We start from the raw sequence: 125763 nt of genomic DNA on the forward strand, positions 1-125763 counted from the left end.
GATCTTACGAGTTTGGTGGAGCTTCGCATCAGGCAGAATCCCTCCCAGATGATGTGTTGACCACAGCAGATAACAATATAATACAACGGACTGATCTGGAACGCACCCACATACGCCTGTCCGCAGGACGCCCGCCAATCAGTTCACTCCACCCTATCAGGGACGCTTTCCACTGGAAGCGAAGATGGCAGACAGTACAAGATCTATACAAATGGCATGCAGCCAGGGCGGAGATTGTCCACTTGCTGTCTTTAGACCGTTTACCCACCACCCAACATTTTTCAGCAGAGTGGCTCAGGTCACACAATTGGGCAGAGTTGCTTGATCCCACCGCATGTGCGTTATGTCAAAGGGGCCCCGACACAAGGATACACAGGGTCTATAAGTGCCCAATTATACATCCTCATTGGCAAGGGTGGACTCAGGAAGAAGTGATGTCCGGCCCTCTCGACCTGGCTAGGGCAAAAGTCCATGCTAACATTATTCAACAAATTCAACAGACACCAATCACGGCGGTGCTTCCCATCCCCAGCGTCCCATCAGGAGAACATGGAATGGGTTAGGATAGTGTTTGGAAAGGCGACCGGTTTCTTGCGAGAAACGTCATTTGGGTAAGAGAGGAGAGGCTATCTAAATTTTTGCTTGTTTTTTTTTTGCAATCAGCGCGGCAATCAAGTCAAATTAGATAGGTTTTAGTGTACTATACTTCAAGGTTTCTAAGTGGTTAGATTAAAATTTTATTCGAAGGAAGTCTGAAAAATAGTTTGGACGGATTCATTGTATGATTTTCTATGAATGGTGGAGTACGGGTGGAATCTTTCTACACATGGGGGGTTTTATTTTCTTCAACGACACTCAGTAGTGGGATTCTCAGCACAATGACTCTACGCGTTCCTTCCTCACGCATGTCTCTGTCCAAAGCTTGGCAAACTTTTGGATGATTCATCAAAGTGGTCCTCTTTTTCTCTTCTCGGTCTCTCAACGAGGATGTGCTCAATCCCGTGGCGACTGCTGTACGTCCTCACTGTGTGTAGGCCTTTTTCTATCGTTCTCCAGCATGGATTTGATTTAAATAGTTAATTCATGCTTATGTAAGATAAAAAAATGCCTAATGTCCAGAGCTGGCGGTCGCCTGGACGAGTGGAAAATTGGTTCTTGTTTTTTCAACGTTCTGTTTCTCATGTTTTTTGTGTTTCTGAAACCTTCACATTTTTAACCGAGCTTCGTTCATACGTGTACGACACTTGGGTAGCCAGCCATTAGTCCGGAAGGGGGCGCCATTGTCGCGGCCCATACGGCTATCTTATGGAAAAATCACCTGGCCTTTGAGTATACAGGCACCTCAACTGAATCATCAGACGGGCGCATCGTGGCTGGCTTGTTCCTCATCGACACTATCCTCACTAGGGTGGTCTCAATCTACACTCCCGCAGATGACGCCTCAAAGCAGGATTTTCTTATTCAGTTGCTCGAGTTACTCCAGGACTGGCATCCGGAATTACCACACGTTATCACTGGTGACTGGAACTGTGTTGCCGATCCCAACTCAGACTCCTCCAATCCGACCGGTTCAAATCGAGGTCGAGAAGAACTACTTCATCTCATTAGCCAGCTCAGTCTTTCGGACACTTACCGCCTCGTTAGCCCATCTGGCCATCATTTCACAAATAGCCATGCCCATGCCCCATGCCAACCGGCGTTTAGATCGTACATATACATCACCAGACCTTGCAGCTTCTGTAAGCGGAGTGCGGTTCCAGCGTCCCAGCCGAGTGATCGGCGGTTCATCTCTCTCTATGCACGAAAGCGTTCTCACTTATTTTGACGTCTGGCAGCTCCGTACCGGCCCAGGCTATTATAAGCTTGCCGTTAATTGGTTACAAGACGAGGGGTTTACCAAATGTGTCAGATACGATCTCGTCCGCATCCTACGTGAAGATTGGTTTCCATGTCCCTCATTGCAGGCTTGGATTCAAGTCAAGCAACGCATCCGTACCACCTGTCAAGAACAATCCCGTCTGTGGCACAAGGTACGCGCTCCACCGGCTTGGATTTCCGCACCAAATGGTAACATGGTGCTTGTCGCCTTAAGACTCGCTTGCCAAGCGCAGCCGAGATCTGGCTTAACTCACAATCATTGGCGCAACGCACTCGAATGGTCAGACGACAAGGCATTTTACACGGGCTTAAGGCTGAGTCGGAAAGTCAACGTTTATGCCATATACACCTCCTAGCCAAGTCGGGAAACTCAACCAATCTCAACAACTGGCGCCCTCTATCTCTGCAATGTAGTGACTACAAGCTCTTCTCACAGCTATGGGTACAGCGCCTCAACCAGGTCCTCCCGGAACTGGTTCACCCTGATCAGACCGGGTTCGTACCGGGGAGGTGGATCGGCGACACGATTGCCAATGTCGAGCAGGCGATTATGTCAACGCCGCGGAAAAAGGTCCAACCTACCACCTAGCGATGGTGGATTTCTTCAAGACATACGACTCGGTTTCACACGAGTACCTTCTACACGTCCTGGCTCGTTTGCGGCTTGGGCCCCTTGCCTTAGGCTTCATCAAAGCCACGACAGTCAACCTATCTGGGCGAGTCCACTTTAACGGCTGGCTGACCACGCCTTTCCCAATAGCTTCGGGCGTACGCCAGGGTGATCCGCTCGCTCCGGTACTGTTTACGCTCGCAATCGAACCTTTGTGTCGCGGCTTGCGCCGTGTGCTCTCCGGCCTCCCCTGTCATGCCGCCCGGCCTCTTCGCCTCGCCGCGTTTGCCGACGACATTTCTTTCCTGATCACATCTGCGAGCGACGCAGATCAAGCCATGCTTTCACTGAAGTTATTCCGGGATTTGGGGGGAGGAAAGATAAACACAATGAAATCATTTCTCTACGCCTTCGGCGCGCTGAACCCAACGGAGACTGCTCGGATAGTCGATCGTACGGGATTCTCACTCACCGGGCCTACTTTCCGCTATCTCGGCATCCGTCTCGGCACGACAGATTTCAAGGATGAATGGCGGGAGGTATGCAAGGCCCTAACACGCAGGACACAACAGCTTCTCATATACGATTTACCCTTACGCACAGCTTGCTGGGTGATCAATACCTTCGTATACTCCAAGATAGTATACCTCGACCAATTCCATCCAGCTCCGCCCGAAATCTTAGATGCCATTCGAAAGACGGCAATCGAAAAGATCTGGGGAAAACGGCGAAGGCATTGGGTATCACGAGACTGGCTACAAGTTTCGTCCGAACTGGGAGGTTTCGGTCTTTGGAATCTGCCTGAGAAGCTCTGCGGGGCACGCGCCCAGTGGATCCATAAGCTCAGCCGGCCTTTCGAACATTATTGGCAAGATAGAATCCGAGTAAGTTTTATTGACGATATCGAGCCCTGGTACGTCTTTCATCAGCGTCCCGGAAGAAACGTCCTCGATGATCCCGCTATCGCGCACGTCTACTCTTGGGTATACCGCGCACTCCATCTCACCCATTACTGGGCCGGCATCTCACCCCGTGAAAAGTGGACAGCATCTTTCGAAGCACTTAATATTCTCAAAGTGCGGGTGGACCCTTCTACTGTCCCCAGGCCTGGGACACTACGCATAGGCTTTCCTCAACCGGACCATCTCCCAGATGACTGCCTCATCACCAGCCAAGGTTCTCTCGCCCAAATCACTGACTTCAAGAGGACGCATGTTTTTCTTTCGGCACCGAGGGCTCCGTTGTGCCCCCAGAACCCACCAAGCGACCAGACTTTCTGGCGAAGACGCTGGAGTATCGTAAATTCGCTTTACAAATGGAATGGTCGATGCGCAGAGGTCGCTCACCTTCTCTCGTTAAATCACGCTCCTACGTCTTTTCGGTTCAGTGTGGATTGGCTATTAAATCATAATTTGGCAGCTCTTCCGGATCCATCACAATGCGCGCTTTGTCAAACTGGCCTCGACATCCAGCAACACAGGTTCTACCATTGCTGTTTCATCGCACCCCTCTGGGGATCGTGGTCTCTCCAGGAGGTTATGGTGGGTCCTCTCGATATCGGACGTGCGCGATATCATGCTACGATTGTTACAGCCGTACAAAATCTACGTATCTGTAGACGCAGGTACCCATGCCAAAGCGATCCAGCACAGGATGTTAGATGGTTTCAGTATCTGTTTACACGCGCCGCAGCGGCACTCGTCTGCGATTAATGGTGATCGTTTTGTGTTTTCATTATAATATTTAAAAAAAAAAAAAAGAAAAAAAAAGGCCTTGTTGTCTTCTTTGTATCGGATATTTTGCTTCTCTCTTCATCTTTCTGTTATATTCTCTGTTTCTTCGTTCCGTTACACCATTCTTGGTTTACTTTCGTTTGTCTCAATTTGTTCTTCATTTCCTCCTACACTAAGTAGTCAATACAACATAGGGCATTCTGTGTCCCTTTTTAAGATAAAAAAAAAAAAAATGCGAGCTCTATTCAAAGCAGGACTTCATACGCTCAGGTAGCTACTTCGCCGCCGGAGGGAGGGAACCACCGCCATGACGAGACGGCCAGTCAAAATGCTCGCGGGCGTTTTGATCTACGTCTTAAAGCTCGCAACCCGAACATGGTGGTGTATGAGAATGTTCCAGCTCCCATCAGCCAATCTGTCCTTGCAGCCGCTTTTCAGCGCGAGTTCGGTGGATCTCCTGGCATGTACTCTCTCTCGGCTGGAGGCCGCCATTTCGCCTTCGAGATCGCACTTGACTCGGAAACTGAGCTCAGCACCATCATTGCGAATCCTCTAAAAGTTCTTCCCGCATTGCCCGCCCTCACAGCTCGTTACCTTCCTACAGCTGAAGAGTTGAATAACTATCGAGTTTTGCGGGTTTCCAACGTTCCTCGATTCGAGGACGCTTTTCTGCTTTGCGATCTCTTGAAGCCTTTGTTCGAGCCTTACGGTGAGATTCTCGAAATCGAACCGGTTTTCTTCCAAAACTTCACCGTTAAAATCAAAAGTGGAGAGTATTTGGTGAATTTCAAATTAGTGGATCTAGATAAACCTGTCCCTAATTCTCTCGAGTGCACTGCCCGCAACTCGACTTTTCCTTTAAATGTTTGCCTCAATGGCAAAACCAATCCTGATGGATGCTACTTTTGCCACTCACCCCGACATGTCCGCAGAACTTGTCCCGTGGCACCTCCTTGCCGCTTCTGCCAGTCTAGGGCTCATTTTTGGGTTCGCTGCCTGCAACGCAAGAAGCAGCATCCAAGCGAGGCAAAGCCACAGGCTCACTCCCACACTCAGCGGTAGTTTACCACAGTTTCTCCGCGCCTTCGCCCTCCTGAGACGACAGTCTCTAAACCTCGCTGGAATCTGGGTCCGATTCCGACTTTAAGCTGCTTTTACAGCCAGCTTAGAAAAGGCGGTTCTGGATCCCGTCACACCGACGCCGGCACGCCGTGGCAGAAGCCCAAACAAGCGACGGGCATCACCAGCTACCCGCGCTCAGACGAGTAGCCCCACGAAGTCCCGCAAACTTCTAGTTCCGAGAGGTCACACCAAGACCACTCGCTCGATCTCTACCTCTTCGCGGGCTAGCGTTCCGGTAAATTTATCAGAATATTGCGACACCCCGAGGCCGCTAGCCTCAGAGCCTACCTCAAAGGATGGGCAATCCTCCGGAGCTAAAGAGACTCTGGAACCGCCTTTGACGTCCCCGCAAAATGCATCTCAAATGTTTCCTCTCAGGCAACCTATGCCGACGATAATGAATTGTCGACTAGTATGGACACTGATCCCGCCAAGCCCTCGGATACCGGGTTTGGCGAAATGAGCACTTTCTAATGAGTCTGGGTATCCAAGGCTCAAACGTCCAGTGAGCAACAAGCCCTGGACGCATAGAAAGATGGTTCGCCTTTTTTTTTTCATCATTCTCCCTCTCACATCTTCTGCTTATCGGAATGTTCATTTCCCTCTCCAAACCATTCCACCAACTTCCAAGATCGCTGGCTTGCCCTTCACCCAGATGGAGGAGCGTTGATAGCGGAGCGGACTAACATTCTCTGGAAGGCCCATCCTGCCCTAGAATTCACTGGCATCTACACACAATCTTCTGATGGCAGAACTTTGATTGGGCAATTCCTGGTAGACTCAGTCCTTACACGGATCGCCTCTATTTATGCCCCTGCAGTCGACTCCGAGAAACCAATGTTCTTCTCACAACTGTGCAATCTTCTTCAATCTTGGCACCCCGGTATTCCCCACATTATAACCGGTGACTGGAACTGTGTCGCAGAACCCAGTAGAGACTCGAGCAACCCGACCGGCAGTAACGTGGGACATATGGACTTGATAAACGTAATTAGCCAACTATCTCGCTCAGATCCACACTGGGCCTGGCTATTACAAACTCGCCATCGAATGGTTGGACAACACTTGCTTTAAGGCGCGGGTTCGAGACAAATTAACTAGTCTTATTGGCGAGATATGGTCTGCTGACCCTTCACTGGCTTCCTGGGATAAGATAAAACGATCCATTAAGGCTGTTTGCCAAGAGCATGCCAGAGTCATTCACCGCTCCCGCCGTGGTACGGGATTTCAAACCAGATGGACCCACGGGGCTAACCTAATACAGTCAAAAACCCCGATCAAGGCAGATGTTCCTTTGGGGTCGCCCTCATTACTCCAGCGCACGCGGATAGTTAAACGACAAAGTATCCTGAGACGTTTGGTAAATGATCAAGGGGAGGAATTGTCGACCCCAGCGGAAATGGGGGAGATTATTCAGTCATTCTACGCAGACCTATATGGCCCAAAGACATGCAACTGGAGCCAGTTTGAAAACTTTGTGGCTCCGTCATCCTCTCCTCTCCCAAAGCTAGATGCTCCACCAACAAGCAACTCTGTGAGCTCCATATAGTTTGGACGAGCTGGAAGCAGCAGCAAGGATGATGAATCTGCGCAAAGCACCCGGTCCAGACGGGTTTCCTGTTGAGTTCTATTTGTGTTTTTAGGACCTTCTTGGGCCTATCCTACTGAAAGTCCTGCAGCTCATTACCGATGGTGAACAGCTTCCTCCAAGTCAAAAGGTGTTTCATATTCATCTCATATCAAAAACAGGTGATTTGGGGCAGCTACACAATTGGCGACCAATCTCCCTACTGTGCAGTGACTATAAGATATTTTCTCAAGTCTGGGTTCAACGCCTACGTGAGTTTCTACCCCATTTAATCCATTCAGATCAGACCGGGTTCGTCCCTGGACGATGGATTGGGGACACGATCTCGAATGTGGAACAAGCCATTTTAAACGCAGAAAAGTTTCACAATTCAGCTTTCTACCTGGCAATGATTAATTTTTTTAAGGCTTATGATTCGGTATCTCATGAATATCTCCTTAATGTCCTGGACAGGTTTAATCTTGGCTCACGCTTCATGGGCTTTGTGAGGGCTACGATTTCCGGATTGTATGGGCGAGTACACTACAATGGATGGTTTACACAAAGATTTGATATTTCCTCTGGGGTGCGGCAAGGGGACCCGCTTGCGCCGATACTGTTCACTAGGGCCATAGAACCCCTCTGCCACCGTTTGCGTGCCATATTACCAGGATTGTCTCTGCCTGGATCCCGCCCCCTCCAGGTGGCGGCTTACGCGGACGATGTGTCATTTGTTCTCACCTCGCCTACAGATGCCCGCAGGGCCATGACCGCTTTGTCTGAATTCCAAGAACTTGGAGGTGGCCGGCTGAACACTGGAAAATCCATGCTTGCATCATTCGGTAAGGCCGCAGCGCCACACCTTAACCAGATTCATAATATCACTGGGTTCTCCCTGGCCGGGCCGGTTTTCCGGTACCTAGGCGTCAAACTGGATCAACTGATTTTTCGGATGAGTAGACTGAAGCATTAAGGGCCGTAACTAAGCGTTTTAGCCAGCTACTTATTTACGACCTTCATATACGCACAGCATGCTGGATTGTCAACACGTTTGTCTATTCTAAGATTGTTTTCCTAGACCAATTTCACCCCGCACCTCCAGCAATTTTAGACAAGATCCGTAAGGCTGCTGTTGCTAAAATTTGGGGCCGCCGAAAACGGCACTGGGTGCGGGAGTCATGGCTTCATCTGCCAACGGACCGCGGGGGCTTCGGCCTGTGGGATTTACCTGCCAAGCTCAGTGGCGCACGGGCAGTGTGGATCTACAAACTATGCAGTCCGCTAGAATATTTCTGGCAGTACTGTGTCAGAGCGTGCTTGATCAGGGAAGCTTGCACTCGTCCAGTCTTAATCCCAGGTCCAGGACAAAGCATAATTGCTGGCACAGCACCAGCTTTTATAGACTCGTGGGCCCGCAGCGCTAATGTCTTGACGGAAAATTACCACTAGGGACACGTGTCTCCGATTTGAAAATGGCAATCGGCAGTAGCGGCACTCATCCTGCTACGGGTGCAGTCTAACTTGAGTTACAATGCACATCATACAATCGGTCCGCACGGAGCACAGCCTGCACCATGCCACCGGATTCCTTTCTTCCCCCGGAAGGGTACGAGCTCTCGCGGGCCTTCTTCAAACGGACTTACCAGCTCATCGCATCGCGTGAACCTCCACTGTGCCTCAACCGCCGAGAAACGACTCGGAATATTGGCTCAAGCGCTGGCCAACGGTGGAACGGCTTTATAAGTGGCGACCTCTCGCTGCGGAAGCAGCTCACCTAGTCTCACTAGATCATCTCCCCACATCATCACTTTTCTCACCAGAATGGCTACTCGACCACAACAAGGCCGGGCTGCCAGACCCTTCCCAATGTGCATTGTGTCAAGAGGGGCTAGATACTGCAGCTCACCGCATCTATGAATGTCCCTTGGTTGCTTCACACTGGGACCTCTGGTCACCCCAGGAGATTATGTCAGGACCCCTGGAAATTACCCGGGCCAAATTCCATGCTGCCGCTGTCTCTGCCATACAGAACTTGCACCACGCACGTCGGCGTATCTCATTTCACGGGGACCCTAGTGAAACCGCGATTACCATTCGGTCTGCCTTCGTTGGGAGCCACTCAAGATAGATAGCCAATAGTTTGAGGACTGGGTTCTGTGGGTATATTTTGTCCTTCCTGCTAATTCCTTGTCATGCTTATTGCTCTTTTTGTTTTCTTTTTCCTCTTTTCATATTACTTTTATGCTGTGGTATACTTATTTCCTCTACTTTCTTATATGTCTATATGGTTGATGTTCAATATTTATTTATATATATATATATTTTTTTTTTGTCTTAAAAAGGGACACAGAATGCCCTATGTTGTATTGACTACTTTGTAGTGTAGGAGGAAATGAAGAACAATTTGAGACAAACGAAAATAAACCAAGAATGGTATAACGGAGCGAAGATACAGAGAATATAACAGAAAGATGAAGAGAGAAGCAAAATATCCGATACAAAGAAGACAACAAGGCCTTTTTTTTTCTTTTTTTTTTTTTTAAATATTATAATGAAAACACAAAACGATCACCATTAATCGCAGACGAGTGCCGCTGCGGCGCGTGTAAACAGATACTGAAACCATCTAACATCCTGTGCTGGATCGCTTTGGCATGGGTACCTGCGTCTACAGATACGTAGATTTTGTACGGCTGTAACAATCGTAGCATGATATCGCGCACGTCCGATATCGAGAGGACCCACCATAACCTCCTGGAGAGACCACGATCCCCAGAGGGGCGCGATGAAACAGCAATGGTAGAACCTGTGTTGCTGGGTGTCGAGGCCTGTTTGACAAAGCGCGCATTGTAATGGATCCGGAAGAGCTGCCAAATTATGATTTAATAGCCAATCCACACTGAATCGAAAAGACGTAGGAGCGTGATTTAACGAGAGAAGGTGAGCGACCTCTGCGCATCGACCATTCCATTTGTAAAGCGAATTTACGATACTCCAGCGTCTTCGCCAGAAAGTCTGGTCACTTGGTGGGTTCTGGGGGCACAACGGAGCCCTCGGTGCCGAAAGAAAAACGTGCGTCCTCTTGAAGTCAGTGATTTGGGCGAGAAAACCTTGGCTGGTGATGAGGCAGTCATCTGGGAGATGGTCCGGTTGAGGAGAGCCTATGCGTAGTGTCCCAGGCCTGGGGACAGTAGAAGGGTCCACCCGCACTTTGAGAATCTGGTCAATATAAATCGGGGTGCTATATGGCTCCTTTTTAGTAAGATAAAAAAAGAGAACGGCCTAATTGGTGCAGTGGCTAAGGGTGCGCTGCATTTTACCCCACCTCCAGAGTTCACAGGTTCGAATCCGGTGTGCGTCTACTATTATACTCGCGGGCTTGACGTTTCCTCTGTCTCTGTTCTTACACCTTTAATTTCCTATATTTCCTATTGTTTATTTATTGTACCACATCTTCTATGTACTTTATTTAGAAATTTCCAATACATTCCGGGGTTTTCATCAGGCTTGCTCAGTTTCCCTGTATTAAGATAAAAAAAAAGCTATATCTTAGCTCTGTCTCATCCATTATTGACTTTAATGCTGAGAGGTATGGGATCATGGTCAAATTGGGCTGGTAGAAAAGATGCAAAAAATCCAGAATAAAGCACTTAAGCAAACCTTGGGTGCTTTCCGGACTACGCCAATATCAGCAATGCACTGTGAAGCCGCTATACCTCCAGTTGCAGTTAGGCTTCAACAGAAACTTCGGAAGTATGCAATCAAGATTTTGGCCATGCACATTAATCATCCAGTGAGGATGAGATGCATTCATCTTCCACGATGACACTATAAGAAAACCTTCTTCTCACCATTGCCTATGGTACATGGATTGTCAACCTGGTTTTAAATATGAGACACAGATTGATAATATTTTGTCAAGTATCCGACATTCTATCAAGCCCCAAGAGGTATGTGAATATTATGATTCTCAACTTTACTCTCCAGGGAATCAACCTGTAATTCCTACAGATATTCCGACAGGAGATAAAGAAATGATAGTGGAAAAACATGTGAATATGTTTGATTTAAATTTGAGATCTCGAGAGCTATTAGTTTATTCTGATGGCTCCCAGTTTCCTGATACTGGACTCACTGAATGTAGCTTTGTGAAATACAGTAAAGGAAATCAAATTATAAGGAAAGCATATTCATTATTGAGATATGGGATGCTGAAATGTTTGGACTTGCAAAAGCATGTACCTGGGCCAAACAATGGTGTGTTGATCACCAGGTTAAAGCAGTGAGGTTTTACTGTGATAATCAAGGAATTATCAAAGGTCTGAATTCACCTTCACAAATTCATGGGCAGGCTCTGCACTATGAAATTGCTGAATCGCTAAAAATTATTATTGAGCAAGGAACTGAGGTCACAATAGAATGAATTCCATCTCATTGTGATCTTGTGGGACATGAAAAAGTTGATACATTGGCAAAAGAAGCAGCCAGAAGGGCCCCAACCAGACCCACCTACAAGTTTTTTAAGTATTTAGCCATGCTGAATGCCAAGAAAGTCCTTGTAGAATGGAAAAGGAGGGCTAAGTCTTCTGACTGCTACAAAGGTAAACCTCACATGCGGTTGGAAAGCATATTTCGACAATCTAAGCGATGGATAACCTGCATAATTGTTCATCTGAGGACTGGACATGGATATTTTAACAGTTATCTGTCTAAAATACCGCAGGATCCTCCCATTGATGGTGATTGTTGGTGTGACCAGGGTGTGCAAACACCTCATCATATTCTAATTGACTGTTCTCTGATTTCAGTGGAACACAAATCGGTTTTTGATGAATTCAAAGTTGCTGAAATGCCTACTCTAGAGTGGCTCTTAAGGGATCAGGAAGGAATCAAAGTGACATTCAAGCTGATTGAGGTAACTCATTTAGCATCTAGGTCATGGAGAATAAAAAAGGCATGGCAGTCTCTCATGAGGAGAGCCAAGCTATGTGGGTTCAACAGCTCCAAGACCGAGGTATTGGTTTTGGTAGCCTGTGGGATCAAGAACCATAGAATTTAAAGATTAAGGTCTTTAAATTCAGGGATCTCGATAACACTGACATAACCAGATGAAAGGCAAGCAAAGACAAATTATGGAGGGGATCAGATGATACACTTGTGGTTTGTTGTGAGCTTGGAATGTACTTTGTTTTTGTAAACTGTGTGTGCAGTTTTGGCCAGGAGGCTGCTTTTCCTGCACGTCTTACCCATGTGGGTACCCAAATGGGCACACTATATTTGGTTCAGTTAGTTTTGTATTCAACCACACAGTACATCATAACTTTATAGTTCTATATGTACTTAAAATAAAAAATTAAAAAAAAAAAAAAAAAAACTCTTTAATGTGTACAAGAGATCTCAAAAGGATCTAATTTGTACACGACAGAGCGCACACTGAGGTTGATTAATCCGGGGGACAGATGCATAATGATGGGTTGACTTTAATACTCATTGTCACTGGTGGAATTCACAAAGAGATGAAATAAGACATGGTCCAATTCTGCAGTATGTAGAGGCACACAAATTGAATTAATATTATTTACGAATACATCTACGTCATGACCGACTCCAATCTATAACCATCTTCCGACCCTGCTGCCACGTCACATGGTAGCGATACATGGTTCACGTCACGGTTGCCTCGAACACTCTTCCCTCCCCGACCATCCTCATGGCTGCGGTCACCGGAAGAGCCAACCGTTCCGAGGAAGTGGCAGTAGGGCCCGAGACGACGCCGACCTCCGAGTCGACCACACCGCCAGTCCCCAGATCTTCCTTGGGGGCTGCAAAAGAACATGCCGCACGCAAGTCGGCATGGCCCCACCTGGGCTTGTGGGCCAAACCGGTAAGAACCGCCCCCAATTCTCCTCACTAAGTGAGTACCTAGGAATCACCAACCTCAAATGGACGGGCACCTCGACCGACTCCACGGTGGACGAATTGCTTCGCCAGTGGAATACGGCGACAGCCCCTCGCGACTACCTCTCGGAGTCTGAATTAATCTATGGGCTGCAAGAGTGCCTTAAGGGACAAGCCCGCACCTGGATTGACACCCAGGCCGAATGGATCCGGGCACCCGACCGGACCATCGAAGAGGTAACCCAGGTGCTGCGCCGGGAATTCCATGACCCGAACGTCAGTTACCAGGCGTATCGGAGGCTCTGCTTTGCTCGCCAAGAAAAGTGCGAACTCCCAACCGCGTACCTCCAGCGGATTCGGGAATATTTCCGAGAAACTGACTTTCCCGATGCGCGAACGATGGCAGTCTCTGCTCTATTGGGTAGATGCATTATGGTCGGAGACTTTAATGCTCACTGTCACTGGTGCAATTCACAGAGAGATGAGGAAAGGTATATCCCGATCTTGCAATACTGTCAGATGCGCAGATTTAAACTGCTAAATGTCCCAGATCAATACACAATTCACCGGCCAAATAGCAGATCAACAGTCCTAAATCTTGCTTTTACCACACCAAAGTTAGCAAAGTTAATTAGCAACTGGACCATTATTGAAGATGAAAGCTCTGATCAGATCATGAAATGATCTGCATAGAACTAACAGGTGAGCGGCAGCAACATTCAGACACCAGTATTAACCATAATAAGGAAGGGAAGTTTAATTATATATCTACCAATTGGGAAATATTTGACCAAACTATTAGGAACAAATTCAATCAAGAAGAACATGTATGGCTTCGGCTTAAAGACCAAGGAGAATCAGCATCCACTAGCTTTCTTGAAGAGCGTGCGATTGCTTTGAGAGACATGATTAAAGAAGCTGTTGATGCACATCTACTGACCTTTTCAAGCCGACTTCTTTTTCAGAAAGATGGTGGAACCAAAATATTAACACTCAAAGACAGATATACCATTCAGCTCTACAAAATTGGAAAAGACAATGTAAGCCTGATCACATGTGGAGAGCTGTGAGAAACGAAAGAAATAGCTATTTTCATGCTATTCAAACTGCAAAAACATTGTCATGGCAGAATTTCCTTGACAATGCAAAAGGCAAAAATATTTTTAAAGCATTTAGGTATACAAAATCATTTAAAATAGAGCCCACGCCAATGCTACACTTTGAAGGACAGGTAGGGAATACATTTGAGGAAAAGGCAAATATTTATCGGCAAGCTATGTTTCCTCCACCACCAGCAATTCAGATTAGTCCAGCAAGCCATTCGTACCAAATAGAATGGCCAGAGCTTACCATGGAAGAAATAACAACTGCCATCATGCAGTCTAATCCCAAAAAAGCTCCAGGTCCAGATTAAATTCCATTTCTTGTTGTACAAGCAGCATTCAAGGCAGTTCCAAACATCTTCTTTTGGCTTTACCGCACACTTATTCACAGTGGATATCACCCCAAGATGTGGAGAATGGCAACAGGAATGATATTACATAAGCCGAATAAACCAGATTACTCACACCTCAAAGCATATAGGCCAATATCTCTCCTCAATTGCCTAGGTAAGGTTTCAGAAAAAAATATGGCAAGAAGACTAGCCTATTTAAATGAAAAAAGGAGCTTAGTACATGATTTTGAAATGGGAGGAAGACCACAAAGATCAGCTGCTGATGCTGCATTAGTATTAACTCATGAAGCGCAAGCTGCCAGAGCAGCAAAACTACTAACCGGTGTTTTATTTATAGATGTAAAAGGTGCATTTGATAATGTAACTAGAGATAGATTGATAGTCACTTTAAAGCAGCACAAAGCACCTGATGCAGTCATAAATTGGATGCACAACTTTCTTAGTGAAAGACTGTTGGGTCTCACTTTCGATGGACACGAGAAGAAATGAAGCCTATTGAGACAGGAATTCCTCAAGGATCACCAGTTTTCCCTATATTATTTCTCATGTATGTCAAACCACTGTGTGATATATTGGAACAGACCTACAAAGGCATTATCTGTCCAAGCTATATTGATGATGTGGCACTGGTTGAAGTTGGAAAAGATGAGTCCTGGAACATCAGAGAATTAATTGAAGCCATGATGACAGCCACCAAGTGGGGTGAACAGAATGGGGTGAAATTTGATGATGCCAAAAGTGAACTTATTCACTTCAATGGAAAGCGAAACCCAGAAAATACGCCGATACAATTGCCAAGTGGCACTATCATTCAGCCAAAGGAAAGCCTCAGATAGCTTGGTATTATATTGGACATAAAACTACAGTTCAAACTTCATGTCCAGTCAAACGCTGCTGCTGGCTTACATGCTTTTCAAGCACTGCTGAGACTTGGTAACACTCAATGTGGATTATCCTTCACAGCAATGAGACAGTTGTACCTTAGTTGTGTTGCCTCCATTAATTGATTTTGGAGCAGAGGTGTGATTTCATAATCAAGTGGAGTTGACCAAAAAGCTCCAGCAAGTGCAAAACAAAGCACCCAGACAAATCTTGTGAGCTTTCAAAACTACACCTATTGCTGCAATGCAATCAGAAGCTGCCATTCCACCAGTGGCTGTCAGGCTTCAAAATAAGGTGAGAAAATATGCTGTAAAAATACTAACTATGCATTCCAGTCATCCAGTGAGAACTAGATGCTTAAATCTGCCCCCAGGTGATGAATTAGTCAGAGAACCTTCTTCCAAGCATTGTCTATGGTATGAAGAGTCAAAACCAGGTTTTAAATATGAGACTCAAATAGACAACATATTGGCAAGTATTCGACAGTTAATTCAACCACAAGATAGTTGTGAACACTATGATTCTCAACTATATGCTCCCTGGAATACTTCTGTGATTTCTACATATATTCCAAAGGGAGATAGAGATGAAATAGTTCAGCAACATAATGCAGATACTCGCTATAATTTTATGTCACTACATATATATATATACTGATAGGTCTAAATACCCAGACACTGGCTACTCTGGATGCAGCTTTACTGTTTACAACATGGGATAAGAGATTGCATCCAAGGCCTATCTATGCATTAGGCAAAGAAATAGAAGCATGGGATGCAGAGTTGTTTGGACTGGCCAAGGCTTGTTCATGGGTGCTAATGACATTACCGAAATATTTATTTATACAGACAGCCAGTCTACCATACAGAGATTGAATACTGTAGTCTATGGACAAGCTTTGCATAATGAAATTATGACAAATATAAATATTTAAGTTGTTTGGATCCCAGCACATGCAGATATTGTGGGCAATGATAGAGCTGATGCTCTAGCGAAAAAAGCAGCCAAAGTGCAAACAAGAAGTATATACAAATCGTTCAAGTATTTGGAAGCTCAGTGCTACAAAATGCTTATGTTTAACAACTTGAACTGGTCCCAAATTGTAACTGGCGCTTACTTAACGCGTCGGATTTCAGTTAGGCGGTGCCACTTTGATTGGCGATGCATCCCCTTGACGCGGCCCCTTGATGCGTCAAGTAGCACTTTCTCTTTCCTTAATTTATTTTACCATTGCACTTATCTCTATCCTGCCTTAGTCATGGCTGCCTGAGATTATCTTGCAATTCCAGCCGCTAAAGTGTCTGTCGAACGTCTATTTAGTGGTGGCAGAGATCTCATTGGAGTTAGACGCTACAACTTAAATGGTGATACAATGAGAAAGTTGGTCCTTCTTGGTGAGAGTTTTAAGGGGCCAAAATAATCTAGAGTTATTCCGGTAGTGATGATTGTCACGTTTTGTTATATATATTTGTTACACTTCATTATACTTTCTTGTTAATGCTAATGTTATTGTTATTGATATATGTTATTGTTACGACTTACAAATACTGCATTGTTTTTAATGGATCTTAAATATTATACTAGAAAAATACTTTCAACCTTGGAATACTATGATATCCGTCTTTATCCGCGGATATCTATTCGTGGACATCTCTACCTATCTATTAGCCACTCCAAATAATCATGTCAAACGTGGAACACGGAACTACTTCGACCAATAGATCTCACAACTCGACCTACCGAATTGTGAAACGGGACTAAAGAACTACGGCGCTTAGATCACGTCGCTCGGCAAAGGCATTTGGACTTGCCGACTTTGGCTTTGCCGACTGCAGAGCAGTCGTTTTGAAATGGGGATCTCGGGGGCAGGGGATTTGAACAGCGCAAGTAGAATAAAATAAGAGCGCGCCAACCTACGAAAAATCTTTTTTTTTTTTCATTATTCGTTTTCCCCGTGTCTCTGGCGTGTAGTTGAGCTCGTGTTGTGAATTGCGAAGTGCTAACAAGAGCACTGTCTATAGATTACGTAACTACTGTAGCACCGAAGGGACACTTGTACTTAAAATAAGTAGAGCTTAATTGGACTGATATAGTCATAGGTAAAAGGTGATGCTTATATGTAACTAAAGTCTGGCAAGGGTGTAGGGCTGTTCATGGATTGCAGATAGTGCGGATAATGCGGATACGATATCTGCAGCGGATGAATATCCGCAGTCTTTTGTATGCGGATATTTTTGCGGATGACGATATGCGGATAATGTCCCAATTAGGACTAGCTTCATATAAATAGAGTATAGATTGGGGTTATTAGTAAGATTATATTTGATATTACATAACTATTTTGTTGACACTAACGTAGGTCATTACCGAGCTGGACACATCACCGAGCTGGACACTTTTACTCCAATCCACACGTCTTTACCTAAAGCATCATTTCTGTGCCAAAAAAAATGGAATCGTTTTCAAGTAAAAGTCGTTTATTTTAACCGTTCAGGCTATAGATAGAACCCCAAAATTAAGCATTCGAGCTGCTGCAAAGATCTATGAAGTCTGAAAATCAACTCTTGCTTACAGATTGAAGGGTAGACGCTCTCGACAAGATTGCATCCCCAATTCGATGAGACTGACGAGACTAGAGGAGGAAACTCTTTTAAGATACATATTGGATTTAGATGCGCGAGGATTTCCACCCCGGCTTGCTGATGTGGAAGCTATGGCCAATGTCCTGCTGGCAGAGCGCGACGCAGGACCGCGTCGGGAAGAACTGGTCTTCGAAGTTTGTCAAGAGACAGTCAGAGCTCCGGATGCGATTTAATCGTGGTTATGACTACCAGAGAGCCTTATGCGAAGATCCGGCAAAAATTAACGTGCGGTTTGAGCTCGTACAGAGCATGAGGGCTAAGTACGGCATCCAAGATTGTGATCTTTACAACTTCGACGAGACGGACTTTGCGATGGGCATTATCAACCAAGCAATGGTCGTTTCACGCGTCGAAAGACGTGGAAGGGCGAAAACAGTACAACCTGGTAACCGGGCATGTGCTACGGTGATCCATGGAGTGTGTGCAGATGGTTGGTGCGTCCCGCCATTCATCGTGTTCAAGGGCGTGTACCACCTTGGACCTTGGTATTCAGAAGCCGACCTTCGGCATGACTGGGCCATCAGAACTACTGAGAATGGATAGACCAACAATGAGACCAGCCTGGAATGGATAAAGCACTTCGACACACATACTGATCGTCGCACCATGGGTGTATATCGGATGGTGGTTATTGATGGCCACGAGAGCCATCGCTCGGTCAAATTCAACAGGTTTTGCGTCGAAAAAAAATATTATAACTGTCTGTATGCCACCTCATTTATCAAATTTGCCTCAGCCCCTTGATTTTGGTTGCTTTGGTCCATTGAAACGGGTGTACGGACAGGAGGTTGAGATGCTTGTGAGATCGCGTATCACCCAAGTAACCAAACTGGCGTTTCTGATCGCCTTCGAGTTGGCTTTCTACTCAGCCTTTACAGAAGCAAATGTTAAAGGCGGATTTAGAGGAACTGGATTAGTGCCTTTTAGTCCAGAAACTGTCTTGTCAAAGCTGGATGTGAGGTTACGGACTCCAACGCCGCCTAGCTCTCCTGTACGCGACACCGGCATTGGCTCTCACAGACGCCTTCTAACCCAACAGAGGTCTGTTCGCAGTCGGATTTTCTTAAAACTCGGATTGGGCGCCATGGAAGTAGCTCTCCAACATCTATTATTAGTGCTGTTGATCAGTTTACAAAGGCTACAATGGCAACAATGCACGAATTGGCCATGCTAAGGTCTGAGATCAAGGTGCTTCAAGAGGCCAACCATGCGCTAGCCAAGCATCGGAGGGCCAAAAGGACTAAGCTCCAGAAAGGAAGGAGTTTTACTATAGGGGAAGGACAAGCGCTGCTGGAACAACGTGGTGTTGATAATCAGCCAAAGTACGATTTTCGGGGTGATTCTTGTCAACAGCACCAACGGAGTGTTCCTCATTGTAGCATCTGCTGCAGTACCGAACACACTGCACGCACTTGTCAAAATAGTTTATTTTAGTTGTAAATTCTAGTTTTTAAAAATATTTAATTTTATTATAAACATTGTGGTGCTGTAATTCTGCTTTTTGTTCGGGGGTAGTGAAAGCAGTGTCCAGCTCGGTGATTTGTCCAGCTCGGTAATGACCTGCGTTATACTACCTGATTTAGGGTATGCCATAGCTATTTCCTTCCTGTAATTTAGACTCTTTCCCGTAAAAACTTTTCTTTCTTTGCTATCTTTGTTGTCTATTCAGCGAGGCTAATCTTTTCTTGAAGGCAAGTTGATATTTATGTTGTTGTGAAATTATCAGTGTTTGTTTATTTGTTTATTTGTTATAAATAAAATGCTATCTTTAATTGTCTATTCAGCGAGGCTAATCCTTTCTTGAAGCGCGCAATTCTAACATATTTAGGTTATGTAAGTCAGCCAGGTGATAGTTACCCTACTATATGAAGCTAGTCCTAATTGGGACATTATCCGCATATCGTCATCCGCAAAAATATCCGCATACAAAAAAGACTGCGGATATTCATCCGCTGCAGATATCGTATCCGCATTATCTGCACTATCCGCACTATCCGCAATCCGTGAACAGTCCTATCGTATCCGCATGTATTTTCTTTGCGGATATTGAAAAACCATGCAGATATCGTACCGTGAACAGCCCTACAAGGGTGTTGTACCCTGTTACAAATGTTAAGTCACGTGCTGAGTATACGAATAATTACGAATAATCAATTTCTTTATTTGCATTATTCACAACTAAAGATTTATCCATATCATCTCATGATCGTATTTGACTATATAAATATCAATAACAAATATTCACGTATATTTGGTTTAGTTAGTTTTGTATTCAACCACACAGTACATCATAACTTTATAGTTCTATACGTATTTAAAATAAAGGATTAAAAAAAAAAAATAAAAAAACGGTCATGGCCGAACAATTGGCTGATTTATTTATTGCTCGTGTATTTTCCCAGCATGGGGCGAAACCTTCTCCAATTACTAACCTATGATCGGGTCTTAGCGGAGATCGGAACATGGCCATATGACCCGTAGTGCCGGCCATATAACTGGAGCAGGATGGATTATGACTGGAGCGGGATAAGGCAAGATAGAAGGTGGGAGGAGGAATTTGAGAATAATACAGATTGGTGCCAGTCTTCATCAAATGGCACCCATCTCACATATAACAAAGATCTTTAAATAATTATATCATTCTTAAGGTACAGTTATTGTTTATATTGATTGTCTATGTTTTATTTTGTTTATTTCTCAAGATTATTTCATCAACTCTCTAGTAATCAGTACAGTCATTACAGATCTACATTACTCATAGAATATTACAATACTATATTTTCCTAATATACTCCAAAATGAAATAGTTTCCTAAATGCACTCCACAGAAGCAAATGCTTCAAGAGACAACAATAGGTGCTTTACCAAAAATTTGTGCCTTTTCCCTTCGTCGCTCTAATAAAGTTGCACCTTCCAATGAAAGCTCAAATTTACCTTTGCGCTTATGGGCACTTAAATGAGAGCCTGATTTCACTTGATCACGGGAATGATCATGGCCATGATTCCGTTGGTGATGTTTATGGCCATCAACATTTGACATGTGAACATTTCGCAGCCCTGCTTCTACTTGCTTCATTCTTTCTGAGCTGCTTGTATGGCTAAATTCATCTTCATCTTCATCTTCTTCATTTAACATGCTTAGGCTAGAAACACCACCCTGTTTTCGTGCGCGTTCTTCTTCTAACCTATGAACAGCATAAGAAATATCAAACACTTCTTTCATAGTATTAGCAACGGGTGATCGGGCACCTCTTGTTGTTGCGAGTGGCGTGTCAACAATATCGATTATCATAGGCGAAGGCTGAACCACTGAAATAGGAGGAGCATCATATGCAGGAGCTGTAGGAGCATTAGTTTGGGTTATCCATGGATGAGCCAAAAACTCTTCAATAGAATAACGTCTGTCTGGATCCACAGTCAACAGGTGCGAAACAAGATCCTTTGCAGATTTACTAATAGGATCCCACCAAGGACTTAAAAAGGTATATTGACCCCTAGCAACCTTTTCAGTAAGACTTTGAATCGATTCATCATAAAATGGAGGGAAACCACAAAGCAAGGTATAAAGTACACAGCCCAGCGCCCACATATCAACAGATTTGGAATAGCGTTCATCCCTGACAATTTCTGGAGCGGTGTAGCCAACAGTTCCACATGGTGTCATTGTCTTCGAGTCCCATATAACTTTAGAAAGACCGAAATCTGCAATTTTTATTCTACCTATTCCACCACTACCCACACCAGGAATAAATTGACCTTCGTCAGCTTTGTCTTCATCGCCAGGACGAACGTGAAACTCTTTTGATGGGATATATGGAGTGGGATAAAATAATATGTTTTCCGGTTTGATATCTCTGTGAACAACACCGCATTCTTCGTGTAAATATTTGAGAGCTTCAGCAACTTGAACGATTACATGCCGAGCTAGATCTTCTGAGAAGTACGTAAGTCTAACAATTTGATGAAAAAGCTCGCCACCAGGAAGTAACTCCATAATAACATAAAAATAGCTTTCACTTTCAAAAAAGTCGATTAGACGAACAATATTAGGATGATCTAGTTGACGCAAAATGGTAACCTCCTTCAAAATGGTTGAACGATCTACCGTTTTTTGTTGTTTTTTTGCTTCTTCGCCAAGATGATGTTGATTATGCTATATGTACTTGTTAATAAAATGTATACATTGGACGTTAAAATATTATACCTCAGCATTCGTGATATCATATTTTCTGACGACTTTGATTGCAGCAAGCTCACCAGTGTCTAGGTTTTGTGCTTTATAGACGTTTGAGAAAGCACCACTACAAGATTTATTAGATAATATTAAGAAAATAAACTCATTTTGAAAATCTCACTCTCCCATTTTTTCTATTAGTTGCCAACGGTCGAGACCAGGATACATAGGTAGTTTGGATTGTTGTTCCTTTTCTTCAGCGACAATTCTAGTAATTGCCTCATTATAATTATTCTTGTTGTCTGAGTAGTCGGCCATAGAAGATATATTGTCAACTTTTGCTGTACTATTAGCTATTTCGTTTCCATATCTGTCATATTCAACGTTGGAGGTCTCTGTAGCTTGTTTTCCATGGCGAATAAAATTCTTAAGATTCTATGAAAAGTCAAAACAAGTTTCCAATTAAAAAAAAATTATAACTTACCTCAAGAACGGGCATTATGCAAAATAACTGACAAGGAGCGGTCGAGCAATCGATTAGCGTTGGTCGTCACAGAGAGTGCGATAAAGTGATAAGCGTCACCAGGCAGCTGCAATGAACGGCAAATATAAAATCCCAAAACGCAGCAATTAAACAACCTACGTCCAATTACAGCAAAAAATATGCTGAAAAATGCAAAATAATGAGCAAATTGTGCGAATGAGCAACGCTTGATGACAACTCGATAATTAGTGCAGAGTGGATCCAAGAATGGCAGAGTATGAGTAAAAAGTACGTACCCCTCGCCCTGTCGCTATGTAAGCCAATCACTGAGTCAAAGCTTAGTAGATCTTCGAGGTAGGTCACATCATGGAAATCATATAATATATATAAATCTCAATAACTCTTAACTACTAAAAAATAATTAAACGAGGGTAAATTTACTGAAGTTTGCACTGGCGGTTATTAGTTAACAAGGTCGATGTGTTTGAAATCAAATCGAATTTGCATGACACAAAGCCCATTCCCGAAATCATGAGTTTTAACGTTTCTCAAAACATTCCAGATTTTGCAACGACAGCACGACAAGCTGAAGATTACATATGGCAGCGAACCAATTCAGTTTTGCATTCCCAATCACCTTCTCGGCATGGTCATTATAGAAAAGATTCAGATTTGCCGCTTTATAAAGACAAACCACTGAGCTCGCAAGCTGACAGCGTGCAGGACTTTCGCAGAAAGTTGATTACATTAGGGGTAATTACTGGATTTATCTTGTTTTTTTTGTATAGAAGTAGCGGATTATTTTGGTTTTCGACTAGTTCCACTGAAATTTGGAAAACACGTCAAGATCTAGTCAGACAAACGTTTCTTGATTCGTATCTGGACTATGAAGCCCATGCCATGGGTAAAGACATTTATAAGCCTGTTTCGAAACAGTCCAGACAAATGGCGCCTAATGGATTAGGATGGATTATTGTTGACTGTTTGGACACAATGATGATAATGAAATTAGACGAACCGTTAGCCAGAGCAAGAGCATGGGTTTCGGATAATCTTACATATGACCAGGATTACGCAGTCAACACATTTGAAACCACAATTCGCATGCTTGGCGGTTTTCTATCAGCTCACTATCTTTCCAATTATGATGACTTGTATTTAGAAAAGGCGGTTGATCTGGCCAACAGATTGTTGGGTGCTTTTGATTCTCCCTCTGGTATTCCATATGCTAGCGTCAATCTACGCACTTTAAAGGGCATAAAGTCGCATGATGACGGTGGAGCCAGTAGTACTGCAGAGGTTACCAGTTTACAACTTGAATTTAAATATCTTTCAAAGCTTACAGGTGAAACGCTTTACTGGGAGAAGGCAGAGAAGGTCATGAAAGTCATTGATGATAATCATGCGATCGACGCCCTTGTGCCAATTTTTATTCATCCAGATACCGGAAAATTTCGTGGCCAACAGATCAGACTAGGCTCAAGGGGTGACTCGTATTACGGTACATAAATAAATCGTGAATAACGAATACTCCTTACTAACTTTTATTTTTAGAATACCTTTTAAAACAGTATCTACAGACGAATAATCAAGAAAATATTTATCGTCAGATGTACGATGAGTCAATGACTGGTTTGAAGAAGCGCTTAGTTGAGAAGTCTTATCCTAATGGATTTACTTATATTGCCGAACTGGATTCGGGAATAAACGGGCCGACTACACCCAAGATGGATCATCTAGTGTGTTTTTTACCTGGAAACTTAGCTTTAGGAGCAACTGGAGGCTATGATCTTGCGACGGCCCAGCGAACTTTATGGACATTTCGACAGGCTGCAGATTTGAAATTGAGTAAGGAATTAATTCGAACTTGCTATCAAATGTATGCAGCTACGAAAACAGGAATTGCTCCTGAGATTGTTTTTTTTAACAAGGACCCGTCGATGTCTGAAGACATTCATGTTAAATTTCAAGATGCGCACAATTTGCAGCGACCTGAAACGGTAGAGTCTTTGTTCATTTTGTGGCGTATTACGAAGGATCCCATTTATCGCGAATGGGGATGGACTATATTTGAGGCGTTTAGAAAGTATGCTGTTCTTTCTGATGGCAGCTATTCTTCACTCGAAAATGTTGACCAAATCCCGCCGCTTTCACGGGACAATATGGAATCTTTTTGGCTAGCAGAGACTTTAAAATACTTTTACTTGCTTTTTGAGGACGATGACTCTATTTTGTCACTTGAGCAGTTCGTCTTTAACACTGAAGCACATCCTTTTCCAAAATTCAACATCGAACCTCTCTTTAAAACGGGATGGAGCAGGGATTAATTGCCAATTGGATGTCATATAACATTTAAAATTTCTTAAGAAAATCATTACTGTAACTCTTTATATTACTGGGACTTCTTTGTCACCATGATTATAGTCACATATGATGCCAACGCTGCCACTAAGATGTACGACCCAATTATTCTCCAAAATCCCAATTCTATTCCAAATCTTCTTCTTGTAAACTGAGGATTAGACGACGGAATATTGCTGGAATCCAGATCTTGTGCCGAAGCTTTACTTGAAGTGTATAAATGCTTAAGATAAGACTTCGATTCTGGCAAAGATCTCCGTCTCGCTTCTGAACGCGGCCATGAAAAAGACGTCAACTGTCCATTGTTGACTGACTTACTTGTCCCAACAATTCCATCAACTCTCTGATTGGCAACGTCATTAGCTTCTTTTCTAACAAATACTCCGTTAAATCTTGTCGACGATGAAGATGATGATGATCTTTTTTGCCGATTAATGCTTGCACCATTCAGATCTAATATCTCCTCAGCGGTCAGCCGTTCGTTAGGATCGAGTGACAAAAGTCTGGACAATAATTGGTATAATTCTGTAGGCAAATCATTTCTCATATTACAAACTTGTGAGATATTAAACCCTTCCCAGTCCATAACCTCTTGTTTCAACTCTTCAAATTCTGAATCAAAATCATGATGATATGGCAATTTTGAAAAACATAAAAAGTACAGTATCATGCCCAATGAAAACATATCAGTTTTAAAAGAAAATTCGGTCAAGCTACCAGAGCTACTATCAACTGCCAAAGTTTCTGGGGCCGAATACTCTACGGTACCAGTAGCACCAGTAGCTTCGCGTTTTGCACCTGCCCGTTGACCTTCCCCGAAGTCACTGACTAGCACGCGAGGAATTCCACCAAGTGATTCTGGAGCTAAACTTAAAAGACAATTTGAAGGCTTTAAGTCACGATGAACAAATCCATGATGATGCAAATGCGACAAACCAGAGGTAATATCTAAGAAAAAAGATCCTATCTCATCTGGAGTAAGAAATTTCGGTTTTGAATTGGATATCACATCAGGTTTCTGTGAAGATTTTCGAGATCTCATACGAGATATTGGAGTCGCCGGAAGAGACATATCACGTCGTTTCAAAACATAGTCTTCCAATGTACCACCATTGCAGTATTCCTGAAGTATAAAAATGCATGGCACGCTAGGTCCAAAAGTAAACAGCTGTGCATTTTCCAACCAAACATGGTTATAGTTGACCAAATTTGGATGCGTGAGTCGCAAAAGATCAACTTCGCGTAGCACTCTTGCTAACCACTCATGATCATTACCAACGGGAACTTTTTTGCAAGCGAACTTTCCGAGTGAAACACCATCCAAAACATGTTCCACTAAGTATACTGCACCACGGCCACCGCGTCCTAGTTCGCTTTCCGTTACAAAAAAGCGTTCAAAATAACCATGACTATAAGCAGCAGATGATATCTCTGATTTCTTCGGGACATGATCTGAGACGTCAGGTTCCGACATGTCATTTAATAACTTAAAGTAGTCCCGATCCACAAATGTCCGCCCAGCCACAGCACTTAGTGGTGGTAGTGTTAGCCTTGCCCATTCGCTAGACGCTGAATTCGATCTTTCGGAATCGCGCGGCACTGCTGGTCGAGATCGGCCACAGTACTGGCAAATCTCATCATGAAATACTGGACGCCTTGGGTCGTTGAAACTAGAGTGAATTGGAGTAGTCAATAAATCTCTGTGAAGAGAGAGCTGTCTAGAATTCTCGTCAAGGAGAACAAATGCTCCCTTGACTGGATCATGCCTATGAAAGAAAAGCGTTAGGATCAGGCAAGATATTATAAACTCAAGTCAGTCTCATACAAGACCACGCTTCTACTTTCATCTGGACCACCATAAGGTATAATCGACATGTCTAATGAAATGTTATTACATTGAAATAAATGTGGTTGTCCGATGCCAGAGTGCCTGTCTGAGGAAATACCAAATACAACAGCATACCCGGTTTAGGGTAAGCTCTTGCCTCTTACTACAATGCGATCATGTGCAGTTCACCTGACTGTATAAATATGAGCCGCATGACGACATATTTCATCAAGTGCGTAAAACGTGAACCGGGTTGACGGCGCAACTGGTTGGGATACACAATACTGAAGTTATTGGTCGAACAATCAATATAAAAAGGCTGAACGGCTTTAAACAGTCTTTGCTGCATCGCAGTTTTTGAATTGGAATACACCGTTTTTGTTTTTGAGGAAGGAATTGGAAAGATGGTATTTTCTGCCTTAAAATGCCTTGTTCTTGCAGGACTGTTGTTGAATTTAGTCCGTGGTGAGCAGCAGGACTCATTTGTTTTTCAGCAGCCTGATAGTGCTCCGCCACCTAGAACTCTTCCTCTCAGAAAAATTGAATGGGGAAACCTCAACTTTATAAGCACTACTGATACTCATGGATGGCTTGCCGGACATTTATTGCAACCATCTTATGCTGCTGACTGGGGTGACTATGCGTCGTTCATTGAGCATATCAAGGCCGAGGCCGATGAGCGTGGCGTTGACGTGATTGTTGTTGACGACGGTGATCAGCATGATGGAAACGGGCTTTCGGATGCAACATTTGTTAACGGAGACGTATCCCAGCAAATTTTGATCATGGCTCCGATTGACTTGATGAGTATCGGCAATCATGAACTGTACAAATGCGAGGTAACTCAACAGACCTACGACAGGCTTGCTCCGCATTTTGACGGTCGCTACTTGACCTCAAATGTAGAGATTCAACTTGATAATGGTACATGGGTTCATATTGGAAAGCGGTCTTACAGGTTTACCACCAAGAACCAGAAAATTAACATCATGGCATTTGGCTTTCTGTTTGACTTCAAGTTAAACTGTGATAACTCGCGTGTGTCCGAGGTCGAAGACGTAGTTCAGCAAGCTTGGTTTCAGTCCGCCATTCGCGAACCTGGTATTGACATGTTCCTTGTGTTTGGACATTATCCGATTCGTTTCTGGCCTGAGATGTGGGCCATTCATTCGGCTATCCGCGCTGTTCATAAGAATATTCCTATTCAGTATTTTGGTGGTCATTCACATATTCGTGACTTTGTCGTTCTTGATTCACATGCGACAGCATTGCAAGCGGGGCGATTTTTAGAGACAATAGGTTGGCTTTCTATTAACGGTATTGAACCCGCGACAACTGAAAGTGTTAAAAGCTCAAAGCCTTTGCAATATTCTCGAAGATATATCGACTTTAATCCGCACTCACTGGCATTCCATGCCAACAAATCGCTTGGGCCTGTGAAAACTTTTGGAACTCCTAGGGGCAATGAAATTTCGAGTATTATTCATGATTATCGCATCAAGCTGAACTTGACTTATCCATTTGGGTGTGTTCCTAGGGATTACCTTTTGGAGAAGGCGAAGTACCCAGGTCCTAATAGCTTGCTCACGTTGCTTGAAGAGCATGTCTTGCAGGACCTTGTTCCTGACGATAATTCATTGTCAGATAACTCGCGTCTGATCTTTATTAACTCGGGTTCGCTAAGATATGATATGTATGGAGGCGTGTTTACAGTTGATCAAGGTTATATTGTGTCTCCGTTTGACAATGAGTGGAAATATTTCCCCAAGATGCCGTATGCGATAGCGAAACGTATTCTTTCTAAGCTTAATGCTTTAGATTATATATTCATGAAGGAACTTACAACCCCGATTTCTCGTACAATGACTATTCGCCGGCAGAATCTTGGTGATGCTTTTGAAATGGACTTGATGCCGACTTTAATTTCAGCTGCTGCATCGCAAGACGTTGACTATGAAGATTTGAAGACTACGGGATACGTCACCATTGATGACTATGGTTTGGATGGAGATGACACGCCTCACAAGCCGTATCCACTTTACTATTTGCCAAACGCGGTTGCAACCGAAGACAAATTCCCTGCTTCTGCTGATCCTGAAATGACTGATGTTGTTTTTCTGGACTTCATGCAGCCGTTTATTTTGGATGCCCTTGCAGACCTGGATCCAAATACGAAGCGTGAAGATTGGCTTATCAAGTCATATGGCGGGAAAGCGATGAAGGAACTTATCAAAGACTATGTGTTGCGGGAATGGGGTACGGACTGTTTGTAAAGTCAATAGTAATTTGGGGGAATTTTTTTTTTTTCAAGTATAGATAGATACTGGAGTGGGTACATAGCATTTTCTTTTTTTTTGGTTTTCTTTATATTTATATAATATGAGCACAGTTTAATTGATAGATTATGACTGGCCGCATAATATACAATAAAATACATATCTGTAACGAGTTACGCATAAATTGTCATATATTTAATATTGTGAACATTCGATTCATGATTTGAAAAAAGCTATATTTGGAGCACCGGCGTTTACTCCTCCAAGGGGCTTGTAAAATCCAATCCGCGTAAATTCCAGCGACTGTAGCACACCTCCTTCACCAGCATAAATGATAATTTTTTATTTCTCTAAATCTAAATTACAGATATTAAGAGTGCAAAATTTCAATTATTAAAATTAACCGATTCTAGTTTATTGACCGGGTGTTAAGGCGAGGTAGTGTGTGTTTTAATAAAACATCGACTATCTTATATGAGCTTCCATATTAACTGATCTCTAAGTCATCTTGTTTATCTCCCTTGGCCAGCGCGGTTAATTGATACGAGTTTTTTTTAAAGCAAAAAGGCTTTCAAAAACAATAGCGAGTATGCGCATTAAGTCTGCTTGTGGGGCGATATTGGTTATAGTCATAGGCCTGTTGCCATCAGTCGCGGCTCTTACTATTGATCCTAATGATGACGGTGGGTGATATTGAGCATAGCTACCCGGTATACGGAGAACTGACAAGGAATATAGCTACGGTAAAGCATGCGTCATGGGTCATGGCTCACGGAATGATGACGTATTACAATGGTAACGTGTCTGGTGGTACGCCAGGAATGTTTGTGGATGGATACTATTGGTGGCAGTCTGGTGCTGCTTGGGGGAGTTTGCTGGATTACTGGTTTTACACAGGAGATGAGACATATAATGATCAGCTTTTAAATGCGGTGTTGTTCCAGGTTGGGGACAATTGGGATTTCATGCCAAAGAACGTGACAACGTCAGAAGGAAATGATGATCAAGCGTTTTGGGGGTTTACAGCTATGGCAGCAGCGGAGCGTAATTTCACGAATCCGCCGTCTGACCAGCCTCAGTGGCTTGCACTGGGTCAGGCAGTTTTCAATTCCATGTCGGCCAGGTGGGACTTGACAACATGCGATGGAGGGCTTAGGTGGCAGATTTTCCAGTTTAACAATGGGTACGAGTACAAAAACACGATTTCAAATGCTGGCTTGTTTTTAATGGCGGCTCGGTTGGCACGATATACGAAGAATGAGACATATTTAGAATGGGCGGAGAAGACGTGGGACTGGACCGTGGATGTTGGGTTCATGGATTCACAGTACTATTTCTTTTACGATGGTGCAGACTCGACTTCCAATTGCACGGACCTTAACAAGATTCAGTGGACATACAATGCAGCGTGTTTTTTGGCAGGTGCGGCGTACATGTACAATTATACGGAGTCAGAGGTGTGGCGCAACCGCACACAATCAATCTTAGATGGATTGTACGTGTTTTTTGATGATAAAACTGGGATCATGTACGAAGTTGCATGTGAGATCAACAAGAAATGTGACACTGATCAGAAATCATTCAAGGCATACTTGTCCCGATTTATGGGACTAACCGCGCAGCTTGCGCCGTGGACATATGACACTGTGCGGCAGCATTTGGTACAAACCTCGGTAGGGGTTGCGAGTTCGTGTACGGGTGGATCAGATGGAGTTACATGCGGCGTGACGTGGCTAACGGGCACTTGGGATGGCAATTGGGGGTTGGGAGAGCAAATGGCTGCTTTGGAAACGACTCAGAATTTGCTGATTGGCAAGGTTCCGGCACCATACACGGCAACTACCGGAGGATCTTCAAAAGGTAATGCTAGTGCCGGTACAGGATCTCGATCTTCCGGATCAACGTATTCACCGAGCGTGTTGACAACAGGAAGCAAGGCCGGTGCAGGGATTGTCACCAGTTTAGTGTTGCTTATGATGTTGGGAGCGTCGTGGTGGATGGTAATTTGAGGGTTGCGGGGTTATGATCAAAACATGTATAAATAACTCATAAGGATATGTTAATTGTTGACAGTTTATGATTGATTTTGCTTTAGAGGTTATTTGTAAATTATAATTTGAGAGCGTTATATTATTTATTACAGACGGGAAGATTGAGATGGTTTTTTGATTGCACGAATAAAAAGCGAGAGATTGATCAATGCCGCCGGCGGCGACAAAAGCGTCTTCGAGCTTGAGAGCGAGATCTATATCGCCCGCGATCTTGATTTTGCCGGAGAGACACCCTTAAGTCTCGGAAGAGCGCCAGTGATGAATTTTATGAAATCACGATCGTCGATTTCAATTACGACGACAAGCAATTTTGTGATGGAAGATGACAAAGGTGGGATGGCATGGTGAACGATCTGGGGCTTGTGGCGGGAGCCTCTAAGAACGACGGACCACTCATCGGCGATCTTGGACGCCCTAAGAATGGAAAATATAAATACGCCATGAAGCGATCTTGCTGCTGATGGATCTTGTGTAAATTGTTTTTTGACTTGAGAAGATAATGAGGTCTTGAGATTGGTCAAAAAAAAAATTGTAATAAAATAGCTAGCACTCAAGAGCGGCCTGGAACTTGCAGCAAAGGCCGTGATTTGTTTGGAATATGGCGATTGCATTTTCACATAGATATCGTAATAATTGAATGTTTACGGGTTTTTAACTCATATATATGTTTACTTTGTATGTGTATCTTAAAATAAGGAATTAAAAAAAAATGTTTACTTTGTAAACATAGCGTATGTAACTCAATTGAAAAATGCGAAGCGGAGACCACCGCACGTGATGATCTGCATTAATCAATTTCTGATTTTTTTGATTCTATCATTTTTATTATTAATTTTTTAATTAGGAAGGACCAATTCCAGTCGAGTAAAACACGTTCGTTTAAACGGCTTACTTCACATACATTATATAACGTTAGTTATGATAATAATGGATAGACAAATACTGAGTCTACATGGTTTTCAAACTTGTCTCCTTTGTTGTTGCTGACTTGCAATGACGTAATCTTTGTCACGATAAGATTAGATTGATCTTAACGCATATATACGTAACCGCGTGACACATGTACTGCGGGAAACAAGGTTCACGGCTCGCGTGCCGAGCTTCCGCACAACAATTCGTCAGTGCAATAAAACGAACGACAACGGACTTCCAGGGCTATGAGCGATGACAATCAAGGTGATGCAACGTGGCCGAGTTCCAGAAATAACAACAACGACAACACAACAGGTGCCCGAGCTGGCGGTCGGCATGCGGTTCGCAACCCGGGCCGAACTCAAGGAGCTGCTCAAGACCGTCGCCATTCGTGATAATTGGGAGTTCACCTGTGTAAAGTCTAACGCGTCCCGTTACACGGTGCGGTGCAAGGACCCAGTCTGTCGTTGGTATTTGCATTCGTCGGTGTCAATGACCGTGGCCCAGCAGTCGGACGCGGCCCCGTTTGTTATCTCAGTCTATCGCGATACTCATTCATGCGTAAAGACATCGACCCGTAATTCGGCCGCGTCCTCGCCGTGGATTGCTCGCAGGATCCTGTCTCGGGTCAAGGCCAACCCGTCTTACGCCCCGAACGACATCATCTCTCACATGCGCCTCGAGCATGGCATTTCTGTATCATATAAGCAGGCTTGGCGTGCCCGAGAGGCCGCCTTGCAAATGCTGGCATCCAACCAGGTCTCGGTATGCTCGTTCGACAACGATATCTCGGCTCTTTGTGCCAAACTTTTGGAAGCAAACCGGGGCGCCACTGTCGTACTTAACATCAATGACGACCTATCCTCGACTTCAACCTCGGCCCAGTCGTCATTTGAGTCGCTGTTTTGCGCTTTACCTGCAACCCTGACCGCGTTTCTTTCTTGCCGTCCAGTGATTTCACTCGGCAGCATCAATTACTTACGCGAGGAGGACCTGATGCTGCTTATCGCCGCTGCAAGGGACGCCAACGACCAACCCATACCGATTGCGTGGGCAATTGTCAGCCACAACTCCACCCAGTCCTGGCTGTGGTTTTTGTCCCAGCTGCGGTCCGCTCTCATCAGACATGCTGGTGATGATGCTGCTCCCCAGCTCTTGGCAAATCTCTGTTTCATCTCTGATCATCTCAATGGCGTCGCCGACGCTGTCGCTTCTGTCTTTCCCGATTCTATATCTTCCAACGCCCTATGCATTCACTTTATGTACACCATTCTGCTTCTTCGCTATGGATCATCATCTACTTCTACCTCTACTTCCACTTCCACTTCTACTTCTACTTCTCCTCCTTCTCCTTTTTCTTCCTCTTCTTCATCATCATCTTCTTCTTCTTCTTCTTCTTCTTCTTCTTCTTCTTCTTCTTCTTCTTCTCCTTGTGATTCTCCTGACGTCACTAGTACTGCCGAAACCATTCTTGAGGCATCTCAAGCATTTAGTGAAGCTGAGCTCAATGTCATTATGAGCCGACTCTCTGCCGATAAACTGGCATGGGTTCTTAAAACCTGGCCGCCGGAACTATGGACAGAGTATGGTTTGAAAGGTCGGCGGTGTGGCATCACTGTGGCTTACATGCCTCAGATATTTGATGAGATTAATGTTCTGGACCCTGAGGACAACGGAAGCCCTTTAGATCCAGCCTGGGTGAACTCGTCTGCAGATTGCAAGTTACTTCTTCGGCCCAGGCTAAACATCTCATGCACTGACTTACTTCGCAAGCTTGTCAATCGATTGTCAGAATTATTTAAAGAACGAAATGCGATCGCATCATCTTTTGTCGCTCAAAACCGCCAACTTTCCGTCTTTGCCGGTCATCGTTTGCTCGACATTGTGGCTCGCGTTCGCAACAGCCACTATTCGTACTCCATCAAGCGACTATACGGCAACGGAAACGGAAACGGTGATGACAATGAATGCATGACTTTTAGTGTCACACAAGAAAACGAATCTAATTATGTCGTGGTTGATTTGACCAGCAGACATTGCTCGTGCTTGGTGTGGGACTACAGTGGCATACCTTGCAAACATATCGTCACAGTTGCCTTGTCCGGTCAAATCATGATGGCTAATCCTTCCGTTTACAACCATGTACTTGATAACACGACTTCTTTCATGGGCAGTGTTGGTGGTGTCAAGGCAAGCAAGCTCGTGTCTCCTTTTTTCACTGTGCCTTATTATGCTTCCATCTACAAATCGTCCATTAGTGCGGTACCGCAAATTTAATCACTTTTCACACTGTAATATTAGGCATGTCTTGCGTTATGTTACGTTACGTTATGTTATTTTTTTTCGTTTAGTTGAGATTGTTGGAGTTGGGCTGGCATGTATGTGAATGTATAATGTACGTAAATATGGAATATAATAAAATGTACGCTGTTGGTTGGGTACGTAATGCGTTACATAATTATATAAAGTAAAGTTGCCGTCCAAGTGTCACCCAATGCCAGCGAGGGTGACAGACACTTTAATTTCTGCCGTGACTGCTTTTTTCTGGGGTGCTAGCCCTAGTCGTCGGAACCCAACACAAACACCGCAGTCGAATATCGATCGATCTTGTCGCATCCCATCTTCATCACGACGACGACTCTTTCGACATAGATCAATCAACAAATCAACATGGGAAGAGGACCGTACGTATATCCATCAATTATTTACTATTCGGCTGTTTTTCATTTCGGCATTGTTTTAACACTCTTTTCGTTTAGTAAGAAACATTTGAAGCGTTTGGCTGCTCCATCGCACTGGCTTCTCGACAAGCTCTCCGGTGCCTATGTATGTCTTTTTTTTTAACACTGGGTTGTGTTTTTCACGATACTAATCGCTTGGATAAAAGGCTCCCCGTCCATCCCCTGGTCCTCACAAGCTCCGTGAGTCCCTGCCTCTCATCATTTTTCTCAGAAATCGTTTGAAATATGCTCTCAACGGTCGTGAGGTCAAGGCCATTCTTCAGCAGCGTTTGGTTAAGGTTGACGGAAAGGTTCGCACTGACACTACTTACCCTGCCGGTTTCCAGGATGTCATCTCTCTCGAGAAGACTGGCGAGCACTTCCGTCTTGTCTACGACATTAAGGGTCGTTTCACTGTCCACCGCATCACCGATGAGGAGGCTACTTACAAGCTTGGAAAGGTTAAGCGTGTTCAGCTTGGCAAGAAGGGCATTCCCTACCTCGTCACACATGACGGTCGCACCATCCGTTATCCCGACCCTCTGATCAAGGTCAACGACACTGTTAAGATTGACATTGCTACTGGCAAGATCCAGTCCTTTGTCAAGTTTGACACTGGCAATCTTGCTGTTGTCACCGGTGGTCGTAACATTGGCCGTATTGGTGTCATTACTCACCGTGAACGTCACGAGGGTGGTTTCGACATTGTTCACATCAAGGATTCTCTTGACAACTCATTTGCCACCAGATTGTCCAACGTTTTTGTTATTGGAGAGGGCAACAAGCCTCTTATCAGTCTGCCAAAGGGCAAGGGTATCAAGCTTACCATTGCTGAGGAGAGAGACAAGCGTCGCACTTTGTCTACCAAGTAAATATAGCATCTAATTATAGTGTTTTTTTGTTTGGTAACTATGGGTTTTGATTGCTTTGGTTCTTTTTTCTTCAAAAAAATTCTCTACGGCTTTGTGTTATATACTCATCACTTTAGTCATCATGTAATTGTTAGTGTGAAGATAAAAGTTTTTACGGTAGATCTTGTTGTACTCCAATGTATTGTAGTCTTATTCCTTTAACTCTTGAAATCTCCCTGATTCAACAGCTGTCCTTATTGGATTCTCTACTTTAATGAATCCATTTTTGTTCAATCTGTGCAAAGAATAGAACGTAAGCAAAAGAAAAAAAAAACTCATGAGGGAAATTGTAAACAGAATACGAGTTACAGACCTTTCAAACAACACAAACAATCTTTCCGCTTCACGCTCTTTCTCTTCATCTGTCATGTCGGATAACTTATGTGTTTCTTCGTCAATTTGCTGGCCCGTTACTGGATTATACTTGGTTTCATCTTTTACGTTCTCTACAATATCTTGTGGCACAGCAATGCCATGATTAACAAGATACCCTACAGCATAACCCAGGCCAATATTGTGAATAAATTTGCGAGCTGAAAATTTTGAATTTGTTAGTAGAAGTATCTCATGTATCCTATTAAGTAATGTCCCTTACCATCTTGGTCGCTGCTATCCCAAAATAATTGGTATGCCAATTCTCGACATGTCGGAAATGCGGGATCAGTAACAAGCCGAAGTAGTCCACCGGAAACTGAAACAGCCGTTCCTAAAGGTTTTTTCCTCTCCCTAAGCAAGTAGTTAAACCACCGTTTACCAATTATTAAAACATAAACAACATACTCGCCAGTCGGTAAGATCTTTTGTTTGACGGCTTGCAAAACATCAGATTCTGGTGCTTCATTATATGTCCGATAAATGACAATTAGTAACGGCAAAATCACACTTTCCTTTTTAAATTCTTCGGTTTGGAGTGCATTCTCGAGTATAGCAAGCAGCTTGTCTATGTATGGCCCTGTATTCACTGCTGAAAGTTTGACCAAGCAACTGATCAGGTTGGACGCCGGTGATTCTAGTGTAGAAGCTAATTGGCTGAGGATTGTCAAAACATTCCCTGCTAATCTAAATATCTCAACCCCGGTAATAATTAGTGTCTTCTGGTCACTCAATATGTATAAAAATAGTATGTGATTTGTCAGTTACCTTTCTTGATCGAGAAGTCCTTCTGAGCTGCGAATTAAGCAGTTAAACAATAGTTTACAAGTCTCTTGGACCGCTGTAGAAGATCTATGAGTGTAGTTTTGAGCATGTTGTTCAATTTTCTATATAGATAATCAGAAAAGAAAAAAAAACATTATGCTTTGCGAACTAGAACATACAGCACGGGCGTACTGCACTATGGAGAATGAAATTGTAAGATTTTCAGCAGTTGCCAAAAATAATATTCTGCTAGCAACAAATTCTTCCTCAACAGTACAATCCTAGTGTCACGGTCAGGCCTTGATTCTTTGCACAAATAAAGCGTGATGCGTTTTACCAGATAGTCAACTGCAATTGCATCTGCATCTTGAAATAAGTTTCGCAATGTCGGCCGTAAAAGCAAAGCATTTGCCAGTATCCGTAAGGCTTCAAGTCTTATTTGTAATGATTTGTTTTTCTTGGCATATTTTTGTATTATTGCTGTTTCCTATCTCGTGTTAATGATCATTATTCTTGCTTCAACCGAACTAGTTTTAGTATTACTTCGCTTGATTTAAAAATGTAATTTGTCACTAGAAAATTGCGACCATATATTTTCAATTTTTGCAATGTTCCAAGTGTAGTATCTTAAAAAACTGTTAGAATCATTTCATTGCACCTATGGAGGGACGTCTATACCAGAGCCGAAGTTGTCGTCTTTGAGCTGGATCAACAGCGCGGCCGCAGCATCTACATCAGTGCTCGGCATCCCAACCTTTCTGTTCGCTAATGTGCACTAGCTTTGAACAACTAAAAATATCAATCAATGGTTTGGTTTGTGGTCCTGTGAATCTTGATTGATTCCTTAACTAAATTGATATCCATAAAGATTTTTACCCCTGAGAATTTATGAGTACAGAATTTATTGAGATTCACACAATATCGTATATCAAACTAAACACCACTCAATGAATTAAAAATATACAGTATATTTATGGCAGATGAAAAAAAGGCAAAGAACACCGATCCGGTTACTGCGGCTTTGAAATTACACAAGAAATTTAAATCAGCACTAAAGAATGAACAAGAATTTGAAGTAGCCCAGACTCAACAGCAAATCAGCAGTCTGGCACCTAAAGTTCTGGCAAGAAAAGGATTAGCCATATTAAATTTAGTGGTGGCAAACATTCGAACCGGGCTTGGTGGGGGTGCGATTGTTGAACTTGAACCAGACGCAGCAGTTACAACAGTCATAGACAAGACCACTGGAATCAGAGTCGGAGACATTGTTGTACGTATTTGCGTTAGAAAATACAATTTTAATTTTGAGAAGTCTAATGCATGAAAGGCAATTGAAAATATTCCATCTGCTACCGAGAAGCGGAAAAATGTGCAATCTGTACGCGCCGAAGGCGTGGTTACTAGAATTAGTGGGACGACCGTGCATGTGTCGATTGATGAGCGGTATGCCGATCAGACCGTACAACTGACTGGTAGGCTATGGATTGTTAAGCTGGTTGATTCCGTTACGTATAAAAGAATGAATGAAACGTTAGATGCCTTGTCAAAACTCACATCGCCCACTAATTTGCAACGAATCATGCTTGGAGTGGAAGAACCTACAATCGGCATCTCAAAGGAAGTTGTATTTTTTGATGACACGCTGAATCAATCTCAAAAAGAAGCTGTGAACTTTGCAATTAGTTCTTCCGAAGTATCTATCGTTCATGGACCCCCAGGAGTACGTTTTATCTAGTAAGGAAAATGTGGGCTTGATACGATTACTAAACTTTAGCGATACATGTAGACAGGAAAGACATATACGATTATAGAAATAATTAGACAGTTGGTCAGTAGAGGAGAAAGAGTTCTTGTTTGCGGACCGAGTAATATTGCAGTCGGTAAGTGGTGAAAACAACCAATGACTTGACAAGGATGCCTAATGTTACTGTCGATCAGATACTATTTTAGAAAGACTGGATGGTGTTATCCCACCATCAGGTTTGTTGAGAGTGGGTCATCCGGCACGAATCTTACAATCTACTCAGCGCCACTCGTTAGACATCATTCTAAAATCATCAGATGCGGGTCAAATTGCTCGAGACGTGCGAAATGAGATTGATAACTCGTTTGCAAAGATCAAAAAGACCAAATCAGGTAGGGAACGAAGTGCAATTTATCAAGACATCAAGCATCTTCGAAAAGAATACAAAGTTCGAGAAAAGAAGGCCTTGGCTGAGGTGGTTCAATCCGGAGTGGTAGTGGTGTGCACGTTGCACGGAGCCGGAAGTCAATTTTTAACTGGAGTTCAATTTAATACCGTAATTATTGATGAGGTTTCTCAAAGTTTAGAACCTCAGTGTTGGATTCCGATTATAAATCACCCTGAAGTGAAAAAGGTCGTTATTGCTGGAGACAATAAGCAATTACCACCGACCATCAAAGCCACGGGCAATGAAAAAATTCTGGGAACGACATTGTTTGATAGGCTAGTATCCATACATGGAGACAAAATCAAAAGATTGCTAAACGTGCAATATCGAATGAATACCGACATTATGGAATACCCTTCAGCTGCTTTATATAATGGCAAACTCATAGCAGCAGATTCAGTAAAGGATCGAGTTTTGGCTGAATTAGAATACGTTGTTGAAAACGAAGACAGCTCGACCAGAGTCTTGTGGATTGATACTCAAGGAGGGGAATTCATTGAAGATGTCAACGATAAAGATAATAACGATCTATCAAGTCGGTCAAACGATCTCGAGGCGTGGATTGTGGTTCAATATGTTGGTGATTTATTAGAGGCTGGGGTCAAAAGGGAGGATCTAGGTATAATATCGCCATATAGCGCTCAAGCTTCGTTGATAAGTAAGAGATTAGAAAAATGTTTTGCAGCCAACGAGGAAGAAAAGTCGATAATCGAAGTGTCCACGGTAGATGGATTCCAAGGACGTGAAAAAAATGCAATTATTATTTCACTCGTAAGAAGTAATGATAAGGGTGAAGTTGGATTTCTGAAGGAAGACAGACGATTGAATGGTGAGTTTAAATGAACCAACACTACCTTTTTAAAAAAAAAAAAAGAAAAAATAATAACTGTGACACTGTTTAGTTGCGATAACACGACCGCGTCGACATCTTTGCATTGTGGGAGACATGGAGACTATGGAAAGAGGAACCAAGTTTCTTAAAAAATGGGCAGAATGGGCAATGGAAAAAGCAGAAATTCGGTATCCAAACGTGGATGAAGTATTGGAGTTCTCCATGAGACAAATATAGTCAATTCTAATGTACATGATAAGGGAAAGAAAAAAAACGGCTGTTCTTATTCATCGTTCTGCTTTGGTAGCTTGACCAGCAGCTTCTATTATACGGTTAACAGCCACGACGTATTGGTAGCTAGCTTCGTATCTTACCTCTTCTTGTAGCATCCTCCAGTAAACCAATGTCAACTGCTTCACTTGGCAGGTGCACGTATCTCACAACGGATCCTCGAATAAACACATTTTTGACTGACGACTATAGGTGATTGTTAAAAAAGAAGCCGCACATATAAATAATCTAGAGGGCCAACGTACCAGGTGAGGATACTTCAGTTCTTCAACAACCGAGATGTTATCTAGCTTTATATTCAAAAACTGATCAACCGACTTGAGCGTACCCCTAATTGACATATCATTTTTTAGCTGTGCGGAAGGTTAGAATACATAAAATCACAGAACAAGCATTTCAATTGATCTAGACCTCGACAGTGACCTGGGCAAATGTTAGAATTTCCATGTTCAATCAGCTATTTCAATTTCCCTACCTCTTGATCAATCAATGTTTTGAAAAAAGAAAAAAATAACATTCTCGTAGATGTAGTTTATCCAAACAAGTTATTCCTTGCCGATATGTGGGAATTTCTATCATATATGCGTTTACATAATGCGTCGGAACAAGTTACCCGGAAATGCAGTTTAATATCCGGGTAACACCGCGCTTTCTTTGCGTAACTACGTCATAACCCATATTTGTTCTACTCTGGGGCTAATTGATATCTAAAATCCATGTCATAATATTTAACTGCAAATTCGATAAGTCGTTCCGTATACAAAAGGTTCACTTTCCGAACCGACCACGAAGTTCTCCACTGCATCTTGTTAGTTTAATTGCTCAATGGCCATATCGGGCGCAGAGTTAATCGCGACCTCACTGTATGATCTTGGGGTCCGGGTCGTTTTCGGCATCGTCGGAATCCCGGTTATTGAGGTCGCAGATGCCTGCATTGCACGAGGTATCAAGTTTATTGGGTTCAGGAACGAGCAGTCAGCTTCGTACGCTGCCACCGCATATGGTTACATTACCGGTAAGCCGGGCGTTTGTCTTGTCGTTGGCGGTCCCGGAATTCTTCATGCTATTGCTGGAATTGGGAATGCTACGCACAACTGCTTCCCCTTGCTTCTTCTCGCCGGGTCTTCAGAGTCGTTCCAAGTTCACAAAGGGGCTTTTCAGGAGATTGACCAGATTTCAACTTTAACTCCTTTTACAAAACTTGCAGCTCGTCCTCCATCTCTCGAGTTGCTGCCCTCGATTCTTGAAAAGGCATACCGTACAAGCTATTACGGCAAGCCCGGAGCAACGTATGTGGATTTTCCAGCCGATTTTATTCAGGGAACGGTTGACGTGGCACATACAGTCAAGCTGCAACCAGCTCCGTTTGCGCCCAAAATTGCAGCCGACCCTGAACGTGTAAAACAAGCTGCCGCTGTTATTAAGAATGCGAAATCACCTTTGGTCATTATTGGCAAAGGCGCAGCCTATTCAAAGGCTGAATTTGCAGTGAGGCATTTCATTGACAGCACCGGCATTCCATTTTTACCCACTCCTATGGGTAAAGGCGTCGTTCCTGATTCTCATCAGCTTAACTTTGCTGCTGCTCGAAGCGCAGTTCTTAAATCCGCAGATGTAATTCTTTTACTTGGTGGAAGGCTTAATTGGATTTTACACTACGGCGAGTCTCCGAAATTTAATCCAGTTGCTAAAATCATTCAGGTTGATATCTCAGCTGAAGAAATAGGAAACAACAATACTTCAAATATTCAATACGGCCTCGTGGGGGATGTTGGCTTAGTTGCCACCCAGTTGAGCCAGGAATTAGACGGATACAGACTGGCCTCAGTTTCACATTCCCTTATTGTGTCCCGAGAGAAGAACATTGCCACGGCTGAGAAGAAAGAGAGCAAAACTGGAATTCCGTTGTCTTATCAACAGTCTTACAAAATCATTAAAGACGCTATTAAAGCTTCTAAGAAACAAGTATTTTTTGTTTCAGAAGGCGCAAATACCATGGACATTGCCAGAAGTGCCTTTGATGTTCAACTTCCTCGTCGCCGCATTGATGCAGGAACAATGGCGACAATGGGAGTTGGCCTTGGATACGCCATCGCAGCAGCAGTTGCAGAACCTGAAGTTCTGCCGATCGCTATTGAAGGCGACTCTGCGTTTGGATTTTCTGCATTAGAACTCGAGACTGCAGTTCGATCTGAATTGCCAATTACAGTCTTTGTTATTAACAATAATGGTGTTTATCATGGTGTCGATCCTGAAGCATATTCGAAAATCGATCTAACTCCTTTGCCATCTACGGCACTTGGCTTTGAAACTAGGTACGATCAGATTGCTCAAGCGGTTGGTGGATTAGGTTTCATTGCTCGGACTCCAGAAGAATTATATGATTCATCGCTTAAAGCAATCACGTCGGGCAAGGTCGCTCTTGTTAATGTTATTATCGATCCAGGTGCGAAAACAAAACTAGAATTTGGATGGCTGGCGAGCACTCAAAAAGCCAAATTATGAATATGATTTTTTGTTTTATTTCTATATTATACATGCAAAGCCTATTGTGATCGTGTCCCATTTTAAATTAACTCCCCAATGAATCCCCTCAGATTAATATCAATAAACGTGTCTATATATCATCATTTTTTCTATCGCTTTCACCAACAGCATCTAACCACCTATTAATCTCGTCAGAAATTGAATCGAGTTCTGGCTGCATGCTTGTATGTTTTGGAGCTGATGGGCTTATAGTGGTAGAAAACGTCAGGACTGCCGTAGTCGGTAAAACTTCGTCGTTTTTAATTTCAATCCCATGCCATTCGGCTTCATCTATCCAGTCTTGTGGTAGTTGTATCAACTCGCCGTTCAATGTACCGTTATTTGGTGCTCCTGTTATGTTCAATGAAGCACATATGATATCGTAAATCTCAACATTGTAAAATGGTTCGGCTTTAAAATCTGATTCAAAATGAGGACCTTTTGCAATAAATAAAGATCGCATTAACGGATGCGTATTGTTAAACCCATGTAAACCCTTCGGCCTGAAATCATAATTATTTGTCTCAAACTTTTCGTGAGTAGTGAAAGCCCATCCAGCCTCGGGGACCAACCATATTGGTGCAATCCGATCCTGGTACATTCCTCCAGATGGACCACCAAAATGATATTCAACAGGTAAATCATCCTTGAAATATACTTTCCAATGATCTAAATTATCTTTTGCTTCCCCGCCGTGCTCCGTAACATCTGCTCTGGATGCTTTTATTTCAGCGAAAACCTCTTTGGTCGACACATTGGCATGCGGCCGCAAGCCGTAAAGGGGCCAGCCATCATTGTGCTCAATATCTTCAACAGTGAGAAAATCGTCTAGAAATATTAATCGTTCATTCGATGTTGGTGCCATTCCGTGATCGGAAACAATAACAACGTTTACCACAGAAGTTAAATTGCGATCATTAATGCCATTCAGAATAGAAGAAACCATGCCATCAACCTGACTTAACCCTATATTGATCTCTGGCCCTTCTATTCCATACTTATGACCAAGAGAATCAATTGTTGGAACATAACAAAAAATAATTTCTGGACGAGAATCAATTTCGAAATCAAGCCACCCAAGAACTCTGCTCACTTTCTTATCCAAAGTCTCGGTTTGGTTAAACTTATCAACAATATTTGGTTGGTACCTGCCCCAAGAAACTTCACTGCCTGGCCACATGTGAACTGCAGCATTCAAGCCATTTTTTGTTGCAGTGACCCATAATGGTTCGCCTTTCCACCATTTCGGATCTAGTGATACCTTCGGGTCATGATAGTTAAATCCCTCTTCAAACTCTGGATCCCAAAATGTATTGCCGACAATCCCATGTGATGAAGGGTATAATCCTGTGACAATAGTGTAATGGTTTGGGAACGTGACTGAAGGGAAGGATGGATACATAAATGGTGTGCTGAATCCAGAAGAAAACAAACCGTGCATGGTGGGAGTAATCTCTGGAGACAAATATGCAGGCCTAAATCCATCGAGTGATATCAAAATTGTTGTAGAATAAAACTCATGCGTACCGTTTGTCAGCAGTATCTTGCTTGACGACTTGGATGATCCTTTTAGTATCTTGTCTTTAATTTTATCGAATTTCATGACGCCAACATAAATAGCACCACCAATTATAGCCAAAACAAGTGAAAAAAGTAAGTAAAAAAAGAATCCCTTTATAAAATTCCATCTTCGTCTCTGATACATGTTTGTTATTTTTTTAAAATCCTTCACCACATTCCGCATTGACGTACCTTCTTTCTAAGATATTTGAGATGCGCTTCGGCATCGAGTTCTTCGTCTTCGTCTTCATCCTCATCGTCGTCGATGTTATTTAATGCAAAAGTCGACCTGGAATTAAGTTTGTTATACCTCCCACGAGAATCTGATTTTTTTGTCGCATCAACAATCAGCCTTTCAACCGTATCATGCCGTGAAAGAATATTTTTGTCGAAGTCATGGACGTCGTAGTCTCCAGTAATGTCTTCAGAATCATCTTCCCTTAAATCAGCAATGAAATCAGTTTTTTCCATAACTATGAGCAAGTTTCTGAAGTGCTGTTTAGCTTGGTCGTCTTATTCGTTTGTTATTATCGCGACAACGATTTAAACACCGGTTGCCACACCGGTTGCCACACTTTTTAAAGTTATCGAGAACTCAATCAATGTCCCAAACTGGCAATAAACAATTATTTCAAAAGAAATGAGAGTCTAGTTATAGATATTTTGAATATGAAATTTAGTACATATTTATCAATAGAATTTAATGTCTGGGTCGGAAAACTACGCATCACGAGATCAGATTATCCAACAATCAACTTTAACGATTGAAAAGGTATCTCGACCTTTTGTCATGCGTTCAGGATCTTCTGCTAGCCGGCCTCGATTAAACGCGAGCACGATAAATTTTCATTCTTTTCCTGGCACCGCAATGGTACTTGCAGATAACCAGCTCGCTAGTAATATTCAGAACAATGATTCCGAGCTAAGAGAATGGGATCGCCGAAATGTGCAACAGGAACCATCAGTAACAGATCAGAATTTACAACGTATGTGAAGGTTTTGATATCTATACCAGCTAGGACAACTAATAATGTCATTCAGAAGCAAACTATAGGAATCCTACTATCTTTGAAAATGTAGAATATTTTGTTCGTCGTTTTATATCTTATATATTCACTTTATCATTTTTGAGCTCGCTCATGATTGGCGCCATAATTATTGACGTGTCCCATAAAGCTAACACTTTAGCATTTAACCTTTTCGGTAAAGCGAATTCGAATTCAAATAGAGCTTTTGCAGCAGTTGAACTGCAGAGAGCAAGTCAAAGAACAAAACGAGACAAAAAGGTTCTAAGAGATATCAACTACTATGCATCTCTGGTTGGATTACAAGTTACCCAGTTTGAAGTTGTCACTGAGGATAGATTTGTTTTAGAAATGTATAGAGTTATTGATCCTCACGAGACCGAAGTACAGCGCCGAACACGCTACCCAGTTCTGCTTATTCATGGACTTCTACAAAGCGCAGGTGCATTTTGCGTTAATGAGGAAGACAGTTTGGCATTTTATTTATGTAAAAGGCATGTATTGCGACGATTTTACTGTATTAAACTAACGTAACTAGTGGATACGATGTCTGGCTGGCTAATAATCGGTGTGGATTTTTTCATAAGCATTTGGATTATAAATATAATGATCCTCGTATGTGGGTAGGTAATCAATATACTCGTTTTTTTTAAAAAAAAAACAAAGTTCTATACTGAAATTTTTAGGACTGGGATGTTCGAGAAATGGCTACCAAAGACTTGACATGTTTCGTAAACTTTGTCTTGGAGCAATCGGGCCATGAGAAGATAGGTGTCGTGGGACACTCTCAAGGCACCACGCAAACATTTTTAGCTCTCTCAAAATGTTATGTACCTGATCTTGGTAAAAAAATAAGTTGCTTTTGTGCCCTTGCACCTGCAGTTTACGCTGGTCCTCTTGTCGATCGCAAGTTTTTTAAGTACATCCGATTTTTATCCCCATGTGCGTACAGGTTACTTTTTGGCATTCATGCTTTCATACCAGCAATGATTTCTTTACGCAATGCGATTCCCAAACGCTGGCTAACATACTGCTCTTGTGTTATGTTTCATTTCTTGTTCCATTGGACAGATAGCCGATGGGATCGAAATTTGGAAGGTAGAAAGTTTCAATTTTCGCCTGCTTTTGTAAGCTCCAAGAGCATGAGGTGAGTTAGATTTTCTAAAAAACAACATTTTTTTTAATTTTAGTTTTTTTCTAAACTTCTTAGTTGGTGGTTGGGAAGAAACGGATTTGCGGCTCGTCGCTGCATTTTTGAGCACGAAGACGAAACTCCTTGGTTTGATCAGCGATGTCCACCGTTGGCATTGTGGATTGCATCTAATGATTTATTAGTAGATGGTAAAAGACTATTAAGGCGACTCGAAGAATTAGAACCGGATGTTCCTGTTGTCAAGAAGAAGGTGATCATGGAATACGAGCATTTAGACGTTTTGTGGGCAATCGATGCTGGCGAACAAGTAGGAAAAGAAGTTAATCAGACACTATGGTCCACAGCATGGAATAGAGAAAATTTTAGAGTACCTGAATATTGTGAAGAATTGTGAGTTTTCATCATAAATGTTGGATAAAGTAATTATAGCGTTTCAAAAGCCTTAGATTCTCATATAACCTTTACATAATGCATAATAAACATTGTATATTTCATGTTCGTGACTTAAGAATTTTTTCCAAATTTATATCCAAGACTTGGTGGCTGGGGACTACAAGTTTGAACAAAGTGTGGTTTTAAATATTCAGTTAGGTTGTGTGCAGTACGCGTTGAAAAACAAAAATTAGCGACACACATTACTTATCCACATAAAACAACATATCCAAAACATGTAAAAAAAATTCCATAACAAAAATTCCATATTATTATTATTATTATCCCTGTTCATTTAAAGCTCTTAAACAAGCATTCAAACTGCGTGGAATCTCTGAAGCTTTGTGTTCTTTTGGCCAAAAAAGAAGCTGTAAAACAATCTTACCCACAGGATACGGCGCCAACTGAGTACGCTGTGCCTTCTTTGGCTTGCTCGCGTCAAGATTCGTCGCCCATTCATTGTAACAGGGCACTTCCAGTATTTTTGAACTCAAATTGACTTCATTTTGAATCTGAGAGAAGGAAATATACGATCGCGCAAATGAACCATCCACTCCCATAATTGAATCTAGATTTTTAGGGCTGCTTATGCTAGACGTATGAGAGTGTCTCTTTGGAGATCCAAATAGCTTTTCAATACTAAATCCTTTCTTCTTTGGCGAACTTGGTGAAGCAGTAGGGGGTGTTTCCTTTGACTGTCCAACCTTTGCCTTCAAAGTCAGAATAAACTCAAGTTCATTGCCTACTACTAATTCAAATTCTTGGTATATCGGAGCATTTTTGGTCAGATTCATGTACGCCGTCGTTACACAATGAATTCCATTGTCGAGTGTAAGTGTGAAATATGCTGATGCATTTTCTGGAAATTGTATTGATAGTCCTTTAAGTGCAAGTACTTTAACGAATAGCCGGCCACGGTCAAACGGATCTGCTTCAGTATGCAGACTAGTCGCAGCAGTGTTTGTTACCGATTGCGTAATAGCATCAGACGGATCAATAATCATTGACCTTGGTCTTTTTGTAGCATTTTGCTCCTCTACACTTGACGTAGATTCACTATCAATCAACATTGATTTACCAATCTGACAAAAAAATTAATAAATGATATTGTCACCCATATCAAAAAAAAAACGAACCTTTCTTGGTTGAATCTTAACTTCTTTGGCTTTATCAATCATTGGTGTTTCAGTTTCCACAGGAGGCTTAATCCATCTATTATAAGGTCGCTCGCTGTTATCGGTAAAGTCAACTTCTGCTTTTGCATAAACAACCTTAGTGTTTTGACGCATCAAATATCCTCGCTAAGAAACTGTCAATATTTTGCTCCGTAATTAGACAATAACTCCTACTTACTCTTTGAATTTCCACAACCTTGTCAAACTCTCTTGCTAAATCACCCATCAAATCTTCTTCGAAGTCCAGGTTTAGCATAAGGCCATGCGCAGTGTCTTTAACCCTACCATCCAAATTATCATCAATTTTGGGCTCTAAAAATTTATGCTGAGCATGATCACCGCTAACATTTCGCCGAGTTTGTGCCAATTGTGAAACATCCCCAGGTGTCAAACTTGGACGAGTTTTTAAACCCGAGTAAGCTTTAATTGTGTTACGTGTCTTGGCAACCTCTAGCTCTTGTTTCCAGGAACCATTTAGATATGATTCCGACGTAAGAAAATCGTCTAATCCTAAAGAATTATTCTCTGGACTGTCGAAACCTAAATTAAGTCGATAATCATCAAGTTTAAAGGAATCTAATTGCTTAGATAAATCTTTGACGGAAAACTCCGGCGAACTTTTTGAATCTAGTATGGCAGTTTCATTCGAAGATTCAATTGACGAGACTTCTGAATCGCGTTTCCTACGAGAAACAATTTCAGCCTCAGGAAGAAGCTTTAGCTGACCGGATTCCTTTGTTTTATCTTCATTTTTGTACCGACTGGTAGGAATCTGCTGGTATTCCAAATTATTTTCAGGTCGTGTCACGTTAATTGTTTCGCTTTCGGTTGATCCATCATCAAATTCTGGATGCACATCCTCATCTGAGGAATATTCGCTGGTAGTCTCTGAATCCAGCTCCTCAATATCGTAATTGGCATACTGAAGATGGTCCGACCAAGATTGTATTTCCTTTTCTTCTTCATTACTATCACTATCCGCTGATATCTCTGGCAGTGATTGATTGTGTTTGAATTCTTTTAATCGATCATCTTCATAATTGCCAGGCCCATTGTAAGAATCAATAAGATCCATCGCATCAAAAGAGGCATCAGAAACACAGCTTGCTCCAGATTGTCTCCTATCTCTTGCATTTTCAAAATCATTCTCAATAATTTCTGACTCGCTATTTGGTAAATAGTTATCAGAATCTTCTTCGACAGTCCCTAGTCGAGGAGATTGTGCAACTGCAGCAATTGCCTTCGTAGGAACAGCGGGAAGTGGACGGCCTCGAAAAGGTTGTAATTGTGGCCTTGGAAGTGCTCGACTACCACTTGGTGTGCGATGAATATACGTTCCTGCAGTGAATTGATTCTCAAACTTAAACTTTGGAGATTCATGACCGTCTGATTGGCTTTCGATAGATGATTTTTCAAGTGCCTGATCATGTGGTGCGTCAAACTCCAACACTTGTGGTGGTGCCATTTCAAATGTCACTTTTTTGTTTCTAAGAGAACCGGATGAGCTCATTATAGAAGAGCGCTTTCCGGGAGAAGGTGATCGTGGTGTCTCGCTTCGGTCGTCTGATTTAAAGCTACCACTAGAAAGTGTAGGCGAATTCACCGGAGAATCTGCCTGGTGAAATATGCTATTGCGAACCTTTCCCGTCGATGAAATCTCAAGAACTTCTTTAAATTTGTAATCTTCCTTCAACAAAGGCTCTTTTTCTTTGTCTTGCCAGAATGACATAACTGACTTTGTCGACAACTGCTCTTCGTTTTCATCCTTAAGTTCTGCAGCTTTTAAAGCACGTCGGTGCTCTATTGTAGAAGGCGAGTTGCGTCGAGGGTCATTTTTTGGGACATCGGCAAGAGGCTTGTTTGTGGTGCGAGCTTGCTTTTGTCGTTGCGGTGATATGACCAGCTGCATGTCATCCGTAGAAGACACGGCCTGTGTTGTCATCGTCCGTAACTTCGACAAACGTGTGTGTAAATGAGGGCGTGGCCAGTGGATTGATTGTTCGATAAGAGGGGATCGCGTGGTGTGGGAAGTAGAAGTTTTTAAACAAGTTTATTTACTACTCGTATCCAGGGCAACCAACCAAATAAATGCGCGCGTGTTAATTTAATTTAGATTTTTTTTTTTTTCACGTGTTCCATATTTAGGAATAAGTACTAATTTAGATAACCTGTTGTTTAGTTATACATCAAGTAGTTACATATAACTAATTAGTTAGAACTACAAAGTTATGATGTAATACATAGTTATATGAAACGGTGTCTTCTTATAAAAATGCATCCAAATAACCTAAAGTGCAGCAATTTTTAATGGTCAGGACTTCTGACGCCTTACTATTATCAACCATAGTTGAACTTGTTGCAGGCAAGGGGGAGTCAAGTTCACGTACCCCAAAAAATATATATTTATACATTAAACTACTACAGGTTCCATCTTCAGACAAGATTAAGATTCTTAATCATTTTCTTGTACTCGCCTTGCCCTATAGGCTTCTTTTTCTCGACTAGCGGCGCCGTTGTAATGATTTGTTTGACATTCAAAGAGCAATCATCCAACTTTTCCCACGGCAATGTTATGTCACCAACCTTGCCGTTTACCACATCCAATAACGTTAAAGCATTAAAAAATTCTTCTCGAATGCCTACGATTCCAACATCCGAAATGCCGACAGCATCTGATATCCTATCCATGGAATGCTTTGGCAGCTGGACCAGCTTTACTGGAGTATTTGATTGTTGACACAAAATTGGAAAATGTGAATATAAAATAGCAGGTAATATGTCCGTTCTAGCTACAAAAACTGCAACTAATCTTCGACTTGGTAGAGAACTTTTCCGCCTCTTGGACAATGTGGTTCTTGTTTGTGATTCAAGCGCTCTAGTTGTAGCATTTAATCCGAGTGTAACGTATGACAGTGTAGGAGGTCTGACAAGCGCTGATTCATTTGTTTGTAAATTTTTCTTGGCACATTCTGACGTGAACACTTTGATTGGTTGTAAAACATCACAGAGAAGGTCGAGAATTACAGTTCCATCTTCAGGATTGACTGTTGGCCTATTATCGTTATATTAATCTGTGTATTTTTTTCAGTGATTGCGATAGACTCACCATATTATTCTCGTGTATGAATTGTCTAAAACTGGTCGGTAAACAGTTCTTCTTTTGGTTTTCACCAGCGCATCTCGCCGTGGTGTTGAGTTTGCTGATCTTGACTGTAGCTTCTGATTCGAGCTCATCATGACAGCTGAACGAAAAAAAAATGAATTTCCAAAAAAAAAAAATTATTACGCAGACATCTGTTTCTCAATAATTATTGTCCTCAAAACTATCACTGAAGTTGTGACACGTAATTTAATAAAAAAAGTGCGATAAGATAAAATATATAGCTGTTCCCGAACATAAAATTGAATGAATAAGATTTAATCGCGGGGTTCAACCACTTGCTTCAGTAACAAGTGTGCATCAAGAATTTATCCAAAATAAAAACTAACCACTTACAACTTTATAATACAAACAGTAAATAGCTGTTGTTTGGGCGTTTGAGTTGGTCTCTTCGAGCTAGTCTCGAGAGAGAGTTGCTCTTCGAAGAATTGACGAGATGATCAAGCTTGATCCCATAAACACTAACTTTGGTCCAGATATTGATGATGATGAAGATGGTATATAGCAGTTTCAATATTATATTACGCTAGGGAAATTATTAATGTTTTTTTGAAGGATCACCAACCTGGGCGCTTGGAGATATTTTGCAATCCCTTGAGGGGTCAGATAAACCACCACAATTCCTTGTCTCGAGGGCAAATGAACTGGTACAATTGTTTCAACGAAACCCGTTATTGAAAAATGAACTGGTGCTTACAGTTTTTGGAAGAAGGGTACAAGCTTTACTTTTACATCCGGCAAAGGAAGTTGTTGCAGCAGGATTCAGAGTCGCACGATATGCCATTACAAATATCGATTCGTTGAAAGCTATCATTGGTTTAAGGACCGATGCTTTAATAATTAAGTGAGCAAAATTGGTGATATTTTATGAAAATCTAATAATTGACTGGTTTTTTTGGCAGGTCACTAGCAAAGGATAACAAGTTTAATATCGAACGAGAACAAGCGATCAAATTCATTCGAGCATACGCCGAGATCCCAAACGGAGTGGATGAGCTTTCTTTGGGTATTGTATGTGCATTGGTAGCCGTTGCCGAACAGGAAGAAGATAGGATACGAGGAATTGCTATAGAGACACTAGCCGAATTATGTAAGAGGTGAAGTATTCGCAACCTGAACGTAGCTAACGTTTGTAACAGTGGTATTCGACCCAAACAAAGTCTCAGCAGCGGGTGGAATAAAAACTTTATGCAAGACTTTAGCGAATGGCCCGTACGTGTTATCAGATACAATATCAATTGCATTTGTATATTTATTAGATCGGCCAGATACGAGAAAATATATTTGGCCGGGCCAGGATTTAGATGTATGTTGCATCGATTTATTGCAAATTGAATCTGCTGATAAGAAATAGATTGCGATCTCTTCATTTACTGAACTTCAAGAAAAGGATCATTTTGATGAGCAAAAGCTACGCAGTTGTGCTCGAGTCTTGGCAGTCATGTTGAAAACATGGCAGGGCATATTCTACATGTGCATGTACAATGGCCGGCTTTTAAATTCACTAGTTCAAAGTTTAAGAATACCAATTCCTGGATTGCGTGATATTATCATGGACTTACTTTTTGATTGCTTTCAAATAAAATCCCCTGCTTGGGCTACACCGTTTCTCGCTGGACGGCGACTTACTTCATACATCGCTCCTAATGACTCCACACAGCATAGACGATATGAACGTTCAAACAGCTATTCATTAGTCGACCATTATATTTCACTTATTATGGCCATATTTCTTGAAGCCGAGTTATTAAAGTTTTTAATTTTGGTTATTGAAGAGAATATAGATGCCACAAATTCGCGAAAGGCTATACTACTGTTGGGAGAATTCATAAGCATAGCTTCCAAAGTTCTGCCTCAGAGCTATGCAGAGAAAACACAAGTTTTGGGATCTTTGTTTTCTTCGGCTGCTGAGTTTGGTACACTCAGCCGATTTCCTGCATCATCTGCCATATATCAAATAGATAAAATTACTAAAAATTTGTACAGATCTGTTCCACATATGGCTCTTGGCCTACGAGGCGTGATTGATTTTAATAAGGGAGAGCCAAAACGATCCGAGTTGAAGAAAATGAAGCTTGGCCTACACTTAGATGATACTTATTTTCGAAGCCTTTTGCTGGAGACAAATGTTTTGTCTACAAAGAATTACACTAAATGGAACTGGGAGACGTTAATTGAATTATTGCAAGGTCCGCTTTTAAATCCCAAACGTCTTGAAGAGGCTATCAGAGCGACAAAATTCATGAAGCGGTTGATGTCTTTTTACAGGCCATTTAAGTACAGATTTTCAGAAGTTCGCAAAACGTCATCAAGCGAAAGATATGTAAAAGCAGGTAGTATATTATTTAAAACTCTTCTTGCAAATCCTGAAGGTGTCAAGTATTTGATGGATAACAAATTGTTACGCCAAGTTGCTGAATGCTTGGCTCAGCTTGATCCGATGAGCGGCATCACATCTTCCGAGCCTCTTCTCTCTAAGCACAGATTAGAGACCACGCTTTGTTACGGTTATTTTACACTTCTTGGAACGCTGAGTAGTGACCCCAACGGAATTGCAATGATTGAGAGATGGAGGATGTTTAATATGTTTTACCATTTAAGCGAGTTACAATCGCGCAAAGATTTAATAATTCGATTGATATTAGAACTCGACTATCGTCTAGAGGGGCATACAAGAATTATCCTTGCCAGGGTTTTAACGGCTGCGGACAAAGAGGTGCGCATGTTTGCAACGAACCATGTTTCAAGGTTATTTGAGTATGATAACGTGGACGCGAGCAAATGGGCAATCAAATTACTTGTAGAGCAGCTGTATGACGTTGATGAAGAAGTTCGAGAGCTTGCAGTGAAGGTTTTGAGCGACGCATGTGACGATCCTCAGACTCTTGATTATATTGTTCATTACTTGCCTTCGCTCGATCATTTAGAGGATATTACAATGCCATTGCTATTGCGATTTTTGTCAACATCCGAAGGATTCAGATATTTAAAAGGTCTTAAATATATTCAGAGTCAGATGGATGAATGGTTTACGGTAAGTAATATGAAAAAAGATGCTGGTGAAAAAGTTTTAGTTATTAATTGCAGAGTTAGGAAGGGAACAAATCATTCGTTGACTTGGTAGAAACCAGGCTTGGGCAGGCCTTTCTGCCATTCGAAGAGAATACGCTCAACAGCAGCGGCGTCGTGCCGCCCCATTTTTATCGCGAGCTTGTCAGGACAAGAGAGGGCTGCGAATTGCTACGGAAGGCAGATCATGTCCGGAAATTTGCTGATTACGTCAGAGCACATGCCATGGAAGACCATGACTTGCAGGTTATTCGCATGCTCAAAGGTTGCTTGTGGGCTATTGGAAATGTTGGTTCGTTGCCATTAGGGGTACCTTTTTTGGAAGAAATGAACATTATCGAAACCATTGTAAATATTGCAAATTTATCGCCCGTTTGGAGTTTAAAAGGAACCGCGTTTTATGTTTTGGGATTGATATCATCCACGATGGAAGGTTTAGAAATGTCGGATGAGTTTGGTTGGGAATCGGTAATTTCAGTAATGGGTGAACCGGTCGGCCTTTGCATTCCAGCAAACCTGGCCACATTTGTGACTGTAAGTGCGGGTGATGCAACTATATATATATATTTTTTTATTTTTTTTAAAAAAATAGATTCTGACTGGATTAATTGCAGGTACCTATATGGGAGGCCGAGAGTGTACTGCGGCCGTCGCGGAGAGGCGTTTACGTTGCTGATGAAGATCTACATTTGAAACAGGTTGTTGTTTCACAGCCACGTGCCAAAAATAACGAAGAACGATAAAATTAAAAAAAAAAAAAAAAAGGACAAGACAAGACCTTGCTGTCTTAAATCGAACCAAAATTTGATGATTTATGTTTTTGTTTTTTATTGTATATTAACTTGTCAAATTTATTTATGATTAAACAATCCGTTTGATTTTCCCCCTATTATAATCATGATTTACCTCCTCACCATCCATCCATCCACACCGGCAGACCATCCCAAATTCTTATAATAATGTTACAAAACAAAATTTTTCAACCAAAAAAAAAACATACAGTCGCTCATATATTTCTTTATTTGGTTTTGGGTTCCAAAAAATAAAGGTTTTGTTGAGATTTTTGACATCAAAAATGCTAAAATTCCATCCATCTCATGTCTATATGCCATGGAGTTGTGAAAAGAAAAATATGTTGGTTTTTTAAAAAATTTCGCTATCTTTTTTCGATAAGAAAAAAATGCATTCCAATATAGGCTAAAAAAATGAAGCCAACTAAAGAAAAAAAAGCCGCAGTTAGTAAAATTGAATCTCTTTTTTTTTCTTTTGTTTTGTTTTCATAACACTTACAGAAATAAACCGATAATCCAATGACATCACGCCAGTATGAGGTTGCACTAAATCCAAAAGTGCTGAGAATGGTAGCTCCTGGTACCTCAATAGATAATCCATACTTGTATTCAATCAATGTCAAATACCTTACTTCGTTAACCACAAGTGCTTCCAATCCGTAATGAAACAATGACAAATTTTGAAGCCATAACGCACTGCGCGGGATCGAATCCCTGTTTAAAAACAAGCCTGCAAACAACATGCTAAACAACATTACCAAACTTCCAATCAAGCTGGCCACACCGGTGTCTTTAATCATCACGCCGATAAACAAGCACACCGCGGCTGATGCCAAATTAAACAGCATCAGCACGAGGAGGAACTTTGCCATGGCATGCGCTTCCAGATTCAATCCGATAAGAGGATATATAATTAACCCGAGAAGCACTGGCGGGAACACGCGCAATGGAATAATGTCAAACACAACCTTTGACGCGAAATAAGCAAACGGAACATAAAATCCGTTTGCCCGTTCTCGCATAAAGATCTGGCGCTCGGAAGCGAAAACGTTGAGAGTAGTAAGCGTGCTAAACCCAAAAAGAGCAAGCACAAAGAAAAAAAGACCGAGCCGGTTCTGAAACCCGGATATGTCACTCGTAATATCGAAGTACAAGAATCCGCACAAGATTGCCAAAATGGTCGCAATTACATAGTGAGTTAAAAGTAACATTGGATTTCGGTACAAGTTTTTGAAAGTCCGACTCGACAAAATAATGAATTGCTCCCAAATACTGATGCGTCTTTTGCCATACAAGAACGATGGCAATCGTTCCGGATTATCTACTGACCTCTCCACCCGCAAAATTTCTTCCTTAATAGTACCTGCTATGCTTGATTCCAAGTATTTGCTAACCAAATTTGCAATATTAGCAGCTTCATGTTCTTCAGGAGTGATTTCACCAGAATGATGCCTTTCCAACGGCGTGGCCTCATTCACTTCGCTTGCAGAGGATTGAGACCTACTCGACAACCGAAGCCATTCCCCATCATCGCCAGTGGCAGATTCGTTAGTCTCGCTAACAATAGACTCGCCGTCAGTATTATCAATAAAATGACTAGTCACTCCGTTTCGGTCCTCCGCCTTGGCAGTCATGGTCAGGTCGATCAAAAAATCAGCCAGATTGAACCCGGGAGGGCAAGCATACCCAATCGAACTAAAATAATCTCGGCATTCGTTTTGAGGACCAGAGTATACCAAATTGCCACGAGAAAGTAAAAGCAGCCTGTCGAACAGTGCGACAATGTTTGATCGCGGCTGATGAATCGTGAAAATTACTGTTCGCTTGTAATTTCGAGCAAGGGATTGCAAGCATTCGACCACATTAAACGCGTTAAATGAATCCAGGCCAGAAGTTGGCTCGTCCAAAAAAATAATTGATGGACTGGTCACGAGTTCGCAAGCAATCGCCACGCGACGTTTTTCACCGCCAGAAATTCCTCGATGACCTTCCCAACCTATAAGCTGGTCCTTAATATCAATAATTCCGAGCTCATTCATTGTTTCAAGAACTCGTAATTTCTTTGCATTTCTTGACATGGTTTTCGGCAGGCGTAACAATGCGGAAGAAAGAATGGTTTCGTACACGGTCAACGTCGGCATGAGCGCGTCCTCTTGATCCACAAATCCGACAATGCTCTTGAATTGATCTTCCGTTACGTTGTACCCGTTGACCAGAATATCGCCATTAATCAATCCACCTTTATTTTTGTGAGCAAGAATGTCAAGCAAGGATGTCTTTCCGGCACCGGAAGCACCCATGATTGCCATGATCTCGCCTGGCTTAACAACTCCTTGAATGCCACGCAGCACGCTTTTCGACTCCACTGAATAAGTAATATCGTTAAAATACAAGGTCGTCGGTGTGTGACCAGCCATAAGTTTATAAGACTCATCTTCTGATGGTAACTTAAACGCTCTCTCACGATCCCTGAGTTGTTTAATGTAATGATGAATAAGAAAGGCCACAACTGTCAAGAATGCTAGTATTGAGATAATGCCACCGACGAGAATGGTTTTGTTTAAATGATTTTGTGGAATCTGATAATCAGGTAATTCACTGTAATGCAGGCATTCACCGCTGCGGCATTGCAACGTGATGTACTCATCTCCAAACACGGATTGAATAAGATCGTCCATGGCCGGTTCAGAAAATTCACATTGATTAGAGACAGAATCACAATGAAACGACCCAGGACCTGTGATAGCTTCGGTCAAAAAATCAGTAATATCGATCGAGCCATCTTCACCACAAAGCGTTCGATCAGGCACGCATCCGCATTCAATATTTTTGCAAAAAGAATCAGTCTGATTGGAAGACGTGCTTAATGTTTGCGAAAATTGGCAATCTGATAACTGGCAATAGAAACTTTCCACTTGATCAATCCAAAATTGGAAATCACAAGATTCTTGAGTCTTGTTACACGAAAATGTGACCTGCGGATCCTTGCCGTCCAAAATTTCAAGAATCTTCCGGTTAGTCACGTCACAAATCTGGAAATTCTCCTTGATTGTTAGGCCGTCCTTGTAACAGGTCCCGCCGGTACCATCAGGCATCATTGCGTTGCATGCTTCATCCGTTTTGCAGACTGTTATAAACAGAGGTATTAAAAAAAACCCGTTTACCAATAGTATTTGTAAAATTAATTCAGAAACAACTTACCGTTGCAATTAATGCTCTCCCAACCGTCGTCACAATCACAAGAATCACCTTGCCGCGGCATTCGATCTTTGCCGGATGGCAACGACCCGCACACTAAACACGTATTCGGTTAACACAAGGCTAAAATTTCACCCCAACACAGCATCAAGAGCTTTAATGTCAACATACAAGGTGCCCGGCAATCATCACCGCCAAACCCGGGAGGGCAATCACAATGACCGTCATATTGCCTGCAATCGGCAAATTGCAAACATTCGTATGAGGGCAATAAGCAGTTAAAGCTGAATTCCTCAATTAGACAATCATCACAAAGACACAAGTAAAAAATGATCAACTAACCAATTGTCAGTTAATGCAGCTGCAGCTGCGGAGGATGACGATGACGAAAACATGTCATCCAGCGCGACAGACGACTGATTTGCTTGCATGCTCTTCACGGCATGAGCCACTGTCAACTGCTGCGTCAGAATGGCGAGCAGAAGCGCAAGACCCTTCCATGATCGTAATCTATCAGCATTGATGTTCATCTAGACCAAACACCGCAGCTACGCAATCGCAGTGATTTTTTTTTTGGTTTTTTTTTTTTTTTTTTTTGTTTTCCTTGAATTGTCAAGTTCGGTCGAAACGAAAGAAACTCTCAAAGACACACAACTGTTGGATTGCGGTTGCTGATACGAAACAAATGCGATTAAGGCGTCGTCGACGGCTTGCCAAATGAATGTGAAATCAACGAATTGCCCATTATCAGAAACCCCAAACCTGACATTGCTGGCTGGCTGACCCGGCGCCGGATGCGGAAATGCAACTCGGGTCAGAATACATAATAATAATAATAATAATAATAATAATAATAATAACGTCGTTAATTAAAGCTACGATAGAAGTAAAAGATGGCGAGAAGCTCAAGTAAAAATGTTTTATATACACTATGCCCCAATCAAGAGTTTAGTCGTCATCAGCATCCCAATTGCCTGGCAAGTTCTGTCGTGGCATCTGTGGGCCACCGGCCCGTTTAGCCATGACAATCTGGTCAACAGACAAGATCGTGTTGACCGTGTCTGTTGCCAGCTTGACCGCCAGGCTCTTAGCCGCCAATGAGTCCAAAATTCCAATATCCTTGGAACTTATGATCCCAGTTCCGTCGTTGTCGTCAACGTCGACTCCGGTGTTCCAGTCTTGCTGGCCATGAGCTGCATAAAGGCGCCCAAGAACCTCTGTAGCATCCAAGCCGGCATTCTCAGCCAGTATCCTAGGAATAATCTCAAACGCCTCTCCAAACTTCTTGATCGCGTGCTGCAATATGCCAGGAGTCTTCTCTCCATAATCCACGATTCGTTGAACCAGCTCAATTTCGGTTGCACCTGCACCCGGAACGAGTCTGCCGTCCTTTGTAAGAGCCTTGATAACGCTGACGCCGTCGTCGATGGCGCGCTCAATGTCATCCAACAAGCCTTGCGTAGCACCACGAACAACAATGGTCGATGTTCTGGTAACCTCGTTTTCCTGTCTAATTACAGTAACCCTGTCACCGCCCACCTCGATTGTCTCGACAATGTCAACCTTGCCAAGTTCTTCTGGCATCGGCGCACCCAGTCGGGGTAGCGGAGTAGCACCAACAACCCTGCAAACCCTGCGCAGATCGAACTTTGATGGCACGCGAAGAACAAGAATTCCATTTCTGTTTAAGTAGTTTAATGCCAATTCACCAACAGCTGCGCCGGCAATGATGACTCTAACGCCGGTGTCGGCAATACTCTTAATAATCTATCAAGCTAGTTAGTAGATGGGCAAAACAAAGAAAAGAAAAAAAAAATTTCCATACTGCTTCAAGCTGGGCCTCTTCTCCTTTAGTGAAATCAAGCATTTCCTTGGCATTGTGAAGAAGTACGGTTCCCTTAGTCTCGGTTTGACTTATATCGATGGGCGAAGTAAACACGGCAACTCTAGCATTGCCATCGATTTTTTTCACGGATCCTTCTGGCTCACGGTTGAAAACCATACCTTTGACGACCCTGCTGGCATCAAGAGAACTTCCCATGATCTTGACAACACGGATGTTGTCAACGTTAAAAGCCCTTGGATTCTTAGGCATGACCGACAACACGGCCTGAGAAACCAAGCCGGCGAGCAGGTCTTCGTTGCCATACTGTTTTGCTGAAATGGCAGGTTTGATGGCTTTAAAAAGTTCCTTCTCGTTCAGCAGGTCTTCGACTTTATCATTCGATAGCTCGTTTAAAGTGGATTTAGCAAACTTTTCAGCCAGTTCATAACCCTGAATGATGTCAGCCGGATGAAGGCCGATTCTTATCAGATCCTCAGCCTGCTTGAGCAATTCACCAGCAAAAATGATAATAAGATTAGTAGCATCGCCCATTTCAATATCTTGCTGTTGCGAAGCCATGACCAAAAGTTTGGCAGCTGGATGAATGACTTCGAGTTCTCTGAGAATCGTGGCAGCATCACTAGTAAGAAACACTTTTTGCAAATCTAAAACAAAAAAAATTTGTGAATAAATAAAATACAAATACAACAATAGAAATTGCACTCACGATTGATTACGATCTTGTTTCGTCCACATGGGCCGATTGAAGTCTTGACGATGGATGAAATTTCGCGGCAGGCAGCGATGTTTCTGCTGATAGCGCCATCCTCACTCTGATAAGTTTGATAACCCTGCTTAAACAGCTGAGTGCCGGGAGCGGAAGGCAGTGTCAAGCCAGACATTTGTTCGATCGAAAGCTGGTCGTATTGGCTAACGAATTATATGGAAACGCGAAGAGCTTTCACGCTGCGCGTTGATTATTTTTTTTCCTTTTGGGTTGGGCAAACTTATTTTGGCGCGCAATCAAATTATCAATTTTTTGTATTGACTTCGGATTCTACAACATACTAAATATATTTTTTTTGGCATATTTGTTTTATTTAATTGCAATGAATATACAAACAGCGTCTATGGTTTATTAGGTGCCATTTGTTGGGAAATGCCCAAGCGGACCCGCCACGTGAACAAAAAGCTTCATTGACAATAAATATAACGGGCAAGATTTACTTGTTGAAAACAAAGTTCTCATCAGGAATTCTTCCTCTCAAAACTGGAGGCTCGGATCCCTTGATGTAAACATCTTCAAACAAAAGCGTCGGCAGTGCTTCAGGAGCTGGCGAAGCTTCAGCGGCAACGGTTTCCTTATCAACAAAAGCACGAACGTCCTTGTCAATAGCCTTGATTTCAGCTTCAGAAAGAACACCCCATTGAAGAAGACGCTCTTTAAGACCAGAAATGGGATCGTGAGTAGAACGCATGCGCTGGATTTCCTCACGGGTTCGGTACGTGGTACCAGGGTCAGACATGGAATGGCCACCATATCTGTACGTGGTGTATTCAAGAACAAGGGGTCCCTTGCCATCGGCAGTCCACTTCTTGGCAAAAGCGGAAGCCTGATAGACGGCGATGACATCCATGGCATCGATCTTGATACCAGGAATAAACTGGCCACGCTCATGATACTCAGTCAGGGCCGAAGATCTGGAAGCGGCCGTACCCATACCGTACTTGTTATTTTCGCAGGCGAAAATGCACGGCAGATTCCAAAGCTTGGCCATGTTGAAAGCCTCAAAGACCTGACCCTGGTTGGCAGCACCGTCACCGTAGAGGGCAAAGGTGGCGTGGGGCAGGCCCTGATAATGCTTGGCAAAGGCAAGACCGGCACCGACAGGAACCTGGGCACCGACAATACCGTTTCCGCCAAAGAAGTTTGGAGCAAACATGTGCATCGAGCCACCCTTGCCAAAGGAAACACCTTCACGACGACCCATGAGTTCGGCCAAAATGGCCTTGACGGAAGCACCTCTCATGTAGGCAAAACCGTGGCAACGATAAGCAGTAATGATCATGTCATCACGAGTGATGGCATGCTCAATGCCGACAGCAATGGCTTCCTCGCCGATAGAAAGATGGCAAAATCCTCTAATCTTCTTGGCCTTGTAGAGAGCATCAGCCGCAGTTTCGAGACGGCGAACGGTCTGCATGTCCTTGTACATCTGAACAAGCTTGGTCTTGGTAAGCTCGACCTCGAGCGGAATAGGATCAAGCAAGTAAGGCTTGAACGATTCTTCCTGAAGAGTAACAGTGAATGGCGTATCGGAATCCTACAGCCAGGCGTCGGCGTTAGTACACAAACAACTAATGTCAGGAACACAATAATGTGACACAATTGAGACCCAATTGCGGTTCCGAATAATTAATTCCCTTACCTCAGGAACTGAGCCGACACTGCCTGCATGGGTTGCCAGCGAGCGCCGAGCAGCCGAGGAGCGAACAAGCAAAGCTCTCGAGCCGGCCGAGGCTAGGCGAAACGCATTGACAAGAGGAGCAGACGAACGCAGCATTGCAAGATGTGGGAGTAGAGCAAGGACGATGAAGAGCAGAGCAAGGCAAACCAGCGGGGAAGCGAAAAGGGAGCGGAAAACAACTTACGAAATGTTGCAGGGCAGCAGCAGTTCCCAGCATGACTGCAGTTACGCTGTGGCCGGGCAGACGCGTAGCCGCCAGTACGGTCACGTGCAGTATTGTTTACAATAAAATGCACAATAATGTGATGAGCAATTCAGCATTGCTTGATTTTCACCGTGCAACCCAAACAAAGCTCAAGCTTCCACTCCCATGTATCGGATCCAACTGAACTTGGCGAATGCTACAAGAGAAAAAAAAATTTCATTGATGATTCAAAGTACAAAACAAGCCTAGCTCTGATAACGAAAACACTGATACTGAACAGCAGCGCGCATCAAGTTAAAGACCATGCTGCTTGCTGTGGCTAATACTTGACATTTCAACAATGCGCTAGTGAACCAAAATGCTGTTTGTGAAATTGCCACACATGGCGACAACGAAATAAATATTGCTATAACTGAGAATCACATGTTGAAACTTGTACAAAACCGCAACGGAAATTATGTCGGCAACTGCGAGAGCGAAGCTGCCAATCGTCCTCTGCTCTCACGCATGCAAAGAATAATTCATCAAGTTTGGTCAAAAATCGTAAAGTTTTTTTTTTTTCACCAATTTAAATCAAAACCGGCCAACTATCGACGGACGTGATCGAAATCGTCTGAATACCTGTAAACGTCTGCTTGCACCTTGTCATGATGCATTTTTTTTTCTTATGTTGTTTAATGTTTTTAGTAAAATAAAAATCATTTTCGTTAGTGTGATGTTGTTGTCTGGGCTGTTTTGCCTTCAGAAATGTATTTAGAAACAGTGGTATCACAACTAAATTGACATGGCATAACAAACAATAATAACACTGAATCAAGTTATCATACGCCTGCTTAACCTATTCTCATTTTTATCTTTGATCTCATTGCTAAAAAAAAAAAAAAAAAATGTCATGGGCAAGGTTGCGATCAGCTCAGTACACACATCGGCCGGTCACCCTTGTGTCCAAGCCGAATAAATCAAAACTGGACCGATGCAATGCCTATTATAATTAAAATCACTTATTCCTACTTGTCTCATGACATGCTTGAACTAAACATGTATAGACAATATGTGAGGCTAAAGTAGATAGAGGCAACCGCGCCTGGCCGAGCATAATTTTAATTTACAAAGGGGCGAGGGAGAGCGACAGAGCTGCATTTGTTGCCAAAGGTTCATCACGACTCTCGAAATTTTTGAATTCAAAAATACGGAAATGAGCAAGGTGAGTAACCACGATCGCATCATTGCGTGCATTCGGACTGATCGTTATGTCAAAACGAACATGGCATGTGTGGGACCCAATTGAGAATCGTCCAGCGCTGACTTTATTAGAAATCACAAAAGCTAGCTCCGGTGCCATCGATTCCTCACAGTGAAGGTATATATATATATATATATTTGCAGATTTTTTAATTTAGGCTGCATTTTTGACTAACAAAGAATCCAGAACTAAAGTATCGACAAAAGTGCAAGGACCTCAAGAAACGGATCCAAGACATTGAAGAACAAAATGATGCGTTAACCTTACGTCTATCACGATCAAAACGTGCGGTTCAACGAATGCGATTGGAACGTGCTTTTCTTCTCGAGAAGCTTGAAGAACGTACGTTTTTAAAGGTTGATGATTCAGATGGTACGCCATCGCCGCCTCCTTCCGTATGCATACCAACACTCGTCTCGTTGCTATATTTTTATTTATTTATTTATTTATATATTTATTAGCCTCCTCGAATACCTCGAACACAAAAACGAAGGGATTCTGACGGTTCACTGTCTCACGACGGCGATGGTCCTGGCGGGTTTACCCCTATTAGCAACGGCAAAGCTGCAACTCCTGCCGGAACGAAAAGTAAAAAATCTCAGCAACCTAGAGACCCAAACGCACCGAAGCGTCCTCAAAATGCATACATAATGTATGAATTGAATTGAATTGAATTGCTGTTTTTTTTTTCTTTCGTTGGTCATAATGTTCTAACGACTCATAGATTTTGCGATCATGAAAAGGAGCGGGTGCGGTCACACTTGGAGCAATCGCAAGGACAGAATTACGACTTGACAAGGGCAATGGCTGAAGCATGGAGAGATTTGGGCGATGAAGGGCGGAAACCGTTTTACGAGTTATACGACGCTGAAAAGGCCCGCTACAACCGCGAGATGGAAGCCTATGTTCCCTCGTCTGGTGTTGTCAACAGTGCTGCCACGTCTAACGACGTTGCGTCGGCCGAGTCGCCTGGTCCTGAAGATCTCGACAAACTCAAGGACGACGACTTGCCCGACGAACCACCACATGACGCCGTGGCGGTTGACAATGACGAAGAGATGGAAGATGTTTCTTTTGGAGGAGGATTTACTGCGGTTAATAGGTGAAAATGACAAATGTAATGAACCTGTATTATTATTATTATTATTATTATTGTAATTATTGTTGTTCGTAGTATAAATAACCCGTGTAAAGTCGCAGCTCGAGCCGCGGGTGGAATCATCGCCATCTCGACAAAGTCGACCACGACACCTGCACTACAAACGGTTGACTTGCGACCCATTATTCTTCTGCTGGAACCGGGGGGGGTTGGTTTTTCCGTCGTAGGTCTGCGTCGGCCCATCTCACAACTTATTCCTGAGCCCAATCTGCCGGGCTCATCTCTCAAATGATCAGCAGCCGCGCCGAAACTGAGTCGATTCAGCCGAAAGGTTCGGCCCCATCGGAAATCATGTATGATCACTTAGATGATCTGCATGCGCGTTTAGCAGAATTGGATCTCGAGCTCCAAGTGCGTGGTTTTTTTTTTTTTTTTTTTTGTTTTGGTTTCTTAATTAGCTTCTTTGCTAACACATCTTTAGGAGGGTGACATTACGGAGAAAGGTTATCATAAGCGAAAAGCGTTGCTGCTGGCTGCTTATGGGCAAGCCGGTACGGACAATGTTTATGCGTCTAGTCATGTGGCTTCAAACCTGGACCATGCACAAGCTCATGTGAGAACAGCAATCTAATTATTTAAAGGTTTCGTCTGACGATGAAATAGTACCCATTCGAAAAGGCCAACGAAATCTCAGACTATGATTACGACACACAACCAATCATGTCGCAAGACGTGGCTAGTTATGATCTTTTGGTCGCACCGGATAGCAATAGCGCCTACTCGTTTCCATCGCCATATGATCAAGTGCCAGTGCAATCATCTTATGAATTTGCAAAACCAGACCTTCAGATGCCACTTGAACCTCGAGAGATTGTCGAAGTCGGGTTTGATCCTCATAATGACAATGTTTCTATGAATAAGTATTACTGCCTAAATCTAATTGAAAACAATACCTGACTTCTAACACAAATTTAATTAGGTTTGACAATCTGGCGTCAATTTTGCGGCATCGAGGAAGAAGCATTGCCAAACTGAACGCCATAGTCAGTCTTGACGGCAAGGGGAAAGAAGTATCGGCAATCACATGGGAAAAATTGGCATCCAGAGCTGAAAAGGTATCGCAAGTAATCCGGGACAAGTCGGGACTATATCGAGGCGACAGGGTCGCGTTATTGTACAAGGATCATGAAACTATTGATTTTATAGTGGCTTTGCTTGGATGCTTCCTTGCTGGCGTGGTTGCCGTGCCGATAAATTCGGTGACAAATTTCACCGACGTGAATTACATTCTTAGTTACACGCAATCTCATCTTGCACTCACTACCGATACAAACTTGAAATCATTTCATCGAGAGTTTATTTCACAAGGACTGGCATGGCCGCGAGGGGTTGAATGGTGGAAAACAAACGAGTTTGGATCGTATCACCCGCCATCGAAAAAGGCTGAACCCCCTGCATTGCAAGTACCTGACCTTGCATATATTGAATACTCCAAGTCACCAACCGGAGAATCTAGAGGCGTCGTGATTTCTCACAAGACCGTGATGCATCAAATGACGTGTCTTTCCACCATGCTGGCCAGCAGAACAAAGAACAAGGCAAAATCGCGTGCTAGCTCCGGCATCCTTAACGGCATGTCTCGCAATCAAACCGTCCTCAGTTATCTTGATTCTCGGCAATCAATCGGCATGATTGTTGGTGTACTGCTGACTGTGTATTCTGGAAACACGCTTGTGTCGATTCCGCAGTCAACATTGTCCATTCCCGGATTGTACGCGCATGTGATTAGCAAGCACCATCCACATATTATTCTTGCTGACTATCCCGGATTAAAACAAGTCGCGTACAACTATCAATCGTTGCCATTGGCAACGCGAAATTATTCCAAGAAACATCCTGTGGATCTTTCAAGTATTGAATGGTGCTTGATTGATTGTTTGACGGTTGATCCTGAGTTTCATGAGATCTTGACCGATCGCTGGCTGCGGCCATTAGGCAACAAAATTATCAGGGACGTGGTGGCTCCAATGTTGACCCTGTCTGAGCATGGAGGCATGGTTATCTCAATGAGGGAATGGCTAGGCGGTCAAGAAAGTTTGGGATGTCGGCTGCCATCATCAGACGAAGAAGGAAGCGGGAGTTCCGACCTGTCAGAAGTTTTGCTGGACAAAAAGGCATTGTCTACAAATAATGTTCGCATATTGTCAACCACGCCATTGCGAGGCGGGTTTGTGGACGAGACCACCACGGACACGGTTCGGATCGGAGGTTTTGGATTCCCGTTGCCCGACGCCACGTTAGCCGTGGTTGACCCTGAGACGTCAACGTTAGTGCCTGAATTAGTGGTCGGAGAGATTTGGGTTGACAGCCCGTGCTTGAGCGGTGGATTTTGGGGACAAGGGCGTGAAACCGAACTCATATTTCATGCGCGAGCATGGGGCCAGGCGGGCACTTTAGAGGTAATTGACTTTTTTTTAATTTATATATATTTATTTTTTTTTTTTTTTTTTTGACAGTAAGGGCAGATGGAATTTCTGCGAACTGGACTGTTGGGGTTTATATACTGCGGCAAAGTGTACATCCTTGGACTTTATGAGGACCGATTGCGTCAACGGAAAGAATGGGAAGAACAAAAAAATCCATCAATCATCGGATCAGATATTATTTTAACAAACCGGCAATATAGATATCATTATACCGCGCATTTGGTGCAGACCATAATGCAATACGTGCCAAAGGCATTTGATAGTTCGGCCTTTGATATATACGTGAACGACGAGCACTTGCCCGTAGTACTGATTGAGAGTTCGTTGGCCATCACGGCGTCCGAAACGCCAAATGGACCGCCTCAAGAATTGGATTTTGAAGCCCTGGAAGACATGGCCAAGGCATGCATGCAAAAATTGCAAGAGATTCATAACGTGCGCGTGTACTGCGTGCAAATCATGGCGCCCAACACGTTGCCACGCACAATCCGAAACGGGCGGTCAGTGATTGGCACCATGTTGTGCCGTAAAGATTTCGAAGCTGGGAATTTGCCTTGTGTGTTTATCAAGTTTGGCATTGATCGTGCTGTAACGAACGTGACAGCGGCGAATAAAAACGACAGCGTCGGCGTCAGCGTCGGCGGCGTGGGTGGCGAGGAAGATGGCAGCATATGGAGCGTCGCGGCATCCAATTTTCGGCACGAGATGCTGGTTCATGAAGACAAGCAATATTCTGGATTTGACGAGCGAGACGCAGTAATGGATGACAGAACCGGAAGTTCACTGTCGTCGTTTAAATCTATTGTTGATATTCTTCAGTGGCGCGTCATGTGTCAACCAGAGGAACTGTCATATTGCTCGATCGATTCCAAATCACGCGAGAGCAAAGGCATGACGTGGAAAAAATTGGATGCCAAAATTGCAGCCGTGGCCGTCATGTTGAAAAGTAAGGCTCATTTGCAAGCCGGTGACGTGGTGATTTTGATTTACACGCACGGCGAGGATTTCGTGCACGCCGTGTACGCTTGTCTTAGCTTAGGCATCATTGCCGTTCCGTTATCACCGCTTGATGTCAACAGGCTGAACGAGGACGTGCCTGCGTTGCTAAACATTATTGTCGATTACTCAATCAAGGCTATCTTGCTCAGCACTGACACCGATCATGCCATGAAGAGCAAGACAATTTCGCAGCACCTCAAGCAGTCGGCGCAAGTGGCCAAGATCACGTTGCCACCGACGTTCAATACCATGAAGCCGGGCAAGGTCTCGAGTGGTTGCAAGGATCTCAAGATTGCGATCAAGCCTGACTGGGTCGCTAATGGCCGCGTGGCACTGATTTGGGTGTACTGGACTGCAGACCAACGCCGGGTAGCGGTCAAGCTAGGTCACGATACGATTCTGGAGATGTGCAAGGTCCAAAAAGAAACTTGCCAAATGTCATCGTCCAAGCCCGTTATTGGTTGCGTGCGCAGCAGTGCCGGGATTGGGTTTTTGCATACCTGTTTTATGGGCGCATACGCTGGCGCTTCCACGTACCTGATATCTCCGATTGACTACGCTGCGAATCCATTATTGTTATTGCTTTCGCTGGCTCGGTATAAGGTCAAAGATACGTACGCGACTAGTCAGATGCTGGAACATGCCATGACCGCCGCACCGCCCAAGGGGTATACCTTGCGCGAAACGAGAAACATCATGATTGCTTTTGATGGCCGGCCCAAAAACGATTTATGTAAGAGATTTGCGCATGGCAGTTTTAAAGTTGACTAATTTCTAATGTTATAATTTTCAAGTTGGCAAATTGAGACTTCATTTTGCGTCATCTGGCTTAGATGGGACCGCCATTAATTCGATTTATTCGCACGTGCTGAACCCGATGATCACGACTCGGTCGTACATGTGCATCGAGCCGGTGGAAATTAAGTTGGACGTGCGTGAATTGCGTCGAGGATTTATCATGCCGGCTGCGCCAGACAGCGGCGTGATCAACACGCTTGTTGTGCAAGATTCGGGCATGGTCCCCGTGTCTACGCAGGTCGCAGTCGTGAATCCGGAAACCAGGCGGCTTTGCCACTTGAGTGAGTATGGCGAGATCTGGGTCAGCAGCAAGGCTTCCGCATACGGGTTCTACCACGGCAGTGACATCAGGTCCGCATCCGCCACTGCAAAACTTGATGATGACCGGTTCAGCGCACGCACGCTCGATGGAGACCAAGAACTAGAGTACATGCGCACGGGTGATTTGGGATTTCTTCGTACCGTGACCAGGCCGGTCGGTCCAGGCGGGACCATGGTCGAGATCCAGGTCTTGTTTGTGCTTGGGGCGATCGGCGACACGTTCGACGTCATGGGGTTAACCCATTTCCCGGTCGACATTGAGGCCACGATCGAACGCAGTCACAGGGCCATCACCGGGTGCGCCGTGTTTCAAGCTGGCGGGCTTGTCGTTGTCGTGGCCGAGACATCGTCGGCCGTGACGTTGCCTCGGTCCGCGTCCGCGTCAGCGTCATCGGCATCGCTCGCATCGTCATCATCGGGCACGACGAAAGCAGGAGGCGCTTTGTCGCATGCGGCATTGGTGCCCGTGATTGTGAACTCCGTGTTGAATGAGCACCAGGTCGTGATTGACGTGGTCACGTTCGTGTCGCGCGGCGGCGCGTTCCCGCGATCACGATTGCATGAGAAGCAACGAGGTAAAATTATTGCCTTATGGGTTACAAACAAGTTAAAAACGAGTGCCCAGTTTGTGGTCACAAACATGAACAATGACGGTACCGCAGCAGCAGCAGCAGCAGCAGCAGCAGCAGCAGCAGCAAAGAGGTACCAACAACAAAAAAAAAAATAGATATCTTTGCCCCCCCCCAAAAAAAAAAAAATGGAATTTGTCATGGTTTAAAAATGGTTTGTATTATTAAAAAATTTTTCAATGTCATGAAAAAAACTGTATCACATATAAATAATAACTATAACTAAATATATAAAAAAGTACTCAACAAGCCTTGAGCAATGACCGACAATGCAGTTTGTCTTTGAATAAACAAACGATGTGAACGCAAATGCTTGCTGACAGCAAATTTTCATGATTTCGTTTGCAAAGCAAAGTCAGGCAAAGGGATATGATTATAGTTCAACCGTTCAACGTAAAAAAAAAATCTACTCTTTAAAAGGAAGTCAATTCTTTTTTTTTTTTTTTTTTTTTTTTTGCTTTTCGTATACTTCGTCAATGGTCTCAAGAAAGACAAGACCCGTAAAGCAAACAAAAATTGCCAGAGTTTAATCATTGCCGGTTCCAACTCAACCACAGATTTACAATAAAATAACAGAATAAATAGATGCCAGGTTTATTGAGTACATACGGTAGTTGTAACAATAATCAATAATACGTAAAAATATATATAAAAAAAAAAAATAAAATAAAATAAAATAAAAAGATAATAGTAAAAACGGCAATTGCACGTCTTTATTTCTGTTCTAAACTACTTGCCGAACTCGAATTCCCACTCCCATCATTACCATCATTCGTACTAGCGGACGCAGATGCAGACCCGGTCAAGCTCCGCCGGCTTGCATCGTTTGTGCCATTCGCAGTGGCCAAGGCGGTCGTAACATGATCTGCGCCACCCGATGCCACTTTTGAAGCTGCCGCGTAAAGTAATCGCTCGTCAATGTTCCGCTGTTGAGCGTAAATCTGGGACGATGGAGACCGTGGCAGCGGTGGCGCCCGGGATTGTTGTTGCAAATGGGTGGTGCGAACCGCGGTCGTGAGTGCGTCCATGGGACTGGGTCCGGCCATGGATGACAAGCTGCGCGGCAGGGCATGCGACGGAAGCGGCGGTTGTGGTGCACCACCGCCGCCGCCACGCCAGAAACCCTGGGCGGAAGAAATTGATCGCGCCGGGTGTTGTTGTTGCTGTTGTGGTTGCGAATACGCAGTCGGGTACATCTGTCGCTGGCCAGAATTACTGGACAATGAATTCGCCCGTGAATGATCGGCAGTGAGCGCACGCGTATCCACGGAATGATACCGGTCAGACGTGTACAATGCCAGCGGTGATTCCATAAACGACTCATAGTATTCAATCGGAGACTTGTCGAAGCCATTACTGACTCGTCGGCTGGCCAAACTGCCGTCGTTAACGAAAGGGTCCCCCATTTTGAAAGGACCACGCAAGTTCGAGCCTTGCCTGCGGTTGCGCTTGGATGTTACTGATAACATGTCAAAGTTCACCGCTGGACTGGCCGAGGAGGCAGCAGTTAAGTCATGCATCGACATTGAAGGACCCACGGTCTGTGCGCGCATTGGCATCACCGGCCGGCTTGTTGTAGTGCGCAAGCTGAGTTCGGCTTCTCGTAGGGCCAGTTCGCGCCGACGTAGATCCAATTCCCGTTCGTTATATGATGATGACGAATTAATATTAACATTATTAACATTACTATTATTACTTGACGATGGTGGTGACAATGGCGGCCCGGATGCAAATGATAACACGTCGGAAAATTCTTCTAGTCCGGTTACAGCACCAGGTGAACTGTTTGCAGAGTAACCATTGGGAGTAACTTGCCCTACTGGAGTCGGACCTCGCCTGCCTGGTTGTTGTGGTGGTCGTCGAGATGATGCATTGAATTGATGTTGTAATGGCGGTGGTTGTTGGTGTGCTTGGCGAAGCGAAGTAGTGCTTGGCGATTGGCGATAAAGAAATGGTGGTTGAAGAGGATGAGAAGTAGATGGCGGCAAAGCAGATGAAGACGATGATGATGGTAGTGGTGGTGGTAGTGATGTTTGGTTTGATTGATTAAGTTTTGACAAGAGCGCGTATATGAGCTCCAACCGCGGCACAGAGAGCTTGTTTTCACCGGCAATCTTGAGCGGGTTTGAAACCAAGACTTCGATTTCCAACGGCCTGTGCGCGGCAAAATCTTGATACATCATTGATGGCTTTACCACGGACGTAGATTGCTCAATCACGCCAGCAATGAATGACGAATAATTATTATTATTATTTTCAAACTTGCAAGATTGTGAACGTGCGATCGATATTAATTCCGCAATCAGGCCGTTAATGATAAGGGTCGCATGAGGCTGATTTAATAACGCAGTCAGGTTTGGTTCATCAAGCAGAACCGATAGCGGGTGAAACGCAATTGAACCAATCGAATTCTCCCATTGTTGCTGGCGAATGTTGGGCGACACCTGGCAGGACACTGATCCGGCTTCAAGCGTGGCCGCAAATGATTCAGCCATGTCAGCAACTAATGATTCATCACCCACGGCATTTTTACTTGCTGCTCCTATCCAGAAATTCGTAGACGACACAGACGACGTGGCGGGTTGATGTTCAAACTCTGCCGGTGCGGTTTGCGTGACCGCGGACGTGTCGCATACTAGGGACAATACGACGTTATTGGGGAATGATTTTTCCAAGTATGACTCAATGCCAATGCCAACGGACGTGTTGACGACGATGCAGGTGTGACCGGGAGTAACCACGGATGCAATTATGGCTCCCATGTCGTACACATCAGGCAGCGCCTTGACGCATAGCAGAACGTAATCGAAGCCGGTATCAGCCGGCACTTGCACATTGTCGACCGACTTGACAACTTTTAAACAAAAGTTAGAAAAAATCAAAAAATTAAAAAAAAAAAAAAAAATGAAACAAGTAAAACGTACTTGCATGTGGGCGAAACCGCTCGGTACCTAGGATTTTGGATTTAAAACTAATGCCATAATTTAATACGATATCGTACTGTGATTTCCACACGACGGTCACGTCAGCAGCGTTTGAAGCCGACAATCTCCAGGACAAGAACGCTGAGATCGGGTTACTGCCAACGGCCAGGACCTTGAGCTTATTTTCGGACATGACTAACGACGATCACGGATACCAGGACTGTGAAGAAAAAAAAAAAAAAAAACAAGAACCACAAACCACAAACCACAAACCACAAATCACAAACCAAGATACCCCGGTATAAAAAAATGACGGTGAAGAAGAGTATGTACAAGTTTTGACGTTGGTCTTTTTTTGTTTTTTCTTTCTAAGTGCGACACGCAACTCCACACCGGTTAACCATGCGTAGTAGTCAGCACTGATGTTTTGGTCAAACAAAAAAAAAAAGAAAAAAAAAAGCAGTGATGAATTGTTGTTAAAAACAAAATAAACGAAAATTGAACTTGACTGGCAACGAACGAACGGAGTTGAAACCCAGGCTGACGGTGGTAGACCTGCTTCGGTTTCGTTTTTGTTGTAGATGTATGTCACACACGCACACGCACACACGCACACATACACACGCACGCACTGCCGTCAAGAACCCGAAGAGGATAACAGTGAATAGACAACAGGCCGTGTTGATAAGTTCCAGCCAAGGCGAAAGAAAGTCGTGAGGAACGAGAGAAAATTAAAAAAAACGGCCCTGGGCAAGGGGGTGGAAAAACGCAGCCCAAAGCGAGAACGCAGTACGTAATCACGGCTGGCCTGCATGCATAACCGGCATCACTGCGCTGACATAATTGGAACCACGGCAGGCGCTGGGCTAAGAATAACCTGCCAGTTGGCCCCTGAGCCGGCGAGCGCGAGGCCCAAACGCGGTGGCACATGCGCCATGTCTGTCGCTCGTTGTGAGCGCGCCGGAATTGTGACGCGTCAAGAAGGGGTTGCTACTATGGCGTGGGTGCAACAATTCATTTGTTTTGAGCCAATTCAGAAACACCACATAACTTAGTTTTTTCATCCAGACGTTAGCTTGCCTTTGCATTCTCGCTGCGTGTTTGCCGTCCATCCCGTCACTGCTTTGGCGTTGCGTTGAACTTCCAAAATGTTTCGTCTCAAACAGAATTAAGATTAATCTGAGCCGCATTACGCGCGGCGTCTTTTGATGTGAAACTGTGCATGAACTTTCTATATAATGCAAAAAAAAAAAGAAAAAGAAATCTTGTTGTTAAGTATCATCATGACCTTGCCGCTGTCATCATCATTTGTCGAACGCAAAAGGCAAATCCTGGCCGACCTGGCATCTCCGGGTCCTGATTTAAGCCCCAAGGGCAGGCCCGATGACCAAATCTTACCCGTGCTTGAACTTATCAATTCTCACGAGCAACTCGTGACCACGTCCTCATGTGCCGGTCGCGTGGCCGTGTACGTGGAGAGCAAGCATGATGCCGGCGGCAGTGTGCCGGCAAATGACCAGCTTGATATTGTTGGCAGCAGCAGTAGTAGTAATAATGTTAGTAATAATAATGTGGGCGGCAAGGGAGACGGCGGTCGGTGGTTGTTTGTAAGTCATGACGAGGTGCGCCGTCATATCGACATCAACGACGTGGACAAACTCGTGTTTGGCAACGTGCCCGTGCATCGCATGGTTCAGGATAATCACGATATTGTTACTGCCGAGTCATTCCCTAGGTTTGTGCATTTCAAATTCGAACCAATGGTTAGTTAGTTCGTGGGTTACGTCAAGTTATTTATTTTAATTACCAAAAACTAACATGTGATATACTCATAGATTTTACACATTTTATGTGCCTCACCCGAGATTGCCCATACGGTGCAGACCGCCGCCCTGGCTGCAGGTTTTCGAGAGTCCGGGTTCAACGGCACGATCTTGGCCGTACGCAGTTCACTGCATTTGGACGCTCCCATAGGCCAATTCATTACCAATGATCATAACCATCACGACCAACACGTGCTGCCGTTAGTTAGCACTCATTACCTGCGCACCGTGTTGGAAATGGCTCGGCAACGACAGATTGAAAACAAGCGCCGCATTGATCGGTTTGCTGCTGCCATGCAGGAATTATTGTTTGACAAGCCGCAACGGGATCGGTTGCAAGTTCAAGAATCCAAGCAGGAACGGTGGAACAGAAAACGCGAGGAAGGATTACGTCGGCAACAGCAACTTCGCCACCAGCAGCAAGAGCAATCAGAATAAGTAAGCAATCGGGTTAGCCGTCTTGACAGCTCATTTCTTTAAGAACTTTACTACAGTCAAAGCCTTTTTTACTGGCTGTTTAATAAACCAGTATAGGCTGACGCAAGGTCGGGACCTCACGAGACCTTGAGAGAGCAGGTTGCCCACAGACAGAGTCTAGAAGGCTCTTCCTAGGCTGTTACATGAAAATACGTTCTATACAAGTATTACGTAGATACAATCAATCAATCTTCCCTATGATCTCATTTCCTGCCCCTTCATTTACGCGAATGCGGCATTATTATTGCGTACAGGTACTTGTTACATGAAACGCGCGACCGTGTTCCCATCGTGTACGTAGTCAGTACTCAGCAGTGCCTGCCAGTGCGCTCGCGAGTCGTCAAACACTGAACAGGTATACTCGATCAACGTATAATGTAAACATGGTACATCCAAGTATACAACAGGGTAGGCTGCTGTGAATCACCCGCCCAGGATTAATTTGAGCAATTGAGTTTCACTTCGCGCACTTTTCACTCTCAATCCGGCCTGTGACGAAATTCATCACGTGATATTCAGTTACGGCGTCTATATAAATAATCGTCATCATGCCCCTCCCGGATCCGGCGGAAATTGTTGAAAGCAAGCAATTGCATTTACCAATTTGAATATTATTTATTTATTTACATTTTTTTTTATCGAATCTTCACGATGCCACTTAGCAGACATGTCGATCCCAAGACCGCGTTCAAGACTGGGCATGGCCAGATTTCGACCCGGACTCATCATGTGCCTAGTCCGTATATCAACCGGTATATTTCTAGCGAGCCGATTCCAAAGTAGTAAGTGGTTACAAACTTATATATTATATAGAGTTGCGCTAACATGTGTACAGCTTGATCCCCGAAAACGGAGTTGATGCCAAGGCCGCCTATCAATTAATCGCCGATGATCTTGAACTGGACGGCAAGCCGAACCTAAACATGGCGTCCTTCGTGAGCACGTTTATTGAGGACGAGGCGTTAAAGTTGACGGTGGAAAATCTTACTAAAAATTTGGCCGACAGTGATGAATACCCTGCCCTGTTGGACATCCATGCCCGATGCATTTCCATCCTGGGCGAGTTATGGCATGCCAAGCCGGATGAAAAACCGATCGGATCAGCCACGACCGGCTCGTCTGAGGCCATTCATTTGGGTGGCCTAGCCATGAAACGACGTTGGCAAGAAAAGCGAAAAGCGGAGGGCAAGGACACGTCAAGGCCAAACATTATCATGGGCGCGAACGCGCAAGTAGCGTTGGAGAAATTTGCCAGATATTTTGAAGTCGAGCCCCGGTTGGTGCCGGTTAGTGATGCGTCATTTCATTGCCTGGATGTGGATCAGGTCAGGGCAAACGTGGACGAAAACACGATCGGCGTGTTTGTGATTTTGGGATCCACGTACACGGGTCATTATGAACCGGTCAAGGCCGTTTCTGACGTGTTGGACGAGTATGAAAAGCAGACCGGTCATTCCGTACCTATTCATGTCGATGCCGCATCGGGAGGGTTCGTGGCACCGTTCTCGCACCAGTCAGTTGAATGGGATTTCCGGTTGCCGCGCGTGCACTCGATCAACGTGTCCGGTCACAAGTACGGGCTCGTAACTGCGGGTCTGGGTTGGATCATTTGGCGGTCGGAAGATTTTTTACCAAAATACCTTGTGTTTGAACTCAAGTATCTTGGAGGCGTCGAGCAATCGTTCACGTTGAATTTTTCCCGGCCGGGGGCGCAGGTGGTACAGCAGTACTATAATTTCTTGCACTTGGGCAGGGAAGGCTATCGCCGGATTCAAAACAACTCGTTGGCCAACGCGCGACATTTGTCATGGGCTTTGGAACGATCAGGGTATTTTCAATGCCTGTCCGAGATCCACCGACCTCGCGGATCGCGCAAGTTTGATGCCGCGCAAGCTGCAACCGTGGATCTCAGCCAGTTGTCGTCCGATCCTGAAGATTACAATCCGGGCCTGCCCGTCGTGTCATGGCGCTTGACGGATGCGTTTCGTGAGCAATACCCGCACGTCAAGCAGCAGGCAATCTCAACATTGTTGCGCGTGAAAGGGTACATTATTCCTAATTACCCGTTGCCACCGAACCAATCCGACGTTGAGATCTTGCGCGTGGTCGTGCGCGAATCCCTGTCCGCCGACGCGGTCGACCGCTTGGCTGAGGACATTGTAACCGTGACCGAGTCCCTTGTGGACGCATCCGATGTAGACGTGACCGCGCTGGCTCAACCGTTGCACAGGCTGGCGCTCGCGTCTGGCCGGCACTCCCGGGTGGAGACCAGCCTGGGGCAGGTCTCGCGTGAAGGGTCTCGCGTGGACCTGTCCGAACCCGACGCCGCTGGCGCGACCAACAAGGCCCTGCACAAGCATCATCAGCACGGCTACTACAAGGGCGTGTGTTAATGTATTATAATTACAACATGTAGTCTCAAATACAACAATTACAAAACTAAAAATCGTAGAATCAAATCACGAGTCACGTGGGCGCTAAGTGCGTAGGTGTTGGTGCGGGTAACCGGCTGGAGCGCGCCTCCGAATCCAAATATTGTTGTTTTTTGCGGATTTGGGTTGACCATGAACAAATCTCAAGTTTGAAACTTTTCTTTTGTCTCATCATCGCATCCGGTTTCCAATTTATTGTAATTGGAAACATATATGTACATTCGTCCTCGCGTTCCGCCGCCGCTTAAGTCTCCGGCTGCGTTGCTCATGTCTGTTAATACGTCGTCCACCGCGGTGCGTCGCGTGTCGGCTGCTCCGCCGCCGCCCCAGGAGTTGATTACTGCCGTCACGAATGCTAATTCGCTCGATACCGACTCGTCCACTATCAACATTGCCGCTGCAAATGCAGTTGATGATAATCTGTTGTCGCCCACGGACGTCAAATTGCAACATTTTAGCCCGTTTACCGTGTCCTCGTCCTCATCTTCGCTGCCTACGTCTGCCGCTCCCACGCCGTCACTGTCGGCGTCGTCGTCCTCGTCATCATCGTCATTATCATCCACATTCACGTCGTACTACACGGCCGCCGTGTCATCCGTGTCCAGGGCCAAGATCGTGGCCGCGTCTGCCGCGGTAGTGCTTGCCGTTGTTGCGTCTACCGCCGTGCAGCACCAGGCTCGGTTGCATCCGGTGCACTTATCACTGGCCTCGGCTGCCGTGGCCGCATTGGCAATCAGGATCGTGTTTGTGCGCCAGTTGCTCGGCAGCACGGCCGTGCGGCAGGCCGCATCCGACCGGTCACGCAGGGCGCGCGCGCTGGCTTTGGCCGGCCTGGCGATATTGTTTGCAATCACGACCGCGCACGCCAGCGCGACCCAGAATATGCCGTCGCTGCACACGAATTATTTTTCGGTTTTGCCGCCGCTTGATGTCGTGCTGCAAATATTCGGTCTCAAGGTGACCGGCATCAAGATCTCGCGCCGCGCGATCGCGTCGTTCGGCATAAACCTGGCACCGCAGGCACTGACGTTGCTGGCTCGTGACTGGGTGGTTGGTCCGGAGGCCATCCCCGCCGCGGTCGCGCTCACGGCGTGGATATACGTTGTCTACGTGGAGCAGTCATCCACGGAAGCTGCCGCCTGGCTCGCGTCCGTATACCTGGCCCTGTTGTACGCCACCGCCGCGTTAGTCCCGGTGTCGCTGTTGACACTAGTGTGGTCTGCCATCACGCAGCCGGACGGGTCCGGGTTTTCATTAACCGGCATCGTGACCGCCTTGCCGGCCGTGTTTGTGTTCGGCGTCAGTTTGGCAGCTTTGCTTGTCGCGGCCGGGTTTCTCATCAAATGGAGCTCATCCGCGCACATCGTCGTCTTGGTCTCGTCTGCATCTACAATCTTAATTATCTCCGAGCACCATGACCAGCTCAGCATCGCACTCAAGCTGCTGGCCGCCGTTGTCACGGCCGCGGCTTGGTTTATCTACGTGCAGTAGCGTGCACGGGTGAGTCACGTGACGATAACAAATACAATTTATTAATTGATTAAAAAAAAATAAATATAAGGAATGTGTATGTAAATAATATAGTTATAAGTAATACAATAATTAATACAACGTTGAATTCAATCGTTCGCAATGCCAATTGAGCCGCCGTACCCCGTGTTTATCCGATCCAAGGTCATTCCCGGCTTTGGCAGGGGCTCATCTGACTTGGGCATCCCGACCGCCAATATCCCCGCCGACGACTTCACCACGTCAGCCGTGCCGCATGGCCAGACTGGCATCTATTTTGGCCTAGCACAGGTCAGCGGCTCGTATGGATCCAATAATGCCACTAATAGTCCCAATAAAGACGACAACGACGACTCTGTGACTGCTACCGCAAACACGTCCCTAATTTCGGGCCAGGACGCAAAAGTGTTGCCCATGGTCATGTCCGTGGGTTGGAACCCGTTCTACCAAAACAAGCAGGCATCAGCCGAAGTTCACATCGTGCACAAATTTGTCAACCAGTTTTATGGCGCAAACATTACGATCGCCGTGTTAGGTTACATCAGGCCGGAATCTGATTTCGTATCAATACAGGCACTCGTGGACGAGATTAATCATGACATTGAAATCATGCACGACCGCTTAAGCCAGCCTGAATTCGCCGCCGTGGCTGCCGACGGCGCGTTTTCAAATACATAGAGAACACCGCATTAGTTGGTTTGAGAAAGGAAAAAAAAAATGCCGCCTAATGTACTCCCATAGAACCCGAGCACGTATTATATGATGTTACTCAATAATTTTTACAATGATGAATTTTGGTACATATATGCATTATTAATATACCATTATTAAACTATTTTAAAGACAGCAACATGGCCAGCAGTTATGTCGATACCTACTTTCAAGTGTGGGGCATGTGCCGAGTATTTAAACGGGCTCAATAATTTCCTTCATCTCATGAGTAGCCATAGTTATATCGTTCCATAAACTGGCAATTGCCTTTGCATAATCGGTCTTTGAAAATCTCCATGACATTTTGCGTCATCTTTCGAAAGTTTTCCTTCCGGTTTGGGTTTCTATTAACGCATCACTTTCGACTGATTTCATCTTGCGCAATATCCATCTCCGAGATACTCTGACTATTCGGCGTCATCTCGTGAGTCCATCCACCTTCATACATTTAAGCATACTCAGGCAACAGAATCAACTGCTATGCTTTCCAGAAAGGAGATGTCATTAGACGGCTACGTGTCTTAAACACTTTCAGATCAGTTTTTTAAAATCAATGTACGATATGCTTGCACAGTAGAAAACGGCCTTGTAAAAAAAGCTCACACACAAACCCGGTGACCCCAGGGGACTAGATTTGTGTGATGTGTTGCTTCAAATTCTCGAGAACTACTCCTTTACTAGCTTCTTTTATCAATTGCTTTTTTGCATTGAATACGCAAAATTTCCCATTAATCGCTTTCATCCAGTGAACTGCATCTGCGAGAACGCGTGACGTCAGAACCCATACGACACATACGACAAGGTCAGCACGTGAAGATAGTTCATGCTTTAAAGTTCTCCAATGCGACTCAACAATCATCGTAGTCTTCAGAGTTGGAATCTCTGTATAATTGCAGCTCGTGTCCACAGTGTCCCTTGTGCCTTAGAGTAACAATTCACAAAAAAAATATGCCCAAACACGCTAATAGTCTCGCGTCTTGCACCATGTGTACAATCCTGCAGCACATTCCGACTCAATTAAAACCGTGTCCTTAAGTGGACATTCACAATCGTCAAACTGACAAATACTCATGCTTATCTACTTCCTCATTTATGACATTAATATTGTCTACATCTGCATCAGTAATCACTGATTCTGATTCCATCAATCTTTCTACATTTTAATTTTGCCTTCTGTTTAATGATCAGGCTATTCAACTATAGTATTATGCTCCATTATAAACAGATGCGCACATTCTAAATATCTAACCCAGTCATTTAATTTGTGAATTACTCGAAAGACATGAAATATAATTCTGACTGTGTTCAACAGAGCCAAATTCTCATTTGTAAACTCTTCAGTGGGAAATATAATATTTATATATCTCAAATATATATCCAATTAAATCCTGTAACGACTCAATATTTAAAATGAACTAATTCTAAATATTGGATTTATAATAATATTTATTAAACAATTTGTAATGAAATTTTCGGCGAATGCTTCGCCATTTTTGAATGGAATTAAAAAAGGCCATCAAATCTATAACGACGAAATGTTCGTTCTAAGAACAATGCTTTCAACATACCTACAGTTCGTCGATAGCATTCTTGGTGGGTGCTACGTCTAAAGTGAGTTGCAGCATGTGCAATTGAGTTAAACTTGGCTGTGATACATCCCGGAATAAGACACAGCTCAGTGATTACACGAATGCTTCTAAAAGCAAATTTAACAACCATTTAACCTGACAAATATCATAAACTTCACAGAATTTTGACTCCAAATGATAAAACCGAACCATGAAATCCCTATTTGATGCTTCTTAGTTGGCTGCATTTTGAAATTCTCCTAGCCCTTTGCATGTTGGGCATTACAATTGGCGCCCGATCTCATTACTCTGCAGCGATTATAAGCTCTTCTCGCAGGTCTGGGTTCAGCGTGTTAAAGCGGTGCTGCCGGACCTCATACACCCTAAACAGACTCGTTTTTGTTCCTGGGCGTTGGATCGGCGATACAACTGCGAATGTGGAACAGGCAATAATTTCCACATCGCGACAAAGGAGGACGTCTTACCATGTGGCGATGGTTAACTTCTTCAAGGCATACGACCCGGTTTTGCATGACTTACTCCGAGTGCTCTCGCGGTTCGGATTAGGACAAAAGGCATTGAGTTTCATTAAAGCAACGACAGCAGACCTATCGGGCCGGGTGCAGTACAACGGTTAGCTCACTGCGCCTTCAGTATTTGCTCTGGTTTTCGTCAAAGAGACCCTTTGGCTCCTATCCTGTTTACTCTTACTTTGGAGCTTTTATGCCATCGACTCCGTGTGTGCTCCCGGGTCTGTGTCGACCGGATACGCGACCGTTACGCCTCGCTGTTTTTGCGGACGACCTTTCTTTCATTTTGACCTCGCGACGTGATGCCGAGCAAGTCATGGAATCGCTCGATATTTTTTGCGAACTCGGAGGGGGGCGTCTGAACGCACAGAAATCCGTTTTGTTTGGTTTTGGCCCGCCTGTCCCTTTACGCACTGCCCAGCTAATTGATATAACGGGATTTTCCCTGACAGATCCCACGTTTCGGTATCTTGGCGTCCACATCGGCACTGATGACTTTTGGAACGAATGGGAGAAGGTGTATCAAGCGGCCATACGGCGACTGAACCAGTTGCTCATCTACTATCTTCCGGTTAAAACGGCATGTTGGACAATAAAAACATTCGTCTACTCGAAGATTGTGTTCCTAGATCAATTCCATCCTGCTCCGCCGGATATTCTAAAGGAACTTTGGAAGGCAGCCATCAAAAAAATCTGGGGTCGTCGCTGTCACTGGGTCCGTGAGGACTGGCTCCACTCATCTTCCAACATACCGAGGAGGTTTTGGCTTGTGGAATCTTCCAGAGAAACTATGCGGCGCACGAGCTCAATGGATTCATAAACTCTGTGAGCCGTTTACTCACTTTTAGCAAGATATCGTTCGCGCTTCGCCCATCCAAGAAGCACACACTCGGCCTCTGTTCCTTCCACATCCTGACCAAAGCATTCTTCGCGGGACTTCTGACTTTGCAGTCGATTCTTGGATTCCGTGTGCACTTTTCACGGAGGCCGGAGGGCTATCGATGGCAGACCGTATCCCCAGCACGAAAATGGGAGACCGCATTCGCTTCGCAATCTGTTTACAGTTTCGACCAGATGCGGCTCTGTCCAGGACGTACACAATCCTCCCGGGTATGGCGCAGCCCGATCATCTTCCAAATGATTGTTTCTTTTCGCCTGAGGGTGCCGCACTGCAGCGGTTTTCTCTAAAAAGGACGCACGTCTGGCTTTCAGCCCGACGACCGCTATTGTGTCCCCAAGAACCTAGAACCGACGAGGACTTCTGGCGAATCAGGTGGCGCACGGTATCCAACCTGTACAAGTACGACCCACATGCCGCCGAAGTCGCACAACTTCTATCTTTGGCGCATGTCCCAACGACAGACCGGTATTCTACAAAGTGGCTGCTGGAACACAACCAGGCCGATCTGTCAGATCCTACGCTGTGTGCTTTGTGTTAGCACGGTCCCGACAACCAGGAGCACCGCTTCTTCCACTGTCCTCTCATTGCTCCTCTCTGGCGACAATGGTCGATTGAAGAGGTTATGTCTGGCCCTCGGGCGTTCTCGCGTGCACTTTTCCACGCCATTGTCATCTCTGCTGTTCAGGACCTTCATCAGGCACGACGTCGCTGCCCTTTTCGAGGAGACTGAGCCCAATAAGGCTTATTATTCCGGAGCATTTATGCTCGAGCCAATGCTAGTGCTCATCGAGGGTAACTTGAAATTGCGTTTTTCTTTCTTTTTTTTTGTTCTTTTTTCTGCATTTGTTCTGTTTTAGTTATACTGTTCTTCACATATTCTTGCTTACGGCCTTTCTTCGGAGTTACAGTCTTAAAATGTTCGTCATATTTTAGATAGATAATATACTTCGGGGGACTATTTTTAAGGAAAAAAAAAAGTTGTGACGTCTTTTTTATTTTGATGTGTAAAATTATAAAAATTTGTGTGTTTGACACTGTGTACTGCGTCCTCAAGGAGTTTGTAAATTAAAATTTCCCTGATCAATTTGATTGACAATAATTTTGAATGATTGAAAATGAAGTGCTCAATTACGTTTACATTTTTCACACCAAGTAAATATATGCGTTGTGCCACTCCCGCGCTTGGCTTCTGCAGGGGACGTTTTTTTTTAATAATATTTATTTTATTAACACAAAGCAACGGAACCCATAAAAAAATAAAAAGCTATCAACAATTAAACATTAAACAAAGTGTAAAAAAAGCAAACTATTTTTTATTTAGCCAGTTTTTACTTTGTATTTTTTTTTTAGATTGTTATTTTTCCGTAATTAAAAAATAAAAAGGCAATTTTTTTTGTAAGATTTTCTGTTTTAAATTTTTTTCTTTTTTTTTCTTGATTTTCTGAGATATAAACTTTGGTATTGATATAAAACAAAGGAATGATATTGCTTTAAAAAAAGAAATAACCAGTTTGTATGTTTACCTGTGTCTAAAAAAGCGATTTGACATTAATTTGAACTGAACAACTTTGCTTTTGATGGTTTGACTTTGAATTCTTCAAACGTCTTCAGTGCGGGGGGTCACTGAATAAGTTTTATGTCACTGGTACATCTTTCGTTGTTATTTGCCGTCAGTATCGTCGTCAATATTCATCAAGCTTCTGTCTTCATGAAGCAGGCAAACATAAGGTATTATTCAGTTTTTGTTTTCCAACACCCCGGCGACGGGTTAGCGAATGCCTGCGTTGAGCCCAGAACATGAAAAAATTGCCGGTCAATATCCAGGATAATGTTCAGCAACGCAATTTCCAAACACTGCACCATCGCCGAAGGGGTCTCTTCATAGCCCTTGTGCAATACCAAATGCAGCGGCAGTGGTCATGGTAATGAGATGTCAAGGATGAATGAGACGGTATGCTAAACAGAGAACGTTCTTTGCGGCAACAACTTCGGGCCGCCCAAGGTCATGGGAATCGAAATCATGATAACAAAAATTCCGGTATCGGCAACTCCCGCAAAACCTTGATCGCTTCATGTCTAGCTTGCCTGCCTGCGGCCTCGAAATCATGATTTTTAAGTCCTGCACACCGATTATCTAAATCGGCTACCTTACGCTTAACCAGGTTAGCCTGGAAATTTTGTCGAACTGAAAAGAAAAAGAACTCCAGCATGATGTCGCGGTCAGGATGACCAACTTGCGGGAACATGGGCAAAAATAAATGCATGTTTTCAACATCAAACGCAAGTGCCTCAACGATACTGGGCGGCAACACCAGTCTTGCATCGGCCAGCATTTTCGATGCGCCGCCGTTTTCGTCTCCAGCCGAGCCATCATGTGGAGTTATGAGCGCATCCTGCTCGCCAACAGCACATTCCACTGACTCGGCGTCGTTTCCCGCCACGTCACACACATTTTGCATCTCGCCCGTGCCATGCATAACTGCAACGGTAATGTCATTCTAGAAAAGTCGTTAGTTAATGGGTCCAAGAAACAATGAGAACAAGACCAACCGTCTCATGATTAGTAGACACGCGGTTAAAGCCTGACATCTCTTGAGCTGCCACACTGGCCTCATCCCGTGCGACCTTGACTGCCTCTTGTACTTTACCGGTGCTGGGCTTCATCGATTTCCGCAGGGCCATGATGGCATCATACCTGGCCAACATACCCGCCTTCTCGTAGTCTTGTTCACACAGACCTCCGCACAGATTTTCTAAATCCGCCACTTTCGTCAACCACAAGTTATAAACTGACGACACATAGTCGTCCAACATCTGGTCGTGGTCAGGGTGCCTAACGTCTGGAAACAGTGGCAAGTGCAAAAAATCATAGGTCAGCAGGTCTGCAAGACTTGGTGGCAACTCTGCCAGTCTTGGATGAGCAAATGCGAATGCGCCGTCTTCGTGTTCGTCAGCCTGTAGTCGACTGTCAGAGTCAAGAGACTGCTCGGCCGTATTGAGTGCGTCTACCTCATTCACAGCATTTTCCTTTGACTCGACATCAACACCGCGTTCGTCAGCCTGTAGTTGACCATCGAAGTCAAGAGGCTGCTTGGCCGTCTTGGGTGCGTCTACCTCATTCACAGCATTTTCATTTGACTCGACATCAACGCTAAGCACATCTGGCGGAAGATCGTCCTAAACAAGTCGTTAGTTCATGATTCAAAAAAAAAAAAAATTAAAACGCTGCCTACAAGTTCACTAAAACAAATGACATATGCCATTGCAAGCATGGTGCTAGGTTGAACTCCCGGAATCGCGGTGAACTGTGAAGTCTGGTTAGTCTGGTCCAAAAAATAAAAACAAACACGTAATCTAAAAGAAATCCTAATACCAGCTCAAGAAACGCCAAACAAACAGAAACCTCTAACCGCCTCCAGAATAAAGTTGAGTTTAGCAAGTAAGAACAAGTTCTGGACATTGTGATTTTCTTAGGTTAAACTGAGAACTGGGGAAGGAGGACATTACCATGACTGGCGCTGCTTTATATTTTGTCGAAGCCATTAAAGTCGACTGGCAGTAAACATCAATAAGCCCTAACCCACAATATTACTAACTAATTATTAATTTGAAAATTAATTCTCGTACCTACATACTAGCTATTATATCATTTATATGTTCAACACAGTTAACTAGTTATTATTAACTATAATTACATAATTTTTATTATTTTTCAAGACAGGAACATGGTTGCAGGATGGACGGCCATTTGAACGTATGGAAGCGTTATAGAAAATCACGTGACGAGTTCTTAGTAACAACAAAGGTCACGTGATTTATATTGTACCATAGCTACAGAACTCATAGAACGGTAGCAACAGTCGAAATTGGAAAACCATGGCGAACCATTCACGGCCAAAATTGGGCCGTCCGGCCAGTGAACGTGATGAAGAAGTTATATCAAAAAGCGACTCTCTGGTCCTAGCACACAAGCGATCGTTTACATCTCCCAACTTGTGGTATCATTTCATTAACGAAATCAATCCAACGTTATTACGGCCTGCTACGCGAAGCGCAAGATCTACAGATGCTGCATCTATGGCGACTATTAATCTTTCAAACTGTCATAACAAAAGTGCAGATAATGAAGAAGATGAGGATGTTGAAGATGAAGATGCAGAGTTGGAAAGGATCGTGTCGTTTTTAAAAGTTCCGCTTGCGTTGGAACAAGCCATGACGTTCGGATTCATGACCTGCCTGGACGCGTTTTTGTACGTGATTACGATTTTACCCGTCCGGTGCGTGGTGCTAGCCGTGACCACAATTACGGCTATGATTTCTGTTTCGACATCTAAACCACCCAGCGAACACCATCAACAACGACGGTGGTGGTGGTGGTGGTGGTGGCAGCCGGTTAGGGTCAAGGTCTCAGTGCCGGTTCGGTTAAGCTTACAACAGCAGGTCGAAATACTCAAGGCGGTAATTATTGTTAGCACGATATATCTGTTGACGGGTTTAAACGGCAGCATGATTTATCATAATATCAGAGGCCAGTCGGCGGTTAAGTTGTACGTCATGTTTAACGTGCTCGAGATTGGTGACAAATTGTTATGCTCAATAGGGCTTGACATTCACGACATTTTGTTTTCTGCCCGCACTTTGCGCCGACCCGTACGCATGGCCGTATTATTGGCTGTGGCAGTGTGTTACAACGGCTTGCACGCGGCCGCGTTGTATTGCCAAATGATCACGCTTAACGTGGCCGTGAATTCGTACTCTAACGCGTTGCTCACGTTGTTACTTTCCAACCAGTTTAGCGAGATCAAATCGACCGTGTTTAAAAAATTTGATCGCGAGAACTTATTTCAACTTGCGTGTGCGGACACGGCCGAACGGTTTCAGTTATGGGTCATGATGCTAGTTATCGGCTTGCGAAACTTGGTACAGATCGTGGCTTCTTCGTCATTATCAACGTTGTCGTCCTCTTCATCATCATCATCTTTTTCTTCTTCCACAGCTTCCCCTTCAGCATCGCCTCGGTCATGGACGGGGATTAATTCGATCGCAGGCGCGCTATTGTCACCGGCAATCGTCGTGCTGGGTTCGGAAGTTTGCGTGGATTGGCTTAAGCACGCGTACGTGGCCAAGTTTAACATGTTCCGGCCCATTGTGTACGACCGATTTTTGGACGTGTTTGCAAAAGACTACGTGCATTCTGCTGCTGCTGCCGCTGCTGATGCGTCATCATTATCGTCGTCGTCGTCATCATCGTCATCATTGCCATCAGGTGGGCATAATGTGATTACTACAAAACGGCTTGGCGTGCCGATTATTCCCTTGGTATGCGTGTTTATCAAGACTGCAGTACATTCTAGTCGATTGTTGCTATCATCTTCATCTTCTTCAATGTCGTCTTCTTCCGCATTTTTATCGTTTCGTGCCATCGCGGCAGCAGGCAATCGTCACAATGACGTGTCGTCGTTTGCAGGTAACTCCAGCGGTAATCACAACTTGTTGGTGGTACTTACGTCTTCGTTGATCGATACTATTGAGATTGGCGCGTTCGGGCTCATACTGTTTGCAATGTTTGCCGTGCTTGTGTTGGTCAAGGTCGTGCTAGGCGTGGCGCTATTGGAATATGCCACCACTCGATTACGTCGTCGTCACCAAGTCGATCGAGAAAACGAACACGATGACGGTATAATGCATGACGTGTCGGATGAGAAATTACCTGGCGAGATTAAAGGGGGTGTTTGGGGGTTGGTTGACATGACGGGTAATAACATTCGAAATGAGATTAACTCGTTAAGTCAAGCTGAGGTTAAGGATGATGCTAATCGGTCGCAAGATCGCAAACGTCGTGCGATCACGAACGATTTACAATTGGTTAACCGGTTTCAGATGGTGGCCAAACGGATATGGTAAGCAGCCAACGCAGGAAAAAAAAATTGTACATTGCTTTCTGGTTTTTTAGGGGTTGGGCGTTGTTGGTTTTTTTTGTTAAAAGATTTTAAATTAGGTTACAATTTTTTTTTTTCGTTTTGTGAATTGCATGAGCAAGTAAATGGGATTGTACATGTTATTGTTAATAATTTTTGTTTTTGGTTGAATGCACCTCTCCTGTTAATGGATTCATTTATGAACAATTGGCATTCCCAACCCGAATACCACCAATAAATTTACACAAATCCATAACCGACCGGTCCGGCACTTCCAGCTATACCAAGATCAACAGCCACATGTCGTAATTTTTGATATAAATTACGATGCGTGTAATGTTCCACGATACACTGCGTAATATATGAATGCAAAATATTTGACCACCTCTCGACACCATCATATGGCCGTATCACAATGCGTGAAATAAATCCTGCTTATACATTCTTAATCGGGATGGTTCAGCAGCACAGTGATATATGCCATAACAATTGCATATGTTTTTGTGGTTATGTAGAAGTGGTGTGAGCCCCGATTTTTTAATGATGGAAAAATATACGTCCAATAACCAGAAATCAATACACATAACTGTTGTTCATGGCATGCATTATTAAAATATAGACATATAAAATATTAGACAAGCGAAATCTTATTTTTAAAAAAAAAAATAAAAACCACAAAAAAAAAAAATGAGCAAGGAATTATTATCCCGGCCGGCACTTTTCTTCCTTCACAACTTAAAAGTCAAGGCCGTGTTGCAAGCCACCAATGCCGGTGCAGCTGCTGCTGTGTGTCAAAAATTACCACCTCCACCGTCAAGATTAGGTCAACGCAATGGTGATAGCGGTAGTGGGAATAGCCTGGTGACAAGGTATTTGCCATGGATGTCGACGACGACGACAATGACCAGTTGGAACAACAGCTCTGCTGGTCGTGTTCAGCAAGATGTGGTGTTCAATAGTCAATCAAAACGGCGGTTTTCGTCTTCCATTCAGAGAATGAGTTCCGAGGCGGCAACAATTACTTCGGCAAAAGCAAGCACGACCGGGCAAGATGCCAAGCCCAAGGTTATCGTGACTGACAAGGCTGTTGGCTATTGGCTACTTGGCTCATCGGCATTAGTATTTGGCATTGTCATTATTGGCGGCTTGACTCGGTTAACAGAATCCGGCTTATCAATCACGGAATGGAAACCAGTCGCGGGCATGTTGCCACCTTTAACCGAACAAGATTGGCAAGCAGAGTTTAATAAATATCAGTCATCACCCGAATACAAGTTATTGAACTCACATATGAGCTTGCAAGAGTTTAAATTTATTTTCTTTATGGAATGGTCGCATCGACTCTGGGGTCGATTGATCGGCCTCACGTTTGTAATACCAGGTGCATATTTTATCCTGCGTGGTCGCACATCGACTCGTGTGACCAAGCGCATCTGGGCCATCGCCGGATTAATTGGATTGCAAGGCTTTATCGGCTGGTGGATGGTCAAGTCTGGCCTGTCGGGAAAGTTTTTGGATGACTCGACTCTACAAGATGGCAAGTTTAGGGACAACCACCCTCGCGTTTCGCAATACCGATTGGCCACGCATTTGGGTGCCGCCTTTGTTGCTTACTTGGCCATGCTTTGGACCGGCGTGGAAATACTGCGTGAGCACAGGTGGGTTAGGCAAGACCCAAAAACGGCGGATGCCACGATCAAATTATTATCTAACCCGGCTCTGCGCCGGTACAGGGTCCTGGCCCGATCATTACTGGGATTAGTATTTTTGACCGCCATGTCTGGCGCTTTTGTTGCCGGGTTAGATGCGGGATTGATTTACAACCAGTTCCCTTACATGGGTGAAACCATAGTGCCACCGGTTTCGGAACTTTTCTCTACTTTTTACACTCGCAATGAGAATGATTCGGACCTGATCTGGCGCAACTTGTTGGAAAACCCAACCACCGTGCAATTCAATCATCGCGTGCTGGCCGTCACCACGTTCACGGCCGTCGTGCTGTTACACGTGTACGCAACAAGGCTGTACGGCCGAGGCTTGCTGCCGCGAGCCGTGTTCAAGGCATCGCATGGCACGATTGGGTTTGCCAGCTTGCAAGTCGCATTGGGAATTTCAACTTTGTTATACCTCGTACCGGTGCCGCTGGCTGCAGCGCATCAGGCCGGCAGTTTGGCATTGCTGACTTACGTGCTGTTGCTATGTTCGCGGTTAAAATTACCCAGGCAGTCAATGCAACGATTAATTCAAGCCGCGCTGAGAAATCAGCAAAGGATTTAGGTTGCTGTAAACGAGAAAGAGAAAAAAAAATTTATCTTGTTCTTCTCCAAAACTGTAAATAGTTATTTGTTCTTTTTATTTTTTTTTCTTGTACATAATTAAAAATGAAACGCCGTACCGGCAAGTCGTAATTTAGCCAGCTTTAGGTTTAGCAGGAGGAGCATATAAATGTTTACAAATTAAAATGAAAAAAGAAACCCAGGACTGAATACGCCAAACATATAAATAATGCACCGATTTTAAATCAAACGCAATACTCAGTTCGAATGTGGGCGGGTTCGTCTTATTCCAAGTCAAGATTGACGAGCAAGCTAGGCAGCGCTTTTAAATCAAACAATCACCAGACACAGACTGTTGACAGCTTTTTGATAAGAGTCATTCCCTGTTGTGCTTGTGAATGGTAGTCGACCGGGCCAGTCTTGGAGAGATATTGGAGATATTCGTGCATGGTCGCGAACAACCGGAACACCAAAAAAAAAAAAAAAAAAAGTCCATTGTAGTTATCCAAACTATACCAATAACTGGAATACTGGATTGTGGAATATTTTATTATTTTTAAATAACGTTGAGACTCACCGAACGGCATCACCCGGCGAGATAACTGAAAAACGTTCCCACGCTGCAACAGTTCGATGCGACATTGCTCTCAAAAAGATCATCCAATAGCGGTCCGTCATCATCATATTATACTGTCCATGGAAACTTGACAGTAATTATTATATCCGTGGAAGATTACATGTTTTAATTTTATCAATCATTACGCGTAAATATAGTCATCCTCATCTATGATACGTAAACCATGCCACCTATTTGGCCAGCCAATGCAGATGCAGCCATGCCTAACCTATTACCTATTACCTATATCGGCCCAGTAATGGCTTTGCTGTTGCAGTCGTGATGTTCATAGTGGTTGAAGTTGAGCCGGGTAACACGCGTGGCGCGTATAACTATCCAGTTTCGATTGTTTTGTAAACAAAAAAACACGCAAACAGGGCAACCGAAAAACAAAAAGGGGGCGTTGGGCAAAGAAAGTCTTTCAGACTGCAACGTATAATTCAATCACCTTGCTCAATTAAAAAAAAAACCAAAAAAAAAAAACGAAAAGACCAATCAAAATAACCAAGCAGGTGGTCCCTAACATATCAAAAAAAGGAATTGCATCATGGTCGAGCTTAGTGATTATCAGAAATTGGAAAAGATTGGCGAAGGTGAGGCAAGAAGAATTTTGGTAGGCCGGGTTTCGAAATGGCATTTGCTTACCTTACATTGCAGGAACATACGGTGTTGTATACAAGGCAAGGGACACGACTAACAATAACCGGGTCGTGGCATTGAAAAAAATCCGGCTTGAAGCCGAGGATGAAGGCGTGCCGTCGACTGCGATCCGGGAAATCTCGTTGTTGAAGGAAATGCGCAACGAAAACATCGTGTCATTATTAAACATCGTGCATGCCGACAATCACAAGTTATACCTTGTGTTTGAATTTTTAGATTTGGATTTAAAAAAATACATGGAATCCATTCCAGCTGGTGTTGGCTTGGGTGCGGATATGATTAAAAAATTCATGTCACAATTAGTGCAGGGCACGATGTATTGCCATTCTCATCGCATCTTGCATCGAGATTTAAAACCTCAGAATTTGTTGATCGATAAGGAAGGAAACCTTAAGCTTGCCGATTTCGGCTTGGCTCGCGCGTTTGGCGTGCCGTTAAGAGTGTACACTCACGAAGTCGTCACGCTTTGGTACCGGTCACCAGAGATCTTGCTGGGCGGCAGGCAATATTCAACTGGGGTTGACATTTGGTCGATCGGTTGCATTTTTGCTGAGATGGTGACCCGCAAGCCCTTATTCCCTGGTGATTCCGAGATTGATGAAATTTTTAAAATTTTTAGATTAATGGGCACGCCGGATGAAGATGTTTGGCCTGGCGTGGCGTTATTGCCAGATTACAAAAGCACGTTCCCGCAATGGAGCAAGAAAGATTTGGCAAAGCATATTCCTGCATTAGACCCTTACGGACTTGATCTTTTAGACGTATGTATATTTAATTTTTTTTTTTTTTTTTTTTTTTTGCCTTAGACTAACCATACATTATATAGGCATTTTTAGTGTATGATCCCGCTTGCAGATTCTCTGCAAAGAAAGCACTTCAACATCCATATTTTAAAGTTGAATCTCGATATAGGTAACAACCACATTGACAGCAAAAAATTAAAGAAAAAAAATAAATAAATAAATAAAAAACTACAAATATATATATAGTTATTATTTTTCATATGGGCTTTTTAGGGAAATTTGCAAGCATTTTTTTGTTATTTAATTTGTGCTTATTATTATTTATTATTTTATTTTTTGTACAGGTAATACCCAAATGGATTTCTTTTTATAACAACTATATACAATCTTCATGAAAAAAAAAAAAAAAAAAAAAACGTTACAGATTACACTGGCCCGACACCACCAACGCGCTTGCGTTTGTTCACGGCCCAAGTTTTTTTGGGTTGCCTGTCCACAAAATCATGCTTATCAATCTCTGAATCTGCATCGAGCAATCCCAACCGAGTAATATATGCCCATGATGATTTCCAAAATTCTTGGTCAGTCAAGTATTTCAACTTCATGATCATGCCGTCATGCGCCTTGCCGATCCTGACATTGGTCAGCCATTCATCATCTTCCTCGATCGAAAACCCGGCAGGTTCGGTTAGAAACAGGCCGGCCATGTCCTCATGAAACGTTCGCACCTTGCCCACGGCTTCAGACGGTACCAGGTTTAAGTCCATGACCGCATACCGTTGCGAAAAATGAGTCAGCATGATGTTTTTGGCTCGCATGTGCCTGCCCACGGCAACAGCTTCAGAAATGGTCGAGTGCCTTTTGGCAATCGCTTGATCGATTAAATCGTCCTCCATTGTACATTCATGCACGAGCAGGTCCGTATCCCAACCAATGTCGGCAAATCTCGCGGTCGGCCGCGTGTCACCGGAGTAAGCAAACTTGAAGCCGTTCATAAACTTAAACGCGACGGAGTACGAACTCTCGCAATGCTCGGCATCCACCGTGTCAACTGAAAATACGTTCATGGCCTTGCACAGACCATCAAAAGCCTCGATCGTGCTTTTGCTCGGCGACTGCAAACCGCGGGTCGAGTCGGTGACGGTGTCGGTACCGGTGTTGGTGTGCAAGACATGGCAATCAAGAAATTTGACGTGCTCAATGCCAAACTGCACGCACTGGCTCCATTCTTCTAACGACAACACGACCTTGGTCGGCCCGATCAAAAACAATTCCGGATCACGTTGTTGATTAGGATTTTGCTTGTTGTATTCTTCAAACGCACGGTGACGTGCCTCAATAAAAGGCAGCAACCCAAAATGATGATCTCCATGCAGGTGAGAAATGTAAATGATTTTAATCTCACGCAAAATCTCGTTCGCCTGTTTCCGGCCGTACATGCGCAATAACGACCCATGCGTGTTTTCACCACAATCCAGCAACACTGACCGATACGAATCAGCATCATAAACTCGGTCCTTTAGCTCATTAGATTCTCGCGGGCCACCGATAGAATAAAACGGTAAGCGCACGAGCGTTGCCACAACATTGCGATATTCACTCGGGCATGCAGAACCTGTCCCCAAGGTAACGACTTCCACGTCTTGCTTCTCACTCTCCCGATCGGAACCAGAGCGTTCGAGATGGCGCGCAACGTCAGCATTGTTGTTGAATTCTGAACCTACACGAGCACTTTGAGGACGGTGCTTGAAATGTGATGATTTAAAACTCAACGCTGGCCGAAGCTCTGGTGCTACCTGAAAAACATGGTTCATTAATTCGGCATGTGATTTGAAGTTCAGCAACGAGCCGCCTAATTTCCGGATCGGCACGTTGTCGGATCTAAACGTGTGCGTGGTAGCCAATTGAACAGGGTACACGCGCAATTCAGGCACCGGCCGTGTTGCATCCTTGGCACCGGTAGCCAGCTCATCATCAGTTGGGCCCTTAAACTGGTCCGGGATGCTGAGCTCGGCAGGTGAAATGAAAGCCTTGGTAAAATTCTGAGGCGCCATTACATGAAGCAATCCTTGCAACACGCCGGAATTAATATTCACAATATCATTGTCCAAATATTTCTCATGAGAAATGTAATGCTAATTTTCAAACGTTAGCCTTTTTTTAAATATATATATATAAGACTCTAGTCATACATACCTCACAACCGGGACCAAAAGTTTTCATAAATTCGACATAATCTGAACTAAATGGGTCTACATCTTCACCAAGAATGTGAACCACAAACGCAAATTTAATCTCCGAACCGGGCACGCTAACATTGACAGTCATTGGAGCAGAGCCACGGTCGACGTTTACGGGTGCAAACCAATCTTTGCCGAGCGCACTGGCCAAGTATTTCTTGCTGGGCACGTCGATCACAGCGATTCTAGGCCGGTGACGAACTTCTGAAAGAATCATGTCCGAAGTAATGACCCGGCCATCGTCCAATCGAACCGAGCCGTTTTTGATAATTTCACCAATCACGGCGCCGTGCGGAATTTTTAATTGCTGAATCTTGTCCATCCTGACCACACCACGGATCGAATGAGGTTGAACCACGTACGACCTCGAAGGACCGTTGACACCGCGAGGATCAATCATGCGAAACAAATTGTTGGCCTTGAAATTATTTGCCGCCGTTAAAATTTCGTCTGCACCGCCGGGCCCTTCTGAAGCGACAAACATTTTGTCAATCACGTCATTCATAAATGTGCGTTGCTGAATGCTTGTTTCGGTATCAAAATCAACTGGGCTGATGTCGGCGTGATCCAATTCGTAAGGAATCACGCTAAAATGCTCATTCTGAATCACGTCGACCGTGTCATCAGCAACCAGGCTAAACGCATTCCGAAACACGGCGTGCCGTTGCGTGGCCAGTGCCCAGGCAATATTGCGATCACCGTAAACTGTTAGTGACGAATTGCCAGTGGCCACCGAAGTCAAAATCGTACCGTGCATGCCACCCATCTGATCAACAAAATTTGACCTGCCAGAGAAAAAAACACTTCTAACCTTGCTGAGTTTTGTCGACGAGGAGATGAACAGGCGCTGCGCACCCTGAGCCATGCGGCCGAACAAATACTTGTCTCCACCGGCTTCAATTTCTAACAAGGTTGACTTGGAATCACATGCCGGCTTGGCTACAATTTTGGTTGAAAACATTGACGTTCCTCTTTGATTTGTGGTTGAATTGTACTCCGTTTTGTTGTCGTAATCGTCGTAATCGTCGTGATAACTTGGTTCACTCTCCCCAGCTGGTTCAAAGAAAATGTCTTCGTCAACAAAAACAGTTCGAGTCGAATAAAAACTATGCCGCCACTTGAGTTGCTGCTGTTGTTGCGTGCACTTCAGCTGAGGACTCAGCCTAGCCCAGCGTCTGAACAACGCGCTAGTGGGTTGAGATATCGTGGCAAGCGTCGTGGTGAAGTCCAAATATGAAAGAGTACTTCTGATTTGAACCAAATAGCTGCTTAACAATAAACTTTGCAAACCTGTATGAAGTTTCTATTGTCTATCAATCGGGCTAGAAGTATTCTTTGCAAACGAGATAAATGTTTATATATTTGAACAATTTTTTTTTTTTTTTTTTCGGGTTCGCGTTGGGAGTTCTGTGTGGCGGTGCAACAATGTGGCGGTGTGGCAACCATGAGGCTGGTGCAAATTACGCAACTCAATCCTCGAATTGAACATTGAACTAATACATCAACCGATTACTTACTTCAATTGGTTTTATTTCGGGATTAGTTAAACCTGACCACCGAGGGAAACAATATGGCCGCAGCTGACGACGAACTTCGCGAATTGCAACTGGCGTCCTTGTCGGTACACGCCGACGATGCACTAGCTCTGGTTTCCGATGTCGCATCGCCATTGCACGTCTCAACCACGTTTCATTACAACTCAGACCCAAGCAAGCTCAAATCAGCACGAGAACACGACATCGCTATCAGCGAGGAGCCTGGCAATTTTATTTACTCTCGGTTTAGCCAGCCGGTGATTGAACGGGTTGAAGCCGTCTTGTCGGCGATTCTTAACGGGCACGCTGTCGTGTACGGATCCGGATTGGCTGCCTACACTGCCGCGTTGGCGTTTTATCACCCGAAACGGTTGTCGATTGGCAATGGCTACCATGGCTGCCACGGCGTAGCTAACGTGTTTTCTCGCCTGGGTGGCTTAGAACAGGTTCCGCCTTTGCATGAGTCAATCAGCGCCGGCGACGTGGTGCATGTCGAGACGCCGATCAACCCGACCGGATTATCAATCAACCTGGCCGAGGCGGCAGAGTTTGCTCATGCTCGGGGTGCGTTCTTGCTCGTGGATGCCACGTTTGCCCCGCCACCTTTGCAAGACCCGTTCCAGTTCGGTGCCGACTTAGTGTTGCACTCTGCTACGAAATATTTGGGCGGGCATTCTGACTTGCTGGCCGGAGTTTTGGTCACCAAAGATGCCAAGGTCAGGACCGAGCTCATCAGGGACCGCTCATTTTTAGGCGGCGCGCCTGGCAATTTTGAATCCTGGCTGCTGCTGCGATCACTACGCACGTTTAAATTGCGAGTCGAGGCGCAATCCCGCAACTCGGGCCGGCTTGTCGAATATCTTGAACACGCACGCAAGACTGGTGAGATTCCAATCTTGACCAAGGTTTATCACTCGTCGTTGCAAACAGACGAATTTGTCAGGCAGCAATTACCGCATGGACTGTACGGGCCTACTTTTTCGATCGAAGTTGAAAGCAAGGAAATCGCCAAGCAAATTCCGTCCCGGTTGAAGTTATTTCATCATGCCACTTCGTTAGGCGGCGTGGAAAGCTTGATTGAATGGAGGGCCATGACGGACGCGACCGTGGCTGAAAACTTGTTGCGAATCTCCGTCGGGGTCGAAGATGTTAACGACTTGATTGCGGACCTGAAACATGCTCTTTTGTCGTTTTCGAAATAGAATAAGAATTGATTTGATTTAATTGGATTGTCAATAGAGAATATACAAATACACAAGACGAGTCATGGGTATTTAAACCTTAATTTTCAAGTTTCGCGCTTATCTCTGCAAGCTTACATAATCGGGGGTTGATAGCGGCCCGGCAGGCGATAAATTCCATTCCAGTTGCACCTTACGTTAATTGTAAATTTATCAACATTCGGTTTGAACAATAGTTAGGAATCATGGGCAAGAAACGTAGGTGGCATTGTTAGGATTGAGGAAGAGCGTGTTTTGACAAGACCACACAAATATATAGGCGTTCTCGTTAGTTACGGTGTAGATATCGATGCCGTCGCTGGATGGCTGGGATCGTACGGCGGTGAAGATTCGTCTAACGATATTTCACGAGGTATTTTGGTTTGACTTGCTATTGTTTTTTTGATGTTTTGAAAATTTTAATAATTTTGAACTAAGCAAATTCTAGGCTTGTGGGCTGGCACCATTGGCGTTCGTCGGCTTTTAAAATTGTTTGATAAATACGGTATCAAGGCCACCTGGTTCATTCCCGGACATTCCCTGGAGACATTTCCCGAGGAATGTGGTCTTATTCGAGACGGCGGTCATGAAATGTGAGACTTTTATAGTTGAATGTATGTTAAAATTTAAAACTAATTGGCAATTTTTAGTGGACTACACGGATACTCTCATGAAAATCCGGCTGATATGACCATCGAGCAACAGGCTGACGTGCTCGACAAGACATATAAGCTCCTGACTGAATTCTGTGGCAAGCCACCTAAGGGATCAGTAGCACCGTGGTGGGAGACTTCAAAAGAAGGAGCCGAGCTGTTGTTAAAATACGGCATCGAATACGACCACTCGCTTAGTCATCACGATTGCCAACCATACTGGCTGCGCACGGGTGACACATGGACCAAGATTGACTATACAAAGAAGGCCGAGGAATGGATGAAGCCGCTGATCAAGGGCCAGGAAACCGGGTTGGTTGAGATTCCGGGCAATTGGTACATTGATGATTTGCCACCCATGATGTTTATCAAGGCCAGTGCAAATTCTCATGGATACGTGAATCCGCGAGATATTGAAGATATTTGGAAAGATCATTTTGATTATTTTTATCGCGAATATGACGAGTTCATTTTCCCCATGACCATTCATCCCGACGTGTCCGGCCGGCCTCATGTTTTGCTCATGCACGAGCGAATTATTGAACACATTAATAAACATGAAGGCGTTGAATGGGTCACGATGGGACAGATGAGTGATGATTTCAAGGTAAAGAATACTCCGTCACCCGGTGCACTTTTGCCAGCAGCGCCAGGTGCTGTTCTCAAGGAGTAGAACGTCAACAAAGCATGTACCAATAATATATATACATATTATAAAAAAACTATAAACCCACTTATAGCGTATATGTGATTATCTAAAGGTTACCGAGTCACCCCTCACTTTGTCTTTCCTTTATTCCGTTTCTAGCTTGTACTTGTGCCAACTAACCCAGTTTAGTTACTGATTTTCATTAACATAATATATTTACACCATTTCTTTTAAGCTACATGATCCTATTGATTAATCAGGGTATTTTCTACTTCAATTGCTCTTCCAAGAAATTTGGATTTTTTGTTCTTGGTCTCATTGCTTGTTGAAGAAGATATTGTTTCTCTTTAAGCTATAACATTAGGCCACAGTAAATATTGTAATTTGGCTGTCGCATATTTCCAGAATCCAGATGCAAAATACTGCTACAAGAATATAAATAATAAGCACCACCTTATCGGTTTCATCTGGGTAATAATACTTGCAGAAGAATGGCTATGAGGAAAGGTATTGGTATATATTATTGTAAAACTTGATTGAACAATTCTTGTTCTTCTGGCATAGTAATGCTTCTGTGCGGCCCTCTTTTGCTTCCCATTTTATTTCATTTTGCCCAAACCTTCACAAATTATGACCTGTCATAAGCCCATTCGTGAAGAGGATTTTGTAGTTGGGGCCAATGGTGTGAACCAAATCTTACGAGACCTCGTCTTCCCCCAGAAACCAATTCTTTTACCAATCTTCTCATCGGTTCAACATTGTTCCTCATATTGAGTATTAACAGTCAAAGTCAAACGAACTTATATGAAAACGGTTCTATTTGGTCCTGTTCACGTTAGCCTGCGTTTAAAGTTAAAAAAAAAAAAAAAAACAGTGTTCTCGACAGAGGCACTCCATCCACCAGTCACCCTGGCTCTTTTTGTCGTATGTTTATTGCATTGTGACTTCGGACGACCTGAAAAATATAAACAGTCGAAAGCATATACAAATACAAAGGGGTTAGGGCCAAGGCTAGGGCTGCGCCTCGTTTTGAGCGGCTCATGTCAACGATTGCGATTTTGGTGAGAAAAAAGATGGCGGCAGAGATCGGACGTAAACAAACACGAATGAGAACAAACACGAATGAGATTATCAACGGTGATCATACTACAATTGAAATAATGTCAGACCAGGCTGCTGCTGCTGTCGATTACTTGGCACCTATTGCTGCACCGGTGGCTCTGTCTTCAACTGGTGGTGCCAAAAAGAGCAAGATCAGCTTGTTTTATGCCAATGGGTCCGTGATTGCTGCGGCCATGCGGGTAGCCATTAACGGCAAGACGTATTACCTGACCGAAGAAGAGCACGAGGCAGTGCAGTCCCGCAATTGCAACATGGCGAAACTTGAGAATTTGTTGAAGTTTTCTGGCACGGAAAATGTTTTAGTATTTGCTGATCGAATTAACGACACGATCAAGCGAGAAACCTGGCTGACTGATCGAGAACGCATGAACATTATTGGCGCCAGCTTGCAAGGTGTGGCCAGCACGTGGTGGAAAAATGAATATTATCCGAAAGTTGAACGTGGCGAAGTGCTATTTTATTACGATGATTCCAAGCAAGAACTGGTCAACAAATTTATTTCAACCGTCCCGTTGAGAAATTATTGCTTGTCCTTGGTTCAAGATATACGAAAGCCAACAAGTAATGCGATGGCTATTGAATTTCAAAATGTTTATGAACAGTTAAAAAAAGTGCCTTTGTTGGCACACCTCAGTGATTTTGAAAGTACGTGAAAAATGGTTTATGATGCGCGGATAACAAACTAAATCTTTTTTTTTTAGAGGACGATGTTTTACATTTGTTCACGCTTCGCAGTTTGGCCATCAACATGATGAAAAAAAACCAATTTTCCGTCATGCCAAAATGCTTTGACCTTATTGACTTGCTACTTAGATGCCCGCGACTTGATTTGCACACATCCGATATTCCAGAAACAATCCGAATCTCAACAGACCCGGTTAATTTACGCAAAAAGCATTGCCTGGCATTTCATGAGCAATTTTGTCATCGCGTGCGCGTTAGAAACAAGTTAACTCAGGATGATATCGAGTTGGTTTATCGAAAGAGTGATTTTGTTCCGAGACGAGTTTCGATTGCACGCGGTCGTGCGCAACGGCCACCAACAGCATTGACAGCGTCTAGCAAGGGTCGTGCCCGGTTAGTCCCAAAGAAAAGATCGCTGTTATCTTCGGAGAAAAAGGAGAAGGTTGCATTAGCTGCGAAAACTTTTCGAAGAAATACAACTCCACAGCCAGCCAAGTTGCCAAGAGGCAAAAGTTGATGCTCCCATGTGTAGTCCTGGATGTATGAGACTTATTTTCCATCCTATGCCGACCCAGTACTATAAGGTATATCTTTTAGCAAATTTCAGGCATATCTAGTCTTTCCTTTTTTTTTTTTTTCAAATTTTGAATTTTGATTTTTTTCGGACGGGAGAATAATGTTCATTAAAATTGGGATATTTAACAATGCGATGGGTTTCTGGTAATTTTTTTTTCGGAGTTTAGCTAGCTTATAAACAGAATTTTTTTTTTTCGGTAACCATATAAATTAAAGTAGAAATAATCAACCAATCTGATTTGATGTTGTGTAAAGCGATTTGTTGCAAACAAGTGGCCAATCTAATCAACAAATAATACGTTTTATGCGGACTGCGCCAAGTAACCAAAATCGCAACGAGCATGGATTAATTATTAATATACGATCATTTCCCTTCGCCGCAATTATTTATTTACAGATTTTTCAAATTTTATTTGTCTGCCTCAGAGCAGGCCGGTCTAAATGCCAGGCAAGCCATGATCAATAATCTAGTGCAACACGGGTCCCCGGAATTGGGCGACTACGTGTCGTCATACAATCCTGCCACACGACAATCCAGTCAGGAGATTTTCAATCTGGTTAAATTGTATCGTCAGCAATTGACCACCGGATGCGGTCACTCAGAATCATGCACGGCCAGGTTTTGTGCGTCATGCCGTATTTTTAAGCAATCCCAGGCCACCTATCGAGGGTTTTCGTACGCGGCTGCCACCCAGATTTCATGGCGGCTCGTGATTTCCAAGGGTCGATCAGAATTGTGCTCGTTTATAGACAGTAATAATGAACAGCGTGTTGATATTAATAATGGCCCCAATGGCAACAGCAGCGAAATCGAGGTCCAGGTCAAGAAGGACAAGGCTTCAAGTAATGTCTTGCACAGGATTTATGAAGATTCATGTACCAGGCCGGTTTATAAGGGCAAGCTGTTGAAAAAATTAGAAACATTAGATGACTTGTTTGAATTGCGCAAGGCGATCGATGACAGATCTAAGTTACCATTCGTGCGAATGTCATATATTCACATTTTTTCATCTGGTGAACGGTTACGAAATTGCATGAGCGCGGAACAGCAATGGTTCCGGGTTTGTTATCGCATGATTAATGACACGTTGCCTGAAACGGATAATGATTCAATTGAATATTCAGAGATCGTGACCGCATTGCAGATCGGCCTTTCAGAGTTATGCGGGGATTGTCAGCAAGTCTTGGACCGAACCGAGAATGGGTTGCTAAGCGAAGTAGAATCGTCGCAATCCGAAAATGATGTGTTTGGTAAACTGGTGCTGCCGTTGGAAAGGGCATCATGCCTGGCCATCTTGCTACTTTCCCGATACGTTCGCAACGTGCTTTTCTCGTCCATGGCAGCGTCCACGGCATTGGCCACCGATGCGGCATATCACACGTTATATTCCCCTTGCAATGCAGCGTTTAAGTCATTGTTTGTCGTGATTGCTAAAGTTTTGACAACAAGCAAAATGATAATGGCGTTATGCGCGGTCGACCTCGAAGACGTTATGGATGAAGATTTTGCCATATTGGCGCATTGGGCAAAGGCATATATTGCCGAACATTGGCCGACTGGGATGAGAACATGGGTTGACAAAGATAGTAACGTGGGCATATGCATAAAGTTATGGCAAGAGATTGCGAGCGTGGCTCCCAAATACGTGGAATCGGCGGGCAAGCTCGATCAAGTCGGCGATTTAACGGCGGAATCATTTTTTGAAGATTTGGATTCCTGCGATCGCAGTCAAAACATTCATATTTTGGATTATGCGTCATCAATCTTGTCTCTTAAACTGCGGGTCGAATTATTGCGGTACCGGTTTTTGTCCAACATGGTGTCTATGTTTCGTCATTCGACCACAATGTCAGCGCTTATTAGTTTTATGACCCGGTATATTCCATCTTCATCTGATCGAGAAATACGTCGGTCCGCCTATGCTGCTCCGCGGCAGGGCCCAGCATCATCAACATTGGCCTCAACGCCAACGCTAATGCTAACGCCGACGCCAACGCCAACGTCAACGTCAGTGCGAGTTTCGCCGTCGACTTCTCCAGTGCATCAGGCATCATTGCGAGTATTGCTTGAACACGAGATGCGGAATAACACGCAAGTTTATTGCGTGCTGGACGTTAAGCGGGATGACATTGCCGCCACGGCGATCGCATCGGTTCGACGGAGCATAACTTGCAACACGCTACGCAAGCCATTAAAAGTTCGCATGATTGATTCGTTTGAGGACGGAGTCGATCACGGTGGCGTGCAGGTTGAACTTTTTGCCGTGTTGGGCAAGCAATTTTGTAATCCTGCATTGGGGTTTTTCACGGTCGATGCGGAATCTCAATTGGCATGGTTTTGGCAAGATTATCAAGATCCGGTTGATCGGTTTGAAATTATTGGCGCAACAGTTGGGTTGGCCGTATACAATGGTAACACGATTGGGGTTTCGTTTCCATTAATGCTGTACATGAAATTGCTCGGCCAAAAGATCAATCAGATTGATCAAATTCAAGACATTTACCCTGTGAGTTGTCCTTTTTTTTTTTTTTTTTTTTTTGGTTTTGCGGTACTAATTTCGGTTATAAAGTCAGTGGCAAATGGATTAAGAAAATTACTTGAGTACAACGGCGACGTTAAGGACCTAGGCTTGTCGTTTGATTACACATTTGAAGGTCTTGACGGTCCGGTTACAATACCAATGACTGCTGACGGTGACGATAAGCCGGTCACGAATGAGAACAAAGAAGAGTACGTGAAAGAGTATATTCGATATTTGGCTGAAGTCACGGTGGAACCTTTTTTTACTGCGTTCAAACGAGGATTTAACATGCTCGTGCCTAATCAAATGATTGACATGTTTTCGGCCATGGAATTAAAGCAATTAGTTCAAGGTACGGAGATTGATGACATCGACATGACCGAATTACGAGCCGTGACCAAATACGATGACGGGTATTCACGTGATCACGAAGTGATTGAATGGTTTTGGCAAGTCGTTACTTCGTTCACTGCTGATCAAAAGAGGAACCTGCTTGAATTTGTGACCGCATGCGCACGGGTGCCGGTTGTAGGAGGAGTTTCGTCGTTGGCGTTTATTATTCAACGTAACGGACCGGATTCGGATCGCCTGCCGACAGCGTTGACGTGTTTCGGCAGGTTATTGTTGCCACAGTACAGCAGCAAGCAGAAACTTGCTGATATGCTTACCAAAGCAATTGAAAATTGTAAAGGGTTCGGATTGGTTTAAAACTGTTGTCGTTATTTAATGGTCATTTAGCAACTTGTAAATATCGAAATATTATTGGTGATGCAATTATTTAACGTACTGAACTATGATGTATGTAAAAATATGGAGTAATTTCGAATTTTTGCACCTGAGTTCGCGGGACAAAGTTGGGCCATATGCGGTATAGTCAAAAATTCTTCAATAATATACTCAACTACCCAGCTTGTTTCGAAGAGTACAAAAGGAGGAAGAATATAATAGATCATAGTGTTTTAAATATAAAAATTTTCTACATGATGCTGGGAATAATAATTAATTAAATCAAGTTGCAATAAAATTTTTCAAACAGAAGGCGGCATTACTAAACGAGCAAAACAACCTCACGAGCCTTCAAAAAGAAGCATCCGAGCACAACAATTAATAATTAATAACTCAAATCACAAGTTTGATTCATAATCTTGTTTAAGATTTTCTTACTGGTTCACGAGATAAAATCTGATCAGAAATTTAATTATTATTGAAGAACACGAAGGCGTTAATGTATGAAAAACAAGATTGTTTTTTCTTGAATACAAAGAGCTTCAGCATTTGGCATATACATACATAGATTTACAATACTGCATCAAAATTTTTAGCATAAGTTTTATATATATATAGATGAGTTGTTTTGGAATTAAAAAAAATATGCAAGACGAATTGAACGTGAATAATTTTGAAAAAATAACGACAGAAGAAACCAGACAAAGAAATTTACATGATGATAATGATAATGACGGTGATAATGAGCATAATGATGAAGAAAAAAAATTAGGCACGTCAGAATTATCAGGGTTAGACGTGCCAGCCGATAGGGAAAAGAATTTGGTGTCATGGGATAATGATGATGATCCGGCAAATCCATTAAATTTTAGCTTGATTCGCAAATGGGTAGCCACATTAATAACCAGCACTGGTGCTTTATGCGTGTAAGTGAAAAAAAATGTCAAGTCAGGTTTTTTTCGAGATTGCGTACATGCTAAACATTATTTTTCTTTTAGGGCATGTTCAAGCTCAATCTATACTGCTGCGTATCCTGGAATCGAAAAGGAGTTTGGTTGCAAAGAGATTGAAGCAATTACCGGATTAACCTTGTTTGTCTTTGGCATGGGTGCCGGTCCCATGTTTTATTCACCATTGTCAGAATTTTTTGGCAGGAGAATAATTTATTTGTTGTCATTTGCATTTTTTTTAGCATTTCAATTTCCGGTTGCTTTTGGGAAAAATATTGAAGCCATATTAATTAATCGATTATTATCAGGATTGGCAGGCAGTGCGTTCATGGCCGTAGCCGGAGGCACGGTATCGGATTGTTTTGTCAAGGAGAAATTAGGCGCACCCATGATGGTGTTCACTGCCGCACCATTTTTGGGACCGAGCTTGGGACCATTGTTTGGTAATTTTATTGCTCATCGGTTAAGTTGGCGATGGATCATTTACGTGATGATTATTTGGACCGGCGTCATGTTAATTTTGATCTTTTTTTTTGTGCCGGAAACTTATTCGCCCGTGTTGCTGAGATGGAAAGCGCAACGATTGCGCAAGCAAACTGGCAATCAAGAATTGTATGCACCGATCGAGACCTTGGATCGATCGATCATGGGAACCGTGGTGTTTTCATGCAAGCGGCCGTTTCAGTTATTGTTTTTGGAACCCATGGTTTTCAGCTTGTGCTTGTATACCGCAATCTTATTGGGCATTAATTATCTGTTTTTTCAAGCGTTCCCACTCGTGTTTATGAACAATCATGGGTTCGAACGTCAACACGTGGGGTTGCCTTTTTTGGGATTGTTTGTCGGCGTTATCTTGGGCGTATCAACCGAACACGTTTGGCGCAAAAAATATGCCCGATTGGCAGAATCACACGGTGGTGCCCGGCCGGAATTCAGATTGCCTCAGGCCATGGTGGGTTCAATTTTTTGCCCCATCGGCATGTTTTGGTTTGCGTTTACGACTTACAAGTCGGTTCATTATATCGTACCTATTCTGTCCGGCGTGCCGTTTGGCTTGGGCATCATCCTTGTGTTTTCGGGCGTGTTTACGTATTTGGTGGAAGCTTACAGGCCATATTCAGCATCCGCGTTAGCAGCCAATGGATTTTTGAGAAGCAGTTTTGCTGCCGCATTCCCCTTATTTTCAGTTTCAATGTATGATAATTTAGGTTATGCTTGGGCATCGGCCTTGTTGGCGTTTTTAACCTTGGCTTGCGTGCCATTGCCGTTTTTGTTTTATCGGTTTGGTGAACGGTTACGTAGGCGAAGCAAGTTTGCATGGTCTGCAGATGTTGATCAGAAAAAACGGAAAGAGGTATTGTAAATATAATATAAATTTTAGTAGATAACATACATTACTAAAATGCACTTGTATATCCCTGCCGAATTTTGCGTTGACAAATAAGTATATATATTTATGCAACATACAGTCTGACCTCCAACCGCGCTTGATCATATATGTATAAAATATAGATTGAATAACAACAGTAAAATCATTAATTAACATAATTATAAATATTTATGACCAGCTACCCTCTGGCAACCCAAAATATCCTCCTTCAGGTGCAGTTCGATATGTTGCAACCATTTTGCCATCAACACCTGCAGTTGAAACTTCATTTCCCCACCAAACTAATTTTTTGGGCTTATATTGCAATCCCAAAAAAATCAAGATTCCCGAAAACGCCACGCCGGCAGTTAGTGCGGATGTCATGATGTAATTATACTTGGCCCACCATGCAAGGTACCTTCTTCGGATGTAATACATGAAAACGAAAGAAGCATACAATCCCGGCGTGTAATACGAAAGATTGTACGTTGAACCAAACGTCATGAATCCTCCTAAAATTAAAACCGGATGAACAAACCGTAATTGTTTGTTAAAATACTTCCGGGCATAGAAACATGGCACTGCAATCAGAGCCCCGATAAGAAAACAGTATTTGAGAGTTGGATACAGGTTGTCAAACGTTCGATGTGGGCCAACAAACCCATAAATGACTGAATCGCCATATAGGGTATGTGCAAACGTGCACACAAATCGTGATTCTTGTGTATAACTGCAAAAATTAGGAAGACCACGAACAAGAAATTCCAAAGAACCAGCAGAAGAAAGAATCTGAAACAAAGTTGCCAGCATTTGTGCTCGAAAAACTGCTCTGGGTGGGAGTTTAGCATAATGGGCAAGTTTCTGATCTCCAACATAAGTTTCTGATTGCCAATCTGCCCCGACACCAAAAATTCTAGTAAACAAGCACGCGAGTCCATTTCCGGGAGCCATATAGCCGCCAAGTATCATTCCCAGGGCGCCAAATGATAAAAAATACCCAGTTGATGAATACAACACAATGAACGGCACCAGTAAAGCAATTGTAATCACATAAGTAACAACGATGACCCATACTGGCGTGGTTGTAGGAAACGCAGCCATGGAGATACATGCGATTACAAAAGATAACCCAAGCACGATTAAAAACCACCAATCAGGCACTTCTGGATATTGTCGCATAAGTACCGATACCGGATCGGTGTATCTTTCGTAATTTGATAGTTGACGATTTTTCAGACTCTTTATGAAACCTTGAGAGGCTTCTTTAAATATTTTCCATTCACTTAAAATCACATAAACAAATGCAAAAGTAACCAAGACGTAAGACGCTGATTGATATACTATATTCCCCGCTGACATGTACGGCGGCGAATATTGCTTGTATAGATCAGCATCAAACTTCCCGTTCTGCAAAACTCTTGAAACATTGTAGACCTTTCCAAATCGATCATAAACATCAGCAGTATTGGGCGGGATATAAGCCGTATACTTATAATTAGTATAAATCATAATAAGTATTACAATGGCGCCAATAAATGAGCCAAGGTATCGATTGGCAATCGTATAGAATGGCAAAACTAATGGCGTCGAATAGTTAACGATTGACCAGTCAAACGTATTAATAGGGTTAAATCCCATTCCTATGCGAGATCCCATTACGTATGCAAGGTCTCTATTCTTAGGTGCAATCCAAGTTGGCCAATTAAATGTCGAAAGTGCTGTAAATAAATAATCAGGTATGAAAAAATAGAGAAATGACCCAGCAAGAAGAATATTGAAAAACTTGTAGGTTGAAATTGTCCATCCGTGGATATTCTTTTTTTTCTCTGGAAGAAGAAGAGTCCTGTTGAGTTGAAGGGTTGGCAAAATTGTAGGCCAAACAGACTTTACCGGATACACCGCCCATCTTCTTAGCACGCCAGCTAAGCCCATTCCAAAAAATTCACATCCTAATCCCATAATAACCGTGAAGCCGTAACCCATCCATTCTTGACCCAAAAACAATTTCAGCCGCATCGTTGGCGCATAGTAAACAAACATGGCTCCATGAGCGCCAACATTTGTAAGAATAGTGACAAAAACTTGCTCCTTAAATGTCCAAGGACCAGGATTCAACTTGATTCCAAAAAGTGAAACGTCAGGAAGAATGCGAGCAGCAAGTTGCCCGCAGGGAACAGAAAGCAGTTGAATTACTTGAGCCGAAAGAGTAAAATACGGCTGGCGAAAACCCATCATTTGATTAACAAAAGACCCGACTATTACCCAAAATAAACCAATAACATATGCACGGAACGTCTCCACGGGAATAGTAGGATCATCCACAGGACTGCAAACTGATCGCACCTCAGGATAAGGAGAGTGAAATTTAAGCATCGCAGCTTCAAGTCTCAAATCAAGGTCATACAACACCGGCCCTTGTCCATAGATGTCTTCTCCTTGAACAAGAAGTTTTAATCTTTGAAGAGTTTTTTCTGGAAAGTTGATGTCGGTACCAAAATCTTCAATGGCTTCTTGCAACACCTCAAGAGACGTTGCCACATCGATGGTATAAACCTTGCCAACGATGAAGTCTGCATCTTCAGCCAAAATGTCATCCATGTCCCCAGATTCTTTAATACGGTCAACTATAACATCCGGCTCATGATGATAGGCTTCTTCAATGCTAACCAATGCATTCTTTTTCTCCGTATTGGACAGCGATTGATCAGGCGCGAGTTCGTTAATCTCAAGCACGGATACCGTACCCAGTTGATTTAACTTGTCCTTGTATTCGCCTCCCATTTCGGTCTTTGAGAATTAGCATTAATAATGAAATTCAGCAAAATTGGTTCATTACCTTTTTTTTTTAATCAAAAGAACTCTTTTAAAATAAAAGTTCAGTGAAATTTAAGCCGTGTTCTTAATTTTTCAACACCATTAACACAGACGGAATCATCCTGGTATATATATCCTACGTTTTCGAGTAGCTGTTGCAGGTTGAGAGCGTGAGAGCGCTGCAACATAAAGCCGAACACTTCCGGCACAACATTTCAAAAAAAAAAAAAGTTGTTTCAACTATTTGAGGCGTCACTTGCTAGTACATTATAATGAACAAAAATGTATAATATTGCGTATAGGGTGTCTGCCGTATACTGGATATAATCTGTAAATGCAACTTTGTAGAAATACAATGTGATGCAATCTGAAAGTGCACCGCAAAATCTGTTTCACTCCAGTTATGAACAGTTATGAACCGGTTCGGTTACACCAATATATTTTTTTCTTAAACAACATTAGGAAAAAAGTGTAGCGATTCATGAAGTTCGGTAATCAAAATAAAACATAGGCCTATTAATAATCCTTAATCACAATATGGTCAAGCACTCTGATCTTAAAATTCTGGCATTGTCAAGTGCAGGTTATGAATGCTACCATCGATGGTAGTAAACATGCAATTACGGTGTATTATTTGTAATATAAACGAAAAGTAAATCCACAAAGGGTATGCTCAGTAAAACTTCAATTAAGCGGCGCACCGGAGCAATGTCACGTAGTTGAATGAAAAAAGTGAGCCGCAAAGGAAATGCTATATCAGAAATACTGAACAAATGCCGGTTTGAGATAATTAATTAGAAAAAACCAAATATACTTGAGTAGTTTAGCCTTTCTTCGATCGCTGTTGTGTTCATTAACAACAAACACAGACAGACAGACAGATTTTTTTTTTATCTTAATACAGGGAAACCAAAAGCCCGACGAAAACCCCGGAATGTATTAGAATACAAATGTACATGGACAGATCTTTAGCTAAACAAAAGCTAAAGAACGTGTAGCATTTTAGGTTTTAGCTAAGGATTTGGCGTTATCGCAGCCGTATTCTCTTTATTTTTGCATGGGTTTTCGGGACTTTGTTCGTATACAATGAATGATAAATCTAATAACTGCAATAAAATTGGTGCGTGCGCTACATAATATTGTTCGTGCCTCTCAATTGTACCTGCCAACAATCCGAATATTGAAGCAAGTAATTTTTTGCGCGAAGATGCAAAATGAGGTGATAATAACTTGGCATCATTACAAGCAAGTTTGGGACCACGCTGGTGGTATATCTTTCTTTTGACTCGTGACGGCGCGAATAAGTGACATACTACAAAAATTTGCCTTGATTAATCAATAAGATGAAAAAAAAAAAAAAAAAACGACATTAATGGCATCCATATGACGGTTTCTACCGCCATGGTGAAAGGCAAAAAGCCTTACGTATAAGCAACTTAAAGAATGCCTCAATGACCTAATAAAATCTTATGCTTGTTGAAAAGATTTCAAAAAACTGATGAGAAAAGATTCCAATAGCACCGAGGTCCGAGATTAGTTAAAAACCATCATATGAATTAGTAAAGGCAAAACTGGAAACAAAATGCCTAAGCTATGTACACTCTAGTACCAATAAATGTAAATGGGGCCGATATGCATGGACAATCGATGATATGGATACTTGTGAAAGAAGGTGACTGCTGCCATCGATTACCTTTTTGATGAATTTAAAAAAATTAGATCCAGATTTCGTTACTTACCAATACTTGTACCATTTTGTTCAGTGGGTACGGAAATATGAGCCAGCCACCCTCTACACGGTAAGAATTTTTTTCCTAATATTTATTTAAAGAGGACTATCGAGTTCTCAGAGAACATGTGTTCCATACCAACCGATTTAATGTAACAAGACTCGTTCCTAATTGAATCAGAATGGTTTCTAGATTTTTGCACATGATGAGAGGGTGGATATGGCTTAATTACGAGGACAGAAGTCAACTAATACTGATATTTTTTAAAATTGTTTCGTATTGCAAAATACGGAAGAAGATCCACTGGCGACCATGGGTTTCTCTTTCTAAAGTCCTGAATGAATTCGCCGGTCTGTATCAACTCTTTGATTCATAATTAAGCCACACCCTCTCTCTCGCAATATGCAAGCCATTCTGACTTAATTGAGAGTACTTTTTATGAAATTTGATCGGTTGGTATACGTACATATGTTCTCTAAAATCCCGTTTGCCAATTATTCCACTTAACCATTCTCCATCATGTGCCTAAAAAAATATTATATAGTGCTGTTTACTGTACGATATCCGCAGGATTTTGCCAAACCGTCAACCGTATTCGTCAAGCCAAAAGCCTGCAGATAATTATCCGCTAAATTATAGGCTTAACGCATACGATAATCATCAAAATCGCAAACCCGACAGATATTATCTGCAAATAATTTTCACGTAATGAGTTTTCTCTTGCGACCAATGAAATAAAAAATTATTGCCTTAATATTGTATTATGAAGGAGGCTATTTAATGCGGGCTGGGATCTTATTGCTATTCGGCGTCATTCTATTAACGCGGATACTTTGAGGATGCTTATCCTAATGGGCGATGTGTCTTTCAAAGAGGATGCGTATTTGTATTTGGATGTATGAAGTTAGTTTTGGATTTTTCTTATTATTATGTGTGTTGGAGATATATGGTTCGTTGTAATGAGTGTATGCAATTCTATCCGTGTAATAAGCTACCGAAAACCTTGTTGACGTATTATATGTTGGTTTCTTAAATTTTAGTAAGACCTAAACGCAGCAAACTATGCAGTTAACTAGTTCGTTATGAAGCTAATCCTAATTGGGAACGATGGGTTATGACGGATCTCAGCACAGGTTTGCGGATATCGTATTTGGTAAGCCAAAACCATGCAGGCAATTATCCGTCAAATTATCCGTTAAAAAAAGACGCGGATATTGTATCTGTCAAACCTGCCAGGCGTACAAATCGTGAACAGCTCTATCTAAGAATATAAGTGAGGCATACAATTTGTACTCAATGGCAATAGTTATTATCCCTTGATTACATCGCTAACGATATTTAGTTCAAGATGGAAATTCAAAAATACACAGAGTCAACTACATAGCCTAGTCAAATTCTTTTATTTCTGTAAAAGACAAGCCATCCAGGACTTGAGGATAATTATATAATGACAAACGCAGGTATACAAGCAACTGGCACACGATAACCACGAACCCATGTGCTTGCTACGAGTATAGTAACGATTTTTTTAACTTAAAATCCACACATTGTCATTGTCTTTGTGTTTACGTAACATGCATCTACGTGTCATGTACATGCGCACTTGGCACGGTCCATGTTTCAGCCAATGTTTATGTTTGGATCTGTGCATTGCCGTTCCTGTTAAGACCGATATTAAAACTTAAAACCAAAATAAGGTTTGGAATGTGGCAATAAACTTTAAACGCCGCACGAACGGTACGCTGCCGAATCGGTCACCAACTTTTTTATAGGCAGCAACATGGGATGGGTGGGGGCAAGTCAATAACTGACGCTTTGGGGATTGCTGCTCCCGTTTCCTTGTACGTCTTTTCTTTAAACGTTATTTGTTCGTGCAATACGTAGTTAGCTGGTCTTTATTTGTTTTGCCGGGTGGGCCTTCGTCAACTTCAAAACGCCCCCAATTTATAGGTATCTACAAACCGGAGTTGACGAGATATATAAACCTCGCCTTCTGTCCTTTTCATTCGTATGCAATCAAGTGAACAAAAAATAATGTACATGTATACCTGAATGATTTAACTACCTGATTTTTTGGTTCAATTTATTTTTTCTTTTTCTTTTTCTTTTTCTTTTTCTTTTTCTTCTTCTTCTTCCTCAGTTTATTTGCTTTTACTTAATTTATTACTATTGGCCATGGGACACAGGCCAGCTTCTACATCTCGGAATCGACAGGCCAGGAGTCGAATTGATAAAAAGCCAAGATCACGATTAGGTATGAAGTGCATGCAATGCAATGCAATGCATACGATTGATTTTATTTTATTTTATTTTTGTTTGTTGTTGCTAACGTTCAATTAATGCAGGCTGCCTGACTTGCAGGGCTCGTCATAAGCGATGCGACCAGCGCGCGCCCACGTGCATGAATTGTGAAAGGCTCAAGATTCCATGCCAGGGATATGCGTCTATATTGCGGTGGCAGGACCGGTTGATGCAGACTGCGGAGGTGGCCAGCACGTCGTATCGCAGCGTGCGGTATGTTAATTTGCAAGTCAGCGATTATGAACGCTACGGTGGTGAAATAGATGCCTTATTGGATATTTACTCACCTTACGACGTTTTGGATGATGACGACGATAATGACGATGGTGGTTCGTCTTGCTTGTCAATGTCCTTATCAGTGTCGTCGTCAGACATTGCGACCCCTCAATCAGGTGGCGTGCCGTCATCACAGCAGTCATTCACGGTATTGACTCCGCTACCGTCACCGCCAGAATTAAACATCAACGACAAGTTTAGTCAAGTCAGTCATGAATGTGATGACATGACCATGTCACCTAGTCACAGCAGTCGAGGATCGTCTGGGTTACTCACGCCATTGTCCATGCAAGGCAATTTCAAGTCATCATTGCCTGACATCACTACTGCGAATTTCGTGCTTGGATCCGCCACAACGCCGATGTTTGATCAATTAAACGATACGCCGTCGATTGCCATTCCAACTTCACCATCACTACCACCACCACCATCTTCATCACTGCAGCCGCTGGTGACCACATCTGGGTCAACTTCTATGACAACAAAACCAGCAACTACAAGTATGTTCGAAATAACGCAATATGATTCGTTTCAACCGGGCTCAATCTCGTTTATCGAAAATAACAACAGTAATTATTTAACAAATTACAATACCAAGTATAAATGTGCTGATGAGTTTCAATCAGACTGGAATATGATCGGCAATGAGACGTTTACGGATTTATCCATGATGGCCATGTTACCGTCATTCATTCCGTCTTTTGTTGATGTGTCTTACGTTAACTTTTAAATCAACAGAACCAAACCAAAAAAAAAAAAAAAAGTAATGAGGAGTTTATGGGTGAGGAATTGATTAATGTTTTGTTTTATTTCAAAAATTGGGAGTGTTTCGGTTTTGTATACTACGTACATAAAGTACATGTTGCTTTTTGAAAAGAATGTATGTACATTGTCCTACAGTTTTGCTTTTTGCACATGGCTTTCCCACACGGTTGAAGAACAACCGGTAACGCAAAGGTGGGATCGGGAAAATTTAAAGTTTGGGTGTTTTTCGATGCGATCGCTAGGACCCTTGCCAGGGACCACGATCGAGAAACGTGGGGGCAAAACTCCAAAGCAAAGTATAAATTGAGATTTGTGGCGCATAACATCTTGGCTAATGCGCTGATTCAAAAAAACCTGTGCATATGGAAACAAATTATTATTAAGCTAGCAAGTTAGTAGTTAATTGTCGTTTATATTTTACATAATCGACAATACATAATATATGAAATTTTATTTATTATTTTTTAAAACGAACTTAGGCGGGCGATTTAAAGAAGCAAAATACAACAAAGTTTGGTTATGTTTTTTTTCTTCTTCGTTTTCTCTGCCCGATTAGGAAAGATCTCTCCCCAACTTTACCCATTTTTAACTCCACCTTTTTTTTTTCCCTTAACTAATGGAAATTTACGGTTTCCGTTGATCCGGGGCTGATATGGCTATTAGACAAGACAAAAAAGATGGGCAAATGGAATGGTCAATTGACTTACTTATTTATACACACGTCTTGAAAATAAAACATCAGTCCAAGGCGTTTCTTTTTTATAATTTAAAACACAAAACAAAAAAAGAATAAAAACAAAATGGTCATGCTACCATTTTTTTTGCTTGGCTCACATGTATATGCAATGCTGTTAACGTATTTATGTAAGTTCAGAATTTTAATTGATATACATCATCGGTATTCCCCACATTTTTTTTTTTTCCTGCCGGAAAAGCTTCCAGGAAAGAAAATACGGTACAACGGCTGTCGCTACCACATTTTGTCGTCGGGGTTTTAACGAAATGTCTGTGTGCTTATAAAGTTCCATTAACCCGAACAAGTTAGCGCGTCAACGCATCAACAAATATCTGTGGCCCATAATTTATATAGCGAATAATTATATATACATACATATTTGGTCAGCTTGCTTCGTGCAAAGGTTTGTAGCATGTGACTGCACAATATTGTTTGCTTGCAGTTCTGCTCGCACGACAGCTTTCTACCAGCAGCCCACGGCTCATTTTATGACCAGGGGTTTGTATAGCATTATTTGTATACATACCATGTCATCCATATATCTTTCATCAACAAAAAAAACCATTTGTTAGGGACAGTTGCTTGATTGCTGGGCATTCCGTAGCCTGTTATGTCTGCCTAATCGGTCGGGTTATAATATTGGACGATCGCCAGTCTTTACATGCCCTAACCACGTTCGTGTACGCACGTGCACCTGTTTACAATAATAATCTTTGAGCTTTGAATATATCACAGTAAAAATCATCAAGACATAAAAAAACTTAATCAACGACAATGACGTTGCCATGACGCGCTAAATGGAGAAAAAATATTTTTTGAGCTTGCGTAACGTATGAACAGCAGATGATTTTACGTCTCTTTTCAAGGCACGTTACCGAAAAAAAAAATTTTTTTTTTCTCTTTTATTTTAAAATAAGCGTAAGTGAAAAGTGATAATCTTTGCCTGCACTGGCCAAGTCATTTAAACTTTTTTTTGGCACCTGCCAAACGGAAATTATATAACTATATAGTACTATGAAAAAAATTCTCAAACCCCTGCCAAAATATATTACAATTAGGATACGAGAAATCAAAAAAAAAAAAAAAAAAAAGTATAATTTTTGTAACCGTTAACTGTCGTTTTAATTTTTGTTGTTTCACATTACAATCGTAGTACCCAATGTAATATATGTAATATGCAAAAAAAAAATTTATAAAATTGGATTCATTTTTCTCGGTTTTTTTTAAAGAAGAATTTTTTCTTGTTTTTAATTTATTTTCAAGATGGTAAAAACATGGCTGGCAAAAGTTTTGACACTTTTGGACACGTGCTTTTCAGTATTTGCTTTTTTGCCTTCCTATTTTTTCCGGCCGTCTTGGCTTATTTACGCGTTCGTTAACATCACGTGCGTTAGTTATATTCATCAGCTCATGAACGGTTCTTAAAAGCTACGCATTTTCTATTCTCGCCATTTTTTTTTTCTTTTTTGAAAAATTCAAGTTTTTGCAGTTATCAGAATATATCGTATTCGAATTTTTATTTTCCTTATTGATTTTAGCATAATTTTAATTCTTGCTCGGTCAAGCATTCTTTTGAACAAATCTCGCTAAAAGAACTTTTTTAATCGGGGTCGGGCATTTTCTTGATTGATATGATTCATTATTATTATCATGATTCTTTTTCAATTGGCATTCTTGCCCACACAAAGCTTGATTAAGAAACGGTATTTTTCTATGTCAATGCATTTTTCTCAAACCTCATTCGAACGATAACAAACAAAAAATTGCGAAATTCGCTTGATAACGCGTAATCGCGATTTTCAAGCTGGGTATGTCTGCCACGGCTGGTACCAGCAACATAACCAGTCATATTATTGGCGGAGGTGGCAGTCCCGGAGGTGATGGAAAGAAAAGAAAAAGAAACGACAAGGAACCTCGATCTCGTGATGGTATTGAAATCCAATATTTTCTTTTAAAATTTATTTAATTTATTTCGATTTTTTTTTTTTTTTCGCTTTACTGACAATTGATTTCTTTCCATCCAAACTTGTTTGAAATATTTAAAGGTTGTCAAACTTGTCGAACCAGGCATAAACGCTGTGATCAGCGGTGGCCAACTTGTGAAAATTGCGAAAAGATGAAAATTAAGTGTGAAGGTTATAACTTGGTATTAAGATGGCAAGATCGTGCTGCTAGGACGGTGCAAATTCCGGATACTTTCTATCCAAGTGTTACCTATGTGAATATTAGTTTCGCAAATTTCCATGATGACATGAGACAATTGATGGAAATGTATTCACTGTACGACGTGCTTGATTTTCAAGAATCCTCACTCCGTCAGTATGAACAGCAGCAACATCAACCACAACATCAACCGCAACAACAGCAGCAAGAACAGCTCATGCATGATCGGGCTTTGCCATTCTGGCAGCACACAATTGGCAATCCTGAAACGAGTCATACGTTCCAGCAACAATCACAGCCACTAGAACCGGAACCGCAACAGGAACCGCAACAATATTATCTGCGTCAACAATACCAACACCAGCTTGCGCATCATCCTCTACCGTTGCCTGGAGGATTTGATGTTCGAGCATGGGATCATCGTGGGAGCGTGCGTGCGATGCCAACAACAGAGCCGCTATATTTTGATCAGTACTCTCTTCCATCCATGCAGCTGCAGCTAGACCCATATTACCATCAACAACAACAAAACACATCTCCACCAGGCATGGCGCAATTGCAATATGATCCACAGCAGCAAGAACAACAACAAGAACAACAGTACCAACGGTATCAAAATCATTATTATCAACAACAACAACAGCCAAAATCTCCTCAACCAGAATATTATCCTCCGGGCTAGTTAAGCTCATGGTAGTTTTTGCAAATAAAAAAAATGGTATGTGTATATACGTCGAGTAAGACTCAATTATACCATTACATGTGGATTATATATAGCCAAGGTTCAAGAAAATATTCTCTGGGGTTAACGACCTCCTTTTTATATACATTTTGTTTTTTGCCCCTAACTAAACACTGGCGGACAGCGGCAGTTGCCGGGGTCACGATGCCTTTGTCATGTACATGCATGCGTAGATCGGGCGATTTTTACACGTCGCACGTCGTAATATAAAGTTTCTGACGTTCAACGACTTACGGCTTTCGCCAGCGCTCAGTAGTTACGGGCCAAAGACGGACAATGATTTAGGGCATAAATTATACTGTATATATAGTTACTGGTAGCAAAGGCAATTTAAAATTTTTGTTAAGTGATGAAATAGTCGTACATTAATTGGCCAGAAAGCTACTTAAAAATAAAGAATTGCAATTATATTACTTCGGTATGCAAAAAAATTACGTACCGTAGCGGTCGCCAAATTAGGAAATATTTCAAATCAAGCAAAACTCAACAGCAACGTTAAAAAAAAATAAAAAACTTTATGCCAATTACATAAGAGCTTAAGTCAAAAACAAATCAACTTACGCTATTACGTGACTGCTTTTTTTTTTTTTTGGTATACGCATATAACGATTCACAAGCCAATCGCAGCGGCAGCTAATTAGGGCAACATTTTAGTAAACCACCAGCGTTAGCCCTAGCAGGCCAAACCAGGGTAAGGCGTAAAGTACTGAGGTAAGGAAAGGCACGGGCGGGAAAGTGTGAAGTATTAGGAAATTACGAGAGTTTCGTGAAGCGGGTTGGGTTCCTTCAATACATTGGATTTTTTTCCTCGCTTCTTTTTCAATCCATCCTTTTTAATATCAATTTACAAATTTCATAACAATGGATGCGGCTAAATTGGCTAAGCTTCAACAAGCAGTGAGAATCGGTAAGTTTTTTTTTTCATATTTATTTGAATATTCATGAAGGGCTGTCCTATCTTCCTGACATGAGGTTTGTTTAAGATTTTGAGCATTGTAACTAACGATTCGTTACTTTTTTTTTTTATTTTTTGTATAGGGTATGTTTGATTTTTTATTTTATTTGATATATTCAGTTGCGGATCAGGTTGGAATTTGGACGTGACTGTGTGGGGGAGGCGAGACGAAGGAGTCCGACAGAAGACCAATCAGGAAGATTATCAATTCTTAAAATCATTCTGAATTGTCTTGAGATCCAGAATCATTGTTATTTTATTTTTAATTATCAAGCTAATGTTGATGTTTTTTTTTTTTTGCTGTTTAATAGTGGAAAGGGTACTCCCCGAAGAACCACCAAGAAGGTTTCCAAGAATTCCGTCGTTGATGACAAGAAGTTGCAAACTGCTCTTAGCAAGTTAAACGTTCAGAGCATTACTGGAATTGAAGAGGTTAACTTTTTCAGAGATGATGGCAAGGTTACTCATTTCGCTAACCCAAGAGGTATGACATACTTTTCTGCTATTTTATATTTCTCTATTATTTTTTGGAATGATGCGAACATATTTATTTTAGTCCAAGCTTCGGTGCCATCCAACACGTTTGCCATTTATGGTAATGGTGAAGACAAGGAATTGACCGAGCTTTTGCCTGGCATTCTTAGCCAGTTGGGACCGGATTCGCTTGCTAGCCTGCGCAGAATAGCTGAGCAATATCAGTCATTACAGCTTAACAACAAAGAAGGTGGTGATGAGGATGATGAGGACATTCCCGATCTTGTCTCGGGAGAGAACTTTGATGGTAGCAAAGACGCTGAAGCCGAAGTCGAGTAAATAAAAAAAATGGAAACCAAACAATAATTACAACAATTGAACAAGAAAAAACAATTATTATAATATTTGTAAAATTGGGATAATATCTATCTTTTTTTTTTTTTCATTCAATATTTCTGAACCAAAGTATATTAAAATTCTGTTCGTTTATGATTGATTATACCACGAATGCTTTCGATGTACACTCTTATTTTTTTTTCCGTAAATTGAATTAATAGCGCTTTATAGATAGATGAATGGGCTTGCATATTCTGATGTGCTCGAAAACAGACGTACTCATTTGGATCTATCTACAGATCCCGACTTTTACATATCCCAAAATAACTAAATGAATCGGTAAGTTGGCAATAATAGGAATCATGATACCGAAATCATATAATTAAATCTGGTTTAAGCATTTATCAATCGACCCATGTTAAAACAGCTAAGAAAATGTACAGGTTATGTGTCATCCGATTCTGTCCTGTTGTACAGTAAAATAACAGTATCATAAACAAATACTACCAGGCAAACGAACCAGTCTCAGTTTTGGCAGCATAATGCGAAATGATAGCAGCATTTATATCATTACAGGAAAGTATCACTTTGTGAGGACCACGGCTCGAACAAAGACTCTTATCCAAACTCTGAGAAGATTCACATGAAAGACGGAGTGGACCCGCATCGTAGTAGGCAGATCAAGTCGAAAAGCAACAGGATAATCTGTTCAATAATCGTGAAAAAACCAACGTAGCGGTCGTCAAACTTGATCTGCCTGCTACGATGCGGGTCCACTCCGTCTTTCATGTGAATCTTCTCAGAGTTTGGATAAGAGTCTTTGTTCGAGCCGTAATCCTCACACACTTGATCAAATGCAAATTCCTTGCTTGACAGTTAATCTTGACTTAAATTTTGAAAAAAAAAAAAATAAACGCGTTAAATTCGGGGTCGGGGAAGTAAATAATTCTTCGAAGCAAAAATGATTTCTTTTTATATATACAATATCAGGACAAAGGATCTTATATTGCAAAGATTACTAATAAATTATCTACATTTTGATGAAACCTGGGTCAGTAATGATCATGACGTGAAAAAATTTGCACAGAATTTTTTATGCAGCATACAAAATGGTTTATTATCTGTGTAAACGAGCTGTAATAGAATAAGCACACGAAATGTTATTTTTAATTTTATAGGGCCAAAAAAAAAAAAAAAAAAAAGGTGCGCTGTCGTTTGTTTTACCCGTCCATACATGATACATGCTGCATGCTGCATGATTATATCCTGTTCACATCTTTTTTCGAACAGTTGCGGTTGATCAAATGTAACCGCTAGCGAGTTCATGATGCCAAAAAATTTATCGCCAGGGCGATTGATCAACTTGGTCAACTTGGTCAACTTGGTCAACTTGGTCAACTTGGTCAACTTGGTCAACTTGGTTAAGACGGTTGATCGTTGATCGCTGATTCCTCACTGATTGCCGATCACGTAGTCCTGATCTGGACAAAAAAAGTTTTTTACATTGCTTATAATACCAATCAAGCACACAACGGAGTATTTTTTTTTTTTTTTTGATTTTGTAATAAACAGGTGTGTGAGAATACCGACATGGGAGGATTTACTGCTGCCCGGTTGTCAAGAGAGCCATGTCGCCTGGCCCTTGATCATGATCTTATCCCGATGATCAATGACGAAATTCCTCAATTTGGTTTATATTGTATTGTAAACCTGGTTCACGTGGTGATGTTGCAAGAGCAAAACATCATCACCATTGCAAAGGCGCAGAAGCTTGTGCCGGCACTTTGGAATATGGACAGGCAAGGCCTGGATGCGTTCAAGATTGATCCATTAAAGGGCACGCTTTAATTTCAGATCGAATCCAGGTTGACGGAAGTGCTTGGCTCCGAAATTGCTGGCTGTTTGAGCATTGGTCTTAGCCGCATCGATTTAGGTACCACAGTTCGTCGGCTGTCTTGTCGACATGGCTTGATGAGTCTCATTAATAACATTGTCACGCTGCAACGAAACCTGCTGGCCGTTGCAAAACAGCACAAGAACAATAAATTCATGACATACACGCACATGCAGCATGCGCAGCCGGGAAATTTGGCTCATTTTCTTGAAAGCTTAATTGAGCGGTTTAACGATAATATTGATCAATTAATTGGTGCTTATTCAAGAGTTAACCGCAGCCCACTCGGTGCCGCTGGGCTTACCGGAACAAGTTTGAATATTGATCGCATGCGAACGGCAGAACTTCTTGGCTGCGATGGTCTGGTGTTCAATTCAAGACTAGGACGAGACGCAGCTTATGCGGCAGAGCTGGCTTGTCTGCTGTCAGCTACAATGAGCACGGCAAACTTGCTTGCCTGTGATCTCCATTACTGCTTGTCGTCAGATGTACAGCTTCTCAAGTTGAGCGATGATTTTAAAGGCACCAGTAGCATTTTCCCACAAAAGATTAATCCTGTCACGCTGGAAATAATAAAATGGGAGGCTGGATTGGCAACTCAGTGGGGTGCATAAGCTTGGTCTGCACTTCGTAGTGAAGGGACTGGCGATCAGGCACTGCAAGCTGTGCCTGTGGACCAATATCTTGCAAAAACAACCGAAATGGTTCAGCTTCTGTCGGGCATCGTTAGTACACTGCAGATCTTTGATGATCGCATCGACCAGCAGCATCAGGAAAGCTGGTCGGCAACAAGTGCGCTAGCTGATGCATTTGTAAGGAAGCAAACTGTTTGTGTTTCCAACCGCGAGGCTCATCACGTCATGGCACGATATGTCAAGATTTGTAATGACCATGGCCTGAAGCCGGCTGACGTGCGACCTGAATTCCTTAGCAGAGCTGGCATGGAGATAACCGGCAAGGTCATTAACATGACAGCTTCAAAGCTGCTTAATGCGCTAAACGAAAACGCTGGTACTGACCATTAAGCGGTGTTTAGAGAATACAGTGAAGGTTCCTTTTTTTTTATTTTTATTTTTTTCAACAAGAGTTAATAATTTTGTAGTGATTTTGATGACTTTAATGCGAACCTTTAAACAAAAAAAAAAGCGCGGTTGAATCATCTGTCAAGAAAACGTCTGAATTAACTTAATAAGTGAATGAGAATGTATTATTGACAACATGAATTGCTTAATTACCTTATACCTTACATTATTTACACCTGGTATCAATTCCATTCCAACCGCCCTATAACATACCTTGCAATATCACAAACCATTTTATAAAAAAAAACTAACAAATATGACAGCAAATGATACGAAAAAAAGGAAAAAGAAGAAAGACCCCCCCTTCCCCCCCCTCCCCCCGGCCGGGGAAGGGAGCCTATCGAGGAAAAGTAACAGATGAATTGTAGAATGATGCTGTGAATGTGATGAATAAATTATACATCTTATGGGGGACGTGATTTGGTATATATATACATCCCCATCCGTCATGTGCGTCATGTGCCATTAGCGCACATGACGGACGGATTGAAAGAATTTTGAGACTACCCGCCTGGCTTTCTTGAAGCCCTTGCTGACGGGACGGCTGGACGACCTGGCATCATCAACCGGACAACCAAGTCTGAGTTCCTGGTAAAAATGCGCACTTCGCTTACTGTTGTGCTTAGTTGCCGCCTTGGTTTTTTTGTTGGTCTGCACGGCAAAAATCTTGTCCTTGCACCCATTGCCGGCATGACCGATGACGACTGGATTTGATGACCACTATCTTGCCGATCGGCTCTGGATCATATTAAAAACCTGGTCAACCTCTGTAAAGTGGACTCGTTTAGGGGTATGTGGCAAGGTATCTTCAGACCATGATCTAGCAGGCGACGCGAGTGAACGATGCGTTCCTGCTCCTGATGCGGCTGTGGCTTTTAAAATATTGCTCTGTGGTTTTTTATGTTGTGATGATTGTGAAACTTGAGCAGACGCAGTTCGCCGTTTGAATATCGACTACACAGGCGGATTCATGTTGTGAGCTGAATGGGTTTGAACTGACGTTATTAGGGTATTTTCTGGTGATTTTATTTGATTTTATTTGGTTGAACAAAGAAATTTATTGCTTTAAAACCTCTGGACACTTGCTTGCTGTGTTTGCTCAAAGTTCTCTGTGTCTGCAAAAGTTGGGAGAGGGAAGTGTCGGGGGCGAAACGACATGTTAATAGATATTTCAAACCGGCCTGTCATACATTATTTTATTTTGAATACCTCTGTCAAATTATTTGCATTTACACTATTTAAATTTTAAAAAATGGTTTTTCTTTGTTTATGATGTAATCGGATCGGTACATTTTAAGTAAGCTTCCAACAAATTTTTTTTTGTCTCCTTGCTAAATTGATACATTCATATTTTGATGTTTTTTTCAGTCATGTCATGTAGAAGCAATCTAATATTTCATATTTTCTATTTATATAGTAAATAAAGTTGCCTATTTATGTAGCTTTTTATTTTATTTGATAAGTACGTAGTACACTTTCTCAATTAAAAAAGCATTCTTGTAAATAAAAATCCATGAATTCAATACAAGACGTTGTGACACGCGTTCATTAAATTCCTTTTCAAATTTGTGGTCTTGGATGTATTTACTTGAAGTCTTTGCAGGATAGTACCCACACTTGGGCAGAGTCGGCATGAACTTCTTTATTATACATGTTTAAGCCAGTGTTCTCAGCTGTGCCCATCTGCGTCCGTCTGTGTCGATTGGTTTTTTCATATTGCAGATGCATACCCATTGCGCTCTTCTCAATTGATATTTATATTACTCCGAATGCCTGTGTCACATTTGTATCCTTCGACGTCCATCTGCGTTCTTCCGCGTCCATTTGCATTTCTTGATGAGGAATGGAATAGAATTGTGTGTATAGAGTGAGGGGTAGCTCGATTTTTCAAGTCTTCGGTAAGAATTAAGTTTTGGATATTTCACTCGAGTGAATGCCAAACTTCAATTTTTATGTCAGTAGTCTTTTTCTACTCATGTATTATATGTCATTTTGGTTTTTATTTTTGTATTGAACCAACATTTGGTAATTAGATATAATAA

General features: G+C 42.9%; 43 protein-coding genes across 43 annotated transcripts; 28 read left to right on the forward strand and 15 right to left on the reverse strand.

Moving 5' to 3' along the window:
- Positions 1-4596: 4596 nt before the first annotated feature.
- On the forward strand, positions 4597-5283 carry V1514DRAFT_343748 (uncharacterized protein; the record flags this gene model as incomplete). Its single annotated transcript, XM_066929160.1, has 1 exon — positions 4597-5283. The coding sequence occupies one exon, from the start codon at positions 4597-4599 to the stop codon at positions 5281-5283; it is 687 nt and encodes a 228-aa protein (XP_066782269.1).
- A 15050-nt stretch (positions 5284-20333) lies between these two features.
- V1514DRAFT_296197 (kinase-like domain-containing protein) lies at positions 20334-22921 on the reverse strand. Its single transcript, XM_066925435.1, has 5 exons — positions 22447-22921; positions 22144-22397; positions 21993-22089; positions 20522-21941; positions 20334-20434 (listed from the first exon to the last, which is right to left on the reverse strand). The coding sequence occupies exons 1-4, from the start codon at positions 22459-22461 to the stop codon at positions 20628-20630; spliced, it is 1680 nt and encodes a 559-aa protein (XP_066782270.1). The 5' UTR covers positions 22462-22921; the 3' UTR covers positions 20334-20434; positions 20522-20627.
- V1514DRAFT_333914 (glycoside hydrolase) lies at positions 22804-24974 on the forward strand. Its single transcript, XM_066928119.1, has 2 exons — positions 22804-23947; positions 24001-24974. The coding sequence occupies exons 1-2, from the start codon at positions 22978-22980 to the stop codon at positions 24771-24773; spliced, it is 1743 nt and encodes a 580-aa protein (XP_066782271.1). The 5' UTR covers positions 22804-22977; the 3' UTR covers positions 24774-24974.
- Positions 24682-26763, reverse strand: V1514DRAFT_333916 (kinase-like domain-containing protein). The gene is made up of 2 exons (XM_066928120.1): positions 26633-26763; positions 24682-26573 (listed from the first exon to the last, which is right to left on the reverse strand). The coding sequence occupies exons 1-2, from the start codon at positions 26680-26682 to the stop codon at positions 24839-24841; spliced, it is 1785 nt and encodes a 594-aa protein (XP_066782272.1). The 5' UTR covers positions 26683-26763; the 3' UTR covers positions 24682-24838.
- A 172-nt stretch (positions 26764-26935) lies between these two features.
- On the forward strand, positions 26936-29101 carry V1514DRAFT_333917 (Metallo-dependent phosphatase-like protein). The gene has a single exon (XM_066928121.1). It carries the CDS (start codon positions 27040-27042, stop codon positions 28906-28908), a length of 1869 nt encoding a protein of 622 aa, XP_066782273.1. The 5' UTR covers positions 26936-27039; the 3' UTR covers positions 28909-29101.
- Positions 29102-29500: 399 nt separating this feature from the next.
- On the forward strand, positions 29501-30920 carry V1514DRAFT_321079 (glycoside hydrolase; the record flags this gene model as incomplete). The annotated part of the gene is made up of 2 exons (XM_066926037.1): positions 29501-29594; positions 29650-30920. 2 exons carry the CDS (start codon positions 29501-29503, stop codon positions 30918-30920), a joined length of 1365 nt encoding a protein of 454 aa, XP_066782274.1.
- Positions 30921-30994: 74 nt separating this feature from the next.
- Positions 30995-31659, reverse strand: V1514DRAFT_333920 (uncharacterized protein). Its single transcript, XM_066928122.1, has one exon. The coding sequence runs from the start codon at positions 31571-31573 to the stop codon at positions 31157-31159; it is 417 nt and encodes a 138-aa protein (XP_066782275.1). The 5' UTR covers positions 31574-31659; the 3' UTR covers positions 30995-31156.
- Positions 31660-34509: 2850 nt separating this feature from the next.
- On the forward strand, positions 34510-35667 carry V1514DRAFT_333926 (40S ribosomal protein eS4). The gene is made up of 3 exons (XM_066928123.1): positions 34510-34558; positions 34634-34700; positions 34762-35667. Exons 1-3 carry the CDS (start codon positions 34545-34547, stop codon positions 35464-35466), a joined length of 786 nt encoding a protein of 261 aa, XP_066782276.1. The 5' UTR covers positions 34510-34544; the 3' UTR covers positions 35467-35667.
- V1514DRAFT_333930 (guanine nucleotide exchange factor) lies at positions 35333-37620 on the reverse strand. Its single transcript, XM_066928124.1, has 9 exons — positions 37321-37620; positions 37186-37268; positions 36980-37129; positions 36822-36923; positions 36646-36764; positions 36286-36564; positions 36101-36231; positions 35819-36038; positions 35333-35740 (listed from the first exon to the last, which is right to left on the reverse strand). The coding sequence occupies exons 1-9, from the start codon at positions 37388-37390 to the stop codon at positions 35656-35658; spliced, it is 1239 nt and encodes a 412-aa protein (XP_066782277.1). The 5' UTR covers positions 37391-37620; the 3' UTR covers positions 35333-35655.
- V1514DRAFT_368704 (P-loop containing nucleoside triphosphate hydrolase protein) lies at positions 37403-39930 on the forward strand. Its single transcript, XM_066929913.1, has 5 exons — positions 37403-37912; positions 37970-38362; positions 38429-38522; positions 38581-39663; positions 39737-39930. Exons 1-5 carry the CDS (start codon positions 37616-37618, stop codon positions 39901-39903), a joined length of 2034 nt encoding a protein of 677 aa, XP_066782278.1. The 5' UTR covers positions 37403-37615; the 3' UTR covers positions 39904-39930.
- On the reverse strand, positions 39816-40529 carry V1514DRAFT_123826 (uncharacterized protein). The gene is made up of 5 exons (XM_066924428.1): positions 40433-40529; positions 40369-40380; positions 40203-40310; positions 40041-40143; positions 39816-39988 (listed from the first exon to the last, which is right to left on the reverse strand). The coding sequence occupies exons 1-5, from the start codon at positions 40472-40474 to the stop codon at positions 39954-39956; spliced, it is 300 nt and encodes a 99-aa protein (XP_066782279.1). The 5' UTR covers positions 40475-40529; the 3' UTR covers positions 39816-39953.
- Positions 40530-40677: 148 nt separating this feature from the next.
- Positions 40678-42587, forward strand: V1514DRAFT_333940 (thiamine diphosphate-binding protein). Its single transcript, XM_066928125.1, has one exon. It carries the CDS (start codon positions 40783-40785, stop codon positions 42460-42462), a length of 1680 nt encoding a protein of 559 aa, XP_066782280.1. The 5' UTR covers positions 40678-40782; the 3' UTR covers positions 42463-42587.
- V1514DRAFT_333941 (alkaline-phosphatase-like protein) lies at positions 42366-44563 on the reverse strand. The gene is made up of 2 exons (XM_066928126.1): positions 44236-44563; positions 42366-44179 (listed from the first exon to the last, which is right to left on the reverse strand). Exons 1-2 carry the CDS (start codon positions 44512-44514, stop codon positions 42575-42577), a joined length of 1884 nt encoding a protein of 627 aa, XP_066782281.1. The 5' UTR covers positions 44515-44563; the 3' UTR covers positions 42366-42574.
- Positions 44564-44649: 86 nt separating this feature from the next.
- On the forward strand, positions 44650-46778 carry V1514DRAFT_333946 (Alpha/Beta hydrolase protein). Its single transcript, XM_066928127.1, has 5 exons — positions 44650-45029; positions 45085-45562; positions 45607-45691; positions 45755-46215; positions 46279-46778. The coding sequence occupies exons 1-5, from the start codon at positions 44747-44749 to the stop codon at positions 46613-46615; spliced, it is 1644 nt and encodes a 547-aa protein (XP_066782282.1). The 5' UTR covers positions 44650-44746; the 3' UTR covers positions 46616-46778.
- Positions 46663-49838, reverse strand: V1514DRAFT_333949 (uncharacterized protein). The gene is made up of 3 exons (XM_066928128.1): positions 48007-49838; positions 47790-47954; positions 46663-47735 (listed from the first exon to the last, which is right to left on the reverse strand). Exons 1-3 carry the CDS (start codon positions 49768-49770, stop codon positions 46935-46937), a joined length of 2730 nt encoding a protein of 909 aa, XP_066782283.1. The 5' UTR covers positions 49771-49838; the 3' UTR covers positions 46663-46934.
- A 346-nt stretch (positions 49839-50184) lies between these two features.
- Positions 50185-51206, reverse strand: V1514DRAFT_333953 (RNase P subunit Pop3-domain-containing protein). Its single transcript, XM_066928129.1, has 2 exons — positions 50935-51206; positions 50185-50880 (listed from the first exon to the last, which is right to left on the reverse strand). Exons 1-2 carry the CDS (start codon positions 51063-51065, stop codon positions 50262-50264), a joined length of 750 nt encoding a protein of 249 aa, XP_066782284.1. The 5' UTR covers positions 51066-51206; the 3' UTR covers positions 50185-50261.
- On the forward strand, positions 51003-54926 carry V1514DRAFT_333956 (Rapamycin-insensitive companion of mTOR, N-term-domain-containing protein). Its single transcript, XM_066928130.1, has 7 exons — positions 51003-51485; positions 51544-51832; positions 51891-52078; positions 52128-52294; positions 52343-54022; positions 54082-54591; positions 54672-54926. Exons 1-7 carry the CDS (start codon positions 51425-51427, stop codon positions 54798-54800), a joined length of 3024 nt encoding a protein of 1007 aa, XP_066782285.1. The 5' UTR covers positions 51003-51424; the 3' UTR covers positions 54801-54926.
- On the reverse strand, positions 54863-58846 carry V1514DRAFT_309256 (uncharacterized protein). Its single transcript, XM_066925743.1, has 5 exons — positions 58389-58846; positions 58218-58330; positions 58050-58142; positions 55348-57975; positions 54863-55272 (listed from the first exon to the last, which is right to left on the reverse strand). Exons 1-5 carry the CDS (start codon positions 58574-58576, stop codon positions 55214-55216), a joined length of 3081 nt encoding a protein of 1026 aa, XP_066782286.1. The 5' UTR covers positions 58577-58846; the 3' UTR covers positions 54863-55213.
- Positions 58847-58888: 42 nt separating this feature from the next.
- V1514DRAFT_333959 (chaperonin Cpn60/TCP-1 family) lies at positions 58889-60814 on the reverse strand. The gene is made up of 3 exons (XM_066928131.1): positions 60599-60814; positions 59872-60536; positions 58889-59813 (listed from the first exon to the last, which is right to left on the reverse strand). The coding sequence occupies exons 1-3, from the start codon at positions 60771-60773 to the stop codon at positions 58995-58997; spliced, it is 1659 nt and encodes a 552-aa protein (XP_066782287.1). The 5' UTR covers positions 60774-60814; the 3' UTR covers positions 58889-58994.
- Positions 60815-60896: 82 nt separating this feature from the next.
- Positions 60897-62482, reverse strand: V1514DRAFT_333961 (dehydrogenase E1 component-domain-containing protein). The gene is made up of 2 exons (XM_066928132.1): positions 62301-62482; positions 60897-62195 (listed from the first exon to the last, which is right to left on the reverse strand). The coding sequence occupies exons 1-2, from the start codon at positions 62433-62435 to the stop codon at positions 61095-61097; spliced, it is 1236 nt and encodes a 411-aa protein (XP_066782288.1). The 5' UTR covers positions 62436-62482; the 3' UTR covers positions 60897-61094.
- A 1198-nt stretch (positions 62483-63680) lies between these two features.
- On the forward strand, positions 63681-64961 carry V1514DRAFT_333966 (high mobility group box domain-containing protein). The gene is made up of 5 exons (XM_066928133.1): positions 63681-63748; positions 63859-63904; positions 63974-64182; positions 64249-64439; positions 64512-64961. Exons 1-5 carry the CDS (start codon positions 63740-63742, stop codon positions 64891-64893), a joined length of 837 nt encoding a protein of 278 aa, XP_066782289.1. The 5' UTR covers positions 63681-63739; the 3' UTR covers positions 64894-64961.
- Positions 64962-65014: 53 nt separating this feature from the next.
- V1514DRAFT_333968 (uncharacterized protein) lies at positions 65015-70505 on the forward strand. Its single transcript, XM_066928134.1, is given in 7 exon segments — positions 65015-65297; positions 65368-65499; positions 65550-65806; positions 65866-67345; positions 67412-69104; positions 69166-70160; positions 70176-70505. The coding sequence occupies 7 exon segments, from the start codon at positions 65175-65177 to the stop codon at positions 70215-70217; spliced, it is 4722 nt and encodes a 1573-aa protein (XP_066782290.1). The 5' UTR covers positions 65015-65174; the 3' UTR covers positions 70218-70505.
- Positions 70506-70689: 184 nt separating this feature from the next.
- On the reverse strand, positions 70690-73433 carry V1514DRAFT_124513 (ketopantoate reductase PanE/ApbA C terminal-domain-containing protein). Its single transcript, XM_066924429.1, has 2 exons — positions 73044-73433; positions 70690-72973 (listed from the first exon to the last, which is right to left on the reverse strand). The coding sequence occupies exons 1-2, from the start codon at positions 73234-73236 to the stop codon at positions 70833-70835; spliced, it is 2334 nt and encodes a 777-aa protein (XP_066782291.1). The 5' UTR covers positions 73237-73433; the 3' UTR covers positions 70690-70832.
- An 889-nt stretch (positions 73434-74322) lies between these two features.
- Positions 74323-75542, forward strand: V1514DRAFT_333972 (tRNA wybutosine-synthesizing protein). Its single transcript, XM_066928135.1, has 2 exons — positions 74323-74806; positions 74879-75542. Exons 1-2 carry the CDS (start codon positions 74327-74329, stop codon positions 75302-75304), a joined length of 906 nt encoding a protein of 301 aa, XP_066782292.1. The 5' UTR covers positions 74323-74326; the 3' UTR covers positions 75305-75542.
- Positions 75543-75919: 377 nt separating this feature from the next.
- V1514DRAFT_333974 (pyridoxal phosphate-dependent transferase) lies at positions 75920-77789 on the forward strand. The gene is made up of 2 exons (XM_066928136.1): positions 75920-76125; positions 76179-77789. Exons 1-2 carry the CDS (start codon positions 75995-75997, stop codon positions 77734-77736), a joined length of 1689 nt encoding a protein of 562 aa, XP_066782293.1. The 5' UTR covers positions 75920-75994; the 3' UTR covers positions 77737-77789.
- A 105-nt stretch (positions 77790-77894) lies between these two features.
- V1514DRAFT_333976 (uncharacterized protein) lies at positions 77895-79358 on the forward strand. Its single transcript, XM_066928137.1, has one exon. It carries the CDS (start codon positions 77989-77991, stop codon positions 79264-79266), a length of 1278 nt encoding a protein of 425 aa, XP_066782294.1. The 5' UTR covers positions 77895-77988; the 3' UTR covers positions 79267-79358.
- A 49-nt stretch (positions 79359-79407) lies between these two features.
- Positions 79408-79962, forward strand: V1514DRAFT_283077 (riboflavin kinase-domain-containing protein; the record flags this gene model as incomplete). Its single annotated transcript, XM_066925113.1, has 1 exon — positions 79408-79962. One exon carries the CDS (start codon positions 79408-79410, stop codon positions 79960-79962), a length of 555 nt encoding a protein of 184 aa, XP_066782295.1.
- Positions 79963-85012: 5050 nt separating this feature from the next.
- On the reverse strand, positions 85013-86454 carry V1514DRAFT_343774 (uncharacterized protein; the record flags this gene model as incomplete). The annotated part of the gene is made up of 4 exons (XM_066929161.1): positions 85013-85492; positions 85545-86171; positions 86228-86299; positions 86368-86454. 4 exons carry the CDS (start codon positions 86452-86454, stop codon positions 85013-85015), a joined length of 1266 nt encoding a protein of 421 aa, XP_066782296.1.
- A 407-nt stretch (positions 86455-86861) lies between these two features.
- On the forward strand, positions 86862-89124 carry V1514DRAFT_333993 (eukaryotic membrane protein family-domain-containing protein). Its single transcript, XM_066928138.1, has one exon. The coding sequence runs from the start codon at positions 86871-86873 to the stop codon at positions 88896-88898; it is 2028 nt and encodes a 675-aa protein (XP_066782297.1). The 5' UTR covers positions 86862-86870; the 3' UTR covers positions 88899-89124.
- Positions 89125-89443: 319 nt separating this feature from the next.
- Positions 89444-91348, forward strand: V1514DRAFT_333994 (cytochrome oxidase assembly protein-domain-containing protein). The gene has a single exon (XM_066928139.1). It carries the CDS (start codon positions 89600-89602, stop codon positions 91187-91189), a length of 1590 nt encoding a protein of 529 aa, XP_066782298.1. The 5' UTR covers positions 89444-89599; the 3' UTR covers positions 91190-91348.
- An 828-nt stretch (positions 91349-92176) lies between these two features.
- V1514DRAFT_333998 (kinase-like domain-containing protein) lies at positions 92177-93608 on the forward strand. Its single transcript, XM_066928140.1, has 3 exons — positions 92177-92397; positions 92462-93225; positions 93291-93608. Exons 1-3 carry the CDS (start codon positions 92352-92354, stop codon positions 93378-93380), a joined length of 900 nt encoding a protein of 299 aa, XP_066782299.1. The 5' UTR covers positions 92177-92351; the 3' UTR covers positions 93381-93608.
- A 15-nt stretch (positions 93609-93623) lies between these two features.
- Positions 93624-96793, reverse strand: V1514DRAFT_309289 (uncharacterized protein). Its single transcript, XM_066925744.1, has 2 exons — positions 95404-96793; positions 93624-95342 (listed from the first exon to the last, which is right to left on the reverse strand). The coding sequence occupies exons 1-2, from the start codon at positions 96406-96408 to the stop codon at positions 93633-93635; spliced, it is 2715 nt and encodes a 904-aa protein (XP_066782300.1). The 5' UTR covers positions 96409-96793; the 3' UTR covers positions 93624-93632.
- A 156-nt stretch (positions 96794-96949) lies between these two features.
- On the forward strand, positions 96950-98301 carry V1514DRAFT_334001 (pyridoxal phosphate-dependent transferase). The gene has a single exon (XM_066928141.1). It carries the CDS (start codon positions 97018-97020, stop codon positions 98182-98184), a length of 1167 nt encoding a protein of 388 aa, XP_066782301.1. The 5' UTR covers positions 96950-97017; the 3' UTR covers positions 98185-98301.
- On the forward strand, positions 98269-99918 carry V1514DRAFT_124769 (uncharacterized protein). Its single transcript, XM_066924430.1, has 4 exons — positions 98269-98421; positions 98483-98575; positions 98651-98795; positions 98853-99918. The coding sequence occupies exons 1-4, from the start codon at positions 98409-98411 to the stop codon at positions 99526-99528; spliced, it is 927 nt and encodes a 308-aa protein (XP_066782302.1). The 5' UTR covers positions 98269-98408; the 3' UTR covers positions 99529-99918.
- Positions 99919-100511: 593 nt separating this feature from the next.
- On the forward strand, positions 100512-102094 carry V1514DRAFT_368728 (uncharacterized protein). Its single transcript, XM_066929914.1, has 2 exons — positions 100512-101271; positions 101328-102094. The coding sequence occupies exons 1-2, from the start codon at positions 100545-100547 to the stop codon at positions 101825-101827; spliced, it is 1227 nt and encodes a 408-aa protein (XP_066782303.1). The 5' UTR covers positions 100512-100544; the 3' UTR covers positions 101828-102094.
- A 1870-nt stretch (positions 102095-103964) lies between these two features.
- On the forward strand, positions 103965-105116 carry V1514DRAFT_283039 (uncharacterized protein; the record flags this gene model as incomplete). The annotated part of the gene is made up of 2 exons (XM_066925112.1): positions 103965-104393; positions 104457-105116. The coding sequence occupies 2 exons, from the start codon at positions 103965-103967 to the stop codon at positions 105114-105116; spliced, it is 1089 nt and encodes a 362-aa protein (XP_066782304.1).
- A 663-nt stretch (positions 105117-105779) lies between these two features.
- On the forward strand, positions 105780-107447 carry V1514DRAFT_283146 (major facilitator superfamily domain-containing protein; the record flags this gene model as incomplete). Its single annotated transcript, XM_066925115.1, has 2 exons — positions 105780-106060; positions 106133-107447. 2 exons carry the CDS (start codon positions 105780-105782, stop codon positions 107445-107447), a joined length of 1596 nt encoding a protein of 531 aa, XP_066782305.1.
- A 98-nt stretch (positions 107448-107545) lies between these two features.
- V1514DRAFT_124816 (OPT oligopeptide transporter protein-domain-containing protein) lies at positions 107546-110272 on the reverse strand. The gene has a single exon (XM_066924431.1). It carries the CDS (start codon positions 110232-110234, stop codon positions 107643-107645), a length of 2592 nt encoding a protein of 863 aa, XP_066782306.1. The 5' UTR covers positions 110235-110272; the 3' UTR covers positions 107546-107642.
- Positions 110273-114027: 3755 nt separating this feature from the next.
- On the forward strand, positions 114028-115360 carry V1514DRAFT_124905 (uncharacterized protein). The gene is made up of 3 exons (XM_066924432.1): positions 114028-114251; positions 114343-115143; positions 115201-115360. The coding sequence occupies exons 1-3, from the start codon at positions 114173-114175 to the stop codon at positions 115302-115304; spliced, it is 984 nt and encodes a 327-aa protein (XP_066782307.1). The 5' UTR covers positions 114028-114172; the 3' UTR covers positions 115305-115360.
- Positions 115361-117516: 2156 nt separating this feature from the next.
- On the forward strand, positions 117517-119012 carry V1514DRAFT_368733 (uncharacterized protein). The gene is made up of 2 exons (XM_066929915.1): positions 117517-118003; positions 118121-119012. Exons 1-2 carry the CDS (start codon positions 117886-117888, stop codon positions 118918-118920), a joined length of 918 nt encoding a protein of 305 aa, XP_066782308.1. The 5' UTR covers positions 117517-117885; the 3' UTR covers positions 118921-119012.
- A 760-nt stretch (positions 119013-119772) lies between these two features.
- V1514DRAFT_334024 (NAC domain-containing protein) lies at positions 119773-120852 on the forward strand. The gene is made up of 3 exons (XM_066928142.1): positions 119773-119887; positions 120246-120419; positions 120492-120852. Exons 1-3 carry the CDS (start codon positions 119842-119844, stop codon positions 120746-120748), a joined length of 477 nt encoding a protein of 158 aa, XP_066782309.1. The 5' UTR covers positions 119773-119841; the 3' UTR covers positions 120749-120852.
- Positions 120853-122206: 1354 nt separating this feature from the next.
- Positions 122207-123047, forward strand: V1514DRAFT_334033 (uncharacterized protein). The gene has a single exon (XM_066928143.1). It carries the CDS (start codon positions 122336-122338, stop codon positions 122591-122593), a length of 258 nt encoding a protein of 85 aa, XP_066782310.1. The 5' UTR covers positions 122207-122335; the 3' UTR covers positions 122594-123047.
- On the forward strand, positions 122603-123664 carry V1514DRAFT_283138 (L-Aspartase-like protein; the record flags this gene model as incomplete). Its single annotated transcript, XM_066925114.1, has 2 exons — positions 122603-123240; positions 123274-123664. Coding segments are annotated over 2 exons (1029 nt in total), but the record flags the coding sequence as incomplete, so codon positions are not given.
- Positions 123665-125763: the final 2099 nt, after the last annotated feature.

The sequence above is a fragment of the Lipomyces japonicus genome (assembly GCF_038497905.1).
Source record: "Lipomyces japonicus strain CBS 7319 unplaced genomic scaffold V1514scaffold_31, whole genome shotgun sequence".
In the NCBI taxonomy this organism is placed as follows: domain Eukaryota; kingdom Fungi; phylum Ascomycota; class Lipomycetes; order Lipomycetales; family Lipomycetaceae; genus Lipomyces; species Lipomyces japonicus.

What these genes read in the sequence shown, in the direction of transcription:
- V1514DRAFT_333946 (XM_066928127.1), top strand. Translation starts at nt 44,747, where the DNA reads ATGTCTGGGTCGGAAAACTACGCATCACGAGATCAGATTATCCAACAA. An exon ending in AACAGATCAGAATTTACAAC is followed by an intron (nt 45,030 to 45,084) that starts GTATGTGAAGGT and finishes AATGTCATTCAG; the next exon opens with AAGCAAACTATAGGAATCCT. An exon ending in GCATTTTATTTATGTAAAAG is followed by an intron (nt 45,563 to 45,606) that starts GCATGTATTGCG and finishes TAACGTAACTAG; the next exon opens with TGGATACGATGTCTGGCTGG.
- V1514DRAFT_368733 (XM_066929915.1), top strand. Translation starts at nt 117,886, where the DNA reads ATGTCTGCCACGGCTGGTACCAGCAACATAACCAGTCATATTATTGGC. An exon ending in GGAACCTCGATCTCGTGATG is followed by an intron (nt 118,004 to 118,120) that starts GTATTGAAATCC and finishes AAATATTTAAAG; the next exon opens with GTTGTCAAACTTGTCGAACC.
- V1514DRAFT_368704 (XM_066929913.1), top strand. Translation starts at nt 37,616, where the DNA reads ATGGCAGATGAAAAAAAGGCAAAGAACACCGATCCGGTTACTGCGGCT. An exon ending in ACCGAGTAATATTGCAGTCG is followed by an intron (nt 38,523 to 38,580) that starts GTAAGTGGTGAA and finishes ACTGTCGATCAG; the next exon opens with ATACTATTTTAGAAAGACTG. An exon ending in GGAAGACAGACGATTGAATG is followed by an intron (nt 39,664 to 39,736) that starts GTGAGTTTAAAT and finishes GACACTGTTTAG; the next exon opens with TTGCGATAACACGACCGCGT.
- V1514DRAFT_333993 (XM_066928138.1), top strand. Translation starts at nt 86,871, where the DNA reads ATGGCGAACCATTCACGGCCAAAATTGGGCCGTCCGGCCAGTGAACGT.
- V1514DRAFT_333968 (XM_066928134.1), top strand. Translation starts at nt 65,175, where the DNA reads ATGATCAGCAGCCGCGCCGAAACTGAGTCGATTCAGCCGAAAGGTTCG. An exon ending in TGGACCATGCACAAGCTCAT is followed by an intron (nt 65,500 to 65,549) that starts GTGAGAACAGCA and finishes ACGATGAAATAG; the next exon opens with TACCCATTCGAAAAGGCCAA. An exon ending in CCGGCCCAAAAACGATTTAT is followed by an intron (nt 69,105 to 69,165) that starts GTAAGAGATTTG and finishes ATAATTTTCAAG; the next exon opens with TTGGCAAATTGAGACTTCAT.
- V1514DRAFT_334033 (XM_066928143.1), top strand. Translation starts at nt 122,336, where the DNA reads ATGGGAGGATTTACTGCTGCCCGGTTGTCAAGAGAGCCATGTCGCCTG.
- V1514DRAFT_333956 (XM_066928130.1), top strand. Translation starts at nt 51,425, where the DNA reads ATGATCAAGCTTGATCCCATAAACACTAACTTTGGTCCAGATATTGAT. An exon ending in GGCCGGGCCAGGATTTAGAT is followed by an intron (nt 52,295 to 52,342) that starts GTATGTTGCATC and finishes GATAAGAAATAG; the next exon opens with ATTGCGATCTCTTCATTTAC. An exon ending in AGATGGATGAATGGTTTACG is followed by an intron (nt 54,023 to 54,081) that starts GTAAGTAATATG and finishes TTGCAGAGTTAG; the next exon opens with GAAGGGAACAAATCATTCGT.
- V1514DRAFT_333966 (XM_066928133.1), top strand. An exon ending in ATCGATTCCTCACAGTGAAG is followed by an intron (nt 63,905 to 63,973) that starts GTATATATATAT and finishes CAAAGAATCCAG; the next exon opens with AACTAAAGTATCGACAAAAG. An exon ending in CCTCAAAATGCATACATAAT is followed by an intron (nt 64,440 to 64,511) that starts GTATGAATTGAA and finishes AACGACTCATAG; the next exon opens with ATTTTGCGATCATGAAAAGG.
- V1514DRAFT_333941 (XM_066928126.1), bottom strand. Translation starts at nt 44,514, where the DNA reads ATGGAAAAAACTGATTTCATTGCTGATTTAAGGGAAGATGATTCTGAA. An exon ending in TCAAATATCTTAGAAAGAAG is followed by an intron (nt 44,180 to 44,235) that starts GTACGTCAATGC and finishes AACATGTATCAG; the next exon opens with AGACGAAGATGGAATTTTAT.
- V1514DRAFT_333920 (XM_066928122.1), bottom strand. Translation starts at nt 31,573, where the DNA reads ATGCAATCGCCATATTCCAAACAAATCACGGCCTTTGCTGCAAGTTCC.
- V1514DRAFT_124816 (XM_066924431.1), bottom strand. Translation starts at nt 110,234, where the DNA reads ATGGGAGGCGAATACAAGGACAAGTTAAATCAACTGGGTACGGTATCC.
- V1514DRAFT_309289 (XM_066925744.1), bottom strand. Translation starts at nt 96,408, where the DNA reads ATGTTTTCAACCAAAATTGTAGCCAAGCCGGCATGTGATTCCAAGTCA. An exon ending in CTTTTGGTCCCGGTTGTGAG is followed by an intron (nt 95,343 to 95,403) that starts GTATGTATGACT and finishes TTTGAAAATTAG; the next exon opens with CATTACATTTCTCATGAGAA.
- V1514DRAFT_309256 (XM_066925743.1), bottom strand. Translation starts at nt 58,576, where the DNA reads ATGAACATCAATGCTGATAGATTACGATCATGGAAGGGTCTTGCGCTT. An exon ending in TGATGATTGCCGGGCACCTT is followed by an intron (nt 58,143 to 58,217) that starts GTATGTTGACAT and finishes ATACGTGTTTAG; the next exon opens with TGTGCGGGTCGTTGCCATCC. An exon ending in TGGATTATCGGTTTATTTCT is followed by an intron (nt 55,273 to 55,347) that starts GTAAGTGTTATG and finishes TTTTTTCTTTAG; the next exon opens with TTGGCTTCATTTTTTTAGCC.
- V1514DRAFT_296197 (XM_066925435.1), bottom strand. An exon ending in CTAATAGAAAAAATGGGAGA is followed by an intron (nt 22,090 to 22,143) that starts GTGAGATTTTCA and finishes TAAATCTTGTAG; the next exon opens with TGGTGCTTTCTCAAACGTCT. An exon ending in ATGATATCACGAATGCTGAG is followed by an intron (nt 21,942 to 21,992) that starts GTATAATATTTT and finishes AAGTACATATAG; the next exon opens with CATAATCAACATCATCTTGG.
- V1514DRAFT_333917 (XM_066928121.1), top strand. Translation starts at nt 27,040, where the DNA reads ATGGTATTTTCTGCCTTAAAATGCCTTGTTCTTGCAGGACTGTTGTTG.
- V1514DRAFT_333959 (XM_066928131.1), bottom strand. Translation starts at nt 60,773, where the DNA reads ATGTCTGGCTTGACACTGCCTTCCGCTCCCGGCACTCAGCTGTTTAAG. An exon ending in AAACAAGATCGTAATCAATC is followed by an intron (nt 60,537 to 60,598) that starts GTGAGTGCAATT and finishes TTTTTGTTTTAG; the next exon opens with ATTTGCAAAAAGTGTTTCTT. An exon ending in AAGAGGCCCAGCTTGAAGCA is followed by an intron (nt 59,814 to 59,871) that starts GTATGGAAATTT and finishes CTAGCTTGATAG; the next exon opens with ATTATTAAGAGTATTGCCGA.
- V1514DRAFT_333976 (XM_066928137.1), top strand. Translation starts at nt 77,989, where the DNA reads ATGTACATTCGTCCTCGCGTTCCGCCGCCGCTTAAGTCTCCGGCTGCG.
- V1514DRAFT_123826 (XM_066924428.1), bottom strand. Translation starts at nt 40,474, where the DNA reads ATGTTATTTTTTTCTTTTTTCAAAACATTGATTGATCAAGAG. An exon ending in AACTGAAGTATCCTCACCTG is followed by an intron (nt 40,144 to 40,202) that starts GTACGTTGGCCC and finishes AATCACCTATAG; the next exon opens with TCGTCAGTCAAAAATGTGTT. An exon ending in GGAGGATGCTACAAGAAGAG is followed by an intron (nt 39,989 to 40,040) that starts GTAAGATACGAA and finishes ACCGTATAATAG; the next exon opens with AAGCTGCTGGTCAAGCTACC.
- V1514DRAFT_334001 (XM_066928141.1), top strand. Translation starts at nt 97,018, where the DNA reads ATGGCCGCAGCTGACGACGAACTTCGCGAATTGCAACTGGCGTCCTTG.
- V1514DRAFT_333998 (XM_066928140.1), top strand. Translation starts at nt 92,352, where the DNA reads ATGGTCGAGCTTAGTGATTATCAGAAATTGGAAAAGATTGGCGAAG. An exon ending in ATTGGAAAAGATTGGCGAAG is followed by an intron (nt 92,398 to 92,461) that starts GTGAGGCAAGAA and finishes CTTACATTGCAG; the next exon opens with GAACATACGGTGTTGTATAC. An exon ending in ACGGACTTGATCTTTTAGAC is followed by an intron (nt 93,226 to 93,290) that starts GTATGTATATTT and finishes TACATTATATAG; the next exon opens with GCATTTTTAGTGTATGATCC.
- V1514DRAFT_333994 (XM_066928139.1), top strand. Translation starts at nt 89,600, where the DNA reads ATGAGCAAGGAATTATTATCCCGGCCGGCACTTTTCTTCCTTCACAAC.
- V1514DRAFT_333961 (XM_066928132.1), bottom strand. Translation starts at nt 62,435, where the DNA reads ATGCTGCGTTCGTCTGCTCCTCTTGTCAATGCGTTTCGCCTAGCCTCG. An exon ending in GTGTCGGCTCAGTTCCTGAG is followed by an intron (nt 62,196 to 62,300) that starts GTAAGGGAATTA and finishes GCCTGGCTGTAG; the next exon opens with GATTCCGATACGCCATTCAC.
- V1514DRAFT_333916 (XM_066928120.1), bottom strand. Translation starts at nt 26,682, where the DNA reads ATGTCGATTATACCTTATGGTGGTCCAGATGAAAGTAGAAGCGTGGTC. An exon ending in GAAAGTAGAAGCGTGGTCTT is followed by an intron (nt 26,574 to 26,632) that starts GTATGAGACTGA and finishes TTTCTTTCATAG; the next exon opens with GCATGATCCAGTCAAGGGAG.
- V1514DRAFT_333940 (XM_066928125.1), top strand. Translation starts at nt 40,783, where the DNA reads ATGGCCATATCGGGCGCAGAGTTAATCGCGACCTCACTGTATGATCTT.
- V1514DRAFT_124513 (XM_066924429.1), bottom strand. Translation starts at nt 73,236, where the DNA reads ATGTCCGAAAATAAGCTCAAGGTCCTGGCCGTTGGCAGTAACCCGATC. An exon ending in GCGGTTTCGCCCACATGCAA is followed by an intron (nt 72,974 to 73,043) that starts GTACGTTTTACT and finishes TTTGTTTAAAAG; the next exon opens with TTGTCAAGTCGGTCGACAAT.
- V1514DRAFT_333972 (XM_066928135.1), top strand. Translation starts at nt 74,327, where the DNA reads ATGACCTTGCCGCTGTCATCATCATTTGTCGAACGCAAAAGGCAAATC. An exon ending in ATTTCAAATTCGAACCAATG is followed by an intron (nt 74,807 to 74,878) that starts GTTAGTTAGTTC and finishes ATATACTCATAG; the next exon opens with ATTTTACACATTTTATGTGC.
- V1514DRAFT_333949 (XM_066928128.1), bottom strand. Translation starts at nt 49,770, where the DNA reads ATGACAACACAGGCCGTGTCTTCTACGGATGACATGCAGCTGGTCATA. An exon ending in AGGTTGTGGAAATTCAAAGA is followed by an intron (nt 47,955 to 48,006) that starts GTAAGTAGGAGT and finishes ACAGTTTCTTAG; the next exon opens with CGAGGATATTTGATGCGTCA. An exon ending in TTAAGATTCAACCAAGAAAG is followed by an intron (nt 47,736 to 47,789) that starts GTTCGTTTTTTT and finishes TTTTTTTGTCAG; the next exon opens with ATTGGTAAATCAATGTTGAT.
- V1514DRAFT_333953 (XM_066928129.1), bottom strand. Translation starts at nt 51,065, where the DNA reads ATGATGAGCTCGAATCAGAAGCTACAGTCAAGATCAGCAAACTCAACA. An exon ending in TCATACACGAGAATAATATG is followed by an intron (nt 50,881 to 50,934) that starts GTGAGTCTATCG and finishes TAACGATAATAG; the next exon opens with GCCAACAGTCAATCCTGAAG.
- V1514DRAFT_124905 (XM_066924432.1), top strand. Translation starts at nt 114,173, where the DNA reads ATGGGACACAGGCCAGCTTCTACATCTCGGAATCGACAGGCCAGGAGT. An exon ending in AAAGCCAAGATCACGATTAG is followed by an intron (nt 114,252 to 114,342) that starts GTATGAAGTGCA and finishes CAATTAATGCAG; the next exon opens with GCTGCCTGACTTGCAGGGCT. An exon ending in GTTTATCGAAAATAACAACA is followed by an intron (nt 115,144 to 115,200) that starts GTAATTATTTAA and finishes AGTTTCAATCAG; the next exon opens with ACTGGAATATGATCGGCAAT.
- V1514DRAFT_333974 (XM_066928136.1), top strand. Translation starts at nt 75,995, where the DNA reads ATGCCACTTAGCAGACATGTCGATCCCAAGACCGCGTTCAAGACTGGG. An exon ending in AGCGAGCCGATTCCAAAGTA is followed by an intron (nt 76,126 to 76,178) that starts GTAAGTGGTTAC and finishes ACATGTGTACAG; the next exon opens with CTTGATCCCCGAAAACGGAG.
- V1514DRAFT_124769 (XM_066924430.1), top strand. An exon ending in GTCTAACGATATTTCACGAG is followed by an intron (nt 98,576 to 98,650) that starts GTATTTTGGTTT and finishes AGCAAATTCTAG; the next exon opens with GCTTGTGGGCTGGCACCATT. An exon ending in CGAGACGGCGGTCATGAAAT is followed by an intron (nt 98,796 to 98,852) that starts GTGAGACTTTTA and finishes GGCAATTTTTAG; the next exon opens with TGGACTACACGGATACTCTC.
- V1514DRAFT_333930 (XM_066928124.1), bottom strand. Translation starts at nt 37,390, where the DNA reads ATGCCGAGCACTGATGTAGATGCTGCGGCCGCGCTGTTGATCCAGCTC. An exon ending in CAATTGCAGTTGACTATCTG is followed by an intron (nt 36,924 to 36,979) that starts GTAAAACGCATC and finishes CCGTGACACTAG; the next exon opens with GATTGTACTGTTGAGGAAGA. An exon ending in AAGATCTTACCGACTGGCGA is followed by an intron (nt 36,232 to 36,285) that starts GTATGTTGTTTA and finishes CTACTTGCTTAG; the next exon opens with GGAGAGGAAAAAACCTTTAG.
- V1514DRAFT_334024 (XM_066928142.1), top strand. Translation starts at nt 119,842, where the DNA reads ATGGATGCGGCTAAATTGGCTAAGCTTCAACAAGCAGTGAGAATCG. An exon ending in TCAACAAGCAGTGAGAATCG is followed by an intron (nt 119,888 to 120,245) that starts GTAAGTTTTTTT and finishes TGCTGTTTAATA; the next exon opens with GTGGAAAGGGTACTCCCCGA. An exon ending in TCATTTCGCTAACCCAAGAG is followed by an intron (nt 120,420 to 120,491) that starts GTATGACATACT and finishes TATTTATTTTAG; the next exon opens with TCCAAGCTTCGGTGCCATCC.
- V1514DRAFT_333926 (XM_066928123.1), top strand. An exon ending in ACAAGCTCTCCGGTGCCTAT is followed by an intron (nt 34,701 to 34,761) that starts GTATGTCTTTTT and finishes CTTGGATAAAAG; the next exon opens with GCTCCCCGTCCATCCCCTGG.
- V1514DRAFT_368728 (XM_066929914.1), top strand. Translation starts at nt 100,545, where the DNA reads ATGTCAACGATTGCGATTTTGGTGAGAAAAAAGATGGCGGCAGAGATC. An exon ending in ACACCTCAGTGATTTTGAAA is followed by an intron (nt 101,272 to 101,327) that starts GTACGTGAAAAA and finishes TTTTTTTTTTAG; the next exon opens with AGGACGATGTTTTACATTTG.
- V1514DRAFT_333914 (XM_066928119.1), top strand. Translation starts at nt 22,978, where the DNA reads ATGAGTTTTAACGTTTCTCAAAACATTCCAGATTTTGCAACGACAGCA. An exon ending in AAGGGGTGACTCGTATTACG is followed by an intron (nt 23,948 to 24,000) that starts GTACATAAATAA and finishes TTTTATTTTTAG; the next exon opens with AATACCTTTTAAAACAGTAT.